We start from the raw sequence: 119,504 nt of genomic DNA, 5'->3' as shown, positions 1-119,504 counted from the left end.
TGTTTAAATCGAATTTAAAAAGTTTTCTTTTGCAGCAAATGTGGAGTGCACTGCTTCTATTCACTTTAGAAAATTCTTGTCTTTAACTATTTGCTAGAAATTTCGACTTTGTTTTTTGTGGTTTGACAACTGTATCCTTGTATTCTAAATTGTTCCTTATAGGTCTTTTCACAACGCTGTATTTTCCACAATATTATTTATAGTGGTTTGTTATTCTTGTTTTGCTTGTCGGTTTGTTTTTCACCATGCTCATCTTCTATTTCCTTTCCATCATATAAATATTCCTTATTTAAATTGCCATTGTTATTACTGCTAATTGTACCTGTCTTTGATGCTGCTTGTTTTTTATTCAAGTTAGTATTAATCTACCGGGGGTCCCGTGACAGTCGCTTGACTTTGGGACCCTGGCCTGTATACTGAATTTATGTAACCAATATACACCCAATAAATTCTTATCTTATTAATTGATGAAAATGAAAGAGCGTTACAGTCAAAATAAAGCTTGTGTCTTCTTCCCGAGGTGCAATTCATTTCTTGATGTAATCGCCACCGACGTTGATGCACTACCCTAGGGTGAGTAAAGCGAAACATCCCAAAACTGCGGCTTCAACAGGGCGGTAGTCTCCCGACTTCTGTGTGGCCAAGAAGTGCTTAAAGAATGGCCGCAGTAATCGTCTGCTTAATGCGACGATCATCCCGAATCAATTCCCACACACGCGCCGCGAGCTCAGGCATGGGACGCAGACTGCGGACGTCCACTGTGCCCCTTGCCTTTCAGATTCGACGTGGCTGGGTCTTCCGTGCGTACAGTCCGTACCTACCTCCTGACTGGAAACATAACACACGCGTTGCCACAAACCGCATTTTTTCAACGGTGTATATCGGTACAGTACCACCTTCCGTAGTAAAAAAATTCGGTTACGGCACGCTGTTGTAACCGTACATTAATGTAGGCCGACATTTTGCTTATTTATGCACATTATAGACATTATTTGTTCAAAATACCCATAAAGACCCTCGAGGGAGGGTTTTGAGTCTTTTGAGAGGGGGTGGGGAGAGATAAAATACATAATACATAAATGTATTTATTTCATAAAAACAATGCCATACGAAACGGAAGAAACATCTCCTGCTTAGTTAACAGCATATATAGCGGTCCTAAAGAGCGCGGTCCTACGCCATGTAATCATGTTTAAAATCTTTTCACCCACAGTTTCTGGCAAAAGCATGATCTCGACATTATCATTGTAAATCATACATCACTGTAATCTTTGTGTGCAAATCACTTATGAGTGTATCCGTATTTCTTGGTCGTTCTGTTGTTCTTAGGGCGTGCACGATATCTTCTGCTACTGTATCTGATGGGTGCAATTTAACGTTTTTCGCTTCTTTATTTTGCCCCATCAGTATAATGTATTTCTGACCATCGCACTGTTGCCTCAAGCGCTGTGTGCAGTATAGGTTCCGAGGACTCGTCAGGTATTTGGACACGCCTTTTGCCTCCGCTGTCCAGACATGACGAACCCAATGAATGTATATATGCTTGTACACCTTACCTGATTCCCTCGAAATTGAACGAATGATTATCAATGATGCCTCGTGAAAATTGAAAACATCCATCAAAAGGGGGAACATCAATCTTTCTTTTCATTGTAACATCTTTTACTTTGATCCACTAATAAATATGTTACAGACCAGGAGGTAAAATATATCGAACGCCCCTCGTATGATCAACTCGTTAGTTCCCACAGTTCCACAGTTGAAGCTTCCCCTGATTTCTTGTTTTTCCATGGCAGTAAAATCGATACTTATTCATGCGACCCATCGAAGTAAGACAATGCGAGCTGATGGGGACTACGTAAATTTTGTTCAAGGTCTGCAAAGCAAAATATTTGAAAGCACCGCGTATTTTTTTTTCTACAATCGATTTCTTGTGCAAGTTAATGATCCATTTGTAGCAGGCATTGAAATTCTTTTCTCGAAAATCGAAGGCGCTTTTTTTTTTCAAGATGCAATGCTATTTGAGCAACGAGGCACGTCGAAGATGCCGTCGGTATAATCCGTGCCGCCCTGTTGTGGCTGCTTGTTGTCAGACGGTGTAGTGCAAAACTCTGCCAGGCAACGAATTTCCCGCATCAACTTGTCCGCCTGAAAGCGTTGAAACAATCGATTAGATAGACATTGCTCAATTGCATATTTTTCATATTGGGGAAAATTACAGATAGAATGACACAAATAAATAGTGAAATGAAATTATTGAGTAGAGTAAAGACTAGAATTATAAAAATTTCTATTGGTGCAACCAGTTTGTTCGCCGCAAAATCTAGAAAGCTCAAGCCATCTCCTGAAAAATTTGAACTGTGTTTAAAGGAGCATAAAGCACGACCGCTTTTCATAGGTAACTAGCCATGACCAAGTCTAAACACAAGGGTTCAGTGCTGCTCTTTCCTCGCCATTTTTAGCAGTTAACTTTTAACTATTACTGTTAGGCTCTTTCATTATTGAGAGGCATGTCGCCCACCGTAAGTATTAGCCATATCAGTTTGTATGACTTCGAAAACGCGGTTACCCTCAGTGCTGTGGCCCAACAAATTTTGGCTACATCGCACCATGCAAAGAAGTTTGCATGCAAAGCAACCTCTCCAGTGCATGTAACTCGTGGAAATAGCCAAAACTTGCAGGCCACAGCGCCGAGGTTGACCGCGTTTTCGAAATTATAAAAACTGATATGGATATTACTTACAGTGGGCTACGCTTCTTAACAATTAAAGAGCCTAACAGTAATAGTTGAAAAGTTAACTGCTGAATATTATTTAACCAGCCGGCTACAGCTCATAGTAATTGAGCCCTTGCCAGCGTTCTGCCTGTGAAATGGTGTGAGATATGGCTTATTCAGGAATTTATAGTTTTTGAACATTTTTTTTAGAGATGAAACAGTACAGCTCAGCAGCTTTCGTGCAGTTAATTGTTAGCTTACTTTCTGCGTTTTGTTCTACACGCAGTCGGCAAGTTCGAGCTTTCAGTTAGGCTTTTAATTTTATTATTTTCGAATAGAAGCCGACCTACCAGTCCACCTATACACTATGTTCTCAATAAACGCACCGCATGCCGTACATGACGTTTGCTCTCCTTGGTTCCTCTTCGTGTTTTTTTTTTTGTAGTATACGGCATCCAAAAACGGACCAACTGAGCCAAGCCAAGGTATTCACTAACTAAACCCCTTAAATTGTAAAAGCGGACGCTGTCGTTAGCAGACCAAGGCCCGACTCCGCAAACATGTTGACATGCAAGAAGTGCTCGTGGTTATCGGCTGCCCGCATGCGTGGCCCAATCCCCACAGCGAACAACACAATTGAGAAAACGTTGGCTGAGCAAGAACCATTCAAGAGTCGCTGCCAATGTATCTATTAGATGGCGCTAGCTGGACACAGAAGAAAGCTGCAAGGTATGAAAGAGGCAGAGTATAGGTGTTGACTCCTGGCCATGAGTACTCACTGTTAGGTACCTTGCAAGCTCCGCTTCCTGTAACAAAGAAAAAAGGCAGTTGCGTGCTACTAACCGACAATCACCACAGCATAGGGCGTAAGTAATTGACATATTTAAAGAAATGTCACGGGCAAGTATAACGTAAATGTGTTCAGTGCATGGTACAAAAACGATTGAGATGCATCTAGTTCTGCGAAAGGCCCACTGTTCTTTCACTAGTGCATTCTGAACTGGTCTATAATAGACACCACAAGCCGAGAAACTTAACACTTCTATGTATTCTGGGTTTCTGATGTGAAATCGACCTTTGAAAAGCCACCTTTAACTTTTTTATAATGTCCTACCGCTACATTTCTTTGTTTCGTTTGTACTTTTTGAAATTGTGTTCTTGATCTTAAATTGTTGATCAATTGTTCTTGTATTGTTTGCTTGTTCCTGAGGTCGTTTTTGTTGTTTCCAGAATTTATGTATTGTGCGCCCACCCTGCGAAGGTCTTGTAAAAGATCGCAGTATCAATAAATAATGTCAAGTGCGGAAAATTAAGTTTAGTCCCAAAAACAGCCCCGAAAAAAAAAGTCCTTTATATAGCCCAATTACCTTATGATCAACTTTATTACAGTGTGCTCTGCTAAGTAAAAATCAGAGTGATGAAAAGCGCAGTGAAATATTACATCTGTAAACAATTCAGGCTTTCTATAGTGTATTTACCTCTTGAAACACAACTACTATAAACTACTAATATTTATAGTAATATTTTGCTACCACATTTTGCTACAACAAGGCTCACCCACTCTAATACCCTGTCTAGTATATAAAAATAGCCACGTAATACATAAATTTTTGCTCCAGCACAATATTCAATAAAAACCTACAATGCGGCTGTGGTCTACACTGCATAAAATCGTACCCTTCTCAGCACGTAGTGATGTTGGGATATCGAGCGCACAGTTTTCTTTAACAAGCTGGACGGCCACGGCTCCAATGTGCTGGTGTCTTTGGACAGCTTTGTTTACGCGCACGAGCACACTTGTACGTGTATAAGAACGCATGTCACGGTTACTACATTGCCACTCACCAACTGTCCTCTCCGGCACAGTCTCTCGACAAGACAGAAGTCATCCCGGCAGTGGAGCACGCCATTCTTCAGAAGATTGAGTTGCTGGACCAGCTGCCAATTCGTTCGGAACTTTCACACTCATTTGTTCCATCACTCAAGCAAGCAGAAATTTTCAACATGGCATGCATTTTAACCAATTTTTTAGTGCAGTCAGGCGTTTTCCGAAACAGTAGTATATAATGTTCACATATTCAGACGTGTCGTGCATTGCACAAATAACACTAAAACGAAATAAAGCATGCAGTGCGTCATAATGAACAACAAATTTATTTTGGCTCCTTGATGTAATTTAAAAAAGATTAAAGAGCCCATTGATGCGGGAAAAATTCATAGAAAAGTAAGGCGGGAGTAAGCCGGATACTCACTATGCCAAAAAGTTCATATTTTGCAATCTTGAAACACTTCATAGAAAGCTTTATATATAACGTTTTCGTTTTTATTCGCATTTACCTGGCATGAGCACACCATAGTACTAACAACTTTTCATACTTGATCTCACAGTTTCATTTGGGTGTAAAATCACAGATGTTGAGAGCAAACTTAACAGGTTAAAATACTACAACACAACACCGACCAAGCGCCTATTGCATTCTACGTAAACAATGTCACCACAGCAGATGCTTCAAACATACTTTCAAGAAATGTTTGTACCGCAGATCGTTCGCTCGCGTGTTCTGCCAACTACGTGACCCATCTCTACAGAAAAATACTCTTCACGAAACTTCTTGTGTTCACTCACCAAATCTGATGCAGCTCCTCGTATGCAGAGAAACAGGATTCCGACGTGAAATCTTTGGTGCGGCAAATCGGGAGCTGGCAGAGAAACGAAGGAACACAAAACACTACATGGAATATCTGGGTAGGTTGCGAGTGAGAAATGCTTACTGCATAAGTCTAAAGGTGGCCTCGGCGCGAGAACTGTTCGTAGCAGGAGCGAAATAAAAACGACAAATTTCATCTTTTGCACGCAAAACCCGATTTCCCGGCAAACTTGTGCGCGGATGGAAGCCCACTGTTTGGAAGAAAATGCTCTCGAGTTGACGTGGCCCCATCGCTGAGGTGGCGACTTCGCACATGGCTGACCGAGAGCAAGATAACAGCAGCTGGGACACTCAACGTGAGGTCGGAGCACTCTTTGGTTGAGACGAAAGTTAGATTATTTGTTGCAGGGAAGCGAACAGGCCCTTAAAAAGAACAAGAACATGGGCATATTCGCGTATTCACGGATGGATTTATGAGCAACCGTTGGAGCTAGAGGGAGGGGGAACGGTACTATTTGCGCAGTCCGTTTCTTCAACTTTTTCCGTTAAGAAAATGGGGAGCAATGTGATTTTTTGCTGCAAATTTCTCGTCCATCACGTAAGTCTTCAAAAACATTGAAAGGTAAGTGCTTCAAGTTATGGGTGTCCACTGTGAGATTGGATGTGGTACAGTCTTTGTCAAAAGTAACCAGGCTGCATGGTTTGCTTCTCATTTGTATAGTAGAGGCTTTAAGGCTTTCCCTAAGCTCGAAAAGTTCTTTGAAGGTGAGGACAGGGGTCCGCCTTAACATACAGAGATTTGGAGCTTGAGGGCTGGCATATTAGTTTAAATATACGACTGAGAAGCAAAACCATGCAGCCTGTACAGCCTGTACAAAGACTGTACATGATGGGAGTAAATTGATAACCACTGACGGAAGTACGCGCACTAAAGGCAGCATCGCCAGCGCGAGCAGCCTTGTTCGCAGCTGTCACGTAGAGAAGCGCTGGCGGCCGAATGCAGTAAGAGAGCATTTGTTGATTTCTGCATATTCAGGCAGGAACGATTTGCTGATCATTATGGGGGGAGTACATATGGCAGGTACTCTCACATCATGAATGGCAGTTTACTAATATCCCTGAAGAAAAATATACGTAACAGCTGTATGTTATAGATTCTCACCTATGAGGCCGAAACATGGTGGTTAACAAAAAGGGTTCAAATTAAACTGAGGACAACAAATGACCTGTGAAAGGAAAATAGTATTACCACGTTAAGAGACACGAATAAAGCAGAATAAGTCATGGCACAAACGATGGTTAATGGCATCCTAGTCGAAATCGAGAAGAAGAAATAGGCTTGGGCAGGGCATGCAATATGAAGGCAAGATAGGCGATGTTCATTAAGGGTAACGGAGTAGATTCCAAGAGAAGGCAGGCGTAGCAAAGGGTGGCAGAAAGTTAGGGCGGTCGAGGAGATTAAGAAGTTTGCGGGGAGAAAGTGCCGCGGCTGGCACAGGACAGGGTTGGAAATGGAATTGGAATATGTGCTTACTCCTTTCAGAAAGAAAGGGGAAGCCAAAGCAAAAAGCGGTATGCCTGTCTAGGCCGTGGCTCCCTTATACAGACAGCAGCACACAGCTCTAGTCCTCATACCAGACAGACAAGCATAAATTGAATATATACATCCCTAAATAGAATATTAAAAAAAGGTAGGAATACGAATACAGGTTTGACACAAAAAACAACTATGCACAAGCATAAAAACGTGAATTTCATGGAGCAGAATTTTTATATTAAGAGAAGGTCATATACTCATAAAAAGAAAAACTGAACCCCAGCGAGTAAATCAGTGCAACTATACAGGGTATTCATTCAAATATGTTTTTATATAATTTTTAAATATATTTGCTGAAGTGAAGAATTCCCCATCTAATGAAGTTTGGTTCATGAGAAATGGTACCTGAAAAGCTGATTTTTGTTTCCAATAATTAGTTCGAGTGAGAGCTACAAGTTTTCTTTGTGTTCTCATATGGTATATTACTGCAGGTTTTTCAGGTAGAGTGGCATACAGTCTCTTATGGTGAATGCATAGTAGCAGCCGAAAGTAATAAATTAGATGTGCGGACAGAATAGCGTATTTTTCAAAGAAGGGTTCTGTGGGCAAATCTCGCGGTCTGCCATAATAGCCTTCAATAGGTCTAAGCGCTTTTTTTTTTGGGGGGGGGGGGGGGGGGGTGCAAGCAATTTAAGTTCCCCAGATGAAATAGTTCCCCATACGTGAATACAGTATGAAAGACACGGGTTTGATCTCTGCCGCGGCACACCAATTTCAAATAAAGCGAAACTATAAAGGCCCGTGTACTATGCGATATCAGTGCACGCAAGAACCTCAGATTGTCGAAATTTCCGGAGCCCTTCACTACCGCGTGCCTCATAGCCTGAGTCGCTTTTTGACGCTAAACCCCCATAAACCATAAAATAAACAAGACTACAGTATGATAATTTAAAGTAAAAAGGTATAGAACATTGAAACCTTGAGAAAAAAGGATATTAATTTAGTGATTTCATAAAGACATCCTGCAGTTTTCCTCAAATCTTTTGCTAAATTATAAACATGCACATTCTATGAAAGGTTTTCATTAAACTAAACACCAAAAACTTCTGATTGGAGGCTTGATTTATAACATTCTTTTTATATTTAATAACTACATTGTTTAGTAGTGTTTATGAGCATAAATATTATATAAGTAGTTTTAGACACAGCCAAGCTAAGGTTATTTGCCATCAGCCAATCATCTAAGCTAATTAAATAATCATTCACCCTAATTTCTAGTTTAGGCAGGGAATAGCCTGTGAAAAAAGTATTGGTGTCATAGCGAACATAAGAAGATCGGGTGAGTCAGGAATATTAGTGAAATAATTAATACACACTATGAATAACAATGCGCCCAAAATTGACTCTTCGGGAATACTTTGTTTTAGCCATGACAGAAGCCAACAGCCACAGAAACCAAGAGGCACAGGGATTTTTTTTAATTAATTTATTTATTTTGTGGTGTTGATCAATTTAGAATATTACTGAATATGTCCTCGCTTAAGATTAATTGATTAGAAAAGCAGAAGAAAAAACAACCACATGCCGCCGGTGGGATCCGAACCCACGACCTCCGAATTACGCGTCCGGTGCTCTACCTCTGAACTACAGCGACTTTTTTTTTTCTTTATTATCTGAGCTACAGCGACGGCTGTCAAACCTGCTTTCGGGGGTATTTATGGTTACAAGTAACCTAACCTTGAGAGTGTTCATCAGCGCCACCCACGTTCATAAGCGGCGGACGTAGAACGTCCTGAGTTACCGCAGGTGTGACGTAGAATGTCATCGAACGGAGAGGGTGGAAGCTGTGTGAGAACCCTCTTATGCTTCCTATGGCATCAAGGCTGCCAGAATTGAGGCCCTCGCTAAGCAATTAAGCAAACAAGGAAGGGGAATGAGGGGCTCGTTGTAAATATGACAGAAGCCAACAGCCATAGAAACCAAGAGGCACAGGGATTTTTTTTTAATTAATTTATTTATTTTGAGGTGTTGATCAATTTAGAATATTACTGAATATGTCATCGCTTAAAGCTAATTGATTAGAAAAGCAGAAGAAAAAACAACCACATGCCGCCGGTGGGATCCGAACCCACGACCTCCGAATTACGCGTCCGGTGCTCTACCTCTGAGCTACAGCGACGGCTGTCAAACCTTCTGCTTTCGGGGGTTAGTAGAATAGCAGTGATTAACTCGGACAAACTGAAACCTGTAGCTGACATAATTTCTTAATAATTCTAACAGTATAACTCCACGAACTACATAGTCAACTAATTTTCTTAATAAAATATCATGTTGTAGACAGTCGAAGTCTTTCCAAAAATCGAGGAAAGAACGGGAGGTATATTTGTGTTATTCAATATTATCAATTATTTTAGGCTGTGGCTAGAGTTCCGTCCAGACGGAACTACAATTTGCGCTAGAGTTCCGTCCGGACGGAACTACAATTTGCGCTATAGTTCCGTCTAGACAGAACTACAATTTGCGCTAAAGTTCCGTCCAGACGGAACTGCATGTAGCGAGGGGGTTCCGTCCAGACAGAACTGTATATGACACCATAAAGTTCCGTCCAGCATTATCTGCCACAAAAGTTATGTCAAGACAGAATTAAAGCTGGCGTTAGGGATTGGGAAACCAGTTTGCTTGCAGACTTTTGCATGTCCATTTAAAAAAGTGGCAATTCTGTTCCGCCTAATGTGTGCCAGGATATTCTGCTGCATCATTTTATTTTCCAAGCAGTCAGTGAGAAATGGCAATTGAACGAGTTTTGGCTTGGGTTTGTTGGTGCGTTAGCATAATGCTCGTTGATCGTTTCTGTACGTCTTTACTCTTTTTCGCGCAACATCATCTTGCAGTACAAACAGCGACAGGGCTTCACATCACTTCGCGAAGAGTTTCTGCTCTCTGCTTCTAACAGTGTCATTTTCCCGATCCTGCATGCATGCACGGAAGTTATACCTTCCAGGATCTAACTAAACGCAGTACGCGGACAGATATTTTGGTGCCGTATACATGCGTAGAGAGAACATCTGGATACAGCTTTGTCAGCTGGTTATTCCAGAGGCAAAGAAGTGCTTTATGTGGGTATAAATTACCGATTTTTGTATAGTATGTACGGACATTATACAGTTTTAGTTTTACGCACGTACAACCTTCGCGCACGTAAACGTGAGCAGTCTACGTAGCGTAAGCTCGTGTCGCTTCTTACAGTTTTAGCTACACGTACGGGACGCAAACTGTGTAGATCTGCCATGGAACCTAAAAAATGCGCTAGCATGTTGTGCCGCGCCATCTAGTACAGATAAAGAAAACTAATTTCCTTTAGTCGAGCTGCTTGGAGCGGAGCCAAGCCAAGCCACAGTGCGGGCGGTAAATACTTTGCCCCTTTCTTCCGACAAACGTTCAGTGATTTCATTCCACCGAACTGTATGTTGCATGTTATCTTCAAAGGGATCGCATTCCTTTACGTCCCGCGGCATATTTCAATCATTGCTTTTCGAGAAGCGAAGGCGCGCTGGTGTCCCACTCATGTTGACGACGTGTGCATATTGATTTATTGTAAAACATTTTATTCGCCGGAAAGAGCTTGGCAAGAGGTCGCGTTAAGTGGTCGAGAGTACATAGCCCTCGACGACTTTGTCAGCCCACTCCACCGCCAAAACTTGCGTTCTGGGGTCAGAGCTACCCAGCACGGTCTCCCACCGCTCGAGAGAAGGAGCTGTAACTAGATCACCCGGAGGTGGCTCTATTTTGCAGTCCCACAGGATGTGATCGTAGGTAGCACGTTGGCCACAGTGTTTGCAGTTTGGTTTGTAAAGATCTGGATAAATGTGCGCGAGGAGTGACGTGTGCGTATGGAGTCAAAACGTGCACCGTTTTGCTTTTCCCGCTGACTGTGCCGAGGGTCTCGCGATATCCCGCGAGGTTTCGAGCTTCGCGTGGTCTCGCGAGATCGTTGGCACACTCGTTGCTATGACGACCAAAAACGCTTCTCCGTCAGGCTTAGGAGCTGCTGAAACGGATTTCTATCTGGAAAACAAAAGCTAGTTCTCACCTAAAATATCATGCGAGAGCAAGAATGGACCAACTGAAGGCAAATACAGCAGTTTACAGTACGATACCACGTCGAGGGATTAGCGACGAAGCTGTTGTCGTTGTGAAGCGGGCGAGCAGGGCGCCGCCATCTTGCCAACGCCACGTACCAAGCAAGCAACGTGAAGACCGCCACGCAAAGATCCGAATCTCACGTACGTCCGTGCGACCCACGCAGACACATCACGTTCTGCGCATGCGCACTGGTGACCCGTAAGCGCTCTACTTACGTGAAGCTTCTAGGTACGTGAAACTAAAACTGTCTATTGTATGGACGGAACTCTAGATGCAATAAATATTCCGTCTGGACGGAACTGCAGCAGCAGCAATGGTTCCGTCTGGACGGAACGCTAGACACTCCGATTATTTTATCTTTAATGGCTGTCAATGCTTGACTGGACCGATATGGGGTAGGCCTTTTTTGGGAGAGCATGTTCTTGACCTCTCTTTCCGATATTTTGGGCCACCATCGCGGGGTTTTCTCCATGTTCGAAGCATGCCGAGCCCATACCTTTTCTGTCGGTCTCTGCCCTCTCGCGCAAGGAGAGAATTCAAACTCACCCGTCACAGGGCCGCTCCCTCTGAAAAGAATACTGGCAATATTGTGATCCCATTACATCTTACTTCGCCAAGTCCCTGGCGAAAATTCCTGCTGGCAAGCCTCTTACATCAGGGTCGAGCAGGCTCACTCCACCACCTCAGCTTCTGCTTACTTACCCAAGTACAGCTTTCTTGGACATCACTTTTATTTGTGAGGCAACAGTGAAATACTGTAAGATAATGTTATAAGGATTTTGAAGAGAAGTCTTCCGAGGCGTAGCTAAACTTTATTTTTAAAGTTTGCCCTTCACTAGCAAAGTGTAATTAATACTGCCGCAGAAAACTAAGGAGGTGCGTTTTTCGCTGTGAATAGCAAAAAGCTGCAAGCATCCTGAGGTGGGACCTACCGATAAATATATCGTTATGGTGCATTGTTACGAAATACGAAAAAAATGCTTCCAGAAACAACTTCTCGTTCATAAAAATGCACTTGTACAGTTTCTTGGTATGAGGAAGCATGGCGAGGCTGCCCCGTCTTCGAAACACCTCATTTAGTTTTCAACCATTGAAGATGTTTTCCCTCTATGTCCTCCATTATGACAGTGCATTATATCACCGCTAGAACATACATGTTTGAGCCACTATGTGTTCTACAGTATGACAAATTACGTAGGCTCATTTCTAGTCTATGACATCACAAAATAGCGCTGGATGTCCGCCAGCTGATTTTTGTTTGATTTACTGGTTTTAACGTCCCAATGCACTGAGGCTATGAGGGACGCCGTAGTGAAGGGCTCCTGATAATCTCTACCACCTGGGGTTCTTTAACGTACGCTGCTATCGCACAGTAGATGGGCCTCTAGTATTTCGCCTCCATCGAAATGTGTCCGCCGCGGCCTGGATTGAACCCACATCTTACGGGTCAGCAGCCGAGTACCATAACCACTGAGCCCCGCGGCGGCTTGCTGATTTTTCGTTCACTGAAATTTGAATAGGGGACGGCACGACAGTCATTCTTTTTCATGCTTCATCCTTGCAATCGAAAGTTTCGGATTCGTTATTCGTGCCTGCCTTTGGCAGGCTGTAGTCGGCATCTTGTCGAGTTGGACGGAGAAAATTAGGATAATTCAAAACATTCGTTTCTCACAGCCCGCTTTATTGACAAAGAAAAGCTGTCGTTTTTTTTAAGTCTTAGACAATCTTAGGCGCAATTTTATTTTCACACTGCTCAAGGAGCTCTCCAAACCGAAGTCTCCGGCCACTGGCTTCAGCTGGCAATTTTCTGCTATCACTCCCAAAGAGGTCAAGAACAAAACCTATAGAAATCATTCATCGCTATCTGGTCATTTTTCTCCTTGAAAGTGACGTTTCTGAAAGCCAAGAAAAGGGGAAAACAAAATATATTTCAGAAGAGGGCAAATACGGGCTGGTTTGTTCATGTTTTACGAATTGGAAAAACAGCGCAATCAAACAGCGCTGGTGTTTTGTCCTTCTTGTGTCTCGTCTTTGATTGCGCTGTTTTTCCAATTCATAAAATATATTTCAATTGGCGATTTTTTTTTTCACTCTATTTTCTGATATGCCGATAAGCAAGTTCTGTCGCGTCTCCGCAAGTGATTTACTTTTGAACCGCAGAGAATGAGAGCCTTCACTCTGTGACTGTTGACATGAACAAAAAGAAAACCTAATTGCTTTTAGCGTACACGAGCTGTACATTGACCATGGGGCACTATCACATGCCCAATGGGCAGCTTCGAATTTATTTCGCACACCCGGTCATCTTTAACGTGCACCGAAACACTAATGCACTACCGTTTCTACATTACCTCATCATCCATCACACTACGGTGGCTCGGCAGTGCGCTCAGTGGTAGCAAGGCCGCATCCGCTGAGGTTTAACGCCGGCCTTTGTTTCGTGCAAATAACTGCTTATGTACATAACAATAGAATACAGATGACTATATTGAAGAAGTATGAAATCGGAATAACCATCTAAAAAATTCACTCCTGAAACTCACACAGTGCCTCCGGTGATACCGAAAGGAAATTCTCTGCATGCGTAGAATTTGTCAACTTCTAAACAGTTTAGAAGATATATTTCCACAGGCGATTATTATGAAAGCAGCCGTTTGGAAGGGTTCCACTTTCCAGCGGGAATTTAAGGCATTGTGCACCACTGGGATGGCGTGAACAAAGTGTTGTATCTGGGACCAGCGACACGGCAAATAATTGGGTTGTCTTCATATATGGGGGCAGAATTAATTTTTCATCTCAAACTCAGCTCGGCACGGCAGTGCCCCATCTGGATCTATAGCTTGAAATGCTGGCAGCGTCAACATTTTCCTTGAATATGACGACTTTCTGACATCGTGTGCCACAACAAGCATGGATCTTGCCTCCCCGATCTCGTACATTGCCAGCAATTAAAGTGCGTATGCCCAATATGTCACCCACGGGCTCTTCAAAATTTGGTTCTCCTGGGCTTTTCTTCTGACGGTAAACTCACATGTGGCTTTCATATATATTCGGCAAATACCAGCCTTCTGTCGATTTTGTAAACGTTGGTCCTTCTTCTTTCCTGCCAAGGGGTCGGAAGTATTCATTGTTTCTTGCCATGTTGACTTTACTGTGAAAATATACTCAACACTAAGATTTCAATCAAGTAAAAGTAGTTGTTCTGCGACTTGCATCCCTGCTCGCTGGCGCACCGAACGACACAATGGCTTTCACTATTTTCGTTCTACACAACATTCTTACTGTACTTTGATGTCTTATCTCTAACTGTACCATTTCAGAACTCATGCGACCTGAAAAAAAAAACAATATGGATTTGCAGAAAACACAAGCTTCTTTTTTCAGTACAGAATTGTTCACATACGTACCACTGAAGCATGCTTTGCTTGTTGTTTTACAATTCTATGAAAGGTAATGAGGTATAATTTCACGTTGCTTTTCTACCCACTAAAAATGCAAAGTTTGTTTACAGCCTTCTGCTAGCACTACTCGTACTGACTATCGTATTTTAACGCATGGTTCTTCACTTTCCGCCGCTCGCATCTCACAAAAAGAAAGTGAGAACCGACGTCTTAAAGGGTATATATAATCATATAAATCCTGTCTGGCTGGAATGGCAGAGCACACCTTCTTTCGCTTACACAGTCGCAAAAAAAGGCTTCTAATGCCTCCTGTACTCTTTTGTTGTTTCCTCTTTTAGCGTACGGACGATATCAGCCTGATAGCTTAACTTCTGATAACCTACACCCGAATAAAGACTGCTTACGTATTCACATGGCGTGGTCCGTGAAAACAATAGGTGCACAAAGGCTTTCCATTTCTTTCAGAGTCTTTGCTGCGGAAAATAGAAGCAGATGGCGTGGTTACAGAACACGAAAGAAACAGTCATGCTTCTCGTTTCCTTGACAATGAACACATATAGTTTGCGTAATCTAATCGGGTTAAAGGGAAAAAAGCTTGTACCGTACCCGACTTGTCAACGGGGTCACCCAGAGCGATGGCAGTCAGTGCACTGACAGCTGCTGAAATCAGTAGATACGGCATCTCTTTGCAAGTCTTCGGCCAAAACTACTGTTGGCGGAATGTAGGGAATAAAAACTGCTCGAGCGCAGCCCTGCTGTACCAAACAAGCTTTATAGGCGTCACGACACGAACGCGCTCATTTGAAGGCATTCGGTGACGGTACTATGCGTGATTTTGTTTCCCTGAACCGTTCGAGGTCGCTGCCCCGTCTGCCAGGCTGTGTTTTTGACGCGGCTGATAACAGGATAAGGAAGAGCAGAGAAGTCGAACGCTGCTAACGTTGCTGGGGTCCAACGCACGTGGCTTCATGGGAAACATGCACCCTCCGCTTGTCAACGTACGGATCTAATCTGCGGGCGAACAACAACGACGCGTGACGTTGCGAAGAAAACAGCGACAAAAACTGTTCCTCTCGCATTACGTCCTTGGCGGAGTGGGGGACATTTTGGCGCATTCCGTAAAGCCTACACAGTCTGTGTGGCCCGCCTTGGTGGCTTAGTGGCTGACAATAACGTTCGGCGGATAATCCCAGGGTCGCGAAATCGATCCTGCCTGTAGCGGCCGCATTTTGATGGACGTGAATAGAAAAAACGCCTGTGTGCTGTGCGATGTCAATGGAAGTTAAAAAGCTCCAAGTCGATTAAATAAATTGTGTTCTTAACAACGCCGTATCTCATAGCCTACATGGGGCTTCTAGCGTTAAACCCCACATACCGCATATCCCCCTTCACACACCATCACCTGTTATGACCATGCGAGTACGCCCACAGACAATGTTGTCCCATTGCGTTCACTTTAGGGCAACGTCTAAATGCTAGTGTCGTACTCCAGAGCGAGCTTTATTTAAGGCCCTCTGCTAAGTGCAGGACATCACTGCTGATTCGCTCGCCAATATAAACTAACCTGCACTAAGTATGCTTCGTCATTAGAGAATTACCCTTCTGAACGCATGTATATGGTGAAAGCAAGAAGAAATGTACAACGCATGCACAATGTTCCTTAGAGGCTTTCGACTCAGTGTCATTAATCATCTGCTGTGCAAACCTTAACGCATCTACTTTGTGCATTTTCTGACCGTCACAAGCGACGCTAATACGCAGTGAAGATATCTCTATATCATTTTATGGCGTCCCTTGTAGTTTACCAGTTCAGTTTCTGGGCTTTCTTGAGAAGAGCTTTGCGTTCTTACTTGCGCTGCTTTGATGATGCTTGTACGTAACGAAGTCTTGCGGACCTTCTACATTCGGTTTGACAGACCACCCTTTAAACCCGAGTTTATTTACCTGTGCTGGCCCGATTGCACTTTAGTTTGGAGTTTTTATTTTAGACGGTTTACATCAACGTCAGCCCCTCTGAATATCTACATGTACTATCAGCGTCAAATGAAATGTGAACAAAACACCTGAAACGCGAGCACAAAAAATCAAGCATATTAGAGGCTGGAGGTGAAATACAGGCGTGGGCTATTAACATTTCAGAAGAGCGGTCGTTTCGGCTTCGATGGGAAAATCAACTGCTCATGTATTTTGCCTGCCTAGTATAGTATCTGCGATTTGTGCTGTTCGCGTTTCAATTGGCTTGTTCGCATTTCAATTGACGACGTAGTGGAAGGGGGGGTTATAAAGTAGGACGCTTATCTGTTGTGAGCTTTTCGTGATTTTTTTCGTCTGTGCACGTCTGAAAAATCGAACCCAAATATACGCTATTCTTTTTCGGAGACACCTCTGAAACGGCGGCAAAATACTAGACGTTTTTTTTTTGGTGACCGTTTAGTTTCCTAGAGAAGCGTCTATGCTTTGGAAGTTGCCAGTGTTCAGTTTAAGACAAAAACAACTAAAACTAAAAGCGTTCGTGAAGCCAGCTTAGAGTATGCTTCATGGTCATTGCTGTCGAGATGTCTATCACTTTTCTAGTAATCAGAAATCAGTAGCGCAGGTACCATCGTTAACTTTCAAAATCTTAAGCGTAAACAATCCAACAAGTGGGTGCAGATAAGTAGGTCATGTTTAAAAAGGTATTTACCGCTATAACCTTCAGAATCAGCAACTTTTCCAAACACTTTCTGATATGATCTCAATGTAAAGGTTGTGTCCAGCCACAAGCCCTAGAGGTATCCCCAGGAAATGTCGGCGCAGACTTATGCTTTGATCAATCCATATCGCTGAGTAGTAATTATGGGCGGCAACCGCAGCAATGTTTAGAAATGTTAATGAAGTCCCGGAACTTATGCAGAGCTGGACTAATGTGCATTGCGGCTCCTCGTCCGCTTTGCGTGTAGTCTGCAGCGCTGCGGCCTACTAGCATGCCAAAATAAAGGCAATTAATCAGAAGTTTACAACGGGCGGCTCAACTTACGAAGATAACTATACATTTCTTACGGGCCCGTTTCGCCTGACGCGTTCGATGCCTTCACTATATATAGCCTTGACAGCTTGCGTGCCTTAGGAATCTACTTTGTAAAACGGCCACAATTTCGAATGCTTATTGATTCGGTGTATTAGCCTGATGGTGTCAACTATAAGTGGGCCGAGCATGCTAAAATGACTTTCGGCCGCTGCGGTTCGATCCCGCGGTTTCGATCCTGGCCGCGGGGGTCGCACTTCGATGGCGGCGAAATGCTAGAGGCTCGTGTACTGTGCGATGTCAGTGCACGTTAAAGAACCCCAGTAGTTGAAATTTCCGCAGCTCCTCACTACGGCGTCCCAATAGCCCGAGTCGCTTCGGGACGGTAAGCCCCCATACACCGTAAACCATTAAAAGACTTCGACATTGCCTTTTTCGAGGAAGCATAGTTCTTATCAAGTCGTTCGGTTCTTTCCTTCATTATCCCAACATTGCAGTGAAAAAAAAAATTTTGGTACAACTTCTGGCACTTTGCTAAACGTTTGCGGCGGTTTCCTCCGCGTGAAGTACGTGGCAGCACCCGCTGCTGCGCTCTCGTTCGACGTGCAATACCGTCTCACTGTATTCACTGGAAGAGACCACAGGCTACATTGACATACTTCTGAAGGGCGGATAGTTGTTGAGCTGGTTGGAACTTGACATTGTTGCAACAGCGACAAAGACGACGGAGAGAAAAAAGGCAAGACGACACAGCACTGTTGTCGTCTTGCTTTTTTTCTCTGACGTCTTTGGTGCTGTTGTAAAAATGTTAAGTATGAGCGAGGGCGCGAAAACTTTTCTTCGGGGTTTTTTTTTCTGCTCCTTCACGTGGACACCCTTCGAAACGGCTGAAGGAGCAGCGAATGCGAGGGAGAGCGGTGTTCTTTCACAAGCTGCAGTGACAGCACTAGGGTGAGTCATACCTATAGGGAAACCAGGCCGCTAACACAGCATCCTGTGTAGCACGCAGAAGGAACACAGATAAGACAACGGTTGCGGAGAGCCCAAGAGATATTCCTGGACCTGTAGTCTTTATCTGTGCTTGCTCGCAGTGCAATGTAAGGTTTAAGAGCGCGAGGCGACGGCTTGAAGACCTGTATGGTTGGCTCGAGCTGGTGAGAACAGCCTACTTGTGGAAGCCACTGTCACGTGATCATAACTTTCGCTTAACTGTGAGCAAGTTGCGAGGTACTGCATATATCACGGTGACTGGCTTTGTGCCTCCAAGGAACATGCATAAAGCGCTTCGCTAGCCACTGCAATGGGAGTCCGCAAAGATCGTTGCCATACCAAAAACAGAAAATCCGTCCCTTCTCAAGTCATACAGGCCAATTTCTTTACATTGAACATGTGATAAATTGCTCTAACACATAATATTCAAACACATATCCATCTTTCTGAATGACAAACCATTAATTGATACCAGAAAACATCAGTTTTGGCGAGGGTTTTCCACCGTAACTCGGCTCATAGGAACAGTTCATGATATAGCCGCAGCTTTAGTTAAGTGAAGCCAAGTTGACATGATATTTTTCGATTTTGAAAAAGCATTTGACCGCGTCACTCACTCCAAATTACAGCTAAAATTAAGACCCATAGTAAAGAACACCTGAATTAACTGGATTCAAGAATACCTGTCTTTACAGAAGCAATGCGTTCAAGTCAATGATGCAGCTTCCTCTTCTGCAAACGTACACTCAGGCACTCTACAAGGCTCCCCCTACTCCAGTATGTGTTAATACCATGTGTCGGTGTGTTTGTGTTGAACACACGAGTTTTACGTACGTCTACTCACCGCGATGCGAGTGCCAGCCTGTGTGTGTGTGTGCGTGTGCCTGTGTGTGCGCATGTGCGCGTGTGCGTCTGTGTACTTGTGTGTGTGTGTGTTGAAGACACGATTTTTGCGTGCGTCTACTCACCGCGATGCGAGTGCCAGCCTTTGCCTGCGTGCGTGCGTTTGTGTGTGTGAGTGTGTGTGTGCGTGTGCGCGTGTATGTGTGCTTGTGCGTGCGTGCGTGCGTGTGTGTGTACGTCTGCGCGTGTGTGTTTGCGTGCGTGCGTCTGTGTGTGTGTGCGTGCGTGCGTGTGTGTGGGGGGGGGTGGGTGTGCGTGTGTGTGCGCGTGCGTGCGCATGTGTGTGCGTGTGTATGTGTGTGTGTGCTTGTGTGTGGGTGTGTGTGTGTTTGTGTGCGTGTGCATGTGCGTGTGTGTGTGTGCGTGCGTGCGTGTGTGCGCGTGCGCCTGTGCGTGTGTGTGGGTGTGCGTGTGCGTGCGTGTGTGTGCGCGTGTGTGTGCGTGTGTATGTGTGTGTGCGCGCCCGTGTGTGTGGGTGTGTGTGTGTGTGCGTGTGCATGTGCATGTTCGTGTGTGTGTGTGCGTGCGTGTGCGTGTGCGTGCGTGTGTGTGCGTGTGTGTGTGCGTGTGCATGTGTGTGGGTGTGTGCGTGTGTGCGTGTGCGTGCGTGTGCGCGTGTGTATGTGTGTGTGCGTGTGCGTGCGTGTGTGTGTGTGCGTTTGTGTGTGTGCGTGCGTGCGTGCGTGCTTCTGTGTGTGTGTGTGTCATCAACCTTCATTCGCACTTTGCCTTTCCTCCCCTTCCCTTTCCCCTGTGAGGAGTTGCATGCCAGGGCCATGTTACTACCGGCCGACCTCTCCACCTTTTCCTCTCATTAAAATTTATTTCTCTCTCTCTCTCCATAAGGCTCAGTTTTATGTCCACTATTCTTTTCGATTTTCATAAATGATATCGTCGATGACATACGCGTCAAGATCAGGCTTTTCGCAGACGACTGCGCCCTGTGGCGTGAAATACGTAATGAGAACGACCAGGCAGTTTTAAACTCCTGACTATTTAAAATACAAACTTGATGCTCGAAATGGCAGATGACTCTTAATCTTAAAAAGACCGTTGTAATGACCGTTACACGCAAAAAGAAGCCCTTAACATTTGCTTATAACATTAACAACCGGCGCTTATCTGTCGTTTCCAGATCCAAATACTTCGGAGTAATAATTTCATCAGACCTTAGGTGGAATGAACATTTCACACGCACCTACAATAAAGCAATGAAGAAACTTGGCTTTTTAAGGAGTAAGTTAGGGAACGCTTCACCTGAAATTAAAATTTTGGCCTATAACACATTTATCCGACTCGTCCTAGAGTATGCCGCGATTGTCTGGGATCCATATACGCAATCTAATACCCCTGTCACACGGGCATTTCGAAGGCCCTCGAACCGATAGTCTATCGACTCGAAGGCGATCGAGCGCTGCTACACGGCCAGTTTGAATGGCCATCGAGTCAATAGTCTATCGAGTCGACAGAGCAGCCCGGAACTCTATCGAGATTTCAAGGGCCTTCGAGCGTTGCCCAAGGTTCCTAGCATTTCTTCGAACGACAACAAACATGGCGGCGCCCTTCAAAGCCGGACCCCTCGCTTCGGACTGAATTCTCGTTGTTGCTGCCTTTTTCTGTCCGTTCACTGGTCATAAATGGGGCTCCGGTCTTTCGCTTCGTCTCATCTCGCCTATAAGAAAATGTATAAGAGATAAATTTGCTTTTTTTTTATTTACAGTGACGATTCCGCCGCTGCTAGGCCTAAGAGGAGAGTCGGTTTGTTGACAGTAGTGGTTCCCGTTTTGACAACCAGATGGCGCCACTAGAGGCAGAGTTCATTTTTGTGTCTCTGCTAGCATACGCTGAACTAAAAGTGGGAATGCGCCTGCGTTTAGCGTACGTAAGCGTGCATACGCTCGTGGTACGTAGACAGCATAAATTTATGCTCTTTTTCTCATTGTATCTGTGTACGCCGCGAGCGGCGACGTGGTGCGCACAGCGAGAACCAGCAGCGGCGCGGCCGTTCCAACTCGCCCGGGCGTCAACAGATGAGAACAGGTCCTAGTTTTTGCGGCGAGCGAATCCACTTCGCTTGCCGGATTTTTGAACAATGCGAACGCGCCTTATGACTGCAAAAAAGTGTATTTCAACATTCAGTTAAGTTTCGTCAATATATTTTTGTTATTTGCGCGAAACCGAACGTAGCGATTGTGGCGCCACACGAGCTTCGCGTAAGACGCGAGAACGATTTCAATGGCCATTGAGATTTGCCGTGTAGCAGCACCACAACTCCCTCGAGTTCGATGGCGATCGAAAATCTCGATGGCCCTCGACTCGATGGCCATTGAAACTGGCCGTCCTTGAGAAAGTTCATAGCAAATCAGATAGGTTCATCTTTAACTCATACAGCTGGCGCACGTCCCCATCATTACTTCTAGAAGCTGCAGAACTCGAAAGTCTCACATTCAGACGTTATCGGGATAGGATGAAATTTTTCTATTTACTCTATGATAACCGGTTGAGAATAGGGGACCGCAGCTTCGCAGGAGGGCGCTGCGGACGCCAGTGAAATGCGCCCTCTCCAGCCGGCTCCGCATTTTTGACTGGGCAAACCGGTCACCCCTCCCATTGAGTAGCTGCGCGAGCAGCGCGCTTTCTCCCGAAAAAAAGCGAGTTCTGCACGTACTTTGCACGTGTTGGCCAGCATTCAAATCTCTTTGTGCAGTCGCGAGCTTTTTTGGCTTTTTCCGCTCGTGCTTGAACGCTGACGAGCTTCAGAGGATTAGCAAAATGTACAGGGGCGCTAGAAAGAAATGCGAACAGCACGGCACCCACGCGCTGCGTAGTCGGAATTTATCTTTAATGCGTTTTTATCTCGGTAGTAACAAAAAGACGCTAGAGTGGTACATTATTGTATCACGGATGTCTCTAGCGTATTTGTGTTTCGAGCCAAGTATAAGAGTGACAAAAATGAATTCCAACAGCGGAGCGCCTAGGCACCGCGCTGTTCGCATTTCTTTCTGTCGCAGCAGTACGCTCTGGCTGAGATGTAGGTTAAAAGAAATAGTGGACAGTTACTTTTTTTTTCGCTGCGCAAACTTGAAAAAAACTGCTAGTGGATCAGACCCACTCCGTGAAGCAGATGGTTGACGAAAAAGCCGGTACCGTAACGGCGAAATGTGTATCGCAAGTAAATGACGAGATCATTTAAGACATGGAATTCGAGGTAAATACAATTTTTTTTGGCGCAGCCATCTTCGCAAGATACTTAATTTCGTTGGGTGGCTGAGCAGTTCGGTGCATGCAGGTTTGTTGGCCAAATAATAAGGATATTTTTACGTGTTTCGCTGAATAATAATGGAAATAATTTTTATTTTAACTTAAAATAAAGTGGCCTTAAGGAGACATGCGAGGCTGAAGAGAAAAACGAAAACACGCACGAAATGCTCCTACCAGCTGCTTGCTATATACGGCTAAGAGAAAAAATGCTCTAGTTTGGTCAAACGCTACAACGGAGATAAGCGGTTGGTATATTTATTTTAATGCCGATTACAGCGCACGCGCATCCCCAAAATAATTAATTTGCAGAGCCATCGCTCATATGCAAACGCTCATTCATATGCAAGCAAACATTTTGATTATTTTTATTTTTAGAATTTTTTACATGTAAAGCAGCTTCGAAAACTGAGCTAGGTGTCACAAGTCTGAACATTGAGGCGATCACTAACCTTGCCTCACACGCGTCTGCATAACGCCGCTAGCTGTTGTTGTCAGCCTCCAAAATAAAAAATGGCAAAAAAAATTAGTTTCGTAAGCGCGAGCTTTACTAAACACTGCATGCTTAGTGAATTACAGCAAAAACTGCTCAGAATATTACGCGTCCAACATACCAAACGTGTTTAGCAACAGAAAGACGCTTACTTCACCCTGCCCACAGCAGTTATCGAGGCCTGCCGTTTTTCGTTCTCATCCATTTCATACAATTCCGGACAAACACTTTTGAATAGAAACGAATGTATGAACACATTTTTTTTTTCATATACTGGAAGATTTCACTATAGCAATCTCCCATCGACAGGCTTACATTTTTTTTTTCGTATTAACGTTTTTCCTATCCTCAACTGCTCGATAAGAGCAATGAAAAATTTTTAAGACCATTATCTTCAATATTTCTATTACTGTATGTTACAATTTTCCAATATTAATTTTTTTTTCCCCAAGAATGTAGGACATGTCCAGGAAATCTATAGAATTCCACGGGCAGTCCTTGGCCGTTGATGTTCAGAGAACTACTGTGACAGCCGCTGACACAACAAGTTTCTCCACTCTTAGAACGTCGCGGAATTCCAACCATGACTCACAGCGAGCGGCAACACCTCTTTTGTGCGCCCGCGAGCAGGACGGCGCGTGCTCACAATGAGAGAGAGAGTGCCAGTCGGGCGAGCAGCACGCGCATACCAGTCGACAGGCTGCTGGCACAATGCGCTCCGCCGGCGACGTGCCCGGACGGAAACGCCAAAATGACCGGCAGGGGAGAAGCGGCGCTGGTGCAGTGGGAGCAAACTTCAGGTGCGCTTCGCTATAGACAAAAGTTCATACATTCTGCCGCCGCGGTGGCTCAGTGGTTATGGTGCTCGGCTGCTGACCCGAAAGACGCAGGTTCGATCCCGGCCGCGGTGGTTGAATTTCTTTGGGGGAGAAATTCGAGGCCCGTGTACTGTGCGATGTCAGTGCACGTTAAAGAACCCCAGGTGGTCGAAATTTCCGGAGCCCTCCACTACGGCGTCTCTCATAGCCTTAGTCATTTAACCCCATAAACAAACCAACTAATCATACATTCTGCCAGCTAACCGCCGCTCTACCCGCTCGTATCACACCAAAATAGTCCTAGATTTTTCGTGCAGGACTAATGCATTGAAAAATTCCTTTTTTCCGCTCACTATTTGCGATTGGAATGCGTTATCCGCCGACACTGTTGACTTCTATGATTTCACGTGTTTGCTGATAATTGTGTTTGTAACGAATACTCGTCTGACTGATAGCATGTTTGCAGGAGTGAGGGGCGTAGGTGCCTCCTTCGAACAAGTGAAGAAGTGCTACTCATGAGTGCATGCGATATGGTGCTCGTAAGGCAGAAGTCGAGGTGGCAGTTGGAGGAGGGATCTAGAGATTTGTAAATTGTAGGGTTTAACATCCCAAGTGGCACATGGGCTATGAGGAACACCGTAGTGCGGGGCTCTGGATTAATTTAGACAACCTTGGTTTTTTGGCATACGTTGACAGCGCACAGCATACAGACGTTTTTCTACTTCGATTCCATCAAAATACGGCCGCCGAGGGCAGGGTCGAATCCGCGACCTTGGGATCGCAGCGAACGTCGGAACCATTGAACGACGGCGGCCGATCGGAGGAAGCATTAGAGTCGATCTTCCTTTATGCGCATGGCATTAATGTAAGAAATATACTCACTTGCAATATTGATTGCACCCGAACAAAATCCCTGATTCCACCTGATCGAAATCATATATTTATTGTACACTCCACCATCCTTTATGAATGCGAATGAACATGTTACATGCCGGACCGTTATAACAAGAAGACGCGTTATAAGTACTGTCCGCTTGTCTCATCGTGTAAGTGCTCGCTCTGCAACGCGTGCGGTCGTTGATCACGAAATCGCATATCAAAATCATATAAAAACAAAATATATTTATTTGGCACTGTAAAAGTGAAAAGTTGCTCAGAAAAGAAATAATTAGGATTCATGGACGACAGAGTGATCCCAGTTGTCTTTTTCGCTTTCCTGGGCAAGCTTCTTGCCTCAGTGAGGTCACTTTTCTTCAGTGATTTCACCGATCAGTTTCAGTGGTGGTGACCAGCGCTTGGGTCACAGGCAGTGGCAGCGTTGTGAATCTCAGTGATTTGAGACTTCTGCACAAAAGAGGAAGTAAAATGTTGTATTTACTGAATACCCCAGCAGTGCCTCATAACTTCCCTTCTGGCGCTGAGATTACACCCCAACCCCCATTTTTTACGTTTGTTATGAAATTTGAAATTTATATTCTTGCTGAAAAGACCCTTGGGTCCTTTAAGAAGTATGAGCGAACTTCAGCTAGTCCCATTAGTTTATGGTGATCAAAGTGCTGCCCATAGCGAACTTGGCCTCTATACTCCGGAGCCTGCGATATATTTTTCTTATTCTAAAGAAACCTAATCTCGTCCCATTCCACGTTTGAGCTTTTTGCTTCAGTACTCTTTTTGCGGTCTTAGGTTCAAAGATGGTGTTGTCCAACACTGCACCCTATAGCTTCCCTTTCTTTCACATATTCTATTTCCTGTTAATTTATTCGCAGTTTAACCGGCGGCATTCACGTTCTATTTATCATTATTCTTGCAGTTAAGTTCTCGCACCCAAAGAGACCAGCGAAAAGGACTGGGAGGTCGCAGCAGTAAGAACAAATGTACTCACCGCAAAATGCTTGGCCATGGCTTTTTCCTGGGGAAGAAAAATCGACGATATATGGTAAGTCCATGGGAATTTCACGTGCAACGCCATGGGATGAGCGCGAATATCTCTAATTATAATTTTAGACGGCATTTCTCAAGCGCCGTAAATTTGACTGTGAACATTTAAAGGCCACTGCCCTGATTGTACTGTGAAGGAAGTGCATTGCATTTTTTTATGCGAAGCATATTACTAGAGCTACACACAGCCCGTCGAGCGCGGCGGTGGAGCTACCATTGACCTTTAGCGTGACCTCGTGACACCACGTGACAACATGACGTCACAGCAGAGGAGAGATGGGCTGCCGGCTCGCGCGGTCGGCCGCGGCGGTGGAGGCTCCACATCAGAGGCGCTGCAGCTGACCACGTGACGCTACAGCAGCGGTATAAAGCTGAGCTTGCCTCGCTCTCCGGGCACTTACGAGGCGGCCAGGTGTTGGGCTGATTTGAACGAGAAGCGAAAGCTTCAGCGTGCCACAGAGACCGATGAAGAGCGGGATGAACGTCTGGCTAAGCGGCGTGCTCAATATGCGGCCCGGCGACAACGTTCTACAACAACTGAAGAACAAAGCGAGGAACTTTACCAAGCCTAGCCATCAATATGATTCCCATCTGACTAGGCTTAACCTTAGCTAAGCCTCAGCCATTTTTTTCGGTTACGTTTACTATACGTTCGCCTATTTCTTTGGCGTAAAATCGTGATCGACCACACGCAAGCATTGTTCGATTCTTGGGCTCTTCAAAAGCAAATACGCGTTATTTACTGTTCATTTTTTATCAAGCCGCACTTTAAATAAAATCGACATGCTGTTTGAATACTATATAACAGCATAGGACTTGCATTATTGATGTGATATAATGGTACAGAGTAATGTTCCTGGTTTCTCTCTTTTTGTTATTCATTAATTTTAAAGCAGTTTTCTTCCTAGTACCTTTATAAGCTTTATGCGGCTATAAGAGAAGAAAATATGTCCTTTCTCGTGTCCCTCTCTTTTGTCACGTGAAATACAATGGGCAGCGTCATGGGTATGTATTAGCATTTCCTTTCTGCCAGCTAATATCAGCGGTATCCTGTTTCAGACGTCATTGTCAACTGCAATATTTTCTGAAACATCTCATCAACCGTTCTTTGCCAGGAATAACCTGAAGCAGCATGCCTCGCAGTAAGGCTAAATCGTGTCCATATCTGCGCGTACGTAACAACAGACCAGCGTCCATGCTTCAATAACGTGTAAAATATTAGAGTCAGAGCGGCAACTCACCAAATCGTTTCCGACGCACAGCTTTCGGATGACGCATGCACTGTCCTGGCAGCCAAGAGTCGTGGCCGCGTTGTCGAAGCTTTGGTTCGCCTGGAAAACACAGCGTCAAGAAGGTTAGCTTCGCGCTCAGGGTGCCACTATGAATATATTTGGCCCAGAAAAGTTGTTTCTCTTCGAGGGCCGCAGTTCTATGGGGGAGGGAAGGTTTCGTATAAAATCAAAAAGGAAATTGAAACAACGAGCTCGTCGGCTGTGAAAGCAAATGTAAAACGTGAATAAATTCTTTACCCCGTGTTATTTCATTAGGCTAGCTCTACAATAACGTTGGTACTTGTGAACGAGTGACTTTTGTATGTTTGCGAGAGCGGACGTCCATAATTCTGTACATTCATCGACATTATGATGGGTCAGCTTGTTTAATCAACTAGTAAACGCACTCCATGTGGCGCTGACAGCAGTTTCGCACCCAGCTAGTTTCACACTGCGAAAAAAAAAAGCACCTGTTCATTACTCCGTCATTAAACTTGGGCTAATCCATATATGATGTTTATTAAAACGTTTTTTTTTTTCACTTTCTTCGGTGGTTATTTGCCTTCTTTTAAGTGAGAGAGTAAATAGCCGTATTCTAAAGAAGCATTTTTCCCAGTTCATCTTTCTTGTGCCGTAGATTTCTTATCCATGTGCCATAATATTATAATACTGACGTTCTCGATCACTGTTCAAAAATTAAAAGCAACAGGAATCCATGTGGCCGTGAGAAACCTGTAGCTAGTACTGTGTGCTTGATTTTGCAAGATAAGGGAAGCTTGAAGAGCTTCATAGCTTTACAGCATTCTCATACAGTCTCGTTGGGGCCAACGAGATCAAAAAATATCTGGCAGGCATTGTTCTTTCCTCTCTTTTCGTACACTCTCGTTCATGCATCTCCTGCGTGGCGTGACCTGTTTCTCTCTCTCTCTGTACATGTTCGAATTCCAGAAAAGCAAAGGCAATGGAAGGCATTCCGTACCGCTGCCGAGATGGAGAGCCGGATGCACTGCAGTTCACTCTTGAGCTGCCCGTCGTTCTTATCTGCACAGAAAAACAACCGCACATTTGGTATTCACACATCACTTGAACACTTGTGAAATCAATTTTGAGTGCTTTTTCCACAGTCGTGAGAGATTTCTTTAAGCACCACACTTTATCATTGGCGTTAATGTACGGCAGCTATGATTTCTGAATGCATTTTGCGCAGCTTCTTGTTTCACGTCAACAAATTCGTCTTAGCAACGATGCCAAGCACCTAAGGTTAAGCAGAAGAAAGAGGAGAGGCAGTTGAAAACGTCAATGTCGAACTGCTGTTCCGTTTGAATCTCTGCGTCATTGTAAATGAAATTAATCTGAAGCGTTGTAATTTAGACAACGGATTGTCTAAGAGCGCTTCGAGTTTACCCGGGCTAGAACATTTAGCATGTTTCTCTAAATGTACAGCAAGGCATCCGCCTTTCTCATAATAAGGCAGTCAGTGACAGGTACTTAATGTCATAGACACCAAATAGGTGCAGTTTCATCGGCGCTCGAGGCATGCACCTTACTTCTCCAGCCTGTACACTCACCGCAGAGCTCCAAATGGTGAGCAAAACTCACGGCAGCGAAAGCAACGAGCAGCACACAGACCAAGAATCCCTTCATGGTTCCTATTTTGCTGTCCGCAATGGATGCTGTGTGTGCGATGAAGAGAGCGTGTGCCACGACAAAATGGACCGCTGACTTTTATGCACATAATATTGCCCCAATTGGGTTGCAACTTAAGCCATACGGCAGCCACCTGCGAATAAAAGAAAATCAAACGACGTCAAACAAGTCTCCTTTCACCTTACTGGTTGCTCATGGCGTCACTGAAAACTATTGCACCGCTTGCGTGATACGTGGCGCCGTCAGCGACATCGTTCTACTGTTTTTGACGCGATGCCAGTATGAATGAACACGCCCCGCACCTAAGAGCGGAAGCCGCGCGTGAGGAAATCAAGGTGACCAACTCCCCGCCACCGACGACGCACGCGGCGCTGCTTTCTGGTCGCCTGCGTTGGTTGCACGGCGACCATGAAACTCTTTCTCGCGCCTTCGTTGGCTCTTCGAGGTCGATTGCCACAGTAAAGCCCGAGGTGAAAACTGCGTTCGCAGGCTGTTCGCAGTGGTCGGAAGCATAAGACGTGCGACTTAAATGTGCACATGCCTGCTCGTTCTTTGCCTTCCTTTTCTTTCGTGTATCGTGATTGATATGATCCTTGCCAATGGATTTCAAGGTATCTACGTGGCTGCCATATACGCAGCTGTCCGAATATCAGGCGACTTGCACTGTTACGTCTTGCTTACTAGTTGTTTCCTGAAATATAATGTACAAAAAGACGAAACAACTTGTAGGTTTTGCCTTCTGCCCTATTCAACTCCTTTCAGTCCTCCACCTTTTTTTTTTGTCTGGTTTTTCACAGAAAATATCTTGGTAGCTAACCTGAAGGCAATACTTATAATTGAAAGTGCAAGCAGGGGCACTGTAGTTGCACCTCCCTATCTTGTATTCTACTGTAAACCTCACGGCAGCCTACAACTTCAAGACAGATGTATTTAGTTTTCACCCATTTCCATTCTTTCGTTTTGTTGATGCAGTTCTGACGCGTTCATTTTCGTCGTACTTTTAAGTTTTTTTGGCGTTCTCTCCATCTCCATCGAACCTATTTAAATCCACTGTCGAGCTTCTAACAAGGGAGGGAGGTGTCGCGCGCTACAGAATACAGGAGCAAACAAATAATAACCTAGAATTGAGAAGTGCATTGCTGCAACCATAATAAGGAAGCTTTCGCTGTCGCTGTCAGTCTACACTCGCCTAATTCACATGGTGCGTTGTTACGTTCCTTGCAGCCCTCTATTTTGATCCGTTGAGAAGCTTTTAGTACATATCAGCACGCAGGAGGTTCAGGTGGAGAAATTATGATAAAAAATGTCCTGGCACAGGGAGCTGGCCGGTTTCAGTCTAGAGATCAGTGCCATTCTACTGAGCGCTTTGTAGGAGAGGAGAATTTAAGAGAAGTTTTCAAGAAAAGTGAATACATTTTTGATCATATCCAATCGGCACTAAAGAGAAGAATGAGGCCCAAAAGAACTATAGTAAGTGTCGGTCGGCTCAAGCAATACGAGGGCGATATTGGGCTAGGGAAGACTGTAACCCTGTGCACACAATGCTTCTTTATTTCATGTGTAACGGAAGAATGCTAACGTAACAATAATCCATTAAAAAGAGGATGTCAAAAACTTGAAAACTACACATCGATTCGCTTTTCGATTTAAGTGTAAGATATACACTCAGGTGACTGCTAATAAATCAGGGCAACGAGGAGATTTAACCAAGCAAGGTGGCAGGCTGATTTTCGAAAAAGGCACTGGACCATAGACCACATGCATGCCGTAAGTCATTTCATATATAGAGAGGAAGAATAATTTTTAATGCCATGTGTGGCGCTCTAGAAGTGTTTCTCTCATTTCTCGGCCATCGCGTCATGTCATCGTTATCCATAAGAGCTAGAGGAATAATTGTTAAACGTGCTTATAGTCGGTGGGGCGAAAAAGCTCTCTCAAGAAGTAGAGTGTGAGTAATGGGGAACGAGCACATAGTCAGGGGCACAGAAATGTAGACAATGTTACGAGCCCTCGAAAAATTTAGAAATTGCATCTCACTCAGTCGAAACGTCAGCTTCGACCCACTTCCACACTTTTCCAGCTGCGCCTGCGCCTTTCTACAGTGGTCAGTTTTAATCAGTTGAATTTGAATTAATTTAAAAGAAAATTCCGCATACTCATTGTTTAACCCAAGATCACTACCTGCAGTTAAGACTACTATGAATGCGCCAGCCAGTAAATCACCTAACATCTGCGCTGACGTGTCCGATGGCGCTAAAAATAAAGAGGACGTTGAACATGACAGCATCCCCTTGAAGAATTCAGCGCTTTTAATGGCGGAGGAAACGTGAGCGTGAGCAGTTTCAACTACGCGGTCGCTCCATCAGAATACACTGAATGAAACGAAGTCTATACTTTGCCGGAGCAGTGCTGTTCCTGAGGCATGCGTGTTTGTAGTAGAACACCCTACGTTTCTCTACGAAGCACGGGTCTTTACGCTGTGTAACGTTTAGACATTGGCAGCGCATACTCGTTCCACATATTTGTGCAGCAGTACTTGACCCAGCTTCAAAAGGATGGTAGCCAGGCTGCCCTGCGTCCAAATGACCTGTCACAACAGCCCGCAGTCGTTATTCCTGCGTCGCAAAATCCCGGCTATTTTTGCCCTGCGCCATATAATCACCGGGTGCCAAAAGTAAGGTCAGAAATTCCCTTGCCCGAACCTCTGCGTACTCTGCCCAACATTAGTTCTTGCATGGTGAACAATGTGAGACCACCCTCCTCAAGTGAAGCTACTTCAGCCTGAGATTTCACCCCTACCAACTTTGTGCGGTTATCGTAAAGCATCCTGAAATTGGTCACCACTTCGAATACTCTAATCGCCATCCTAATCCTTTGTTTCGAAGGCGTGTCGACGACGCGAAACGTAGGTAATCAAGAATGGAACCAGCACCAGGGCCATGGTGTCGGCACTCACAGTTTTAATAAAATTTGGCGCTATAGGTAATCCGAGGAAAACAATTTCTATATCTGCAATACTTGCGCAGTAAAAGCAATTGTATATAATTGCTTCCTTCCTTTCTTCTCTCCTTCTTCCTTCTTTCTTTATGTTCAACCTGCGATAGAGCAGTGGTGCGGGACTAGGCCTATCTCTCTCTCTCTCTCTCTTTGTCTGTCTGTCTCGGTGTTATTAAATCAAGTTTATCCTTCACCTCCTCCAGTAACCAGAACACTAACTAGCGCAATATGACTCAGTTTCGACCGCAGTTTCACGCGTTCTGCGACTTGCCGCATTTCCCGCGGCACTGAACGATTCCGATATACCGCAGTACGGCCTCCCCAGCTCGGCGACTTGACAAACTTCGATTGCGTGGCGCCGTCTGTCCGCGTTGAAAAGAAGCACAGGGAGCGGCGAACAATACAGCCACCGGAACGGGAAAAGTACGGCAAACATCGCCGGAGCCGCCGACCCGCCGCCATATTTCGTCCAGCGCCGCTGAAGCGACGGCCGCGCGCTGTGAATTTTATACAGAATAAATTAGGTTTTGCGAATTGTGCGTACTTTTATAGCAATGAATGAAGCATACCGTTGTTCACTTGCTAATTAGTCCAAAAGATACTACAAGGAGAGAAATTTGACCTTGGCCGATATGGGCCAAAACCGATGTCCAACCGAATTCAACTGCGGCGAACATTATGGCGACCTCCAAATTTGCCCCTGCACCACTCCCAAATTTGGCCCACCTACCCCTGAAGTTTGACCTTGGTCGATTTGGACCAAAATCTATGTGCAACCTAATTCGACCACGGCGAACACGACGATGACCTCCAAATTCCGCCCGGACCACTCCCATATTTGCCCCACCTACCCCTGTGATTTGACCTTGGCCGATTTGTACCAAAATCGATGTCCAACCTAATTCGAGTGCGGAAAACGCGATGGTGACCTTCAAATTTGGCCTGGGCCGCTTTAAAGAATCACAAACAACGTATAGGAAGGCACAAATACTTTCACATTATAGCACGTAAGGAGACTTAAGTGCTCCCCTGAATTTTTGCTTGCATATGCATCACGCGTACTGTCGCGAAAAAACATGCGAAGAGCACTGCGCATGTGCGCTTCACTCTTCGCATTTATTAAGGTGAAAGCCTTTCTTGACTCATGAGTGGCGAGGACAGAAGTTGTAGAAAGACTGTGTGCCAAAAAATGTGCACATGAAGTGTCAGTCATAAGGTGGATGGTAATTAAAAAAAACTTTTGAGATCACTGCGGCGGCACCCGCATTGGAGAAATGCGTAAGCATTCTTTGTGGAAGGAAGAAGTGACATGGAAGAAGAAGAGACTTCCGGTTTGTGACGTCAAACCATTACGTCACACCCTATTGGTTATTCACTTATTTGCCTCTAATAGTTAACTAATTGCATCACATGAACCAAATTCTTCCCCAGCGAGATTTTTACATGCTGGATCTAGTACAGACATTCGTTTCCTTATATTTTGTTTCATACAAACGTAATCCTGCCGAAAAACTTTCGGTGACACGACCCTGTCAAAATAAGCACTTAATGCTTACGCATGAATGAAATGTATAAGTTCATTAAGCAACCGCTAGATTAGCAGCATTTGTAATGGTGGCCGTGAGTAGTAAAAAACAGGAACAAATTTCTCCCGCCGTATTCTGTGGAGCCATATAGCTCGTCGCTTGGAGTCTTTTTTTTTTCGCTTGGAATGGCAAACAGCGTTTCGCCCGATTTCCGCCGAATGCTGCACCCAAAACGCAACACGCAGGCATTCTTCGATGTCTTCATGCAGGCACCAAATGCACAAGCGTCACACGCTTATCTCAGCCCATGACAGCAACTGCTACGTAATGCTCCGGACGATCTGTGTGTCGGCGGCCGCGAGAAAGAAGCGAGCGGACCATTTATGGCGAGGAATGACCATGTGACCGCGGAGAACGAATCGGGAGAGCGCTCTCCCTGGCGCGGCGGCGAGGCGGCGAGAGAAAACGAATTCGGTACTTTTCCCGTTCCAGTGCCTTCAGCGAATAAGATCTGGTCGCGCCGTCGAGCGGAATGTCAACAGCTAAATATATTTTTCCAACGTGTGAATAGCTCTCCATCCATTATTTGGGCAGATTAAATTTATGTAAACCTTGTTGAAAATGATGTGCCAGTGTGCTGCGACTATGTAGGGGGCCCGGTTCCTATCGCCAACGCCCCGCTCTTCTGCGCATTGAGTACGACGCATTTGGCCGGGATTTTCGTGACGCAGGCAAACTTTTGGCAAATCAGGCACAGAAACTTTTTCTGTCAAAATTCTTGCGGCAGGTAACTCCCACAATTATCAACTGCACCGCTGCCGACGTACAGGCGCGGACAAAAGTAAACGGAGCACGCAACCGTCTTCGAATATTTTTCACGCGTCACCTAAATGAAATTTCCAGCAATGGTACGCTCATGCTCGTAGAGGGGGTTGGTGGGCTTTATTGTAGAGAAACAACACTTCTTCATTTCCAATGGAAAAAGCGTGATTGCATTTCAAACTCAATAGCGTGCTCCGTTTACTTATGGCCGTGCCTGTACTTTGCTAACCAGTCACGAAAACGCAATCACACTCTGGTGCACTCACTGTGCATGTCATTTCGTGGAAAATACAGTGGCATAATGGCTGGAAGACTGATTGGGTCATCAAACTGATTTATAATGTTCGTTATAGATGAAAATGTTGTAGTTCAGCCTTCCTTGCCCGTCGTCTCTGAACTTCCTTAAAGAGACGACATACAGTCAACGAAAATCTCTCTTTCAATTTGAAAGTTAGTTAGTTATATTAGGTTTTATGGTGCAAAAGCAACGAAGGCTATGATGGCCAAACACAGGGTTAGAATGTCTTGTGTTAAAAGAGATGCCTATAGTTTGTTTAAAATACTGGCTTCTTTAATAAACTTTCAAATACGTGAAAAATCAATAAGTGCTTGATCACCTAAAGCAACATGAGGTGTAATGGGATGTATTCATTGCAGAATTCTCTAAAATGCTTTTTTTCTAAGTTGTTCAAGTTGAGTACATGAAATTAAAATCTGGTTTAATGTTAGTTAATTGCCACACATTTCGCAGCGAAGTTTCTCTTGTTTTGTTAGTAGGAAGTTGTGTGTGAGGTGTGTGTGTCCGATGTGTAGTCGACATAAGATAACTTCTGTAAAACGCCTGATGCCTACATGATTTCCATTCTCCTAAAATGGGCTTTACAGTGTACATTTTGTTGTTTCCTTGCTCCTCCCATGTAGCCTGCCACTTACTTCTCAGTTTACTGTATATTAACTTTAAACAATCTTTGTGTGGTATGTTCGCTTCCTTTATTTAACCATTCCGGGCTTGTGCAGCGCATAAATCGGCTTTCTCGTTACCCACAATTCCAACATGGCTAGGGACCAAGCCGAATTTAATGTTACGTTTTTGTTTTGTGATTTTAACTATGTTGTGTATGATGTTTCCTATTATGGGTTCAGCAGCTTTCTACAGTGCAACGCTTTGAGCATACTCAGGGAATCTATGTAAATGATGCTATCTTTGTTGTTCTCTCATACTATTGGTTCTACAGCTACGAAGATGGCAAAATACTCGGCAGTGAAAACCGATGCGCATTCTAGTAGTCGTATTATTTGTTTATTTTTTTCTTGAATTACTGTACTTCCAACATGACTCTGTTTTTGAGCCATCGGTGTAAAATGCAGTGTAGGTGTCATATTTTTCTTGTAGTGCGAAGAATTCCTGTAATTGTGCTCGCTTGGCGTTTGCTTTTTGTCTAAATGTGTAATTGTGAAGTCCCATACTGAAGGGAGACTGTATCACGGTGGCAAATATTCATGTCTTTGTGCAATATTCGGCAGGGCATGTAGTAGTGCTAACTATTCACATTTATCTTCAAAGCGCAGTATTAGTGGCCTGATAAAATGTGGTTTGTTGAATAATTTTTTGGATGGGCACTTGGTGACCATTGGCTGGCAGAGGTGCTTTGGAAGAGAACAGGTTTTTAGGACATATGTTCATGTAAATGCGATTCTTCTATCCTCTAAAGTGGGCTCATTAGTGTCAACGTACAGGCTGGCTATCGGCGATTTCTGTATGCTCCAGATGACAGGCGCAGACAAAGAATATGAACAGGGTCTAATCTTTTTAAGTAGGATGCTATTTCCGAACAATATACTATGCACCCGTAGTCCAACCTGGAGCGCACCAGAGAGCGGTATATTTGTAAAAGGCATGCTCTTTCGGACCTCACCGTTTCCGTGAGAGCACTTTTAAGATATTGAGGGCTTGAGAAGCTTTCTTTTTAAGGCTGCTAATGTGTGGTGGAAATGTGATCTTCTAGTCAAAAGTTACGCCTGAAAATTTGTGTTCTTGTTTAATTGGTAGCACGGTTTGGTACAGGTATAGATTGGGATCGACCTGTAGGCCTCTTCGCCATGAAAACAAAACAGCTACTTCTTTAGGAGAAAATTTAAAGCCACTTCTCTCTGCCCAAGCAGCTAGTTTATTTAGTGTCATTTGTATCTGTCTCTCACAGGTTGATATGGTGGAGGAAGTGCATGCTATATGTGGGTCATCTACATAAAGCGAATACATTATGTACTTTGGCATTACTTTAGCTAAGGAATTCATTTTTACTATGAAGAGTGTCGTGCTTAGAATACACCCCTGGGGTACGCCGTTTTTGGGGTGAAAGTCATGGAGAGAGTTGCTCCTAGGAGGACTCGGAATGTGCGGTTAGCCAGGAAGACGCTTAAGCAGTTCAGCATCCTGCCGCGAATGCCTAGTTCTGCTAGGTCACGGAGGATGCCGAAAATCCACGTGGTATCGTAGGCCGTCTCCAGGTCGAAGAAGACCCCAATACATTGCTGATTATGGAAGAACGCCTCCCGGATGGTGTTTTCTAGGCGGACAAGGTGATCAGTGGTCGAGCATGCTTTTTTAAATCCACATTGATGTGCGTCTAATAGTTGCCGGGATTCAAGTATGAAGGTAAGTCTAATGTTTATTACACTTTCTAAAGGTTTAGCAATGCAGCTAGTGACGGCTATTAGTCTATAATTGCTAGGACTCGTTGGTGGCTTTCCGGGTTTCAGAAAAGGTACTATGACTGCTTTTTTTCCACTCCTGAGGTATTTTCCCAGTTATGCATATTTTATTAAAGAATTTCAACAGCGCCTTTATGGCTGCCTCAGAGAGATGGGCAAGCATAGTGTAATGCACGTTATCTGGTCCTGGCGCTGTCTTTTATCTGAAAGAAAATTCCCGATCTAATTCCTGCAGTGTGATTGGCTCGTTATTTCCTGCTCCAGATGGAAGTTTTTGTTTTTCAGTTATTTCTTTGTGTTTCTGGAATGTGGTTGTGTAGTCGGACGAGCTTGAGATTTCAGTTAAGTGCTCGCCCAATATACTGGCCTGCTCTTCTAATGATGTTTGTGTACCGGGTGTTGTGAACAGCGGAAATGTGAAAAGATCATGATCACCAGTGAATTTTCGAAATTTTTCCCATATTTCTTTGAGGTTATTGAAGTGTTTATTGACAACACATATTTCTGCCAGGAAGATTTCTCTGCATTTCGTCGAACATACCGTGTTCTATCCTTGGCCCTCTTATAGGTAAGCAAGTTCTTTGCAGTGGGGTATCGACGGAGCGCGCCCCAGGCTTTATTTTGCAGTTTTTTTTTTGGTCAATGTGCAATTTGTGTTTCTTCTGTACGAGTCCTGTTATTTCTTGTACAGCGAGTATTGCGGCCGATATTATACATGTAGGAAACCTTTAGTTAATTTCGTCTACGGTGAATTCTTCAGAAAATTTCTTTTCCACAGTGGCATTTGTTCTAAAAAGTGACCAATCGGCGAGGTGAAGTTTCCAGTGCCGCGGCCTTCAGGGGATTATTGGAGTAGATGATGACAGACTGATGACAGCAGGTAGGGGATCACTTCCCAGAGGGTTATTTAAAATATCCCATCCAAAATCGTTAAAAACGGATGGCGATGCGAAAGTTAGATCGAGGAAGCTCATTTTTTCCTAGCTTGTGCAACAGTATGTGGGTCTTCCATTATTTAAAAAACATATTTTTTGAGAGGATAAAATCTTCGATTTCTTGGCCCCGAGAGTCACGTTGCTCGCTCCCCCAAAATTGGGAGTGAGCATTAAAATCGCCAACTACCAGGTATGTTTCTGGCAGTTCATTGATGGGGCCTTCTAAATCTTGGACTGTTAATGTGATGTGTGGGGGAACATATACAGAACATACTGTAATGGTTTTGTAGCTGACGGCGCAAACTGCAACATCCTCCTCAAGTTTTGTTTTCAGTTTCATTTCTTGAGCTGGGTCGCCGCTTTGAATGACAATCGCGACGCCTCCCGAGAGTCTATTTGCCTGCTCACGATCGCATCGGAAAGTTTTCTAGTTTTTCTAAATATTCACGTGTTGTGGACCAAGGTTGGTTTCCTGAACAGAGAAAGTTATGGGCAACGTTGAGCCTAAAATATGTATTATGTCACTGTAATTCCTCAAGAGTCCTCTACTGTTCCACTGTATTAAAAAAAGTCGTGTTTGTATGTTTTGGGTGGAAAATGGAATAAATTTACTTCGGTTTTGGGCCTGTAATGAGGGCTCGGTCCGTTTTCCGCTCCAGAGAGCTGTTCCGAAGCGGCAACGCAGGCGGATTGGGAGTTATGCCCATCACCTCACAGGAGGTGCCGGAGGACCGCGGAGAAGCCGCGGTTGTGTGAGTTTCAGGCCTCCGCTAGCGGCTGGAATTCCTGCGGGGTGCCGATCCGTGGGCCGGCGCTCCCTGCTTTGGAGATGGCAGAGCAGCATTCGCTGTCCCTGCTATAGGCTCAGTAAAAGTTGAATCGGCAGGTGCCGGGATGCTGAGTGGTGCTCCGCCCCTGCGCACCACATAAGCGAAGTTGGATTTTCCTGTGAAGGAGAATGTGTTCGTAAGCGCTAATCACCTCCTCGATTCTTTAAATGAAATTTTTTCCTTGGTCTTCATGGTTATTATTTCTTTTCCTTCTTCTAGGACGGACACGCCCTGGAGTATGCAGCGTGGCCTCCTTCGCAGCTAGCGCAGCTGCGTCACATTCCTCACAATGGTGGTCCTTCGAAGAGAATTTCGCGCAAGTTTTACGCCCACGTCAACCCTGAGCCGTGGCCAAACCTCTGACAATCTAAGCATCTTCGGGGGTTAGAGATGTAGTGCCTTACATTTACTTTAAGGTATCCAACTTCGATGGTTTCAGGCAAGGTTCTGGTGTTAAACGTGCAGACAATGTGTTTAGTATATATTTCTTTTTTATCCTTGCGGATTTTGACCCTGTGAACGTCAATTACAGCTTGGTTGGTGAGCCTTTGAAGCATTCCGGTTTCTGTTATATGGATAAAGTCACTTTCAGAGATAACACCTCGGACAGTGTTAAGAGATCGGTGGGAGGTCACGCAGACAGGGGTGCCCCCTATAGACACGATGTTTGAGATTTTAGAGCACTGGACCGGTGCCGTCCCGCGGTCATGAGAATCGATTGTCGCCATTGGCCGGAGGGGCTTCTTTGAAGGCCATTCGCCGCTGTTTTCTTCAGTCGTGTCCGACAATAGTAGTAGTAGTAGAAGTCGGCGTAACTGATGGGAGGTTGAAATGGGTACTACCTATAGGGTGGAAGGTAAATGTGGCCAGAGCGGAGTGCGTAACCGGAAGGTATAGTTACTGCGGAAACAGTCCGGAGCGGCGGTGCGGCGTGTCACACGGCAACTGACCGACTGGATCAAGCCACGCGCTCGCACGGTCTAAAACCCGTGAGAGGCAGCTCTGTCCTACGGGGGAACACTGTGACTGTGTTGCATGAATCGCATTGATCATCTGTGATTTTGTTTCTTTTATGTGCCTCTTTGAACTTCTAAACAAGGTCATATATTGGCTATTGCTGAAGTAACGGTAAATTTCACTGGGGAGACAAAGGTTGACGGGTGTCACTTTGGGATATCCTCCCACAGCAAGCGATGAACTGCATTCTCTTCACTCAAAAAGTTGGCTGAGAAAAGCCAGGTAATCAGCCTCTTTCGCCCAATCATTCGAAGAGCTGTAACATATGTCCAGCCATGGAAATCGGCCTCTGTGAACAAAGACGCAGTAGGATAAGGTTCTCAGACGCCATATGGAGATTCGGACAGGCTCAGGACTGTGTCATTCCCACCCGGACAAATGTGCGTCCTTTTTTAATTCCACAGTCCTGTCTAAATAACTGCCTGCTGGCGACATCTGAAGAGCATTACACTGTTTTTCCAGATGCGCCTCGCTCTAATAAGCGGAGGCACGCAACTTCGGAGCGTTTGTGACACCGTGCTTTTGTTTTGGGAGTCAAACTATTAGCTAAAGGCACTGAAAGGAGCCTTTTTACGAAAGTCCTTAATGTTAATTAACCAAAAAGTGCTTCAAAATAGTTAGCAAATGGCCCCGACCTCATCTCTTTCAAAGCGATTGAAATCAGTAATCAATTTTTCGGAATATACACTCCATCGGTTTAGGAGAATTAACAATGCATCAGAATCCCTTAGATCCTCGAAAAGGAAGCATGCATGCTTTTGATAGGCAGCCAGGATATTGTTTCATCTTGTACGTGCTGCTTCTATATCGTGTGTAAGTATTCGTCAGAATATAGTATGTTTGAAGTGATTAAAAAAGAAACACATTTATTTGGCATTGTAGAAGTACACAGTTGTCGGGAAATAAAGTTCGCTGGGATCCAATGATGACAAAGCGATCACCACTGTCTTGCTGGTTGCAAGAACTTGTCACCTCCGCGACATCAGTTTTCTGTAATGACTTCACCGACAGCTTTCAGTGGTGGTGACTAGCGCTGGGATCGCAAGCAGTGGCTGCGTTGTGAATTTCCGTGATTTGACTCCTCTGCACGAATAAAAAAGCATGTTAATTGTGACGCCATTGTTTGTCGAAAGATACTCCTAATTTTCCTTTCCGCACCGAACTTAGATGAAACAATATCCTGGCTACGTCGCCTGGCTATAAAAGGACTGCAACATCGCCATCCTGGTCATTTGGCAGCGGAGGCAGTGGACCGGCAACAACGCTTATTCTTTCATCTTGAATCGCAGACGCCTACTGCCCCGAGCGATATCACCTGATAGTGTGGACCACCGGACTGCCTGGGCTGATTTCCGGCCAACAAAAGGACCCCTGCATACCTGCGACATCACGTGGTGGACATCACGTGGTACTGCATCACAGCACTGCTACGTCGCCTGGCTATAAAAGGACTGCAACATCGCCATCCTGGTCATTTGGCAGCGGAGGCAGTGGACCGGCAACAACGCTTATTCTTTCATCTTGAATCGCAGACGCCTACTGCCCCGAGCGATATCACCTGATAGTGTGGACCACCGGACTGCCTGGGCTGATTTCCGGCCAACAAAAGGACCCCTGCATACCTGCGACATCACGTGGTGGACATCACGTGGTACTGCATCACAGCACTGCTACGTCGCCTGGCTATAAAAGGACTGCAACATCGCCATCCTGGTCATTTGGCAGCGGAGGCAGTGGACCGGCAACAACGCTTATTCTTTCATCTTGAATCGCAGGTTTGAGCTGTCATTTTTGTATCTTTTATTTTGCACTGCCCTCTGCCCTGCCTCTGCTGCCGGTGACGTTTTTGATACGTGTAGTGCTTTGCGTGCTGCTTGCGACATGACAGAAATTGCTGACCTAAAGCGTGAATTCCGAAAGGAACTGAGGGAGCTAAAAAGTAGCCTAGAGTACATCAACAAAGACTACGAAGAAATGAAGCAAGAGTGTGCCGAAATAAAAAAGGAAAATGCTGCACTAAAAGAATCTCATGAAGAATTGCTACAGGAGCTTGAAAATCTGAGAAAACAGGTGCACGACAACTCTGTTAGAGTAACTGAACAAGATCAGTATTCTAGGATCAAGAACATTGAAATAAAGGGTGTACCGTGTGAGGATAATGAAAACCTAGAAGAGCTGCTTGCTAAAGTGGGCGACGCAGTGGGTGAGCCTATAGATAGGCAGGATATCGAGGTGTGTCATCGTGTTCCTGTTTGGAACGACGCCGAAAGCAAGAACATTGTTGCCGTTTTCAACAGCCGTGCGAAACGAAACCAAGTGATTGACAAGGCACGCAGCAAGAAACTAAACACCGAAGACCTAGGATTTTCAACCAAGGCATCGGTGTTTGTGAACGAACACCTTTGCCCTCAGCTTAAGTTTCTGCTAGGAAAGACTATCGCAAAAAAGAAGGCAATGAGCTGGCGTTTTGCATGGGCGAAAGGCGGCAAAGTTTTCGCGCGGAAAACGGAGACATCTCGTGTCATCCGGATTTCATGCGAAGCTGATTTGGAAAAGATTGTGTAAGCACATCTTGCGCTACTCAGTGCATCTTCTTTCCCCGTGCTGATGAACACACCGAAAAATATCGCTTGCCCGAAAGACAGTACGCACCTTGCCTTTCTACATTTTAATGCGCAGTCTGCAAGGAACAAATACGATGAAGTAACAACATTTTTTGATGAATTTAGATTCAAGTTTCATATCATAATGATAACCGAAACATGGTATAAAACGCAAGAAGAAGTGCTTTGTCTACCAGGCTACAGGAGTTTCTACCTAAACAGACCCTGCAGGCGTGGTGGGGGAGTAATGCAGTTGATATCAGAACAGTTGCCATGCGTAGTGCTCCCCGACTTCACAGCTATTACTCCCGATTACGAGACTCTGACGCTCCAATGCAAGCAATCTATATTTGTCGTTACTTATAGGCCACCAGATGGGAATACTGATCAATTTCTTGCCTACTTAGAAAGGCTGCTGAATTTCGCGTGTTTGAATAAACTGCACATTACCATCGGTGGTGACTGCAACATTAACATGCTTCAGCCTACTCTAAACTCGCAACGTATGTGTCTGCTTCTGGACACTTTTCATTGTTCAACCGTAATAACAGAGCCTACACGCATCACTTGTCACTCTGAAAGTCTTCTTGACATATTCATCACAAATAACCCGGAAGGCTGTATCAAAGCCGGCGTTATAACGGCAGCTCTGGGTGATCATTTGCCTATTTTTATGTTTTGCAAGCCCGGTGAGCTATGTAAAAACTTCGAAAAGCCTTGTGAATCATTTTTAGTTCAAGAAGTTAATGAAAAAACGCTTGAACGTTTCCGAACTGCAGTTGAGGAAATTGACTTTACATCTGCGCTTGAGTGTACTACTGCTGATGATGCCTACGACATTTTCTTGGGTTTGCTTAAACGTGCTTACACAGATTGTTTTAAGTACAAATCTGTCAAAAAGCGCAAAAAATGTCGGAAACCATGGCTCACTGACGAATGTATTAGAATGATTAGTGAAAAAAATGCGATGTATTTTCAGTTCTTGAAAACAAAAGACCCCAATGACTTCATATCATTTAAGAAATACAGAAACAGTGTAACAAAAGTGTTACGCAACTCTAAACACGCTTATTTTGAAAATCTTTTTGGTCGCGTTGCAACTCGGGGAGACGCTCTTTGGCGTGAATTACATAAACTTTTAAATCGCAATACGCACGAAAGTGGAGACCTCGAAATTAGTGTCAATAATCAAAGTTTTAAAGGAAGAGAACTAGCAAATAAGTTTAATGAATACTTTACGACTTTAGCGAACAGTAACCATGATGATAAAGCATTGTCCTACTTGGGTCTACCGAATGCCCACACTGCTTTTTTTGATCCAGTTACTCCAGATGAAGTGTATTCCATTTTTATGTCTTTGAAGAATAGCAAAGCGCGTGATATTGATGGCCTTCTTATCCGCCCCATAAAGTTTGTGCTCGAGCTCCTGGTACCTGCTCTCACACATATTTTCAATACCTGTTTGACTACTGGTGTTTTCCCACAAAAAATGCAGCTAGCCAGAGTCACTGTTCTGTTTAAGTCGGGAGACAAAAATGAGTTTTCGAATTATAGGCCTATTTCTGTGCTGCCTGTCATATCAAAAGGATTGGAAAAAGTCATCTGCAAAAGAGTTGTATCGTTCTGTGATAAGCATTCTATAATATCCATCCAGCAGTTTGGTTTCCGGCAGGGTATGTCAACAGAACTGGCCCTTCTCACACAAAAGGAATTTATTATTAAAGGTTTCGAACAACGAAAATTAACACTAGGCGGCTTTGTAGATTTCTCCAAGGCATTTGACAGAATTAACCACACAACCCTATATTCTAAGCTTGAACATTACGGATTCCGTGGAATACCTCTTGCCCTTTTACAATCATATCTGTCCGCGAGACAACAAAGCGTTTCACTAAAAGAGGAGTCGTCAGCTCTACGCAATATATCTTGTGGAGTGCCCCAAGGTAGTATATTAGGACCCATTCTTTTTACTATCTATATAAATGACATAGTAACAATAAGCAACCAGGCATTCTTTGTAGTCTACGCCGATGACACAAGTTTCTTTATTCAGTCAGAGGACATTAGTGAATTATCGTCTTTAGGTAATATTACATTTAGTAAACTGTTAGAATGGGGTAAAGTAAATTCATTAGAAATAAATACGAAAAAAACCAAGGCTGTCCTATTTCGACCTGTGCAAAAAATTCTTGATTACAGTATTTGTTTAAAGATAGGCCAAGAAAAAATAGATACTGTACATGAGGTGAAAACCTTAGGTGTAGTATTTAATGAACATCTAAATTGGGATGCACATGTAACAAATGTGCTTCGCAACTTGGCCAAGGCCTGTGGTGTTCTGTGCAGACTTCGTTACATTGTCCCACCTAAGATAAAGCTAATGTTATATAATGCCTTATTTACCCCACACATCAATTACTGTAGCCTTGTTTGGGCAACGACATCAAAGGCGAACATACACCGGCTATTTTTAATGCAGAAGAAAGCAATCCGTCACATTGCAGGCTTACCGTATGATGGCCATACAACAGAGCTTTTCTCAACATATAATATAGTCCCTGCTGTACATCTGTACAATTTAAACTTAAGTATGAAGTGTAAAATCTCGTTGGCAAAATCCAATACATGCTTTCTCTCGCTGTGCAATCTTAGACAATCTTTGGATGTTCCTTACAACATAAGACACAGAAACATTTGGCTAGTCCCCTTTTCGCGCACAAATAACGGTTTTAATAGATTGGAACATCGCTTGCCAGTATTATTAAACACACTTCAAGACACAGACATGGACATACGAACATCGTCAAGACCCGCACTCGTTAAATATTTTAGGAATTTAACTGTGTGAAGCAATAGATTAAGGACTGGCATTTCCATGTTGTAATTAGAGAAACATTTCTGCATAAATACATTTGTCTGTGTTTCAGATTTCATTTTTGAAGTATGTACATGTTGTATAAATTTTTGTGTATAGAGTTTATATATATGTGTATATATATATGTATATATATATATATATATATATATATATATGTGTATATATGATGCGTGTGTGTTGACTCGGTATAATGCTTTCTGGTGTACGCGCGTAAAATATTATTTGATCGTATTTTGTGCTGTGGTGCAAGAATTTCTGCAGAAACTAATCTAATCATTGTGTGTAATTTTTTGTGTGATTTTAAACCCCTGTACGCTGCCATCAAAGGGGGCAAGGGCCTTAGTCAAGCTGCTTAACTAGCAGCTTTTAGTCCTTGCCCTCACATTTTTTCTGTACCAGGATAAATGTGGAATAAATGAATGTGAATGTGAACGCATTTATTTGCGTTTTATGACCACATAACACCTCCGAATGTTAATTTCGAAATATCGGTTCCTTTGTACATGCAGAAATTTAAAGTGAAGAAGATGTTCTTCACAGACAGCACCTTAATCTTTTTTTCTTTCACTCTTTAAAATACTCTCGCCCACTGCGTGTGGTATGTGCTAAGTTCAGTAAGCAGAATTGATGTGTAGGGAAAGTACTACTTATGGCTAACTTGGCCTCTGCATTGGAGGCGGTACACACCTTACACGAAATTAACTTAAATTATGGCGATTTTATCGCTTAAGCATTTCATTTCGTTACTGTACCGGCTGCATTAGGTTCAGATATGCTGTTCAGCGCTGCACGTTAGATGTCATGTATGTCGAGGCACTGCATAATTTTATTTGTCTAATCTGGATGCATCCGTGTTGAAATTCTTATAGCTTTCGCAGTTGGTTCCTCATAGGCGCCTTGACAAGAAGAAAAAAAAATTAGTGCCCTCAGCAAGGTGCCAAGCAATAATGAGCAATATATGTACTCACCGTAAAATGGTTTGCCATGGCTTTTTCCTGTAGAAGAAAAATAGACAAATACTGGGTGAGTTTGCTGATATGTCACGCGAAGCGTCAGCTGCAGATTGCTAGTGTCCATATAATTATTAGTTTTTGTGACATATTTTAACTTCCTTGAAGATTAATTTAAATTTTGAAGCCCACAGCCCTGGTTCTAAAGCCGAGGAGACGCATCGGGTTTCTTTTCTGGTGACGCTGATTATGAGTTCGCCTTTTCTTGACGAAGCGTTTCTTGTTTGTTATATTCAGGTTGCAACATTTCAAAGCAAAGCCACCGGTCTAACACTTTAATTTAAAAAACTGCGCTGCATTTGTGCTGCCACGAGTTATATACTGCGACATGTTATATGTATTAACTTTTTCATTACGCCAACCGCGTACTTTCATTTGTTGAAGAATTTCCTCCCTGGTCACCTTCTAATAAACATACGCGCAACATGAAAACTCAGAAGAAATTCCATGATGGCTCTCTACCGAGCACTTCATGAGTAAAAGAATGCAGCGCGAAAAGGCAAGGACAAACGAAGAAGTGGACAGGACTGGCGCTGTCCTGTCCACTTCTTCGTTTGTCCTTGTCTTATCGCGCTGCATTCTTTAACCACCGGTCTAACACTTTAATTTAAAAAACTGCGCTGCATTTGTGCTGCCACGAGTTATATACTGCGACATGTTATATGTATTAACTTTTTCATTACGCCAACCGCGTACTTTCATTTGTTGAAGAATTTCCTCCCTGGTCACCTTCTAATAAACATACGCGCAACATGAAAACTCAGAAGAAATTCCATGATGGCTCTCTACCGAGCACTTCATGAGTAAAAGAATGCAGCGCGAAAAGGCAAGGACAAACGAAGAAGTGGACAGGACTGGCGCTGTCCTGTCCACTTCTTCGTTTGTCCTTGTCTTATCGCGCTGCATTCTTTAACCATGTTCACTGACCAACAAGCCCAAACATCCACTTTAGTTAATCACACTTCATGAGTGTTAGGCAGAATGATGCAGATATGAAGTTAATATACCCTTTCGCCATCCATTCCCCTTATACAGGGGTCGAACAAAAACGCTATTCCAAAAAATATTTATATTTGTCCATGCACTTTCGTGTACTCCAAAACCTCCCCGTAGTCTTGCGCACATTTCTGATATGCCTATTATATGAAGAGGGTACTTCTGAAAGCGCGTGCGTCTGTTCGTGCGGACTGGAGACGCCAGTCGTCCACGCTTGAATGACGTGAATAATTTTACAGGCTGAATGACTACTCACCAGGTCGTTTCCGACGCACAGCTTTCGGATTACGCATGCGCTGTCCTGGCAGCCGAGATTCCTGACCGCGTTGTCGAAGCTTTGGTTGGCCTGCAACGCCCAAAGTCAAGCAAGTTAGCTTCGCTCTCAAACGCTACTGTAAGAAAAACTTATGCGGAATGTTGCAGGCTTAACTTCACGCACCGAAATTAAGCGTAGGAACGAAAATTTTATGCATTCCAGCAGAAAACTATTGAAACAATTAGCACGCTTTTAACAGAACGAGTGATACAAAGCCCTGAAAAAATATTAACCTTCGACATCCATTCTAGGCTTGCAGTTGCAGATTTGCGCAATATTCCAGTCCATTCAGTAAAATTAAGGGCGAATTTTATCGTAGGGCGCTGATGAACGCGGACAGAGACCTTGGAGCGTTAGCATACACACTAGATTCAGAGCCAGCGCGTTTTAGTTTTGTAGAAAGCGTTCTTGGGTACCCGCATCGTCATATACAACTGATTAGGTTGCGTGTGTTGCGGGATTTTTTTCATTATTTTCTTGGTTTCTCGACACGACACATGATATGAGAGTTTGTAATAAGTTGTTCTGTAAAATTTTTCGACCAATTAATACACTGCCGATTTATCGTTTGTACCTCTTGGCTGCGACGTCATGCATGTTTGCCGCCGCAGATGCAGAAATGCTACAAACATCAACCGATGCAGTAGCGAAAAGCGCCTCAGAACTTTCCTGCGTCGTTTGCGCAAAATGAGACGCGAAACAACTACGCAGCGTCATGCCATGAGGCAAGGGTGTGTTAGAAAGCGGAGTACCCTGCCGGCAGGCACCACATTTTCTCCTCGTTTTGAGGTACTTTTCTTATTCACGCCCGCTACTCTCAATACTCTTATCCCGCTACTCCTGCTGACTGTACTTGGATACCGCAGGTGGCAAAAAAATCGAAGGTGTGCCTTACAGCTGCCGAGATGGAGCGCCGAATGCACTGGAGTTCAGTCTTGAGCTGCACGTCGTTTTTATCTGCGCAAAAAAAAAAAAAGGCACAACATGTATTCACACAGCGCCTGTGTACGTCTTTCCTTGTTTCTTGTGTCCCGTCCTTTGCGCTGCTCCACCACGATGCAACAGCACCAACTAGCCCAGCAACTTGCTCTTCTAAACATAAATCAACCCTTGCGAAGTCGACTTTGAGTGTTTTTCTGACACCTCCGAGAGCTTTCTTCCACTGCAGCACCATTTGTCATGCGTCGCTCGTTTACATGCGGTCACTTTTTTTCTGCATGCTTTTTACGCAGCGAAAGTGAGCGTTTTGTTTTCATGAGAACGAATCGATCTACGCACTACATCGAGCACATCAGCTTAAGCCGCCGAAAGGCGAGAGGAACATGCAAACATGAATTGCGAACTGAACTTTTGCTTGAATCTCTGCGTCAGTGAAACAGCAGTTCAGACAAGGCTTCATGATTTCACACGCCGTATCGCCATGTCATCTCAGAGTGCTTCTAGTTTACCTAGACTAGCCAATATAATATATTTGTGTAACGATACAGCCAGACAGCCGCACCACTGTGAATTATAGGCGTCAGCAGCAGCGGCAGCCTAACTTATTTAAAAACCAAGTAGTTACAGCCTCACCAGTGGTCGCAGAATGCAGGACGGGTTACGACCCCACAAACTCACCGCAGAGCTCCAGATGGTGAGCATAGCTCACGGCAGCGAAAGCAGCGAGCAGCACGCAGACCAAGACTGCCTTCATGGTTCCTATCTGGTTCTTCGCAACGGATGCTGTTCCGGGTGAGAAAGTGTGAGTGCCGCCAGAAAACGGCCTGCTGAATTTTATAGGCACGAGAACGTTGCCCCCATTCGGTCGCAACCCAAGCTCGGTGGCACCCCTCTGTGGTTGAGGGCCAAAAACTAGCGACGTCCACGCAAGGCTATTACGACCCTATTGGACTCTCACCGTGTCAAAACAACCGTTGCACCACCTGCGTGGTCTCTGACGGCGGCAGCGATTTCCTTCGAGTACTTTTGACGCGCAGCCAGCATGAATGAGCGCACGTAGCACCCGAGAGCACAAGCCGCACGTGAGGAAATCAAGGTTAACAACTCCTCGCCACCGACGATGCACACCGCGCAGTCTGCTGGTCGCGGCGTTGGTTGCACTACGCCCTGAAACTATTTCACACCATTGCTTCCTGTCTTAAAATGATTTCTGCAGCATACGTTGATGTAAGAGCTTTGTTGGCTTGCCTGCCAAAGGTTACACGTGTTAGAAGTCGAGTGAAATGCGCGCACTTGAAGGAATTGGTGAGCGCTGTAAAAACACGGAAAAGGGACGAACACACAGGACGAAGGCATTACCATCGCGCGTGCACGATGGTAATGCCAGTTCGGTTTTTATTTGCGCTTTCGCACAATACTTCTTCGTTTCTGCTCTTCTTGCAAGTGGATTTACAGGTATCTACATAGGCGCCTAACAGCGAACGATTCTCTTGTTGGCTGCACACCTCACACTTTCCTTACCATTTGTTTGCTGAATTATGACGCGAAAAGAGTCGTGACTACGTGTAGGTAATGCATCCACCCGATTTCGTATTTCTTTGTGTCGTCGGCTTTTATTTTTTCCTGGTTTTTCATTGAACATTTGTTGAGTAGCTCATCTTACACCGACACTTTTCTGTGAGAGCGCAGGGAGATACACTTTCTTCCCATCTCCCTGTATGTTAACCTGTCGTGGATAGTATACGATATATACTGTCGAGAGCTTGCAACCACACGGAGGATGTGTTTAGCTTTCGCACATTGTGACCATGCTGCTTCCAACGTTACTAGATTGGCTGCTTCGTAGATGTCATTCTGAAGCGTTCATGTTTGTCCTACCAAGTGCTTTTTTTGCCTCCTTCTTGACCACCGTTCTGCATTTTTTTTATTTCCGCTGGCCAAGTTCTGCTGACATGGAAGCGGCGTACGGAGCGCTACAGAATAAGGGGCATGACACGATTAAATGACACGATTTCCACTAGGTGTTAATGACACCTAGTGGAAATTACGAGCAGAAAATGCGCTTGAGCAGAATATTTAACAAGTAGAACAGATAACTAATGGTCAGTGATTTCAACAATAGGGCTTCCAAGAGAAAGAAAAGTAACGGGGCGTCGTAGAGTCAGGTGGGGACAGGGGATTTCGAAATTGGTTGAAATATAGTGTCCCCAGTGGTTAGCTTACGGCTGCGCTAGTGGCAGCGGCTTTTCATGCAGTCCACATAAGCTAGCTGTCTGCAGAAAATGATGACAATGAAGCTTTAAACGGGTATTGTCACTCCTTTGACGCGAATGACGTGAGATTTTGCGAGTGTCAGTAGCCAGGGTTGAATACAGTGGAATTCTAGGGCATTTATAGACGTTTTGGTACAAAAGGGCAAAGTGGAAAAATTTACATCTTGAGTTAGTGTGTCGCTAGAGCAAATATTGATTGCGATATCACGAAAGACAGCACCGAAATGGGGTGCGAAAGAGTATCAACTTTTACGCTGGGTAAGGAATGCGTTTCACCTAAACGTATAAGTGAATGCGTGACAATTAAAAAAAAAGATGTCCAGTACAATACCAGCATAGTTTGCCAAATTGGTCCTCTGTAATGAAATAGTTCCCAGCTGAAATCCACATATAAGTTTGCACAGCCAGTCGCGTAAAGAATTTCTTGGTGTGAATCCAGCTCTTACTAGTGCTCCATCTTTCCCGCTTCGCTCTGCGTTTCTAATAGCGCAGCCAGCCTCTCTCTTGCGCTCAACGACGACCTCATTCACGAAGCTCTTTGTAGGACTCCTCAGGCAACATTGGTTTAAAAGACTTGCCACAGCATTATAGTTGTCGTTTTATTCGTTGTAGCGATTATGCCGCCACACAGACTAAATACAATACCGGCGCCAACTCCACTGCTATTGGCTACCGTGTTGGACCGTGCAATACCGATGGCAAGTAAGAACCCACCTTTGGTACGAAGATGTATGGCAACAAGGCTTTGTCTGACTGGCCTCAGATGTCCGGTGGACACACCTAATTGCGAGGTTTGCATTGTTCGTAGTCTGCATTTACACAAAAGTAACAACATAAATTTTTCGGTTGTGTGATTTTTTCTCTGTAATGATGCATAACAAATTAGTATGCAAGGCTCACTAGTTAGCATTCGGCAACGATGGAGGCGATATTCTAGAGGCCCGTGTACCGTGCGATGTCAGTGCATGTTAAAGAACACCAGGTGGTCGAATTTTCCGGAGCCCTTCACTACAGCGTCCCTCATAGCCTGAGTCTTTTTGGGACGTTAAACCCCCATAAACCATGAACCAAACTTATCACATCGGTACAACACATTAAGAGGCTTCAAAATAGGCTCATCTTGCGTCGATACGTCGCTTCCAGCGACATTTCCAGACTCTGAAGGCGTCCCGGTAGGCCGCCTCCGGAGTGTCCTTTAGAGCCTTGGCGCAAGCCTCTTTGACTTTGTTAACTGTACCAAAATGATGTCCTCTCATGGCGCGGAAACAAAAGGGAGTCTGGGGATCCGCATCAGGAGTCTAGGGTGGCTGGGGAACCGTTGGCAGTTTTGATATGGCCAGGAAGCGGGTCACAAGGAAGGTGGTGTGGGCTAGCGCGTCGTTATGATGAAGTTTACAATTGCCCGCGATGTCAGGCCGGGTGCGATGAACCCTTCGTTTGAGTCTCCTGAGCACTTCCACGTAGAATATGGCGTTTACGGGCGTTCCCCGTGGTAGAAACTCACAATGTACGAGCCCCCTGACGTCAAAGAACACATAAAGCATGGTCTTAACTCTGACTTGCCCATTCTGGCCTTCTTGGGCCGACGCGACGCCGGGATGCGCCACTCCGCAGTTTTCTGTTTCGCGTGCTTCATGTTTCGGGATCGTACAGGTATGGAAACCCTCAAGACTCGCCACCTGTGATGACATTTTCTAAACAGAGAGGGTAACTTTCACACAAGTCCTAAAGTTCCTAGCACGTTTGAACTCGGCGCGATTTTTGATCATTCGTGAACACTTTCGGCACAATCTTCGCGCACACTTTTCACATCTTAAAATTATTCGTCTAAATCTCGTGAACACTACTTTTCGGAATATTCAATGTCTGTGCCACTACACGGACACTCAAACGAGGGTCTGAGCTCAAAAGATCTCTCACACGCGTCATATTTTCGTCCCTGATGGTCGTTGATGGCCGTCCAGCACGGGCTTCATCGCTAACCTCTTCACGACCTTCTTAAAAGGCCTTGTGTCACCGGTAGGCTTCACGTTCCTACAAACAATTATCATCAAAGGCTGTCTTTATGACAGGAAAAATTTCCACAGCGTAGTTGGCAAGTTTCCTACAAAACATGATGGCAGTACTTTATTCTAATGAGCGCTGCATTACGACTTGAAATTAAATAAGCGTATTTTTGTTCATATCCAAAATTTCACTTAACACAACTTCTATAGTAACTATATATATTATGTAAAATAGTTTATCGCAATGAATTCATTCGGCACGTTGCGAAACAGCACCCTTGCATCGGTGTTTGACGTTTGCACTCAGAAGGATAATTTGCGCTAATATGGTGACTTAACAGCAAAAATTTAATAGAGGTAAGGCAACTCTCGTGACTTTTATCCTTCAGCATCCTTCACAACGGATGCGGGTACTGCGAGAAAACGGCCTGCTGAATTTTATACGCACGAGAACGTTGCCCCCATTCGGTTGCAACCCAAGCTCGGTGGCATCCCTCTGTGGTCAATTGAAGGACAAAAACAAGCGACGCCAATACAAGGCTATTACGACCCTATTGGTCTCTCACGGCGTCAAAACAACCGTTGCACCACCTGCGTAGTCTCTGACGGCGGCAGCGATTTCCTTCGAGTCCTTTTGACGCGCAGCCAGCATGAATGAGCGCGCGTAGTACCTGAGAGCAGAAGCCGCACGTGAGGAAATCAAGGACATATACCGGCTCCTCGCCTCCGTCGAGGTACACCGCGCGGTCTTCAGATCGGGTTGCACGAAGCCCTGAAATCAACCTGACGACTTTTCTTCCTCTCTTGGGACGATCGCATCAGTATTTTAGGACATGACGATTATTTGGCCTGCTGTCTGCATGTGGATACATCTTTTAAAGCATGATTTAAATGCTCTCCCACTATCCACTCCAGCATGCATGTAATCTTTATTTCCCTCCTTACTCCTACTTCGTCATTCTTGCACTTCTTGCCAGTTGCTTTCCACATTTCTCCAGAAGCGCCGAAGTCTCTCCGGCATGGCTTCATCTTGTGGCTGTTTCTTTATTAGCTGTTTTATAAGTTTTGAATTGGAAGCAATCGGTACGACGTTCAGTTATTACTTTCGCCGGTTTCTATAGAGCTGCGCCTCATAGTCATACTATGTACGTCTTATTTTTCGTCAAACGGTTTCTTGGTGTGCTTCGTTTGACGTTTACGCTCATAGTTGACAACACGCTTTGGTGCCTGCGTCAGACCTTCAACACTTTCTCTTGCTGATTCGGTCAAGATGTTGCCTTACGATAATATTCTCAAACCAATTGAGTGTGAGTCCTGAAACATTTAGAATTGGCATTCATTTCTAATTTTGGATGCACGTTAAGCGTGTTCATAATTTTTTGTCTATTCTTAATACTTCTTTATTCTTTATTCGCCCTGAGTTGGTTTGTTAAAATCTTTAAGTGCTGAAGCAATGCTAAAGCAAAGCGTACGAGGCATAGTTGATTGTTTCTCTTAGGATACATTTTCCAACCCATCACCAACTTAAGTCAGTCATCTTGTAGTCGCGAGAAAGCTTTATAGCTGTGGCAATTTGTCTTCATGCCGTTGTATCCACTATGTTCTGACTCGTACAGTTTTTTTCTTATCAAACGCTAATTTGCCGTAACCCTCACCATAGTTCTGCTTTCTTCGTATACAGTAACCACCTTCTGTGAACAAGGAAACCAAGTGCTGAGCGGTATAGAATACAGTGCGAAGAAAATATTTCTTTGCAAAGTGGATTGCAGCCGGTTTTATAAGCAAAGCCGTGTGCGTCACTCTTCGTGAACATCTGCCTAATGCACACCGTGTTACGCTTTCTAAACTTCTCTATTTTAATTCGCTGAGCAGCATTGAACACATACCAATAGAAGGCTCAGGTGGACGACCAAAGCTATTCTTGTTTTTTTTTTTAAAAAAAACGTACGTCGAAGTATTGAAATCGGGTATTGGCCGTTTTCCCTCAAAATGGGTGCTACAGAAGTCTGGAGTGATGTGCGCAAGAAAAACAACCGCATTAGTTGAAAAAAGAACCGTCGAAGTGATATTGTCTGTCACCTGGCGCAATTGGTGTTTACCTAGCAAGTTGACTGAGTGACGAGCCAACCGAGAGTGAGCGAAATAAAGCTTGTAGGCAGTTCAAAGCGACGGTAGTATTTTGTCAAGAACAGCAAATTCGCTTGTCAGAATAAAGGAGCGAGCTGCAATAAACAGCACAAGTCCCTAGTTGTGCCACTATTGTACACCGTTTTTGTTTCCTAACCCACATACAGAGTGTTTCACCTAAAACTCTATACAGTTTTAAAAAATAAGACGTCTAAGAAGAGCGCTTTTTTCTGCATACCAATGTCAGCGGTGTAGTACATCAGAATACAGCTGAGACGTGCTAACTAATATTGAATAGTTAACGTTAAACTATTACTTTTAGGCTCCTTAATTATTGAGATGCGTGTAACCCACCGTAATATCCATATCAGTTTCTAGAATTTAGAAAATGCGGTTGCCGTCTGTGCTGTGGCCCTGCAAATTTTAGCTCTTTCAACGAGTCGCAGGCACTGGAGAGGTTTCTTTGCCTGCAAGCTTCTCGAAAGCGCATTCATTTTGGCACGAAGTAGCCGAATTTTGTTGGTCCACAGCTCCGAGGGTAACTGCATTTTCTAAATTCTAAAACTGATATGGATACTATTTACGGTAGGCTACACGCCTGTCAATAATTAAGGAGCCAAACAGTAAAAATTAAAACGTTAACTATCCAATATTAGTTAACCAGCGTTATAGTTAGCACGTCTTAGCTCAATTCTGATGTACTACACGGCTGACAGTGCTGGGCCGAAAAAAGCACTCTTCTAACTCAGAAGCCCATTTTTATAAATTGTGTAAAATCTTAGGTGATAGACCCTGCATAAAATACCTGACATTTGAACAACCCGGAGCGTGCATACTCGTAGCTATAGTCTAGCGCTTCGTGGTACGTAGACTTTCTCGCCTTGTTGTGTTTTTCAAAGTGCACGCACTAAACTCTAAGACGCTACTCTAGATGGACAAAAGCCAAGAGGCAGGCTCGCAAAATTTTTCTTCCGTCCACCAACGTAAGTCTCGTTCCTGATTGGTCGCAATGGTGGTTATCGTATCATTCGCTGTCGAAGATTATTCATCCGTATAGGTAAGTCGCTATACCCACCCAAACTCCAATCCGGTTTGCTGCCATGTCGAGCGGTGCCTCACTGGCGGTAACTCACGAACCTATCTCGCGTAAGGAGTGTTTACAAACGGCCTTGCGTGACCTGCCCCTGATTTTTGGCAACCTCATCATTTGACGTGCCTTAACTCGAGCGTTTTTCATATCCTTAAGCTGATGACAGATATTTTGTAATTGCGAGATTAACAATTATTTCTGACAACTAATTATGCAGTGTGATGTGCTCTCGTTGGTTGATCTCGCGAAGTGTTTTCAAGAAACACAAATTTTGTTCTCGTTTATAAAAGTTCAAATTTAGACTCCTCTTCCTTCAACCTCTACTTGCGTGCACGAAGCCGTTTCTATTCGAATTTCGGGGGGTTGATTCCTTGAAAAAATTAGACATAGCACTTCCTGGAAACGCACGCAAAGCGTGCGTTTTTATCTAGTAGGTTTTCCTTTCAACAAGGCGAACATTAGAAAAGAAAAGCTAATTTACACCTGAGAGAGTGATCTTTCCAGTTCCCTTCTAAATTCCGCATTAGTCTAAAGTTTCGGATCTACTGTCGGACGCAAAAGCGCGGGTATGCGGGGTACAAAATTATATTGACCCCATCGCACCAACCAGTTGCCTGAAGTCATTCCAAGTGTGAGGGAAAGTGCGCGTTCCATCCGCTGGTATCAACACCAGGCGACTGTGTCGGGAGGCATGCAGCTCGCAATAGATTTGCCTCCGAGTGCACGCATCCTGTGAGCTTTCGCGGCCGCCTGTACACCCGACCCTGGAAGATCAATGTGCACACTTTTTACCCTGTTCTTTTAAGCAGCAGCACTGAGCTCCTGTTCAGCGGATATCATAGCTTTAGCGAATGCGGTGGCGCATTTTATTCTGCATATTGAATGTCAATGACCCCCCCCCCCCCCTTTTTTTTCACTCTACAGCGCAGATGTTAAAGGCCAGCTGCTTGGGCTGAGCGTCGGTGTTGCAGTAGACGTCTTAACCTCATGGCGGTGGGCATAATAACCGTGGTGAACATCGCGTCACACTGGTTAACTCGAAGTGACGACACGCATGACGTCATTTCGACGAGCCATGCTAATTGGTCCGAATACAGTCTTGTCACTATTGACAGCATCGTGATGTAACCAGCAGTCTGCTTGCAGGAAAAGTCAAACAAGAAAGTGTGAACAATATTATATTGCAGTGCAGTTCTTAGTCGTCGGTGGTATGAATGTCGGTGCAGGATGTCATCGTAGCGGGCAGAGGGAGCTCAGAAGGGTCGGTGCCGTGGAAATAGGAGGAGGAGGTTATGTCAAGAGCGTAATAATGTGGCACGCTTCAGGTCCGGATGAGAAGTGCACAAAATACATCGAAGAAGTGCTCCGACTCTTCCCGCTTGTCAACAGGAATATCTGCGGCGGCCGCTGCTAAACGAGCCGGCCAAGGAGGAGTTCAGCGGTGGACTGAAGTGGATTAGTGTAAGACCCTTTTGCCACGTCATCACAGAAAAGCCGAGCACCAGGCCGGGGGACATCTTGTACCCATTAGAAAGCCGTACCCGGCGGCACTCGGGATCATACCCAGCATCTCCCGTATATGAGGCGGATGGAGGAGTACGTGTGTTAAAAGAGAGTGGTTTAAAACTTTACTTTTATTCATGTCTTTATCGAATTCTTAACCTGAATATATCACGAAATGAAAACGCCTCACAGCAGAGCTGAAAATGATCATTACCGAGTACCGTAATCATCTAGCGAGTTTTTTTTTAGTATTTTTTTTTTCACATCTATACAGAAAGATCAACAGTACGGTATTTTACATATAATATTTTCGTGCTTCAGACGTGAGTTCTTTTGGGACATTATTGCATCCCTAAGTGGTCTTCGTTTTCTCTACGAAGGCCAAAGGAGGTCACTGCGACAAAATCGCAGTTAGTCACCGGGCCGCCCTGCTGGGAATTGTCGTTTCTCGCGTGCACACTACAACTTACTCTGTCCGCAGCGTCTACAATTGCGTGCTTAGGAAAGCAGCGAGCTATTTGCTTAGCCCAGTCCGCATTTATTTCGCAAAAAGAACGTGAAACGTACCTTTGATGAAACTTTCGTTTAAATTCTGCGGATATCAAATGTGGTAAAAAGAAGTCCCACCAGAAAAACCACCAGATATGTGTAGGCTACACTTTTTGGATCTCAGTGACAGAGTGAGTGGTTTATTGCCTGATACGTACGATAATATACATCAGTGACCGACTACGCGTCGGATAATTTGTATGACGCAGGCCAGCTCTCATATTTCAAGATACACATTTGCTTGGAAATTATATAAGCTCAACGTCCTCACAACTTTAAGATATACAAAGCAGTACTCTAAAACTGCCTGCAAGGGCTGTGAGTCAGTTGTGCGTCTTGTGTAGTGGAAATATCCAGCTTAAAAGCTAATGCGAACGATAGCAAATGTGAGCGAATCCCAGGTCTTTTCGCAAAGTATTCTCTTTATTGCGAAAATATTAAGAAATTTGCAAGCATTCTTCGCATAGTAGGGACGCCAAGAATCGCTCCTCTTCCATGCGTCGGTTAACGGCAAGAACAGTGGTGTTTCGGTCGGCTAGGGATCGGATATGTACTGCTGTATTTCATTCCGCAGCAGATTCATGAAACTATAGCGTGTTGACAAAAACAGGTCCGTTGTAGTCTGAAGTGTGTTAATTGCGTAAGTGAATAACGAATCGGTTTGGTGGATACACGAACAACATTAGAGCAAAAATAAGTGTGCCACCTTTTACATATGGCGAATGCCTCTGCCGTCAATTTAAAAAAATATATAGCATACCCCTGTAGACACGTACCAAGTGGGGCAAAAGAGCCTCGCGCACCTGAGGTCTTACTTTGGCGTGACCACATGAATGTGCCCCCGTTTGAATTTTGGCGGGCAGTGTCAAATATAAAAACTTGCTCGATGCAACGTTTATGCGCAGTCTACGTTCGAACTCCGTATAGTAACCAAACTGGCTCGAGAACAAATAAGATAAAGGTTGTTGACTTCTTTTCTCGAACGCCTACATTTTGAGAATTCAGTGTGTGCTCGTTGCCGCAGAAATTAATCAGAATACGAAAATGCCTACCCGCAAGCGCGAATGCCAGTGCCGCACGGATACTATCTGTTATGATTTGGTAGTGCCGAACTACACAGAAGACAAATTACATTTATTTGCATATTCAACTAAGTACGCGCGTCAGTAATTGACCATTGAGCAGTTCACTACTAAAATGGAAGCGAAATAAACTGAACATAGCATAAACTAATAAAGGACATATAATAATACGTAGATACCATCCATGCCGCAGTATGAGTGGTCTGCTTTAATTTACGTCACGTTACCCATGTATCTCAAGTGCTGACATTCGCTTTCAAAGAGATTTTGTGAATAAACTTCACAACAGCCTCGGCTAATGCTAAGGAGCCAAATGAGTGCGTCTTGTCGAATATCTGAATGCAGCTAAAACACAATGTTCGTCTCTGCACTACAAAAAAGGATTGTGAAGAAAACTGTGTTCTCCTAAACACCAGTATGCGCAGATATGGTTTCGCTTTCAAGTCAGTTTAAGCACCACTCATCTGGTAACACAGAAACACGTGATGTAGAGGGCAGACTAACAACTGAGGTAACACATGCAACGGATATTTTAAGGTTATTTTTTTTCAACTGAGCCGAATACGTAGGTGAGAAGGTAGGAGAGAAAAGCTTGAAAGTTTCTTATCCGCAGAAACCGTAGCGCTATCCAATCTCTTACATGTTAGTTACATGCTAGTACAAATCTCCGCAACGAATTAATAAAAAACTACGCAACTAATTAAAGCAATGTCAGCATGTAAACTTAAAGGGATACTGAAAGGTTTCCCAAAAAAATTGAGTGAAGAGATGCACTTTACAGTTTTCCACCCTCGGAATTCGAATTTCTCATCGAAATCAGGCAATGGAAAGCGCAAACCTATTTTATTTTGGCGAAAAGTGCCGCAGCAGCCTCGGGCCAGCTCGCGCGCCTCGTTGCCGCCTGTGATTGGCTGGGCGCCTCGTGACGTGAACACTGGCGTTGGCTCGGTGAGCCCGGCTCGGTCGCCGCCCTTGTAGTACATGAAGCGCGCCGCGCGGTGTTCCGGTTGTTGGTTTGATGCTTATATCACGATGGAACACATCGAAGATTACCAGGAGGATCTTGGCGTCATCCCCTACATGTACGAACCAATCGCAAAGAGCAAACCGCTCCAAGGAAGCAACGATGCTGGCGCAAGCGGTGCTTTTGGCTTGAACGAAAGCGAAGTGTCAGCATCTCCACGTGTTGGAAATGTCCATTGGTAAGCATACTTTTCTAGCCAAACTTCATTCAGAGATACAATAAATTAATTTTGAAGCGAGCAAATGTAGTATAGCACTGCTCCACGAAATTTTCCTAGTGCAATGTAAGCGGGATGCGATCGTCGGCATTGTTGTCTTGCCGCTTGTCGGTGCTGCTGCAAATCTGCTTGTAATCCACACAGACCATTGACAAGCGCAAGAAATTATCAGGCTCTTTTTGCACGCAAATTTTATGCTGGCATCGCTTCATGGTCGCTGCGTGCCGGCTCGGTTCATAACACACGCGAAAGACAGAAGTTCGCGGCGCTTTGCGGCAGAACTCGTCGAGGTGACAAACGTGCGCCTTCCGTTCTGCGTGCCAAGATGGGATCTGGCAGTAAATTGAAATCCTTGTTTAGGCGAGTTGCTTCATACTGCAAGCCCTTGTAGGAATATCTCCATCCGTTTGCGGCCGCCTTTATCGTGCTGTTGTCAGCGATTTTTTTCACTAACTCGATGGCCTCGTGCTGCAACCGAGCAGGCCGAATCGCAAGGCTGGCTGTAGCACACGTGGCGCACAATTATATAATATTATTATTAATGTATGAAGCCATGCTGCACTCGGCAATTTTTTACGACTACATGTGTTATTATAAACGTATTCCTGGCAGAACACTTTACTGGTATTGGCTGCATTAGAACTTGAACAGACTTGTCAGCCTTGTCATCACTTTTAGATAAGTTCGATGCAGGGTCCTCAGCAGCATCTGCCAGTGGCATTCGACTTGTTGCACAGTCCTGATTTGTATTGCTGTTTGGTGTGGATTCTTGACTGCCTGGTGGTGTGCAGCCTCCAGGTGTGATGTCATTTTCCATGCACTCTTCATTTGCACTATCGTCTGGTGCGCAGTCTTGATCTTGCAGCAGTTCGGCAAGAAACTGAAAGGCATAAGCCACATTATATTATTGTTCCAAACAGAACAAAAGTGTGCTTCAGTATGAGCAAAATCTGCTGGTTTATTTCATAAACCATTTTGTTGATTGGCGAGCTCCGTGCGAAGTGAGATCATTTATTATATACCAGGTGTTCCTTTAGAAGGTCCAAAATTTATTTTTAAAAATGGGTAACTAACCTTGTATTAATTTTATCCCTGGGGCTATATTGGGGGATACGGCAGACACCAGTAATAGGCAGAAGGCTTCCATTAGCTCACTAAACTGCATATCTTAATTAAATTTTTATTTTCATATTATGTTGTATTTGCAGATTTGGAGCACCTCCTGCAAATACTATAGCCAAGCAAAAAAGATCTCTTTAAAAACCCTGACAGGCAACTTCAAGCGCTAACACAGAACCAGCGGCCGCGTCCGACGTAGATCGCTCAAAAAGAAAGTGTACGCTTTGGGGCCGGACTGCAAGCGCCATGACTGCACACACTGGGCGCTGACGAGGCTGCTATCAGCCAGGCCCCAGGCGAAACCAAATTGAAAACGAAACGCCGCGCGCCCGTATACCAGAAACATCTGCAAACAGTTTTCTCGGCGCTCCGACCACGAAGAAAAATGTGCCGCGTACTACTCCCTATGTTCTCGCCACTGAGGGCTACGCATGAATCCTAGAATATCTGAGCTCCAACATAACTGAGTAAAGAGTGCATATAACGTCTTTTCACGTGCTTGCTTACCGAACGAAGTTCTCTGCTCACGCGCGGCGCGCAGTCTCCGGTTGTGAGGCGCACTTCGCGTCGCTCCACCTCTTGCAGTATTAGTAGCAGTTTAACGATTTTTATTCAGCCAAAAAATTTAGGGCCGAGCTCTGATATGAGTAATGCTGTACGAGATGCATGATGCAAGCCTGCAAGCATAACAGCTAAGCACTTATTTTGTAAGCTGCAGTTTGCTGCCGTCCTGACATTCTCATCCCAGCGCCGTTCATCTCACTACTACCGAAAGTCTTGCATCCACGAAATTACGCGCCATACACTACACAGAACACCGGTTCGCGCAGTAAAATTCTCATAGAGTTAATACACAAATTCTTCCCTCGAGCTTCCTCCTTTTCGCGAAAGCTGGCCTCGGTGGCGGTGACGAGCTCCTGTGCGCGAAGACAGACGGTATTGCGCCGGGTTTCAGTCCAGCTGACTTTGTTGACAGGCCCAATGAACGCATTATCGACAGGCTATGGTTATAGTATTCATCACGAAAGTGGTCAGAGCATAGCACTGTAGTCTTTGAGGGCTTGAAATCCCTTCGCTTCACAGCAGCGACCCACCTCGCGGAAAGCTTATTATTTTGCGGGAAATTATGAAAGACCACATCGTCGCGGCCGCTGGTGTTAGTGCAGCGGAAGGCTGCGCAGAACGCCGGCATGATGGTCCACCGCTTCACTCGATGCTGCCCACGTTTCTGTACGTCACCACAAACATAAAAAAAGCACAAATACAGGAACACACGGCAGATCGAAGCCGCTTACGATGGCACGCACACAGGAACAAGCACGGTCGCAGAGGCTGCGTGGCGACGGAACACCAATGTTTACGTCACCACCCCACGGTTTCCGGTTTCGGCTCGCATCGTCAGGGTCATCAGCAGCGCTCGGCGGACAGCGGGGGGCGGAGCTACCGCTCAATTTTAAACGCCGATTACGTCGCTCCTAAGTGATTAGTATGCAAAAAAATTTCACCCGCATGATTTTTAAGGTTCCCTCATCCATACGTGAGCATCTTAATGAATTCGAAAATCTCTTCAGCTTCCCTTTAAGATTTGATACTTTGGGATCTAAAACTCTTAATGTGAATCAGTTTTGTTCAAAAAAATTTATTTCCAGTTATTTTCAAGCTCTGTTTTCGAAAGTAATCGTTCAAATGATTATGCTGTTAATACTGCTGAAAAAACAAATAGAACATTCATTGTATACACACAGGGCCACTGCTGTGCTTCAAAGCAAGCAAGTAAAGGTGAATAGCAGGCTTCGGTCCCAAGCACTGACATGACACCCTTTTTTCTTATTGTTCACTCCCTTTTCCGTTGCTCACACGAGCTAGAATGAATGGGGCCTAGAAAATATTTTAATTCACTGTGGAATTCTGAATTCATGACTATTTGCAAAATTGTAGACGCGTACAGGACGCAAAACGACAGGACAACGGTTAGCACTGCCGTTTCCTGTCTGCTTCTGTTATTTCGCTTGTAATAATGAATTGAGAAAGCCACTGCCAACTAGCCCAACTAAACACTTTAACGTTCGCTATAAAACAGGTACACGTCTTCCCTTCATCAGAATTTGTCGGGTTAGTTGGTGGCCACCTGCCACGGTGGACAGTTTGCTCACTATCGGGTGGGCAGGTTGTGATGACGCCGCAAGGTCACATTACACACTAGATAGCCGCTTCCAACAAAACCCCGACACGGTCTACACAGCCCTTCGGTGGCCACTATTCTCGGAGCCAGTCCCATGTCTTGCACTGGTTTCTCTGCGTTCCATGTCCTGAAACGGTGTAAAGGGTGGGACGACTAATTATGAATACAGGAGGGTCACAGCAACTGCCTCATTTTTGGTGAATCCCTTAACCGCGCAGTTATCTGAAAGATAACGTCAAAGAGGGAGGGAAGTAAGAGGCGCCTTAACGAAATGCATCTAATTAATTTTCTACCACCTCGACATACTTAATGCGCACTGGCATCACACATGGGCGTCTTCTGCGCTTTGCTTCCTCTAAATATGGCTGCCGCGGCCGGAATCCGATCACGTGTCCTTGCGCTCAGCAGCCGAGGGCCCTAACCACCACGCGACGGATGCTTGACGAAGAGGAGGGACGCCCATGTAGTTTTAGTTAGCATGATTTCATCAGTAATTCAACTGCCATTTCCATCCGCGTGAACCGGACGAGAACCTTTTCTTCAAACGGCCCATTTCGTGACTTTGTAATTGCAACCGCATCACTACAGCGCCACGAACATATTCTCTCTACCAGAAGCATTGATAACTGGTACATTCCGCGCTTTCGAACTAATTATAAAAATCAGTCACTTAAACATAATCTCCCTTCGGTTCTAAACACATGCATATTTCCTACTAAGCCTACGATAAACCAGTTGAGGCAGCAATTTCTTAACACATTAGGACAAAGTTTTAAACATTACCTTGAATGTTTCTCACTTCAAAAATGCTGGTTTTGTTATGTCTAATGTAGTTGTTGCTTTTGAAATTAAAGATGTGTAAGCTGGTTTTTCTTTTTTATTATTTCCACTTATACATGCAGTATGTTTTTCTTTATGTGCCACATTATAAAATGTCTGACTTCGTATTGAAATTAGTATAATAATGAACTTTGAAAATGTTGTCTCTCCTGCATCTAGAATGTAGACTAAACATCTAATGTAATACGCTCATTGATGACTGACTGCACTATTGCAATACTAACGGCTTGTCTACCTACTTGATTTGTATTGCGTGTCCTCATGTATGAACATGTCAGCTTCGATTTTATATTTGTTTTTCTCCCTTGGTGTTTGTATTGCCACGCTGGCCTGCCTTGTTGTGGTCTCTTGGGCCCTGTCAAGCTGCCTCGAGCAGCTTTTTGCCCAAGAGTTCCTACCATGCATATGGTGAAATAAACGAATTGAATTGAATTAAACACACACACATCGCCTTGTTTAAGCTCGTCCTGAGGCACCCTCTAGGTCAAACACAGGCTAACAACACTACAGCGCGTTTGATACAATGGCCTCAAGGTTTAATCTGTGGTTTCAGCAGGCAGCTCGGATCTATGTTGAGTAAAAAAAAATATTCCGAAACATATAGCCAACATCCTGGACAATATTTTAAGCAAGTACAGAGCTGCTACCTCCCTCTTTCTGCCCGCTCGAAATTTGCGCTTTTTTGTTGCACACCGTCAGTCGGCTTCCTCTACTGTTTCAGATTCACTGACAATTACTACTGCTTTCAATGCCTATTTTCACTCCGTGTTCACAGTGAATAACTGCACGGTTCCTCTTTTAAGTTGTGGCTCGTATCCTCCCGCTGAAGATGTCGTCTCTTGCGCAAGTGTTTTGAATATCATCCTCCAATTAGATATTAAAAAGAGCTGCAGCCCAAATGACATACCCAACTCCTTCTTTGTTCGCTACTCACTCTTGACAAGCAGATATCTCACCACAATCTTCCATAAATCATTATCCACCAGCACTGTTCCCCACTCCTGGAAGCTTGCAAAGGTAACTCCGTTGCACGAATCCAGTAGCATTCAACTACTGTAGAACTACAGACCTATTCCCTAACTGCCCATTCATGTCAGTTATTTGAACGTATAATTTTTAAACACATTATAAAATTTCTTTAAAAACACAATATCCTAAACAATTACCTGCATGGTTTCATTCGAGGATTAAGCACTACTATGCAACTAATCGAATTTATGCGTGACATTGTTCAGTCATTAGACCTAGGTGGGCAAGTTGACGGCATATTTGTTGACTTGTCCAAAGCTTTCGACACCATCCCACACCCAAAACTCCTCCACAAACTTGACTCTGTTCTAAATAACCCTTCCCTCGTTGGTTGGATATCCAGCTTCCTAACCAAGCGTTCTCAGCCGGTATACATCAATTCGTCTATTTCCCCCCCGTTAGTGTTTCATCCGGCGTTCCCCAAGGTTCTGTCTTAGGCCAGCTTCTTTTCTTGTTATATGCGTATTAATGATCTGCCACTTTGCCTATCCGTTAAAATTTGTCTTTCGTGTGATGATTGTGTCCTGTGTCATAGCATTAACACACCACTTGACCATGAACTGCGTAACGACTCATTTACTAAATTTTGCCGGTGGTGCAAAGAATGGCAAATGAATACTAATTTCTCTAACACCGCTTCCATGTCCTTTTCTAGAGGCCCATCTCCTTCACTCTTCACGTGAATTTTTCACGGTCAGGATTTAAAAAGAGTAACAGAATTTCGATACCACGGTCTTCATTTTTCTCAAGGCATGTCATGATCGCAACACAATGATATCATATCTAACAAAGCTTTTAAACGCCTCGGGTATCTCCATCATACATTTAGTAAAGCCCCGAAGATACCAAACTGCTCGTCATAAGAAATCCGATATTAAAAAATTAGGATCAGTTCAAACGAAATCAGTTCAAAGTTCGCTTCATATTTCACAACTACGGCCGAGATTTTCCCCCTGTTCTCATTATACAACCTCAGGTCTCACATCACTATCATCTCACCGCCGCCGAGAATGTTTGCAGTTTTTACACACACTGATTCATTCTCAGCGCCTTCCTTCACTGAACAATTATTTTTGAACTTTAGCAAAACTTCCATCAGTAGCAGTTCCCATAGCGTAAACCTTACTCCTTCCTTTTGCCGCACTGATGAGTTCAAACACTGATTCTTTCCCCTGGCCATTGAGCTCTGGAATTCGCTCCCTGGAAACGTCCGCTCGCTACACATTGAGTTTTTGGTGGCCATCAATTGTTAGTGACATTTTTGCATTATTTGCGTTTTACATGTTTGTGTTTTTCTAGATGACTTTTTTCTCCCTGCCCGCTCCTGCTATTGCCTTATTAAGGCTTTAGTATGTATAAACAAATAAAATAAATAAACACACACAAGCCTGGAAAGCATTTAAAAGAGGATTTGAAAGCATTCCGCACGTTATCTAAACGTGTAAGTGTTCACCGACTCTATGGCATGCTGTGCTTCTAAAAGAAACTGTGCACCACAAAACCTTTGCAGAAAAATATATTTATTTGCTCTCGGGAGACAAAAAAGTCCTTTCGATGCAGTTCGCTGACTTAATGAATTGGACCATATAGTTGTCTTGGCTTTGATACAAGGTTTTCGCCAGACGGGAAGCCACTGTAGTCCAGCATGGCGTTATCGGTTACATTCAGTGGTGCTCACGAAGTGAGCAAGTGACGGAACAGCCTCAAGGTGTTTGCATACGCTTTGGCAAGACTTGTGTTCGTCTGGGCAAAACGTTCCTCATTGGTGTTGTTGAAAGCACACATGGTGGCAGTGTTCTGAAATTCCGTGATGTCAGCCAGCTGCGCATAAAGAATTCAGTTGAATAGAACATCCCAACCACATTCCATTATCAAAATATGCAAATTAAAATCATTTTAAATAACCACACACCGGTAGTCACGCACGATTTCCGAAGGCGCCGCAAAAAAATACTGCTCTTAGCTGAAACGTTTCATTTCCTCTCTGCAGGCAACGCAAAAAAGTCTTCTGTTTGTTCCGACATTTTGCTGGTCCTCTAGCACCGTAGTTAAAATGCAAAGTACGAAACTAAGCTCAGTCACCAAAAAAAGAAGGCTACCACACTTCTTATCTTATTTTTTCGAACTTTCCCGCTAAAGCTTTTCCCCTCTTACTGTCCTTGATATCTGGCTTTCCCAAGGTTGGTGTGCTGTATTAAACTTAAATTTTTGCTTCCGTTCAGTTCGAAGCACTCATTAATACTTCAATACGTCTTGTAGATAGCAATAATTATTACCGGTTCGGTCGTTCGCTAGCCGGACTCACAAGGGCAAAATAAGAAAGTTTAGAGCTGCGTGTAATGACTGTGGCCATAATGTGCTACAAATGCACTCACCGTGAAATACATGGCCATGGCTTTTTCCTGTGGAAGAAAAATAGACGAATGCACTGTAAGTTGGCCGAGTTGTTATTGGGCGTACTGTCATGTGCTCAATACTGACCCGCTTTTTTATTATTTTAATGACTGATGCAGCACGAAATACAATGCGAAACTGTGAAATTTCAAATCCTGCAGAGATCTTTTTGTCAATGAAAGATACACATTTCTTCTCTGGAAGTTTTAATAATGCTCAACAATTAATTGCCACAATTTCGCCATCGACAAAGATAAGTTTTATTGCATTCTATTGCTTAATTAAGTATAGAGCGCGTTAATGGGGTATTGAAGACCACTTAATCCAATTTTTTCCGTAGTAAAAGGCGACTCTATGACTCTTTCTGGGAACGATAAAACTTTTTCGGCAGCAAAAGACGCCTTTACTGCTAAGGAAGTTCTATTTACTAATTTTCCAGCCACTCTTTCCAAACTAGGGACGTCTTCACCAAAAAGAATTCAGAGATCACCATTTTGTAGTGAATGACGATTACGCCTAGCCTCAGGGATCCGCGGCAAATGCGTCGCCGCACGCAGTTTACTTGCGAAGTCTGCTGGTGATGCCGACAGCTGTAAAGTCGTCCACAGGCCTGCCTAAGCGCTCGAACTACGCCCCGTATGAGTTCCGCAGCGCACAGAGCGACCTCTAGTGGCAGCGCATGTCTGATGTTCAGACCATACTCATAGATGCGCTATCTCAAACCAGGCGCTACCGCTAGACGTCGCCCTGCGCGCTGCGGAACAAATAGGGGACGAAGTTCAAGCGCTCTAGACAGGTATGTGGACGACTGTACTAAATTTGTCATCTTTTTCTGGTTTATAAAGCTCCTGTTTCAGAGAAGGTACTCTCTTTTTTCCTTTGAACGCGGTACAGGCCGACATAAGTTCGTCCTCAGAGCCCCTCTGATCCCTGTTACTTGTCGCGTTGTCATGCTCCAAGCGAAAATCACTTAGACAAACTGCATTTGCGATCTAGTTTGATGAATGAAAGTCGTAATTATCAAAGGGTGTTTTGTTGCGGCATGTTAATCTATTCTTCTTCCTTTTTATGGTCGTTGTTTTTCAACATTGCAAGTTTTCCTCCATATGTAGGTTCAGAAACAAAATGTGCAGAGTGAAAATGGCCAGAAAGTTTTACAAACATAATTTGCTCAAGGTGTTCACAAGAGTTATGAGGTCTTTAAAGATAGAAATTAAAAGTGCAGTTAGTGACAGTGGGTCGATACAATGCTTTTTTTTTCTATCAACGCCTGTCGATGGGAAAATGACTGTGTAAAACTTCAGAAGATGCACAGACATTCCCTTTTGGAGAAGTACAAGCATTTTTTTTTTCACTCAACTGATCTACACCGGTCGCCCATTTCGGAAGTTTCTATTACTCCCAGCGAAGAAAAATTCCCCAACTATATCAACAATAATTCTTCCTTTTCTAACTGGAACAACTTTTAAGCGACGAACGATTTTTTTACCTACAATTTATTGAATGCAGGCACACATGGGGTGGTATTCTCCCGATGTCGCCTTTTGCGACATGTCGCATTAGGGCGGGGCCTAAAAAAGTGCGTACAGTTGCTCGCGGAAACGGAAAACGCCGCTGGCACTTTTGTCGGCGGTGCTTTCATTCACTCCGAGAAGCGACAATTTACTCCTGTTGATTCACTGGCAACAGTAGTTTCGTATCTCTGATAGCAAGAATCATGGAGGAAGGAAAAAGAGAGGAGAGGCCCTTTCCACACAACACCATGGGAGAAAAATGTGGAGGAAATCACGTGGTTTTTTCGCGATCGGGAGGCCATCTAGTCCGGGCAGCTTAGCAACGGCGTCGTAGTTGCTGCTTGCAAGCCGGGCGGTAGCAGACGGTCGCGGCGTAGCATTTGCGATGCGGCGTAGGCGTACTTTTCTCAACTGCTCGAGTTTGTTTTTGATCGTGCACACAGGCTGAAGTTGGCACCGTTCACTCATATCTCAGGTGGAATTCGCTGCAAAACTCTCGTTGTTTGCGTGCATTGATTTCAACGTGCTCGGCGACCACGGTCGCACGGGCATTTCGCATGGGCGTCCGGAGGGGGGGGCAAGGGGGGGCGGCTGCACCCCCCTGGAAAATCACTCACTCGAACCGTGAGTGATGGCCGCACGCCAGGGGCGGTGGTGCGCTCAGCCAAAAGGGTAAAAGCAGCCCCGCTTCGACGCTTGGTCACATCTGCGAAATGCCGCGTCCGGGCGCGCGTCGTTCCGCCGTTTTCAAACCACGCCACCGCCAGCTCTGCTGAAGGACGACCTGTTGCAGACATGCAGCGGCACCGGCGAGCATGTGCTTCGAGCCGTCTTGAGATGGGTGTCTGTTTCTTTGATCTCTAGAGAGATAGCGACACGGAGGCAGACAGTGCACAGGGCACAGGTCGCTCGCTATAATCATGATACGTTCGTACGCCGGCCACCGATGAATTCTTGAGGGGGGAAGGACAAATCAGCCGTGTCCACCCCCGCTTTGTCGGGCTGCTCAGGGGCAAGCGGGCGACGAGTTGGCGCCGCCGCCGCTCGCTGTCTCCTCCGATCCACGGGAGAGCTCAGTGCGGTAGAAGCGCCGCTTTCAGAACCTTCGGCAAAGGGGATTAGCTGCTTTTGTTCACGGCGACGCAGTCTCCAGAGGCGCCCCCACACCAGCGTTCCTTGCGTCTTCTCCGAAAACCAGCGCCTTTGGTCAACGCAGCCCGATGGCGCCTGCCTGGCTCGCCTGTCACCTCTGGCTGAGCCTCAAATCACAACAGCGCCCATGTACTGTGCGTGTCAGTGCATGGTAAAGAGACCCAGATGGTCGACATTATCCGAAACTCTGTACTACTCCGTCCCTCATAGCCTGAGTCGTTTTGGGGCTCTGAACCCCATAAAAGCACAAAAACAAATTTTCCGACCGAATTAGTTGCGGGTGTCCCTTCCCCTCGGAAGTCGCGCGGCGTTCCTTACACCCCAAAAGTGCGCATTCGTGGATATTGTGGCAAGTAAGCCCTTGCACGTGTGCGCGCCTCTGTGTTTGTGCTTCGGTGTTTTTAGTGGCGGGTTGTCAACGAAGGTGAGAACAACCAAGACAGCGGACGAGAAAACGACGAGCGGCGAGCAGTGTGTGTGCGGTTGCTCGACTGTGCGGATGCGCGAGCAAGATGGAGCGAGGTGTATGAAGCTGCGAGCGTGCATTTATCTTGTAAATAAGTTTTCGTTGTATATATAGTCATCTTTTGTTTTCAACGTACTCGTTCAACCATTTTTCCAATCAATATATATGATGACTGTGCACTGAGAGCGTGTAATGAAGCACAGAAATGAATTTATCACCCGTGTAACTACGCAATTCGCCCAGAAAAATCCGAGGCGCCTACAGTTGCTGTTCAAGGAAGACTGACTGAGTGACTGTAGTTGCGTGTTTGTGAACATATTGCGCTGTGTGCTGGTCATCAATTCGGGTGAGTCGAGAACCCGTATGCAGTAAGACTGAGCACTTAGAGTACTGATAGTATCTTTTTGCATTTTTATTAATTTTAATTGTTTCTTTGTTGATAAACTCCAATGTATCTCTACAATCCGCGCTTTAATTTGCTGCTTGTAATTTTCTTTCATGTGTGTATTTTACTTATTTTTTATTTATATATAAATAAATAAATTTACTCCGCAAATAGTGCCTTTTCGCTACGAATATACCCCCCCCCCCCCCCTCCGGCGCCAACAACCAATGGGGCCCCCCCCCCTGCAAAACATTTTGCGGACGCCCTTGGCATTTCGTCTACTGCGTCACTTCTCGGAGCCGTCGGGAGACCGCCGCTGCATTCGCGCTGTTCGTTCACCAGTGATTCAATACGGCATGCGCTAGAGAGGTCGTCGGCGTATTGTGCGGACGTTTCACGTCCTGTGCGTGCAGTGTGCGTGTACCATTCGCGCTCCCGTTTCCATCGGCACTGAATCCTCGTTGCTATTAGGCGTGTTCTTGCAACGCTCCAGTGATCGTCACTGGTGTTAGTGTAACTGTCATTTTCGTTTTTCGCGATTGCGCTTGTGTGAGCGGCGGGGGCCATGACATGGGCGGAGGGCGGTATTTTAAAGGAAGCATGCAGCTGCATGCGCTCACTTTGCAGAAACTTTATTACCCGCCCGTTTCAAGCGTGTAACGTTTGAAGCGTCTAGCGAGCTCTAGCTTCTGGGACGTGCCGGGCTCAAGTGTATTCGTTCATATCGTGGCCAAGTCTGTTTCTGGTGGCGCGCTATGCTTAGACCGGTTTCCTGCTGCAGGTTTGCAATTGCTTTTCTATCTGATGTCATAGTCAAGAAGTGCGAAAAAGGCGAAGCTCTAACTGAATTAGGGGGCCTTTTCTCACGTGTTTATTGTGCCCATGTCCTGTGATTGTTTTTTTGGGGTAAAAAGTACTTCGTGAAATGAGGACCCACATGTGCGCTGAATTTCATTGATGTCTGTGGTTATGTTGAAGAAAAATGATTTGATGCATTCGATCATTACGTACAATAGATCAACTTTCATTTTATGTGTTGTCATCACGAGTAAAGTGTGCTACTATGCAGTGACTTTAGAAGCTAGTATTTCATCAAGTAGCGAAAAGCGGTGCGTACAGCTGCAGCTCTGCACATTAAACATGAAACACGGCATTGAAATGATGCACAACACCGTGAAACTTATACTGCAGTCATTGGGTACTCCTAAACTTCTAGAAGTCTGAAAAGCTACGGTAATATATATTATGCACAATACTAGATCTGTGGATATGTGAAACATGCTATGTTGCCATGCTACAAAGGATGGATTTATGGAGAGGGGCAGTCACATTTTAAACATTTATTTCTTGGACTTTTTTCATTGAGAAAAGGTGTTCAGAATGGTTATCTTGTGTAAAATTTCAGATAAACCCTCCCCTGCTGTCTACTATATGCACTTTGGCCCTCTCCGTTTCTGTCACCTGCGTGAGTGGCTCTTGGAGTTGTGAATCAAAAGTCATTGCTGGCACGGCCACCAATACAACACGTTATGATATTACATTTTGCGTTCAGGGTCAAGAACTCAAACTTTTTAGTATACTTGCCCATCCTCACTGCTGCATACGAGAAAGCATTCCTTGCATCACCAGCCGCACGAAAACATGCTATGAAGATAAGTATAGTATTTTTGGCCAATAACAAAGTACTGCAGAATTTTTCCTACCCTCACTGCTGCAGCACAAGGCAACGTTGACACAGCCAGCTTCCCAAACATATGCAATGGAAGCAGATGGCAACATTCAGCAGCAAGAGCTGCATTAAAAGGCAGGTTGAACACTAAGGTGGGGTGTGACCATGCATGGCAGCATTGTTCACGACTCAGCCGAAAGCAGTCAAGTGCACACTCATTCAGCATAAAACTGAGAGGTTTGTGCTATCCTCCAGAGAGCGCGATTAAAGTGCGGCCAGTAGCAGCACACTTTTATGCGAGCATATAGCATGCAAACAACCCAATATCAATAACCTTGCTCAGGGATCTCATGCATGAACCTCTAAACTCATTCTAGCAAAGAAGGATTTTTTTACAACCTCATGAGCACATTTGACAGCTGTCCACTCAAAAATCATTATGCTCTCAAATAGAAAGTGTTGCAGAGCTCCATTCAAATATAAGTCTCGTGCAAGCAAGCTGTACATGAAAGGCTTCCAGGGTAGCCATATACTAAAACATTTCAGGAAGCTTAAGTTTAAAGGGAGCACTTTACACTGCATTAAGGTGGGATAGTTTGTTGGGAAGCTTCATGAAATACACTGTGAGATCCAAGACACACAGCATTAAAAAAAAGAAAAAAGAAAGGAAGAAGAAAAAAGAAAGTGCTTTCAGGCAATCGGTATGTGAAATCTCTTAATTTTAGAACGTTCCCCAAAGCTCTTATAAAATTTGACAAAATGTTTTTGCAGAAATGACTAAAAAAACCTGAGCTACTGGTGACTATTGCATGCCATACTCAGTAAAGAATGCAGGGGCTCGTTCGGTTGAATGTGAAATTTACCGTTGATTTTATATGCGACTATTGTTGCGTATACCTTTATGCACTCTCTGTAGTTTCTACCGGCATCTTGCTTACACCTGCGATTAATTCGATCCCGACTTTACGTATTCATTGATCACACACGCCCTTAGGTTATTCTAAACTCAAGGTAGACACGTGCGCCGAAGCAGATGAGTAAAATTCTTTCACAATACAGCCACTACCAGTGGCGTAGGCAGAGGTATTTTTCAGGGAGTGTTATACGCCGCTGGTAAAAAGAAAGAGACCCTGCACTTAAAGAATACCTTAGAGATTTTTCTTCTTTAATAAAGGCGAAGGGTTAGTTTTGTTCACTGCAATATCTATATAAAGATACGTATACACACAGGATCCCGAGAACTTCTACATAAAAAACATTGATTTTCTCACAAAAAACAACTCATACGGAAAAACGTGGCTATTTACAATATTTTCACATCATATACAACAACACAAAAGCTTCTGCTCTACAACAAAGTCATCAACTGCAAACAAATGGCATTTGTCAAAACTTCTACCCCGTACATGCAAACCTGCGGGGGCCTGTGCCCATGCGGTAGCACGCTCCTTCGTTGGCTTTGAAACGCGCGCGCAATCGGCGCGGCGGTGAAACGTCAGCATGACGTCAGCCCGGACAAGATGGCGCCGAGCTTGTTTGCGTCTTCACAAAATGTCACGTGACGGCCTCTCCTCAAGGCAAGAATATTTGCATCACATGACGTCTAATGTTCAAAAAACTTTTGCGAATTTAATATAAACTCGCTTTACGTCATTTAAGTCTATAAAACACCGCGAAAAAGCTCCAAATCTATTTTTGTTTCGTTTCGGACGGTTGTGCTAGGTTTCGGCTTCGTTTCGGGCAGTTGCAGTCGGTAGCAGTGTAGCTGGAGATCCCATTAGGCTTGCGCGCTGCAGAATCGAGAGCGTATCTCAAAAACTAGGCTGAATTGCAGCTTAATCTTTATCGTCGAACCAAGGTAAGTCATAGCGAAAAGCAACAACACCAGTAGCTGCCGGTAAACATGCCGACCGGAATCGCAAGGACTGCTGAATTGGCTGAAGCGGGCGGCTCTCGCTTGGAAGGACGCCGCCATGTTTTCATACTAAGGGCGCAAAAGCCGCAACTGCTGATTGCGTTCGTACGCTAACGCTCATGGAGGAGTTCTTTCCTTCCTCCATGCTAACGCTAGTTCTCCATTAGCGTTCTGCGTATGCGCACTCTAGACCCGCTATACCGCTATGCACGCAATTAGGCAAAACCGGCAATACTAAAACTCTCTAATGTTCAGTTGTAGGTTTGTAAAAGTCGTCACATTGCTTGAAATCCTCCTTGGCTCGTGCAGACACTGTTTCGTTGCACTAACGTGCATTAAAACGCCTTGAAGGGTCATGTAGACGCGAGCGCAAGCGCTGCCAAGGCCATCTCGTCGCAGCGGGCAACGTCTGCTTCGTCGTCTGTTTACGACGGTGCAAAGTAAGTTCGCATGGCGAGCAGCAGTCCGGCTCAGCAGACGGTAGCCACAGTGCTGTGCTCTTCGACAGCCGGTAATGTGGCCGACAAGATTCGTTGGGCAAGGCGAACTGGTCGCGATGTCCGCGGACACGCCACTCATCTTCGCAACTCAAAAACCTGGCAAGGAGAGTGGGATCCATGGCGTCTCGTATCAATTTCGTAACCCGTCGCCCGCGCGAATCGCTTCAGCGCATTCCGTTGTTCGACTAAGCGTAGTAAATTGGGGCGACGTCACGATGACGTAGCAGGAAGGCGGATCCGTGTCGTCACGCCGCCGTCACCGCGGCTCGAGCCAATCAGCGAAGAGCGAATGCGACATGTCGCAAAAGGCGACACCGGGAGAATACCACTCATGCTTAGTATCCTTTGAATATTAACTGCTGCGATGTCAGTGCACGTTATTCCGGAGCCCTTCACTACGGCGTCCCTCATAGCCTGAGTTGCTTCGGGACGTTAAACCCCAATAACCAAATCTAAACTACTTCTTAAAAAACGAACGCTTTCTACTATGAGCACAGCAGTAGCCAAGCGTCCAATGTCTTTCGGCGTCCTACATGACGAGCCCAACGTCAGAGACTGAACGACGTCTTACCAGGTCATTCCCCTCGCACAACCTTCGGATGACGCAAGTGGTGTCCCGGCACCTAAGAGCCCTCCCGGCGTCGAAAAATCTTCCGTTCGCCTACAACGCAAGGCAAGTTGGTTAACCCCTCTTTCATATCATGACCATGTAAATAAATGAAATTCGTGTTAAATGATCAATCATCCAGATCACGAACCGGGAATCGGATACCATGCACAGTTTTACGCAAAAGCCAAGCAGAAACGTTTAGCCAGAACATAATCATTTACTTACCAGGAATATTTTTGTGTATAGCGCTGTACGAGCGCTGATTTTATGTCATCTTTGTTAAGAGCTACTTACGCGAACTCCTGTACGCCCGTGGCTTCTGTGTTTTGATCCGATACGCATCATTCTGCTACCGCTTCGACGAAATGACGAATAGCTGGATTTAAAGCTAGATGCTAGATTTTTCTCACTGAGTTTAATTTCCCAGAAAACTGCTCCTGATGTTAATGTCACTGTATGCATGTGTTCCAGCTCACAAAATGTACTGCAAGAGTTTATTTCTTTGTACTATCCGTCGAGTTATTCTGGTATGTATCATCTGATTCTCGCTCCTGGGCTGGCGTAGAGAAATTGCTGGTTGTAGCGGGTGCTTTTGGAAATCTCTCCTTGTCTCACTTTGTGTTTCGACACCATATAACGCATCCGGTTAGTTTTTGTACCACAAAAGCTTCAAGTGGGCGCACGGGAAAACTGCGCGCTCATGGGGGCTTTAAAATCACAGAGCTACCAGTTTTTACTAATCTTTTAATCCCTACTCAAAAGCCTTGACAGATAGATGCAAAAATTACAATAGGTTTGCTAACTGACTAAAACATCTAGCTGCGTACGTTCTCTGAGTTGAAATTTATGAACGTTGCGCTCAAAAAGAGCCTGCCTACCTAATGAAGTAGCCTGAACAAACAAATATTTCTTTAAATCTGCCACAGTAGCTGAATGGTTAAGTACTTTTTCAAAACCGAATAGAATACAATTACTGTAGCTTTTCTACCGAATCGAGTACGAATAGTGCACCTAATAAGAGAATCGATTACGAATAAAATATTTTTTTCGAATATTCGATACTTCATCAAATATTTGTACAAAATGTATATCGTACTAGACAGTGAGCCGCTTGCAGCAGCATTGCAGTACGGTGTTATAAGTGAGCAATTTATAGCCACAGTGGTCAAAAGACGAAACACTGGTCTTCGCCAGGTACGCAACATGAAGTCATAGTATTTATCTTATTACGTCATGTCATCGTATAAAAAAATTACTCTTCGCTACTGATGACGACAGTTCCTAAACTAGCGCCACATCTCAGTATATGAGAGGCGCAAGAGGTACTTGTGAGCTATGGCCTCCTAGATTGCCTGATGAATTGTTCCTGATGCAAAACGCATGAGACGCTTGCCATGAGAATGGCTTTCAATCAGAAATAAAGCATGACGTTAACGATAATGGTGTCTGTGGTAAATTCTCAGTAAAAAAAAGCACTAGAGGAGTGAGAACTGCGTGGTCTCAATTTGATGCGTCTTTAAAGCACTGGCGGCAACTTCACACAGCTTGATTTATAAACATCATATAGCATTATTCACTCAGCAGTGTGCATGTAACTGGAATAACCTGCCGAAAGGTACTGTTTTGTTCCTTGTTTTCAGGTGCTTTTCTTCATCACCGCTACATTGTGAGCCGCTACGCCTCCCCCTCCCCTGTGCACTCTCATTCCGGTAGCGAAATAGCGATGGAAGACATGTCTTACCGCGGTGGAGATGGAGAGCCGGATGCACGAGACTTCATACTTGAGCTGCTCATCGCTTTTATCTGCACGAAAATACATTCGGCGGATAATGCACTTATCACATAAAAACGAGTGAAGCCCCGTTTTGAGCTATTCAGTGACAACCCACAGGAGCTTTGTTGAATTAACACCGTTCGGCCTCTGAATGGTCTTTCGGCGCGGGTTTGCTTTAATTAAGGCTTTTGTTGTCGAATGGCACCTACCCTGACAAGGGATTGGCCAGAGCTTTCTGCATTCCATGCTAAAAAAGCGGTGCCCTACCACACAAAGTTTTGCAAGTAAGCGAGTACCTGCTTTGAATCCTTGCGCCAATACCATCGACATTGAGGGCAGTAAAATTTGTAGAAACGTCATTTCACTCTGTCAATGAGTGATTTCTTTCTCCCTGGAGTGTTTAGTTTACCCGGGTTGTTGAATTAAACTTCTTATTAAGCAGCAAGGGGTCTGACTCTCAGACGATCAGTCACAAACCAATGGGCACCGGATGTGGCGCCGTAACCGAATGGCTAATATCTCGCCTGGGCTTCCCACCCTCTTCCTCCTAAGTCTGTAGCGCACATCATCAGCCTGCATACTCACCGCATAGCTCCAGACGGCCAGCAATGCTCAGGCCAGCGACTGTGACGAGCAGCACACAGACCAGGACTGTCCTCATTATCTGGCTGTCTGCAACGAAGGCTTTCCAAGTGAAAGAGTGCGAGTGCCAAGAAAAAACAGCGTGCTGCATTTTATACGCATGAAAACGTTGCCCCCATTGGTTTGCAACCAAAGCCATGGCTCCTCGGCAATGGCTCCTCGGCAGCCATTTGCGTCTGAGAGGAGAGAAACCAAAACAAGGCTCCTTCTCCGCTATTGGCCGCACATGGAGTCAAGACAAACCATTGCAACGCATGCGTGGTCGTTGACGTCGTCAGCAGTATTCTTCCGCTCTTTCTGGCGCGCCGCCAGCATGAGCGAACACGCGCCGCACCTTGAAGTAGAAGCCGCACATGAGGAAATCAAGGGTACCAACCGATCGCCACCGAGGACGCACACGCCCCTGCCCTTTGGTCGCCTGCGTTGGTTGCGAGACGCCCTGAAACCAACCCCGCGACTTTTCTACCTCTCCTAGAACGACTGCTGCAGTATAAGATGAAGTGAGAGACGGTTGCCTGCTGTCTGCCACAGGTTAGAGGTGCTGTAGTGTGTGATTTCGATGCGAGCACGCACTGCGGCAACACACGTCCCTTTTTATTCCTCTCTTTACTCCCGCTTCGACATTGCTGCACTTCTTGCCTCTTTGTTTCCACGTGGCAAAATGGGCACCATGCGCAGCTGAGCGATTCTGAGCGAGGTCACTACGGCGTGGCTTGGTTTTGTGACCTTTTCCTTATTAGCTCTTTTATAAGCTGCACTCCAAGCACAAAAAGGTCTATATGGGAGTAAAATCAGAGTAAGCTGTCCTCAAGTGTACTCCTTTTTATAAAATGGAGCGCGCTAGAGGACCATTTACATCCTTTTTACACCTTTCTGTTTCGAATGTATGAAGTGGGAACAGTCGAGGTGACGAGTAATTATTGCTTTCGCACGCTTCTAAAGTGCTGCGTCTCTGTGTCAGACTGCGTAGGTCTTATTTTTATGTTCATTCAGCTTACAGCACCCGCAGGTGTCTGCGTGATACCTTCACTCCTTTCTCTTTATTTGTTCGGTCGGGGTCTTGCCTTACGACTGTTTATCACCTTGCTACGCTTCAGTGAAATTCCTGAAAGTTTCAGAACAAATATTAATTTCCAATTTCACAAACACGTTGACCACGCTGATGACTGTGGGATCTTTTTTTTTTACATTTCTCAGATTTGAATTCGGCCTCATTCCGGTTCTTCAGTGCGTCAAGTCTGGTAGCCTGCAATGATACAGCGGAGTGGGCAGGACGTAGCATAGGAATATCATTTAGGATACATTTCTGAACCTCTCACCAATATGACTCAGTCGCTCATCTCATGACCTCACGATAAATCTTCATAGCTTTCCACTTTGTCTTCGTGCTGTTCTCTCCAAAATATTCTGGCACTTTAATTTTTCGCCGCATCATGCGCTATTTTGCTGTCATCCTCTCCATAAGTCTCTTTTATTTCGAATACACTAATCAACTTGTAAAAACAAGGAAGTGATTGGTGAACGATATAGAACACAGCGGCAAGAAAATATTGCTTTGCGAAGTGGTTTGCAAACGCCATTAGAAGCAAAGCCGTTGGGATCATTCTTCATGCACACTAACCTAATTCGCATTTAGTAGTGCGTTTCCTAAAGCTCTTTATTTCGATTCGTTGATCGGCATTAAAGGTATGTATGACAAAAGAAAGGTCAGGAAAAGGAATAAAAAAAAATCCAAATAGGGCCTCGGAATCAGGCAGTTTATATTTATAGTTCACGCCCGTTTTTCCCTCAAGACAGTGGCTGCAGGTGTACGGAGTGATGCGCGAAACAACTACAAACCATTACATGAATATCAGGGCATCGAAGTCGGGTTGTCAGTCATTTGGTGATATTGCCGCTAATAACACGAGGTGCTTGTATCACATCTATTAACTACTTAGTGCAGGCTAGTTGGTAAATCACGTTGATTGCTCGTATAACTAAACAACCTCTTAGTATAATTATAAAACATTTAGCCACTTTAAATGATGGCAGTCTTCAGTCTAAAAGATGAAATTGGGGGAGGAAAGCCGGCGTCCCGAACTCTATTTTCGGGACTGAGAAAAACTGAATGTGCTTTCGGTTCAGTACCATTGTAACAGCCATTCAAGAAACGTCTCCATTATGAATTTTCTATAGTTTATTCTGAACACGCTAGCATCTTGTAACTGTTGCAGCGGCTTTGCTGAATGGTGGTTGCACTGGGGTGCCTTTCGCTGCAATCTTTGAATACATTACACGCCATGACCATCATGAGGACATCAGAAATATGACGCCACAGTAAACAGATGCGGCAAATCGTGCAGTACGTAAGCGAGTAACGCAAGTTTAATAAGATATAATGTAATTCCGGTGCATATGGAGACAAGTCGTAGGTAGTTTCTTCTAAGGATGAGTGCAAGCGCTACACAAATTACTAGCGTATTTCAAAGCAAGGGGTGCATGTGCAATTGTTAAAAATCAATGCCTGCTCAACTGCACAGCAAGAGCCAAAGCTGAGCAGCTGTAGCTATCACACCCCATTACGTAGGTGTAGCAGGCCAGCCTTGCACCCATTTCTGGGAGTGCTAGGGTGCGAGTTGTAAACACAGGAGTGCAGTCATAAATGTGCAAATTTCAGTAAATATAGGTCTCCTACCTCCTGATCTCCGCCCGGTCGAAATGTGCGCAAAACTTTCTTTGTTTGCCATCAGTCGGCTTCGGTGACTGAAAATACAAATTCAGAGAGCCTCAAAAGCAGAAGCTAAAAGCTTTCGGCATACTACGTGAACACACAAGTGCTCAGCTACTCTATAGCATGCAGTGTTTATAAAAAAAAATAACAATTGAATGACAAAAATGTTTTGCAGGAAAATATATTTATTTGGTCTCGTGAGGAGAAAAAATCCTATGCAGTTCGCTGGCGTCTATGGACGGAAAAGGGGTCAGAATAGTTGCCTTTGCTTTGGTACAAGATTTTCGCCAGGCAGAAAGCCACTAGTCCAGCATGGCGTTAGCGGTCCCAGTTAGTGGTGGTGATGTCCCGCACTGGGGTCGCATGTTGTGGCGGCATTGTGAATTTCCGTGATTTGAGCCCGCTGCACAAAAAAAATCTGCAGTTGAATATGACATTCACGCAGCAAAGTCTACAGTATAAGTGGCTTGTAGCTTTAATTTTTTAACTAAGGCATTTATTTCGGCCCTCGTGAGCACTTAACATACATTGGTGCAAGAGTTGAGGTGCGGGCTAGTTGGTTGATCGTGTTTGATGAAACAGTGCGAGGAACGAGGACGTAGACAGAAGAGGACAGATACAGTGCTGAGTGTGTTCTCTTCTGTCTATGTCCTTGTCCCTTGCGCTGTTTCATCATTTATCGGTAACTGGGTAGGATTTTCGGAGACGGCGTCTACAATACCGGCGATTGCTAAAAGCTTGCTTTTCCCCTCTGTGGGCAATATAGTTACCGAGTGCCTTCTTTTTATTCCTGCGCTTTGCTAACCTTGCAAGAGTGTAGTTAATATACAAAGTACGAAACGTGATGAGGTCAGCGAATGACAGGCCACCACATTTCTTGTTGCCTTATTTTTCCAACTTTCCCAATGAAGCTGTCCTCTTCCTTACTGTCCTTGTTACCTTGGCTTTGCAGAGGTTGTTGTTCTTTTCTGCATTCAAACTTCCCATTTTTCTCCTCACCGAAGCGCAGTTCAATACTGCCATTTGCCTCATGAATAGTGTTTTTACTCTTTCAATATTTATTAATACGGCGGTCGTTGACTAATCAGAATGACAAAGGCAAGAAAATAGTAGAAACTATGGAGCTGTTCGTAATGTCGAAAGCACGAAAGTTTAAGAAACTTACCGTGAAATACTTGGCCATGGCTTTTTCCTGCAAAAGGAAAATCAATGAATACTCTGTAAGTTCATAGAGGTGTAACGAGGCGCACTCTTATTGTGTTCAGTACTGATGCACTTCTTTGGTATATTGACAATTACTGTTTACAGTATGCACTCCGAAACAAACTGCAAAATTCCAAGTCCCGAAACCAGTGGTCTTAATGTTAACGAGGCATATACATTCCTTGCCTGGAAGCTGTCGTTCACCTCTTCATTTGATCTTAGCAAACGCGCAGTAGAGAATGGTGAGTTTTGTTGCATTATATTGCACAACTGTAAAAAGGCGCTAAGCTCTTCTATTCGCCAGGTTGTCATATTCCGAACAAAGGTCCCATAGGCAAAATTCATTGTGCATTTTAGTTTCATTCATGAAAGTCGTTATTCTGAAACTGTGGATTGGTGCAGAATGCGAATGTTTGTTTTCTTCTTTCCTGCTGTTTTCAGCAATGCATGCTCGCCTCCTTTTGGAGGTTGAGCACGAAACAAAAAAAAACGCTGCAATTTTTTTTAAAATAACTTTCTCCCAGTGCTTACTAGAATTATGCGATCTGTAGAGAGAAAAATAAAGGTAAACGCGTGACGTAGGACGATAAAATACTTTTTTCTACCGAAGCCTGTACGTGGGAAAATTTCTGCGTGCCACTAAAGGTGGTGACGCACGGCATTTCTTTTTTTATTTCACTCGCAACTTACACATCACGGTCGCTAATTTAGGAATCTTCTAGTCCTCCCAGCGTGGACCAGTTTCTCAAATATTCCCACAGTATTGTTTCTCGCAGGAGGGACCTTTCAGCAACGCAATGATTTGATCACCTACATTTTACTGAATGAAAGCACACTTTTAGCTTAAACAGCCTATTTAACAGTCCTTAAAAAATGCACGCTTTCTTGTTTAAGCACAGCTGAAGCTAAGCGTCCATAACTTACGACTTAATAAATGACGAGCGCAATGTCCCAGATTGAGCGACGTCTTACCAGGTCATTCCCCACGCAGAGCTTCCGGATGACGCAAGAGTTGTCCCGGCAGCGAAGATCCCTCGCGGCGTTGTCGAAGCTTTGGTTCGCCTGCAATGCAAAGTAAAGTTGATTAGTACCTCAAACATATTTCCGCATTGAAAATATCTAAAATTTGTCCTAAATGATGAACCATGTACTACCGCGGTCAAAATAATACGGGACGCGTGTTCTCGGAAAAGAGTTTATTGCAGCTCCACGTCGTGACAGAGCCGGGTTGTATTGTTGCCAGCGAATAGAGTATATTTGTCCCCTCACACCTTGTCACATTTCAGGCGAGGGAAGCACGTTACTGTACCGCAAAACATTTTTTTTTCCGCACGCTCGTGTTCCTTCAACTTTTGTTCGTAAATCTTCGGAGCAATAGCGCAAACAGACAAGGGACCAAGAACGAGTAGACACACCCGAAAGACGCGGGTTCGATCATAGTCGCGGCGGCTGAATTTCGGTGAAGGCGAAATTCCAGAGGACCGTGTACTGTGCGATGTCAGTGCATGTTAAAGAACCCCAGGTGGTCGAAATTTCCGGAGCCCTTCACTACTGCGCCCCTAATAGCCTGAGTTGCTTTGGGATGTTAAACCCCAATAAACCAAACCAAACAACATTACCACGATTCTGCATATCATTACAAGTGTTAGGCAGAAGCATAGTAGGAACTTTCAGCCAGCTCGTATGCCTCTGCTTAACTGAAAGAGATTTTGTGCTTAGCTTTGCCGGACAGCTAATTTCATGTCATCTTTGCCTGGTGTTACTGATGTGAGTGCTTGTGTATCCATGACTTATGTGTCCTTGATCGTATGCGTATTCCTCCTACCGTTTAGAAAAAATCACGGATCGCTGGATTGTAAGTAGAAATCTAGATTTTCAGCAGCGAATTTTATTTTCCCAGAAAACATCCACTAATATTAATTTCATTACGTACATGCGGTGATGCTCATGGGCAGCAAGAGTTTATTGGCTTTTGTCTTCGTCTATATTAGCGTTATTCTCGCGGATATATCATTTCGTCTCCGGGCTACCAGAAAGAGATTAGCGGTTGGAGGTTGTAGCAAGCGTTTTCAAGAATTTCGCCTCTTTTTCCCGAATTTCTCCGTAATGTACAATGTGTCTTGTCATTTTGAGTGGCATAAAAGCATGTTGGTTGTTATAGAAGGATCTTCAACTCCACTCGCAGATTATGCTCAGTGAAAATTTCCCCCCGTGGAGGATAGATTACCAGTCATGCTGTGTCCCAGAGGATCGTGCCTTCTATTTCTTCTTTCTCGGATTGAAGTGCAATTACGCGAATTCTTCAAACCCTGCTCCATTTAGCACATCTCTCAGAGTGAATAACTCCTAGAAATGCCGATCGTAGCTCAATTTGCTTGAAAAGCATAATCCCATCGGCCCGCTAACTGTCTTACTTTTGAAGGGTGACAAAATAAAGTAGCCTGAATAAACAAATACATGTTTGTACAAACCGCGCTGCCTCAGTGGCTGAGGCATTGCTATGCTGAGCTCGTGATTGCGGGATTGAATCAAGCCGCAACGGCAGCACCTCGATGAGAGAGAACCGCGAAAACGCCCGTGTACTGTGCGATGCCAGTGCATGTCAAGAACCTCACGTGCTGACGAAATAATGTACTGAGCGCATGTGCAGATATCTCATTTAATTTTTTTCTGATCGGAAATTGATGAGGCGCATTAGTTGCGAAAGACATTCAATGAGAAGTAAGGCAAACCTTTAGCATTAGCGGTCCCTGTAAAAAAGCTACAAGCAAATGAAACCACTGTGGGCACGATACATGTCCGGCCTTAGTTTCATGCAGTTTTTTGTCGGAAGACGGAAACTTCACAGGCTTTATTGCTAACGCTCGCATAACAATCCGCCAGTAACCGCAAGAATATGCCTACATCCACCGCGTCCTCCCTTGTTTAGAGGAGCTCACTCCCTCTCTCACGCTCTCTCCCTGTCTTAGAATGGAGAATGCGTAGCGGGTGAACATACAGAAAAAATAAGGAATGGAAGAAGTATCATGCATACCGCTGCAGAGATGGAACGGCGGATGCACTGCAGTTCACGCTTGAGCTGGCCGTCGTTTTTATCTGCACAAAAAACATTAGGCACATAATGCATGCACATATCAAGGCTACTCTTCTGAAACCTCATTCTGAGAGCTTTAGTGACAGGCCGCAAGAGCTCCGTCGAACCAGCATCGATCGACTTTTGACTCAAGTTTGGCATGCAATCGCTATGATTTCTTCGTCCACTAGGCTCACCATCTTCTTTTTGGCTAAGAAATAAGTAGCTTACTTTCTGAGGTTTTGCAAGTAAAATGGGCCAAGCCGCAGAAAACATGACTCTGAAATTTCTCTTCTTTTGAATGCCCGCGCCAGTAAAACGGTGATTCAGGTATACTGCATTAAAGTATGGCGCAACGTCTTTTCAGTCCGTAACTGGGCCTTCTGAAATAGTATTTCGAGTTTACTTGGGCGGCACACAGCTTCTTCTCAAGCAGCAAGATATCTCCTCTTCAGACCATTAGTCATTCAGCAGTAGGTGCCGAAAGTCACACAGGGACCTAATAGTTATAACATCAGCAGCGCTTGCTGTATACAATACGCATCCTCAACCTGCATACTCACCGCACAGCTCCAGATGGTGAGCAAAGCTCAGAGCAGCGAATGTAGCGAGCAGCACGCAGACCAAGAATGCCTTCATCGTTGCTGTCTGGTTCTCGGCAACGTATGCTGTTCCGAGTGAGAAAGTGCGAGTGCCCAGAGAAAAAAGTGTGCTGCCTTTTATACACACGGGAACGTTGCCCCCGTTGGTTTGCTACCCGAGTCCGGAGGCAGCCAGTTGCGTTTGAGAGACAAAAAGAAATAACTTCAAAACAAGGCTCCTTCTCCGCTATTGGTCGCATGTGGCGTCAAGACAAACCATTGCAATGCTTGCGTGGTCGTCGACGCCGTCAGCAATATCCTTCCGCTCTTTCTGACGCGCCGCCAGTATGAGCGAGCACGCGTCGCATCTGAGAGCAGACGCTGACACGTGAGGAAATCAAGGATACCAACCGATCGCCAACGAGGACGCACACTCCTCTTGCCTTCTGGTCGCCTGCGTTGATTGCGAGATGGCCTGAAACCAACCCGGCACCTTTTCTTCCTCTCTTAGAACGATTGCCGCAGTTTAGGCTGAAGTGAGAGCTTGGGTAGCCTGCTGTCTGCTGGACGTTATTTATTTCTTTCGTTTTTGAGGTTTAAGTGCGTGATTTACATGCGCGCACGCGCTACGGAAATCTCTATTCTTTTTTTATTCCTCTCTTTACTCCCGCTGCCTCATTTTTACACTTCTTGCCACTGTGCTTGCAAGTTTCTACATGAGATCCGTGTGCAGTTCCCCGATTGCGAGCGAGGTTTTTCAGGCGTGTATTTATCTTGTATTGATCCTGCGTATCGATATGTATATTTGTATTGACCTGCTTATCTGCACTGATCTTTGTTGACCTGTGTATTGATCGTTGATATCACTTATTTGAATTATGAAGTAGAAACAGTCGAGACTACGTGTAGTTATTGCTCCTGCCCGCTTCGTCTCTGTGTTCAAGTGCCTACGTCCTAATTTTCATCGAACACGGTCTTGGTAATTGGTCTCATAATTACGTTCATGATTCAGATCGTACACTGGTATTTGAAACAAACCTTTGCTCTTTCCTATAAATTATTTTGTCGAAGACAGTGCCTTACGAGAGCTGTTCACCTCGCACCACTTCAGTGATATTCCTTAAAGTTTAAGAATAAATATTAATTTCTAGTTCTACATACACGTTAAGTGCGCTGACTGGTGTGGGATATTTACATTTTCTTTAGTTCTCATATTTAGATTTCATCCCAGTGTGGTTCTTTAACCCGTAAAGTGTGAATGGTAAATATTAGCTCGTAGGCCGTACCTAATTGCTTTCATTTAGGCTACATTTTTGAACCGATCATACGCATCAATCAGTCAGTCATCTTATGACCTCACGATAAATCTTCATACTCTTAGCTGTGGCACTTTGTCGTCGTGCAATATTCTCCAAAATATTCTGACGCATTTGCGTTTTTCTCATCGCACACTATTTTTCTGTCAAACCGCCCATAATTCTACTTTCTTCGGATACACTGATCCAATTCTATGAAAAAGGAGGGGAAGTGCTGAGCGATGAAGAATACTGTGGCGAGAAAACACTACTGTGAGAAGCGGATTCCTGGGAAAGCACTTCTAGTCGCACTCACCGGGTTTCAGCGGTGTGAATCTGTGTATGAGAGAAGCCAACAGCCACAGAAACCAAGGAGCAGAGGAGATTTTTTTGTTAATTTATTTATTTCTTTTGTGGTGTTGATCAAGTAAGAATATTAATGAATATGTTGTCGCTTAAGGCTAATTGATTAGAAAAGCAGAAGAAAAAACAACCACATGCCGCCGGTGGGATCCGAACCCACGACCTCCGAATTGCGCGTCCGGTGCTCTACCTCTGAGCTTACGGCGACGGCTGTCAAACCGCCTGCTTTCGGGGGTATTTATGTTTACAAATAACCTCAACTTGAGAGTGTTCATCAGCGCCACCCACGTTCGGAAGCGGCAGACGTGGAACGTCCTGAGTTACCGCTGGTGTGACGTAGAACGCCATCGAACGGCGAGGGTGGAAGCTGTGTGAGAACCCTCTTATGCTTCCTATGGCGTCAAGGCTGCCAGAACCGAGGCCCTCGCTAAGCAATTAAGCAAACAAGGGAAGGGGAATGAGGGGCTCGTTATAAATATGAGAGAAGCCAACAGCCATAGAAACCAAGGAGCAGAGGAGATTTTTTTTAATTTATTTATTTCTTTTGTGGTGTTGATCAAGTAAGAATATTAATGAATATGTTGTCGCTTAAGGCTAATTGAATAGAAAAGCAGAAGAAAAAACAACCACATGTGCCGGTGGGATCCGAACCCACGACCTCCGAATTACGCGTCCGGTGCTCTACCTCTGAGCTACGGCGACGGCTGTCAAACCTTCTGCTTTCGGGGGTATTTATGTTTACAAATAACCTAAACTTGAGAGTGTTCATCAGCGCCACCCACGTTCGGAAGCGGCAGACGTGGAGCGTCCTGATTACCGCTGGTGTGACATAGGACGCCATCGAACGGCGAGGGTGGAAGCTGTGTGAGAACCCTCTTATGCTTCCTATGGCGTCAAGGCTGCCAGAACCGAGGCCCTCGCTAAGCAATTAAGCAAACAAGGGAAGGCGAATGGGGGCTCGTTATAAATATGAGAGAAGCCAACAGCCACAAAAACCAAGGAGCAGAGGAGATTTTTTTTAATTTATTTATTTCTTTTGTGGTGTTATCAAGTAAGAATATTAATGAATATGTTGTCGCTTAAGGCTAATTGATTAGAAAAGCAGAAGAAAAAACAACCACATGCCGCCAGTGGGATCCGAACCCACGACCTCCGAATTACGCGTCCGGTGCTCTACCTCTGAGCTACGGCGACGGCTGTCAAATCTTCTGCTTTCGGGGGTATTTATGTTTACAAATAACCTAAACTTGAGAGTGTTCATCAGCGCCACCCACGTTCGGAAGCGGCAGACGTGGAACGTCCTGAGTTACCGCTGGTGTGACGTAGAACGCCATCGAACGGCGAGGGTATGTCTGTGTATGTGTGTCAAACCTCTGAGTTGCAAGTGTAACCGGCTCATGTCGCTGTGAGTAGGCGGTGGCGTCCACTTACAAAGTGAACCATTCTGCGCCTTTCATTTTCTGAAAACCAGTGAAAATTTTACACTTCGTTGATTTTGGGGAAGGAGAGGCGCATAATTGGTTCCCTGGGTCAGTGGATACATCAATCGCGTTCTAGATACGTGGCGGAAGTGTCCACCTACGAAAAACAGCACTTTTGCACAATACTGATTGTTTAGCAATGCTCAACCACCAGCCATTCTTTTTTTTTTCAAATAGGATGTCGGAATATTGAAATCAGGTCGTTCACTTGCAGCTCTTCCACCGAACAATAACGCCTGTCCAGCAAGGACGGAAACACCGATATGACCAGCACCACCGCGCTGCGTCTCTCCTTTGGTCCAGGTGATGAAGTTTTCTTCCGCACCCCTGGCTCGTGCGAGAAGCTTCTCCACAGTTTCACCGGGTCTTACATGGTAGCCCAACAAATGTCTGCCGTCAACTACCACATTGTCTCCGCTCACATCGGCGCCGATTGCCGTCGACGCCCACGAGAGATTGATCATGTCACGCGAATGAAGCCCTACGCCCGTCGCCCCTTTTGTGTTTCTACCGCGGCCAGGGTGGCCGCCTTCCTGCCAAGGGGGAAGTAGTGTGAGCGAGTTGCGCAAACATTAATCTCTTTGGTCATTACACATCCATCATCGTAATCAGCCTCCTTTATTCTCGCGATCGCACGCTGTGTGTCGGGCTTTTAAGGAATAAAACATGTCTGTTCAAGCGGTGGCTCAAATATTCTGTTTTTTTTTTAATCGGATGCCGAATTATTGAAATCAGGGGGCTCACTTGTAGCCCTTGCCCGTTTTCTTTCAAAACAGGAGCTACAGGAGTAAGGAGGGATGGATAAAACAAAAAATAGGAGCACCCACCGACTAGAGTGCAAACCGTGTCTCTCTGACTGCTTGTTTAATTCTACATTAGTCGAGGGATCAAAAATTCACCGGCGATCAATGCGATCGATAAGAAAAGGAATGCGTTAGCATGTGGACCGATTTTGTGAGCCCGTGGATTCGTGGCGCCTTGTTTGCGCAGTCGTGCAAACTACAGCGCTTGCGCCAGGGTTTGCGGTGCCATCTGTGCGCAGCTGCGCCATCTAGCGCTACAGTGCGAGAGGGTCGCAGTGTAACACGTGGGAAGGAAGGCCGCTTGTCAGGATTTCCATGTTTTTTATTTTCATTTGGTATATTTTCAAATTTGCTCACAAGAGATGTCATGTTGGATCAAGCGCTTGAAGAAGTGCCTTCAAGAGTGGGCTTAAAACCGAACACGCGTTCGAACTTGTGGTGGCACGTGCAAGTGGCCGCGGGCTCTAGCCTTTGGACTGTATCGCGCACGTTGGAAATTCAATTAAGACTGTAACGGCCTTTATTGACAGTTGTGAAGGCCGGTTAGAGCAGGCAAGGACAGGTCCGGTCCTAGAACAGTTCACTCTCTCGTCTCGCGCCGCGCGTCGGCTCTGCTGTTTCAGCTGCCGATCGTCGTCTTCTCGTGTGGCGCCTCGCGTCGGGTCTGCTGCTCCAACTGCTGATCGTCTTCCTCTTTACAAGACGATTTCCAAAGCACACAGCAAGAGGCTGGCAGTTTAACGCACGAAGGAAAAGGGTGCGACGATGAACGAGCAGACGCTAGTGGAGTCCGGGACAGAGGACCTAGGCCATGAAGACCGGTCCTATAGTCACCCTTCCTAAAAACAAAAGTTTTTCACCACCACCTTGTAGTGATCTAATGCAGCGGGAAGTGAAGCTTACTTGTTCGCGAAGCCGCGTGATCGAATCCTGCTAGTTGCCATAAGTATGGTAGGCTGATTTTCTACTCCACACTTTGTTGGACGTACATACATCAGATGCCAGCTCTATTGCTAACGCATTATAGATGCATTACATAAAAATAAAGCCATCAAATTTACGTTTTTCCATTCGGTGCTATTGGCGCTAATTACACGACTTGCCTGAATAACTAAGCAACTTATTATGCTAATATAAATCTTATTATAAACGCTATTATAAACGCTATTATAAACGCTAATATTCAATCCAAAGATTAAATTGGGGAAGAAAGCATGCGTCCCCAATTATATTTTCTGTACTAAAAAAAATTGCTTTACTTTTCAGTACCATTGCATCAGTCATTCCAAAGACGCACCAACAATGACTTCCCCATATCTCACTTAGCTCACGCTAACATCGTGTGGCTATGCGAAGGGGTTTTCTGAAGGTTGTTTGCATTGGGGTACCTTTTTTTTAATGAAGATTTGAATACAGCATGACCCGCCACGGTGGCTCAGTGATTATGCGTCCGGCTGCTGGCCCAAAAGACACGGGTTCAATCCCGGCCGCAGCGGCTGAATTTTGATGGAGGCGAAATTCTAAAGGCCCGTGTACTGTGCGATGTCAGTACACGTTAAAGAACCCCAGGTGGTAGAAATTTCCGGAGCCATTTACTGCGGCGTCCCTCATAGCCTGAGTCGCTTTGGGACGTTAAACCGCAATTAACCAAACCGAATGCAGCATGAAAAAATGAGAGCTATTGTATAGCGCCCGCTACTGCACACGCACCAATATGAGTTCCCTGTTTAGTTTACGTCGCCGCATCCATGCATCTCTAGTGTTGGCATGTGCTTTCAAAAAGGTTTTCTGAATAAACTTTCCGACAGTCTATTTTTATTTTATTTATTTGAGTACATACTGTAGACCATGGTTAGGTTGATGAACTCGAGAGTGTGACGGAATCCAGTTCGCCGGGGGGATACATTTCAAAAAACAGAGACGCCGACCAGTAAAATGAAATTTGAAATTGACGTTTAGGTGCCCAGAACGGGGGCCTTGTTCACAATCTCCTTTGTGAACAAGGACCCCATTCTGGGCGCCGAGACATCAATTTCAAATTTCATTTTACTGGTCGGCGTCTCTGTTTTTTGAAACCATGGTTAAGCCCAGGCAGGAAGGGCACATCGATACAATGTAAAATCGCAGCAACAAAAAATACACTATTTGCGAAAAATAACAGCGGGAAAATATGCAGTAATACATCAGAAACATAATATACTAACATGGAACATGATTAACGTACAAAGGTTAGTTTTGGGGGGCTTGATGAGGTTCGAGTAATGAGTGCCAGTCGTTTATGGTGCGCGAAAAGAAAAACATGTAAATTGGTTCGCGCAAAATATGGAGATAGTAAATCTTTGTGGTAGTGTCATGCGGTTCTTGTTGGCACTGGGGAAAGATAGGGTGAAGGGTCAAGTCTGAGTTTATTGTCTCGCAGTAAAGAAAGAAAATCTAATCGAAAAATTTGCCTTCTCAACTGCAGCACTTAACACGGTGGCCGAGCATCGATTGTGACGTGTAGTCAGTGGGTAAAAATTTAGAATATATAAACCTAACCGCTTTTCTGTGTATGCCTTCTAGCTTTCACAAGTTAGATTTCTTATACGAGTCCCAAATTATGCATGCGTATTCAAGCTTCGGCCTAATTAGAGCCTTGCAGCTTAAGAGCTTAACGTTCGCGGGGGCGTTTCGAAGTTTATGCCTGAGATAATGGAGCTTACGGAATGCGAGTGAACAGATGTTATCCATATGCGAGTTCCAAGTAATGTTATTAGTGAGTGTTATGCCTAAATACTTTACGGACGTTACTTGCTGCACTGAAGAAGATTCCAGTTTATATGCATGCTGCAGAGGGTTTTTCTTATTCGTTATGCGAAGAAAGACAACTTTCTCTGTATTCGAAGCCATTGCCCACCTTTTGCACCACAGTCCAATTTTAATAAGACTATTTTGTTGGTATCTCTGATCATTCAGCTAATTTAAGTACCCAATTGAGTAGAACTTGTCGAAAAGTTGAATCCAGCTAGAACACAATGTTCATCGTTGCTGGATAATTATGAATAGAAATGAGAACTGTTGTTCGGAACACCAGTATGCGAAGATAGTTTCGCTTTCAAGTCAATTTGAGCATAGTACACCTACTAATAAAGAAACATAGGATGTGGAGTACAGTCAGAGAACAGAGTTAAGGCATGAAACAGATACGTCGCCCTACTGAAAGTGAAGATAACAAACCCGACTATGAGATAAGGCGTTCGTCTTAGCCTTACCTTGCCATCCCAGACAACAACTCATTTAAGCAGCGGCTGCTCGACCAAGAAAGGGAGGCGATGCAACAGCAGTGTTAATTTCTGGCAGCAGTGCAGAAGCGCTGAATTTTCTGTCATTCCTTATCACCTTTTTTTGTTTTCTTTCCATCAACAGCTTTTTAAGAGATTGCGACTCAAGGGGTTTGGTTTTTCTTCGTCGGCAGAGCTTGCCACCACGATATTAGTGATGTCGTCCTTGACCAATAATGTGATGCCGGTCTGTGGTCTGCAGCACGCATTGCTGGGCGAGTTAGTTCATAGTCTGCAGACAGACGGAATCAACGGACGGACGACACAGGACAAGAAAGAGAAGGAGCTTCTCAATCCAATTAATTAAGGGCACTATAAAACAGACCTTTGTAAAATAATATCCTTGTCCTCCAGACACGCTACTAAATATAGTAACGCGTCAACAATAACTCCAAATAAGCCCTGCAATACCCCTTTCATTTATTCTATTTTTCTAAGCACCGCAACTGACTGGAATTGCCTATATGAAAATGAAGTTTTTCCTTCATCACTGACATCATCTGCGTCCCTTCTTCCTAATATAGCTTCATACGAGCGTTCCTCTTTTAGTAGTGTTTGTTTAGGGGCTAGTTGGGTCGTCATTTGTGACTTTATATTTATGACTTGTTTTGCCTGAACATGCCACTGTTTACTCGTGTTTTGCCATTGTACTAGTTGTGTCCTTCGTACATAGCTCTCCTCCCACCCTGCTCAAATCCCAAAACGTGGGACTGCAGTCTCTGTCAGTAAATAAAAAAAATACTGTCGATTGAGATTGCGCTATTTGGTGGTCATGTAAACCATGATAGGCTGAGGGATGGGTTTGCTCGTGTGGCTCGTTGGTAATGATGTGATCGGGGTGGTCGGGACCAGGGTTTTCACCGCATTAGGGCGAAGCAGGCAGACTACGGAGGGAAGCCTTCGGGAGGAATAGCAAACTGGAAGGTTTATTCTACATTTTGTACAGTAGCAAGGAGACCAAAGTCAGAAAATGGGGAAGGATGAACCTGGCACACCGCAGATTGCTGCTTAAATGCAGTTCAGATTCCCCAGGCACCCAGCTAGGGAATCTGATCTCTGGGTGAGCGTCCAATGGGCTGCTAGCGTCTTCTTAGGCTCCGCCCTCCCCACGTGATCGCGCACACCGCACAGACACACACACACACGGGCAAGGAGGAACATGGCGTCTCTCAGTCGCGAACTGTTTGACCAGGCCCAAAGGTCGTTGCTGCTGTGTGATGAGCTTGATCGATGGGGACGCGAGCGCTGACCGCTCACAACGGTGACCTCTTCAGGGACAAATTAGCCGTGTCGCCCCTCCGCTTGTCGGATCCTCAGGGCGCACAGGGTAATGAGTTGGCGGCGCCGTCGCCCCCGCTGTAGTCGCCACTGGGTCCCGTTCGTCGTTCCACGGTCAGTCCGGGAGAAGCGCCGCACTCAGCCTTCCCGGCGAAGGGGATTAGACGCCTTTGTGTAAGCCGACGCCGTCGCCAGTAGCTGCCCCACGCAGTGTCTCTTTTGTCTTCCCCCGAGCAGCAGGGCTTCGGCCGCATACCTGATGGCGGCTGACTGGCTCGCCGGTTTCCGCTGCTAGTCCCCAGCAGCGCAGTTCGGCACCAGAGCCGCAGTCAGCATCGCCGGCGAAGGGGATTACAGCCTTTGTCCGCCGACGCCGTCGCCAGAAGCCGTCCCCAGGCACTTTTTCCTTGCGTCTTCTCCGAAAAACAGCAGCGCTTTCGGCCGCATACCTGACGGCGCCTGTCTGGCTCGCCGTTCTCCGCTGGCTGGGCCTCCGATCATTACAGTAATGCTTGATAGCGCCAACTATATACCACCACTTCCATTTGGTCTTAATTCAGTCTTTTTTTTCTTGGCTGTTGCTTCTCTTCACCTTGCATGTCCGCACTCTACATGGAGACAATACAAAAATGACGTTTGAGTCTAGAGCGCAGTTTTCAAGATTGAGAATAGAATCTCGTCTAGCAAAATAACCACTTCCTATGTGTTTCTCTTCGCCATCGGTTCTTTTTGGTTAACCTTCGTTCTTCGTTCCAAAACTATTTTGCGAGCAAGCAACAGAGGTCGCGTTCCCACATGGTCCTTTCAGGGCTTTGTGAGCACTTCATGCGCCCAATCCCCTAAATGATACCTTGGGTTGGCGACCAGTGCGTTCAGTCTTGGTTTGACGGAGAATACAGCGACAACACGGTGTGTGCTGAACAATATAAGATTTTATGATGGTTCTATGTAATCAATCCAAACTCCCTCACAAAGCTAAACATCTATGTGAGCCCAACTCAACTGAGAGAGAGAGAGAGTTGGGCTTCTTGAGAGCCATCTGTGAAAAGCTCCCCAGCCAACACTCACTCAGTGGCAAGTGCATTCAAGAAATGTCGTTACCATTTGGGGTATATCAATGTATACTTAAGAGAAAGGTTTAAAGGGGGAAATAAAAATAAAGGTTGAAATCATAAGCCACGAAAATAACCTGCTCTAAAAAATCTCTTGCTACCAAACTCTGCTCGCTCGCAAATGCGGAATCCAAGCAGTTGAGAGAGTCCAGATACAAACGCTGCAAAAGGACACATCTAGGCAATAAAGGTTTTAAAGGCGAAGTGTCAGGAATACGGGTAATGAGCAATATCGAACATTTAGTCATGTCATCATTCAAGCAAGGCAAGCAAGGATGAGATCACAGGAAGAAACTGCATTCTGGTCCGCTCTTTCAAGCAGGATTTTGTCACTCTCTGCAGAAAGGAAAGATTGACCTATTACTTCAGGTAAAGAAACCGCTTCACCTGCTAATAGAAAAGAAATGACGCACGTGCACAATTATATGCAAACACATAAGCAGCAGGCTCATTCAACCCTAGTATTAAAAGGAATGTTCTTCTGCTGCAAAATTTGGCCGGTTGACGTTGTGGATGCAGAGCCTCTTCCTCCAATGAAAGGTGGGCATTAGATATAAAATATCTGTTCATTCCGAGTTTACAAAGCCAGCCACTTCTAGAATGAAACTCCGACACAGCCTTCAAAGCCCTTCGGTAGCAGCGTTTCTCGGAGGTAGCCCCACGTCTTCAGTTGACTTGCTCCCCATCGGTGTATTCCATCGGTCACAGTTTGGAACATTAGCATATGGTAAGCTACCTACTGCATTCCATTTCTTGAAAAAGAATTGAAGTGACGGTGAGGCTCAAACGATGATGCCTCCCTTCCGGGGTGAAAGGGCGAAGCAGACATAGTCAGAAATTCCGGACAAGCGCATTCTTTCAAAGCGAAGTTGTTGCATGTCGCAAGATTGCACCGTAACTATCGATATATCCGCAGATCCCTGCTAGGGATGGCTGTAGTATTCTGCTATTTATTGTAAGAAACGTGCCCCACTGGATTTCTAGTGCAGTCTTACTATTTTATGATAGCGGAGGACGAACTTCGAAAGCAAGGTTTTACTATGCATTGGAAGCTTTCACCATTCCCGTCAATATGTTTATAAAAGTGTCTTATAATATTCCACAGTTGTCTCACAATTAAAAGTGATGTCCAAAAAAGCTAGACTTCTGTCTAGTGAGTTAAATTGGCTTGGACAATAAAATGGTTATAAAGAAAGGTGAACCACATTATCTATGTCACTCTCGGGGACACCTCAAGCGCTGTGAGGGAAAACATGAACTCCAGAGTGAAATTAGAAAGAAAGAGGCCGCGTATAATGGCGGACTTCCAATTAATTTCCACCGCCTGGGGCTCCTTAACGTGTACTGACATTACACAGCACACGGGCGTCTTCTGCACTTCGCCTATACTGAAAGATAGCCACTTGGCCTGCATTTGGCCCCTCGTCCTCGAGCTGAGTAGCCTGGAGCCGTACAAATTGAGCCATCATGGCAGGTGCACGGACGTGAAGGAGAGAGGCCTAGGTAGCTTTTGAGTTTGATCTTTTATTCTCATTTCCGCAGGATCTCATCAGCACTGCAAGCGCAATTACCGTGCTGGTTAACGTCACTATCACCTTTTTTTTCTAAAAAGGATCGATTCTATAAGCTTCTGAGAAGCTTTCTTGTGACGAACACAGGCTCGGAACACTGTAAGGCATTGCATGCAATACGGGCTCAAGGTTGAATTTTTCGTTTCAACTGAATGCTCGGGTCAAAATTAAATTAAAAAATATATGCCGAAATATATGGCCTTGACTCAGAACAATCCTTCAAGTAAATATAGAGCTGTTCCCTGCCGATTTCCGCCCAGACGAAATGTGTGTATATTTTTTATTGCCGTCAGTAGTCTTCGGCGATTGAATATACAAGTGCAGAGAGCCTCTAAAATAGAAGCCAGAAGCTTTCAGCATACCACCTAAATATATAAGTGCTGAACCACTCTGCGGCATGCAGTGGTTATAAAAAAAAATTGAACATCAGAAATGTTTTACAGGGAAACCTATTTATTTGGTCTCGTGAGGAGAAGAAATCCTATCCAGGCAGTTCGCTGTTGTTTATGGACGGGAAAGCTTTCACAATAGTTTCATTTGCTTTGGTACAAAATTTTCGCCAGGTGGGAAGCCACTAGTCCAGCATGGCGTTATCGGTCACATTCAGTGGTGGTGTCCCGCACTGGGGTCGCATGCGGTGGCAGCGTTGTGAATTTCCGTGATTTGAGCCCTCTGCGAAAAAAAAAATACAGTTCAATATAACATTCACGCAGCAAAGTCTACAGTATAACTTGGATGTAATTTTACTTTCAGAAATGAGACAAGCCCAGTTATGTATTTGTCCCCCCATGAGCACTTAACATACATCGGTAATCGAGGAGAATTTTCAAAGACAGCGCTTACAAAACTGGTCTTAGCTCAAAGGCTCCTCTTTCCTCTGTGGTCACTGCAGTGACCGAAAGCATGCTTTTTATTTCTATGTTTTCCTCGTCTTGCAGCGCCACGGTTAATATACAAGGTACGAAACGTAGTGAGGTCACCGAATGACAGGCCATCGCATTTCTATTTAACTTATTTTTTCCAAATTTCCCACCGAAGCGTTCCTCTTCTTACTGTCCTTTTTTATCTTATCATTGCCGAGGTTGTTGTTCCCTAGTACGCTCAAACTTTACATCCTATTCCGAACGAAGAGCTTGTCAGTACTGCCATATATCTCACGGATAGTACGTTTACTCTTGTAATAATTATTAATACTGCAGTAACTGTCTGGTAGGGATCACGACGGCTAGAAAAAAGTAGAAAATTTAGAGATGTCGGTAATCTCTAAAGCACTAGTATAAGAAAAATGTACTCACCGTGAAATACTTCGCCATGGCTTTTTCCTGCGGAAGAAAAATCAGTACTCTGTAAGTTCATGGAGGTGCTACAAGCGCACTGTCATGTGTTCAGTACTAAAGCACTTCTTTGGTATTTTGATGATTGATCTGCACTGTAGGCACTGCCAAACTAACGGTGACATTCTAAATCTGGCAACCAAGCTCTTACTTTTAATGAAGCACATACATCTCTTCTCTGGTAGTTTTTGTTCTGCTCAGCGTTTGATCGGAAGAAACGCGGGGTCGAAAGTCGTAAGTTTTACTGCATTATATTGCTCAAGTTTAGAGCGCGTTAACCCCTGTTATTTGCCAAGTTGTTACGTTCTCAAAGAAGGTCACTTAGATAATTCACTGTGCATTTCAGTCTTAGTGATAAAAAATCGTAATTATGAAACCATAGATTGCCCCGCCGCGGTGGCTAAGTGGATACGGCGCTCGGCTGCTGGCCCGAAAGACGCGGGTTCGATCCCGGCCGCGGCGGCTGAATTTCTTGAAGGCGAAATTCTAGAGGCCCGTGTGCTGTGCGATGTCAGTGCACGTTAAAGAACCCCAGGTGGTCGAAATTTCCGGAGCCCTTCACTACGGCGTCTCTCATAGCCTCAGTCGCTTTGGGACGTTAAACCCCAATAAACAAACAAACAAACCATAGATTGGTGCGGCATCCGATTGTTTCTGTTTTCTTTTTGACTGAAATTTTCAACAATCCGAGCCCGCCCCCCTTGGCACGTTAAGCACGCGACGGAAGAAGTGCTACAAAACTCTGTGCTATAATTTGGTCATGTTGTTTACTACAATTATTAGTTCTGCAGAGAGAAGAATAGAGATATGCACAGCGATGTGGACAGGCATTTTTCCACATACAGACGTTGGTAGCAAATATGTTTTTTATCGACTACTGGATAATTTTTTTTACTAATGCCTGTATGCAGAAAAATTTTTGCATGCCACTACAGGTGACGCATGGAGGTTTCTGTTTTCACTGACAACTTACATGTCCCGGTCGCCCATTTAGGAAGCCTGCATTGCTTCAAGCCTAGACTGATCTCTGAAATATTTCAACAGCAGTGTTTCTTGCTCAAGGAAATTATCAGCAACACGGTAATTTTATCACACATATTTTTCTTAATGTCGGCACACCTGCTTAAAATTTCTTTAACTTAAAAAGCGTCTTTTGCAGCCCGTAAATAAAGCAGGCTTTCTAATTTACGCACACCAGAAGCCAAGCGCTCATGACGTACGGCCTAATCAATTATGAACAAAATATCAGAGACCGACATCTTACCAAATCATTTCCCACGCAGAGCTTTCGGATGACGCAAGAGCTGTTCCGGCAGCGAAGGTCCCTCGCGGCGTTGTCAAAGCTTTGGTTCGCCTACAATGCAACGTAAAGCTGATCAACACTTATTTCACATTACCGCAATTTCAATGTATAAAATTTGGGCTCTGTGATGAAACACGTCAACATGAACCGTGTTTCGGCATACCATAAATAGCATTAACGAAAAGCACAGCAGAAACGCTCAGTCAATTCGTCGTAAGAGTGCTTATTTCATGACATTTGCGTGGACCTACTGATACTGACTTATATGTTCGTGATGGCATGCGTATTCCGGCCACCGTTTCGAGGAAATCGCGAATCGCTGGATTTAAAGTTGAATACTAGATATTTATCAGTCACTTTTATTTTCGCAGAAAACGCCACGTAATATTATTGTCATTGGATGCGTGCGTTCCTGCTAATACTCTGCAATAGTTATTCGTCTTTGTTTTCGTCGTTCCGAGTGTTATTCTCGGGGATATATCCTTTCATTCTCGTTTCCTGGGGGGCAACTAGATATTACCTCTTGTATCGATTGTTTCGAGAATTTTTCCTCCTCTCCATTTCAGTGTCATATCATGTGTCATGTCATTTCCTTTCGCATAAAATCACATTGGTAGGCAAAGGGCGAGCTTCAATTCTACATCCAGAAAAAGGTTTTATTTTTTTTTACTGATCTTGATAATCACAGTTCTGAAGTCAACTAACAGAGAAGATGTGAAAAACTGCTTCCCCTAAAGAAGTGTTCCTTTTCTGAGGTGATTCTTTAGCCGTGAAGGACAGACTTCTAGACAGATTGTGCCCCTGATTATCCTGCTTTCTTTTTCCTCCGCTCAGATTGAAATGTGCTTTCGTGAATATGTCGAACCCTGCTGAATTTTGTGCACCTCTTGAAGTGAATAACACGGAGAGGTATCAACCATAGCTTACTTTTCTTTAAAAGGGGTCTATATCCATCATGTTTCGCTCTTTTAGAGCTACCTAATGAGGTAGCCAGAATAAACAAATACCTGCTCATTCACACCACTCTGCCTCAGTGGCTGAGGGATTTTTATGCTGAGCACGAAATTTCAGAATCGAACCCAAGCAGCTCCGGCCGCACTTTTATGGGAGCGAAATGCGAAAACGACTGTGTATATATTTTCGGATGCCAGTGCACGTCAAGAACATCCTATGTGGACGAAATTAATTTGAAGCCCTTCGCACTGGTTTTCCTCACGACCCTTGACTAGCTTCGGAAGCTAACCCCCCCATGCATACCTACCTAACTGGCATAAGCACATGACACTCATGTCCAGGGAAATCTACTGATTGCAACTGGTGGTATTTCACTTAATTTTTTCCTGATCGGAAAATCATGAGGTGCAAAAAGCTTCCAATGAGAAGAGCAGAATTCCGACTTTAGCGGTCCCTGTAGAAGAGTTGCAAGAAAATGAAACCACTGTGGGCATGACACATGCGTGGCCTAGCTCATTTTCATGCATCTTTCTGCGGGAAGACCGAAACTCAGCAAGCTTTATTGCTATACCTGGTACAGCAGTATGCGAGTAACCGGAACAACCTGCTACGTGCTACGTGTCTTCCCTTGTTTTCGGGAACTTTTCTTCAACGACGCCCCACTGTGACCAGCTACGCTCTTTCCCTGTCTTAGAAGGGAGAATGCGTAGCGGGTGGACGTACAGAAAAAAATAAGGAATGGAAGAAGTGTCATACCGCTGCAGAGATGGAACGGCGGATGCACTGCAGTTCACGCTTCAGCTGGCCGTCGTTTTTATCTGCATAAAAAAACATTAGGCATATAATGCATGCACATATCAATTCCAAGTCTACACTTCTGAAGCCATATTCTCAGTGCTTTAGTGACAGCCCGTAGGAGCCCCGTCGAACCAGCATCGTTCGCCTTTCGAATGTCTAGGTTTGGCATGCATTCGCTATGATTTCTTCGTCCACTGTGCTCACGGTCGTTTTTTTTTTTTTTTGGCTAAGAAATAGCTAGCTTATTTTCTCAGGTTTTGCTAGTAAAATAAGATAAGCCCCAGGAAACGTGACTCTGAAATTGCTCTTCTTTTGAATGCCAGCGCCAGTAAAAGGGTGATTCAGGTATACTGCATTAAAGTATGGCGCAACGTCTTTTCAGTCCGTAACTGGGCCTTCTGACACAGCATTTCGAGTTTACTTGAGCTGGTACACAGCTTCTTCTCAAGCAGGAAGATGTCGCCTCTTCAGACCATTAGTCATTCAGCAGTAGGTGCCGAAAGTCCCACAGGAACCTAATAGTTACAACCTCAGCAGCGCTTGCAGTATACAATACACATCCTAAACCTGCATACTCACCGCATAGCTCCAGATGGTGAGCAAAGCTCAGCGCGGCGAATGTGGCGAGCAACACGCAGACCAAGAATGCCTTCATCGTTCCTGTCTGGCCCTCGGCAACGGATGCTGTTCCGAGTGAGAAATTGTGAGTGCCCAGAGAAAACGCTGGGCTGCCTTTTATACACACGGGAACGTTGCCACCCTTGGTTTGCAACCCGAGCCCGGAAGCATCCAGTTGTGTTTGAGACAAAAAAAAAATGACTTCAAAACAAGGCTCCTTTTCCGCTAGTGGTCGCACGTGGCGTCAAGACAAACCATTGCAACGCTTGCGTGGTCGTCGACGCCCTCAGCAATATCCTTCCGCTCTTTCTGACGCTCCGCCTGTATGAGCGAGCACGCGTCGCATCTGAGAGCAGATGCCGCACGTGTAGAAATCAAGGATACCAACCGATCGCCAACGAGGACGAACACACCTCTTACCTTCTGGTCGCCTGCGTTGGTTGCGAGGCGCCCTGAAATCAACCTCGCCCTGTTGCTTCCTCTCCGAGGACGGTTGTTGCATGTATGGCATGAGGTGTGTACTGATACGTGACTGGATAGCTGACACTCTGGTTGGCTGGAGACGGTACAGGCGTTAGAGCCCGACATATATTGTGCACGAGCACGATGGTATTGCTCATTTTGTTTTGTTTTTCTCCTTAGTACTGCTACGTGATCTGCACTCCTGGCCAGTTCTTTTCCAGGTGCTCACGTGGGAGCCATGCACGGTTGTCTTGTTGGGATCAATGTTTCATCTGCCTGACGTGCTATTTTGGATTTTTGATCAATATATCTTTGCTCAGTTCTGAAGCAGAAATCGATCCCATATGCTGTTATAGTTTCTGCCCACTTCCAAAGTTATCCGTTTTTTTTCCCGTTAGAATCATAATCTTTTTTAATTCAGTGCATGAACATGTTACATAAAATTATCAGGAGGAGGTCACATAGTCAGAGAACTTAATTGGGACGTCCCGTACATAATGAACATAGATGTTCAATACAAAACGTAGCACTGACGAAGATTTAACGAAGAACACAACAGCACTTACAAGCCCGTTCATTATTTTTCTTGGATGATTTGTTGGAGCTAGTTTCACGACGACACTTATGCTTGGCTGTGCGAGTAGGTGTCTTCTTAATCATGCTTTAGGACTTTGATTATATTCATAAGCCCTTCAGCGCTATGTTCGTATAAATAAACTCTTGAATAAAAACTCCCTCTCCTGTATTTTTAGCGGCGAAATCTAACGCGAAAGCGATTCGCTATCGCTATCGGAGCATTTCTCAGGAGTCGGGCAATTGGTGCGCTTCTTTTGCTCCGCTATTACCTGCTTGTTTGTTTATTTGTTTGCTGATTTGTTTTTGTTTGTTTTTTAATTGCTTTTGTGTCGATGTAGTTTTCTTGCTGTGCTTGTCATTATCTGCGCCGTTTTCGTAATGCATGGTTTTTCTTCGAGTGCTGTTTTCCGCTACGTTGTCGATTTCGGATCTGTGCTGCAAGCCGTTATGCTGTGTTCTTCATGCTTCCTTAACGGGTGCTTTTGCTGTTTAAAGTTGTGTGCCTTTTGTTCGTTATCTCTGTCCCTATTGTATTCTTTAGCAACATACAGCCAGGCCGGAAGGAAACGAGAACAGCGCCTGTGAACAAAACAAAAAATTAACCCGTGTTCTTTCAACTGCAGCGTACTACTAGCCTTATTCATGTTATTGGGTGAAGGGTCTGCAGAAGTACATATTCATAAGCCGCCTGTAAATGAATATCTCATTGCAAAGTAGAAAATATTGGCGTAGGCGTGTTTCCTTTTCATTCCGGCCTCTCTGTATATCACATTGCAGATATTCTAGGACCAAGTCACCGTTGTGGTAAGCATTGCGGAATGCCGTCAAAGCTTCCACGAAGCTAGCAAAGAACAGTCGTCTGGTGCTGGCGTTAGAAAAAAGGTGGGAATTATCACTTTTATGTTACATACACCAGCTGAATAGTGGGTGCCGAGCCACTGATTGTGAGCTTCGTTCTTTTTTTCAAGTCCCTACTTTACCTTCGCTCATGCCCATTTATTTCCTGAACATGACAGCATGCCACACAAAGGTAAAGCTGACGTGATGTAGTTCTTAATCTTTTAGGTTATTTTTAAGCAAACAACCTAGTTCCGTCACTTCAAATATTATCGCATGCTTATGTAACCGTGCAACACAGATTAATTAGTTTTGCACTTTGACTAATCATGCTAAGTGATTTACAGATCACGAAGAAAACGTGCTCATTATCATCTACTGTCGAGCCCGGGGCAATATAAAAGTCGGATATTTCGTTTTACTGGCTATATTAAAATACAGATTATCCACTTCCTGTGTAAAAGTATAGGAAAGTGTCGCTCTATATAAAAATTCAGTTTCGTGGGTCCCTATATATACCGAACCGCTCGCTGTGCCCCTGCAAGTGGCGCTTCTCCAAATGGCGAGAATTAGATGGATTCCTAATAAATATAAATGTCAAAGGGAACACACCCGTAGTAAGACAACCTTGAAACAGAAAGTACGGCCCTCAGAAAATACTCACTGAAAAAAAAGGCTTGATAAGCCGACGTTGGAGCTTTATAGAAAAGCTGAATCAAAGATTAAAAGGGAAAACTTTTCTGACAATTCCAAAGGCAGGGGTTTACTTTTCGAAGCTAGGGCTTTGTGCTCGAGGAGGAAGTTTTACCGACAAAAGTTTTACACCACGGATGACGCTTGCCGTTGCTGTATGCAATGCAAGGAAGCAATATAACATTATCTTATGCAGTACAAAACCCTCCATCCCTCAGTGCACGATGCCGCCACCGGCATATGCGAAGCCCTAGGGTTTCGGAATAGCCAGGACATGCTTAATTTTCAAACAGTAGAAACAAGAGACGACTAGAGGATTGGTGGAGAAGGTCGAGAGAGTAGTTTGGAAGAAAACTGGCAGTTAATCCGGAGATATTCAGCACGTTAGGAATTAATGGACAGGTGGCACTTGTCACTACCCCGGTACAAAGGTGAGGCTAATAGTTATCGATCTCTTCAATCATTTTGCGCTTGCGGAGACTGGTTGGCTGCGCGGCCTTATAGCACATGTATAGTATGGCTGGCAGCGCTAGCCCTGTGATACCGCGTGGAGAGGTGAGCGTGTGGTGCGCTTAAAGGTGGGAGCCTTCGCTCACCACAAACTCATTATCCACTCCACATCGCTGTCATGCGGTGAAGCCAACATAACTATCTAAATAATACTTGCGGCTTTAGCGGGGCGCGCTTCGCTGCGGAAAGCAACTGTTCATGAGCGAATATTCTTTTTTATAGTGCGCTGGTAAGATGAATAGACATCTTTTGATGTGCAGTGGCTAGTTCCAAAGCACCGCCCGCTGCGGCTCCGATGCGAAGCAGATTAGACCTAGCAGCGCCTAGCGAGCAGTGCACTGCCCGCACGCTGGCGGGACGCAATCGCGTTTCTAGCGTGTATGCACTGTATTTTCGCTTCTGGGTTGTACACAAGCTTATCTATCGCCATTTTTATATGTCGAATTATCGATATAACTAAATAGTTCGTGATCCCCACCGGGTTTGATATATCCGGGTTCGATATATCTGGGTTCGACTCCCGCCCCTGTTTGTACTTCCAGGATTATGCACCAACATGCCCAGCTACAAGTGCTTCTCAGCTGTGTTATGTTTGGCGCTGCCAGGGTCTGTACGTCTACACCGCTAAATTTAGCCTTCGAATTTAGTTTCCAGTGCCCCAAGACACCGTGCTGTCATGCATGAAGCGGCGCGGGGTCTCAACAAAGTGGCCTGGATGGCTCCAAGGATGGAATGTTCAATACTTCGCGACATCACCAAGAAACAAAACTGGCATGTAGCCTGACTGCCGGAAAATCATAATAAAAAAACGCCTACACATTTCGCCGTCTTCTTAGGCGAACAAGTTACAGCGATAGCTGGGCCTCACCTGGTCGTATGGCAACACTGGGCGCACATTCGGAAAGATTTCCTGGCCCACCTAGGAATATAACCTAAGGATCCTCTTCATCTCTCCACTCGCTATAGAGGTGACAACGAGAGTTTCCGGTGGCAACATACTAATATCCCTACGTTGAGGGCGCTTAACCCATAAATAGTCCCAAATGCTGTCATCGCAGTAATAGCAGTATTTGTTGTTGATGACCTCTGTTGAAATGGCAGCAACAGAGGAGAGGACGCGATCTTTTTCATCTTCGGCCCCAATAGCACAGACTGTTAAGCGATGAGTTCAGGCCTATTGCTGAGTAGTTGACGTTTCGAGCCTCAGCCGCCAACTTCACACAGTTTTCTTTTTGCCTTTTCAGAACTTTACGGCATTTAAGTGTGGTCTTTGCTTCATGAAGCTTTCACATGGTAATTTTGGTATCGGCGCTGTTAGTTACCAGAAAGGAATTACAAGAACAGCAGCTGCACCGCGATCACGTGTGCACACGTAAGCAGGGCGTTTCGCTTAACTTGAGAAGGCTTTAAATAGAGCGGTATACCTCAGACGAGTGAAACCAACAACATATTGTTTGCCGTTGTCGTGACAACTAGCCTGTTCATTAGCTAGATTTACTTATGTTAAATTTCTGATATTTATTTTAGGAACGAGCGTGTACAGTAAAGTTGTAGATAGAGTTCAAATAGCAGCCGATTTAGTATAGTGAAGCAAAGTGCAGCCTTTGTCAAAAGTACAGAGCCGACGAGGTCATGCTTCTGGGCCATGCTGTGTCAATAACGGAGGGCAGTCACTAGTTCGGCAATGTATAGCATGGCCGAGCAAGATCCAGCTTAGGGTTTCAGCTAGGAAGCATGCTCTTTTAGACAGGCTTTCACACACCTGACTGACCGACCGACCGACCGACCGACCGACCGACCGACCGACCGACCGACCGACCGACCGACCGACCGACCGACCGACCGACCGACCGACCGACCGACCGACCGACCGACCGGCTGGTTGACTCTCACACGGTAGTAAAATTTCATTAGCCACACCTCGGTCGCCGCGGTGGCTCAGTGTTTATGGCGCTCGACTACTGACCCGAAAGACGCGGCTTCGATCTCGGCCACGGTGATCAAATTTCGATCGAGACGAAATTCTTGAGGCCCTTGTACTGCGCGATGTCAGTGCACGTTAGAACCTCAGGTGGATGAAATTTTCGGATCCCTTCAATGCATTGTCCCTCGTAGCCTGAGTCGCTTTGGGACGTTAAACCCCCATAATTCATAAACCACAAAACCATTAGCCACACCTGGACTTTTTCAAAGCCATGTGTAGACATGTTGGCGTATGATTATTCATAATAAGCTCAGAGTGACACGACTCAAAGTCTAACAGAGGCTTTTCTGCTCTTGAAGAGTACTGGCAGCTAACATGCTGTTTAGAAAACCTGAGTTTCAAAACTAAAACTGTAGGCAGCCGCACTCCGGCAATTCACGCGTGATTCGTAATTCTGACTCCATTTGTTTCAACTTCTCCAAGCCTCTACCTACTGTGCGTGCGGTTCTGATCCTTGAGAAAAGCAAGTCCGTGTATCCGAGCATATAGATGACCACACTTTCCAGGTCAACACAGATGGACTTGGCAACCTTGGCATCTTTGGCCAGGGAGTTATTTCTAAGCATCGAGGCAAGTCCAGCTCGCATCAGCTGCCATACTTGTGCCAAACTATGCTGTGATTATCTCGTATTTCTTTATTACAGCAGGCCCCCTGACAATTAAAGTTTGGTACTTAAAAAATGGAAAAAAAAACAGTCACAAAAGACGAGGGACAAGAGAAGGAGTCCAGTCGTTGTAGCGTGTACACTCCTTCTCTTGTCCCTCGCCTTTTGTGACTGTTTTTTTTTTTCATTTTACAATGTACCAACTGGCCCACATTTCAACCCTTCTTGGTACTTACGTCAGTCAGTATTTTGTGTATAGTTTTAAATGCCAACAAGTATTTAATATATCTAAAAACTGGAGTAAAAATGCCGGAGTTCTGGATGCAATTTTCATAATTCCAGCCAATAAAAGCAACGCAGATAAAAGTCAGTTAGCTCCACAAGAGAGTCGAGTGATACCCCATTTGTTGATTGACTGATTCTGGTAATTGTCAAATGTGATGAAAGTTTTAACATATTGCAGAACTTCGCGGCGAAAAATACGTCCAATTAGAGCCTTCTGCACTTCTTTACGCAAGCCATCCAAGCAGCCATCCCGCGAAAACAAAAATGAGGATAAGGCCCAACAGGTTCATATTAGAAGGGACTATGTTTTGCTGAACCAAAACAGTCGTATGATTGTAGATATTGCGTTTTTATTTTTAAAAAAACTGCTATGAAGTCTGTCATCTGAAGTCTGTCATCAACGCAGAACCCTTGCGTCTGAAGTGTGCGTTGCTGTTTTTAGTCGGATTTTAAAGGCGAAAGCCTTGCTAGCCCCATTACAAGAAAAGCCGGCGGGGTGTACTAGTATATTAGTGTGTGTGTGTATGTACTCGCATATGGTACAAAATATTATTTAACTTTATGACAGTGATCTACACTATGAGACACATAATCTAGCCGGGGGATGAATTCAGCTGCCAGTAAAGCGTTATGGTACATTTTTTCAAAGGCACGTGAACGAGAAAGTTTATGGCGTGATGACCAATACGGAAACCCAGGGGAAGTTTTTGTACTTTCTGTGGTTGCAGCGCTGATATATTTGGAAACATTACTCAAAAAGCATGATAAAATCATTTAATAAATACTACGAAGCCTCGCTGGCTTCGCTCTATGCTGACCCGACATTTGAGGGAAATTTTCGTGCGCAGCAGCTCCGGAGATGCGAGAACTGGGCGCATGGCGTGCTTTGAAACCTGTCGTCCCTAGCTTCAGCTTCGCTTGTATGCAGCAGATACGCCCATTACAATGGTCGCTGCAAGAAGCGCCCCGCAGATGGGAACTTCTTGATCAGTTATGGTGTTTCACCGATCTTTCACTCAGTGCACTGACCTTCCCTTCTTTGCCAGTGGTGCTGCTGCTGATTCGCGGAGAATGGCGAAGGCTAACACGTCATGAAGTGACGCAGATGGTTTTTCGTTGCGCTGGGAATCAAAAGAGCACGAAATCAGTCTTCCTTCTTGCGGTTTCCGTCGCTGCAGTTATAGCAGATAGAAAAATAATTCAACCTTGATCGTTATTGAAGCGAACAATTCAGCTGTTAGCACAGCTAGACTTTGTACTTGTTAGCCTTTGGTGTCTCTTTACCGTTAATAATCCGTAAACCTTCACTTTGAATCACCTTTAATTTGATGGCGACCACAGTTCGCTTGTCTAACTGCCAATATAAGGAGGAAGTCGCGGAAAATCTGCTTTCCAAGAAAATGACCCAAAACATTCAGAAAGAGAGGCGATAATATGTTAATAGAAGGTGAGAGAGAATTTCGACGAGAAATGGTTTCTACCAAAGATGGGACACAAAAACACAGATGAACTCACTAGAGTCAACGAAGTTGGCAATGGCAAATATAAAAGTTCTGCAGATAATTAGTGAATTATATCTTTGATCCGAAGTACATAACTCCTGCATAGAGTCTTCAACATGCCCAGTTGATGTTTTTTGGCAAGTATTTCAGTACTTGAAATTTACTTCGGTTAATCAAAATGAATTGTTGCGTGCCCATTTCAATTTACCAAAATTTCACTTCAGCGAAGACTTCCTTAAGGTTCATTATGGTTCATTCAAGTGGCATTTCGCTTTATACAACGGAAAAGAAAGTTTCATCCATGTCACCAATAAAAAACAGTAGAAAATCAAAATTTTTAAAAGATATTTAAAAAAAGAACCAGGTTCTTGGCGCTGATTAGTTTTACCCAGGAGAATTTAAGAATGCGTCCTGGAGCTTAAAAAATGAGCCATAGCATAAACGCCGTCATTGGTACGCACCGCATTTCACTGTTCTTTTACATTCTGTTTGCATCGCAGGAGCCCCAGTGCTTGTACATACACACACTAAAAATAATCGTGTCAAATTCACCTGGAGTTTAATGATTTTATTTAAATATTCACAGTTATCGAAAGGTTTCATTCCAGTAAATTAAGTCGTACAAATTTCCTGTAACTTCTCGTTCTGCGCAAATTTTCTTCGAATTCAGGTACGGCATGTTCATGATACATTGTCTTCACTTTTCAGGAGCAACAACCTTGGGTGCTTTACATTTTCTCCCAATCAAGAACAGTAATCTAGATCTATGGCAGGCAGAGAGTCAACTATACTACTTTCTGTGAAATTATACGGCCGATATATATGACGTGCTGCGCACTCGCAACCACAGTTACGATGAACACGCGGAACTACGTTGTCCCGCATGCTATCGCCGCGTTCTGAGGCGCAGCTAACCAATTTTTTCGCGACAGTTCGCAGTCGTGTGGTGTCGACACAGGCGTGCTCCTGTACAAAGAACACCGAAATTAATTGTATGAAGCGTACTCTTTACTTTCCTTCTTTGCTTCCTTCTTATGAGAAAATCACATTGAGTGGAGTTCAAGCGGGCATTGTGGTGTGGAATTAAACGCCTGTCACCAACGAAAATTCCCATCAAAATTTCCGCAGAGCGCACAAGTGGATGAATCTAGAACCCTTAAAAGGGAAATTCAGCAGCGTTTCTTTTTAAGGTGGCTGACTGCTAGCGCATGAGGGGCTCTGGAAAACCTTCAAAGTTCTGATTCATCAGATTATTTCCAAAGTACGTCCTGGACAAAAGGTGCCTTGATCAAATAAAGTTTATTAATTCACTCGCTCACTCGTATACCTTTTCCTCGAAATGACATCATATACCATATCACAGAGTCGTTTGGATCTTCAAAGTAGCTCATGTCGCATGCTTTTTTCGAACTGTATGTCTTCTCCATGGCACCTTTTCTATTGTACGTGGTCTTGGGGGCTACATTTCAGTTCAGCGGAGAAGCTCTAACCAATGTATGCTATCTCCTTCCGCGGTTTGAATCTAGGGAAGCTTCTGACTTCACCTCCTTTTCCGGTTAGCATAGCTCGGCTATTGGTATAATGTACTCCAAGGTTCTTAAAAAAGCTAGATAGACCAACCTTTAACAGGGTTAACGTAAAGCAACGGGACAAAGGAAAGTTACACCTAGCACAACACTTGCGCCAGTGTCGTTTTAAGTGTTACTTCCCGTTACCCCTTTGTCTTCGCGCTAAACTTGTTGAAGGTGTGTGGGGCAATAGGTTGCAATTTCCTGAAGTCAGCATATAATTATCGTTCCTTACGGCCTAGGAAGAACAAAACTGCTGGATTTTTTTTTCCGTCTGAATTCACATAAAATCTTCGAGAGCGGCGAAATGAGAATGCATGTACAGATTCGGCCACAATATTACAGAGCACGCTCCAGCGTTAGAAAATTTTTTCAATCGTTCCGTAAAGAGTATTTTTTATTTGATTTGATTTTGTTTTCTTAATTGGGTTCATATGAAGCATATGAGTTAATTATTACATGAGGAGGCCCCAGGGCATCAACCGTCAGAGCGACTTCCTGTTGGTAAGTGCGTCAATAATACAAATAAAAATGGGGCAGCAAAATAAAAGAACTGCACAAAAAGACTTTAATCGTAAAATTAAACAGTGTGAAGAGCTTATGAATAAATATGTTACCGACACATATATAATACATTATACAACACAATGCAAACAATAATAACAAATCCATCACTTGCATAGGCTTAGAACAAAAACAGAAAGAATGCTCTCGCCATTTGAACGGAGAATACAGTGCAAAGTAACAGAGAAAGGAAATCATGGCCGGAGTACTCAAATCCTTAATTAAGGGCCCAAGCAGTGGAAAGTAAATAAAGCATAAAGATTCCCTATGACAATGCAATTCATGAATACCTCTTCAATGACTGATTAAATGAGCGTGAGACGAGTGATGATTTTATGTCCGAGTTTGTAAAAATTAAAAAATAGAAATCGCTAAAAAGAACACCAATTGCTTACCATAATTAGTTCGAAATTTTGATTATTTTGAAGGTTTGATGGCCTCTTCAGTTCATGCGCGAACGTACCAGCGGCATGTGCTAGCATATCTACGAAGAACTTCCTAATTTTTGGTTCGGTAAGGTGTTGCAAGAGTTTGATCGCCGAAGCGTGCTCCGTATTATTAAGCAGGGAATGTACATAGGTCAGTGACCACCCATTTAGTTTTGCAGACCCTGTTGAAGCCCCAGCATAGCATGCTGCTTTACAGCTGTGTGCAATGTTCCAACTTGTCAGCTATAACGCAGATAGAGTCGACTGACATATCATACAGTCTGGTCACCAAAAAGGCGTGTGTCGTTTAGCTCGAGATGCATTAGTGCGTCCAGAGCTTCAGCTTGTAAGATGGATACAAAAGTGTGAATTCCGAGACAAAGGTATGCATGGCAGCGTCGAGGCACCCTAATTTAACCTCAGTGCCAAGCCATGCTGAGACGAAGACAGGCTCAAAAAGAAATTGATTAAAAGTACGAACGGTTTATTCTCTTCCGTGCGCTACAAGCTTTAGTTGGGCGCCGTCCCGGTTCCACTAGGCGCCGGTCGCCAAAAAAAAACATATATGGATATCACAGGAGGGACCATAGATCTTGGGTGGACACTTTGTCCTTCTAATGATGGCCATGGTCGTGACCGTGGTCGTGGTGGGCGTCGGGGTCGCAAGTAGTGGCAGCATCGTGGATGTGCTTGATTTGCTCAGCCTGCAGAGAATCAAATAATCGAAATCATATCGCAACGGAATTTCCCCGCCAGAACAAATATCTGCCACACGCCGAACTGCCGAAGAAATAGCTACCGATGAGCACGGTAAGAACGAGGGGTTAGTGCTACTTGGTGAACATTTTTCCATCGCTTCACATAAAAACAAATTTTAATTTTTCTTACTTGAACACACGGACGAAATACGAACTTCCCATGTTTTCAGTTCATATTTTATAGTATTTTTGTTTCAATGTTTTAATTGTTGCATTTTACGTTTTATTTAGGCTGATTGTAGGAAAGAAGATGGAAACTGTAGACGGAATCATAGGCAGCTGTGATTGTCTTAGTGAGAAGTAATTCATTACGTTCAAAATTGTAACAGAAAAATTGCTTATAAGAATACTCACGGTGAAGTACTTGGCCATGGCTCCCTCCTGTTTCATGAAAGAAAGGAAAAGACAAGCATTTCAGTGGTCCTCTTTGTTGCTCCAAATTCACTCCGTTTATAAATTATTTCAAGTGCCCTGAACTTTTCACCAAAATACATGCGCTTTCGAGAAGCTTGCAAGCAAAGCAGCCCCTCCAGTGCACGAAAGTTGTCAAAGTAGCTAAAATTTGTTGGGCCAGAGCACCGACGGTGACTGCGTTTTCCAAATTATAAAAACTGATACGAACATTCAATACGGTGGCCTACACGCAATAGTAAAAAAGTTAGCTACGTAATATTAGTTAGATGTATTCTGATGCGCCTCACCGCTGACAATTCCATGCCGAAAAAGTGGTTTTCTTATTCATTTTTAAATACTCCAGAACACGTCAGGTGAAACATCCGGTATAGTTATTACCTAGGCGGCCATTTATTTACCAAAGTTCGCGCTCACCCTAGCAGTTTCCTATGATAAAAAGCTCTGTCCACTCAGCCGCTTATTTACTTTTTTTTTCAAATTTTTAAACGTATAAGTTTTGCACAAAGCATAAAGAGACCCTTTTCGCCCCGAACAAAAACCAGAAACGAAAACACCTCTGCCACATACCAGGTCGTTTCCTTCGCACATCTTACGGATGGCGCAAGAACGGTCGCTGCATTCCACTTTCTTCACTGCATCGTCAAAGGCAGCGTTGGTCTAGAAAAATAAAGGAAGACAAAAATATGACAACAAAACAAAATATTAGTATGTGATGCATCAGGTTCTGCAAAATCGCCGACCAAGGTACAAAAAGATGTGGGGCCAGGTACTCGGATAGATTGTACGACTATAATGTAACCTTATTATAGCTCTTGACAACATGGCTGCAAGATTTCGCTCCATCCTCACCAGCCCGGTCAAGCCTAGTGAGGGATAAATGCCTATCCCAGTGTTCTAAAGCTGCCCTGGTCCTGCGTGAGCCATGGCTAACCTGTGCCAGTTGATCTCTTAATCTGATTCACCCCCTCTTCTCTTTTTTTTCTTCACTTATCATGTGCTCCTCCGTCGCTGAGAGTAGACCATATTGATGGACTACTTGCTTGCTCTGCATCTGAGCATCGGCAGTTTTATGAGCGCTTTTCAAAAGGGGGGAAAAAAAGATACCACGAAGCACCTTTTCTCTTCGTGGCATCACCCGAGCGATATCGCTCTCCAGTAAGTGGCGCAGGCAATGCACCCAAGGTCCTAAGCTTTCTTTTTGCCTTTCTCCTCAGCATTTCAGATACGCTCAGCCGAATCTCTGAGACACTGTATCGTTGTTATCCTTGTATTTGAAAGTGTGCTATTGTCTACTACTTATTCTTAATGACTGCAAACTTTGTAGGAACACTTGGAGCACGTAACTGAAATGTTTTAAAGAAAATTCTGAGGTCATTCTGTTCGTTGAAGTGAAATATTATAACCTCATGTACGTGTACGATGCTTTTAATATTTTTATTCATAGTTGAGGTAACCACTGGTATCCTTCTTAGGGCATCGGTATTCCTCAATGCTCGGCGAAGAGATTAGCATTCGATAGTTTGTTTGTTTGTCTTACCTACTGAGCACATCACCACTGCCGTCGTTAAGTAAGTATACAAATCTCAGATTTGCAAATAGGTTTAGTGCAACCTACTCGAAATGTAGCCGCTACTAAAGGAAACGGTGCAAACTCACCGATTCAGGGATATGCTGCTTAATGCATTCCAGTTCCGTGGCCAGCACCTGGTCGTTCTTCTCTGCAAAAAGTAACAAGGAAAAAAAAAGGGATAAAGTTTTAACGGTCGGTATACGACCGCTCGGACTGTGTGGCATATTTTCCTGCCATGACATTATAAACATGCCTGCATACAACCAAATATTCCACGAAAAACAAGCCGCGAAAGTGCGTAAAGACTCGAAAGTCAAGAAAAACTGCTGCACCCTGAATCCAGCAGTACAAGCCGTCAGTCAGTTGACGACTAGAAAACAAAGGAGAGCTTTGACTGCTGAACTCTTCGGGGCTCTGGAACCATTCTATGAATGTCTTCTCGGCTATTTCGAATGTTTTCAACTGATTGTTTATCGAAAAATTCCTTTTCTTTTTTTGCTTTCCTCATACGTGCGCCCTTGGCGCTTTAACTTTCTCGTTTTCCAATGGCACCGAGCACAAGGTTTGCTTTTAAATTGGTGCATGTGGTGTTTTACTGCAACCACGTCACTGTGAGGTGTGAGCAACGTGCCTACAGCAGTTCAGTAGCGCTGGCACTTGATAGCCAGTATACTGCGATCAGAGTAAGGCAGTCTGCATGAAAATAGCAAAGCTAAGCAATTCGCCAGTTGGCTTAAATGACACAAGCTGAGCGTATTGCGGTTTACCGGTTGTAAAAGTTAACAGTGATCCAAATATATGTCGAAAACTAATAAACGAAAAGAGTGACAAACAACACAGTGGTCCCAATTTCACCGTGTTATTTATACTAAACCAACAGTCTAAAAGATAGAAACTCGGACAGATCAGAGGGGGTCGACTCCTTAGACTAATAGTTGAAATTCGAGCTTGAGATTTCACGGCTGCTGGTGGAGCTTCCGCTGGACTAAATGCAATCAGGATGCCAAGCGGCCCTCAAGCACTCAAGAATGTCACTTCCATGCCGGCTGCGTCAGGGTCTAAACACCAAATTAGAGCTAAAATGTAAGCTTGATATTCACATGCTAACGCCGAATGATGATCGAATTTTGAATCATCTAAGTTGATCCCTTTTGTCCAAATTTGCGATGCCAGGTTTTTCACAGATCCTCAGGAGGTGCCTTCCAAAGGGGCGAACCATCTTTGTTTGCCATGCACTGTTGGCCACGCGTCAAAATGCGACGCTCTCGTAAAGGGAAGCACGGAGACGCGGTCCAATACAACGCTGTAGGTGTGACTTAACAAGAAGCCAGCACACCCACGCAGAGCATGTAGCCTCCTTTTCAACAGTCCCGTCGTCACTGGATGGGGCTATGAGCCATGTACAGAGCCCTAGTTGCATCCCTAGCACTTCAAAATTCTGTAAATGTGAGGAATAAGCTCTCTTAACCCATCAGAGACTTGAAGCGTTAGACATACAAAATAAGTGCCACTGCAGGGCCCAGAAGCTAACCCAATGACCTAGAGCACTTGGAAAGGAGGCTTTATACAAGCCTGTGTGCCTGCTTATATTCTCATGTGAAACTAAACACACAACTCCTTAGACGCAATCTTTGACAGACTGATCAATCTATACTTTTGCGGATCATGCCCCCGCCATGTAGAGTATTAGTAAAACCTACGTAAAATAACTAAATCATTCAGAACACAATACAATTTTTATACTGAAGCCCTGAAAACTATGCAACCCGGCAACTGCTGATTTGCGAAGAAATTTGATGTAATAAGTGTAAACGCGTACTCTCTATTTGAAGGATGGACAAAACGAGTTTTAAAACCTGTTCTTCCATCCTTTAAATCATACAGTTAGGGCTTAAAACTGACTATAGTTATCACGCTAATAAGGGTGGTTGCATTTGACCAACATAATTGTTGAGGAGACCTGCAGGTATGCATCGTTCCGTGAGCAGACACCCGTACTACCCCGCGGCCGGAGCCGTAGAAGCCGAACTTACTGCACAGCTCCAGGTGATGAGCCGAAGCCGCACCCACCAAGGCGGCAACGAACAGGCAGGAGGCGAAGACAGCTTTCATGGTGAGTGGTCACTGAGGGTGGGCTTTACCGGTCTAGCAAGACAGCTCAGAGGTATGCTGGCACACACCGTCAACCAAATCTCTTATATACCCGATTCCCACGCTAGTTGCCTCAATAAAGTAACAGAAGCATGAGGTGTTGGAAAAGAAATCAAAACAAGCACAGAGGCAAGGCAGTGTACTGGTATAGAATATGTCTCTCCTCCGATTGGCCGCGCTGTGGCGAGATTCGCCGTCCCGGCTCTCCATTGGCCCTGCCCGTAACCGCCACCGGCAACGCCACGACCATGTGATTCCTGCACGCGCTTTCACGAGCTTCGCGCTTAGTCAGCGTTTCCCGCGCCTATCGTGGGGAGGGAGCCCCGACGGGCTCAATTCAAGGACGGCTGCGGCGCGCTCACCGCTTCCCAGCGCGCGCGGGAAGAAGTGGCGAGCCAAAAGAAAACACGGTCGTTGCGCGCAGCGATGCAACGCCTGCTGCCGATGGGATCGTGCCGGCTTTTTCTTCCTTTATTGCTTGTCTCGCGTTTGATGTCAGCCAGGCGTTTGCGGAGCGAGCGTAGGAGTGCCACGAGGAAGTGCAAGGCGATGGAGACGTGGCCGCGGGACGTTGCAATAGGCGAGAAATTGCATTTATTGTTCCGCAGCCGCCGTGAGCGTACGACTGCGGCTGTCCCTCCTCTTTTTTGGGGGGCTCTTTTCTTTTTTTGGTGCCGCCACGCTACGTTCTCTCCCTTCGTGGAGGCGGCGGCGGCTCTTAATCGAAAGCGCTGAGTTGGAGAAGAAGCGATGCGCTCCAATGAAAGCGGCGACCAATGTACGACTGCCCGGAAACGGTCTCAGCACCGCTCGTGAACGAGCGCCTTGACACCTCCGGACACCCCTCATGTGAAACTACGTGTTTTGACACGGCGCCAAGCAGACGCAAGCAGGAAAAACGTTTGTTGTGACGAGGCGGTGGTGTCGCCGCAACGCGCAATGATTGTGTTGTGATTCCTGTCTGCGCGAGAAACGAACTGCGTTCGTGGCAGCATGCACTTTGAGCCGTTTGCCGCGTTTCGTGAATTATAGGGCAGAAATATAACTTAACGTTGTTAATTTAGCCAATGTTAGCCGTTAGTTAATGAAAGACAAAAAGCAGTAAAAACAGCAAGGCAAAGATTACTGCCCTCGGAGCGATTTTGATGCTAACAGATTGCATTTCAGGCCCCTTCAGCCCATTCCGCGTCCACCGCAACTTCTGCCCGGGGGCGTTCCTCTATTTTTGTCCATTCGAATTTCCAAGGCGAAGAGAACCGGCCAAGCGCTTGTCGTGGCCTCTTCATTAGTTTTATTTTCTAAAGTAGCACCGGTTTTTCGTCCGTCCTCAGCTCAACGGTGCGAGTGCTCTGTAAGATCGTAAACCAGTGGCAAAAAAAAAAAACATCGCTCGTTATAACGCGTAGGGAACAGCACTTGACATTGACCGGATGCTCGCCGGAGTGCTCGAATTCTGCGTGAGTCGGTTTTTTAACACCAGACGTGCGATGTAATTCGTAATACTACAGTATGGCAGCCTGGTTTTACAACCGTATGCGTTTCTATCAGGCTACTAAAACTTCGATATTGGCTAGTGTTCGCATGGTATAGTTTTCTCAAATGTTGAACCAAGTTTTTAGTCCCTCTATGTATTCTTCTGCCAGTAATTTTAAAATGGCGCAATTTTATTAAGAAATAGACTTTCAACACATTCAACTCAAGGATTTAACATTTTAGGCTCTCTCGGCAGCGCTACCTGCAAGTAAAATTCAAACCCGCTATTTATGGCTTGCCTGAGCACAATGCGCTGCTCTCTCCTTCTAATAGGTGTTTCAGGAAAGACTCGAAGTAATTTTCAAAAATACGTTTTTTGGGTAAAAATATGGCTTTTGCGGCATAGTATTACAGTGTTTACGGACACCGGAAAGCCGGTGAATAAGTGGTAAACTGGTTAACTAATTTCTGATAATTAACTTATTGACTATCACATCTAGGCAACTGGTAACAGAGGTTCGTAGCCGGTCGTTAGTGATAGCCATATCAGTTTTTAGAATTTCGAAAACGAGATTATCCTCAGCGCTGTGGCTCGACAAAACTTCCCTCCGGCGGGCGAGAATACATGCGCTTTCTAAAAACTTGCAGGAAAAGCAACCTTTCCAGCCCTCGTCACGAGTCAAAGAAGCCAGTTTTTTTTCGAGCCACAGTACCAAGGGTAATCGCGTTTTCTAAATTCTAAAAACCGATATGGGTATTACTAACGACCGATTACAAATTCCTAATAGCAATTAGGCGCCTAACTCTAATAGTTAAAAAGATTATTATTAAAGATTAGTTAACCAGCTTACTACTTAAGACGATTCACCCGTTTTCTGGGGTCCGCCAGCGTTGGTAATACTGAGCTGAAAAAG

The 119,504-nt window shown here is 44.7% G+C and overlaps 7 protein-coding genes, 2 long non-coding RNA genes and 1 other non-coding gene across 11 annotated transcripts; 1 reads left to right on the top strand and 9 right to left on the bottom strand.

Moving 5' to 3' along the window:
• Nucleotides 1–1,163: 1,163 nt before the first annotated feature.
• Nucleotides 1,164–5,656, bottom strand: LOC149352230 (uncharacterized). Its single transcript, XM_089577128.1, has 5 exons — nt 5,489–5,656; nt 5,343–5,416; nt 4,562–4,654; nt 3,496–3,522; nt 1,164–2,148 (listed from the first exon to the last, which is right to left on the bottom strand). Exons 1-5 carry the CDS (start codon nt 5,559–5,561, stop codon nt 2,005–2,007), a joined length of 411 nt encoding a protein of 136 aa, XP_089433254.1. The 5' UTR covers nt 5,562–5,656; the 3' UTR covers nt 1,164–2,004.
• A 7,106-nt stretch (nt 5,657–12,762) lies between these two features.
• Nucleotides 12,763–15,301, bottom strand: LOC149352229 (uncharacterized). The gene is made up of 3 exons (XR_016289525.1): nt 15,052–15,301; nt 14,850–14,918; nt 12,763–12,939 (listed from the first exon to the last, which is right to left on the bottom strand). It is a non-coding gene; the product is annotated as an uncharacterized LOC149352229 (long non-coding RNA).
• A 9,717-nt stretch (nt 15,302–25,018) lies between these two features.
• LOC149352228 (antimicrobial peptide microplusin-like) lies at nt 25,019–28,833 on the bottom strand. Its single transcript, XM_089581396.1, has 5 exons — nt 28,689–28,833; nt 28,100–28,161; nt 27,091–27,180; nt 25,794–25,820; nt 25,019–25,255 (listed from the first exon to the last, which is right to left on the bottom strand). Exons 1-5 carry the CDS (start codon nt 28,762–28,764, stop codon nt 25,187–25,189), a joined length of 324 nt encoding a protein of 107 aa, XP_089437522.1. The 5' UTR covers nt 28,765–28,833; the 3' UTR covers nt 25,019–25,186.
• An 11,622-nt stretch (nt 28,834–40,455) lies between these two features.
• On the bottom strand, nt 40,456–49,261 carry LOC149352227 (antimicrobial peptide microplusin-like). Of its 2 annotated transcripts, none has more exons than XM_089581394.1 (5): nt 49,027–49,254; nt 48,305–48,366; nt 47,350–47,439; nt 46,056–46,082; nt 40,456–40,689 (listed from the first exon to the last, which is right to left on the bottom strand). In XM_089581394.1, the coding sequence occupies exons 1-5, from the start codon at nt 49,100–49,102 to the stop codon at nt 40,621–40,623; spliced, it is 324 nt and encodes a 107-aa protein (XP_089437520.1). In that variant the 5' UTR covers nt 49,103–49,254; the 3' UTR covers nt 40,456–40,620. The 2 variants fall into 2 exon arrangements, with proteins under 2 accessions (XP_089437520.1, XP_089437521.1); XM_089581395.1 differs by lacking the exon at nt 40,456–40,689 and adding an exon at nt 45,896–45,983 and having other exon boundaries at nt 49,027–49,261.
• A 17,631-nt stretch (nt 49,262–66,892) lies between these two features.
• Nucleotides 66,893–78,614, bottom strand: LOC149352226 (antimicrobial peptide microplusin-like). Its single transcript, XM_089581391.1, has 5 exons — nt 78,354–78,614; nt 77,736–77,797; nt 75,956–76,045; nt 67,765–67,791; nt 66,893–67,210 (listed from the first exon to the last, which is right to left on the bottom strand). Exons 1-5 carry the CDS (start codon nt 78,547–78,549, stop codon nt 67,064–67,066), a joined length of 522 nt encoding a protein of 173 aa, XP_089437517.1. The 5' UTR covers nt 78,550–78,614; the 3' UTR covers nt 66,893–67,063.
• Nucleotides 78,615–78,734: 120 nt separating this feature from the next.
• Nucleotides 78,735–117,152, top strand: LOC149352222 (uncharacterized). The gene is made up of 3 exons (XR_016290711.1): nt 78,735–78,941; nt 104,026–104,130; nt 116,933–117,152. It is a non-coding gene; the product is annotated as an uncharacterized LOC149352222 (long non-coding RNA).
• LOC149352225 (antimicrobial peptide microplusin-like) lies at nt 81,289–86,117 on the bottom strand. Its single transcript, XM_089581393.1, has 5 exons — nt 85,963–86,117; nt 85,361–85,422; nt 83,299–83,388; nt 82,289–82,315; nt 81,289–81,526 (listed from the first exon to the last, which is right to left on the bottom strand). Exons 1-5 carry the CDS (start codon nt 86,036–86,038, stop codon nt 81,455–81,457), a joined length of 327 nt encoding a protein of 108 aa, XP_089437519.1. The 5' UTR covers nt 86,039–86,117; the 3' UTR covers nt 81,289–81,454.
• TRNAA-CGC (transfer RNA alanine (anticodon CGC)) lies at nt 87,774–87,846 on the bottom strand. The gene has a single exon. It is a non-coding gene; the product is annotated as a tRNA-Ala (tRNA).
• Nucleotides 97,639–102,381, bottom strand: LOC149352223 (antimicrobial peptide microplusin-like). The gene is made up of 5 exons (XM_089581388.1): nt 102,172–102,381; nt 101,551–101,612; nt 99,802–99,891; nt 98,499–98,525; nt 97,639–97,875 (listed from the first exon to the last, which is right to left on the bottom strand). Exons 1-5 carry the CDS (start codon nt 102,245–102,247, stop codon nt 97,807–97,809), a joined length of 324 nt encoding a protein of 107 aa, XP_089437514.1. The 5' UTR covers nt 102,248–102,381; the 3' UTR covers nt 97,639–97,806.
• On the bottom strand, nt 112,688–117,159 carry LOC149352221 (antimicrobial peptide microplusin-like). The gene is made up of 5 exons (XM_089581392.1): nt 117,000–117,159; nt 115,053–115,114; nt 113,964–114,053; nt 113,337–113,363; nt 112,688–112,928 (listed from the first exon to the last, which is right to left on the bottom strand). Exons 1-5 carry the CDS (start codon nt 117,076–117,078, stop codon nt 112,839–112,841), a joined length of 348 nt encoding a protein of 115 aa, XP_089437518.1. The 5' UTR covers nt 117,079–117,159; the 3' UTR covers nt 112,688–112,838.
• Between the last annotated feature and the right edge of the window lie 2,345 nt (nt 117,160–119,504).

This window comes from Amblyomma mixtum, chromosome 3 (genome assembly GCF_055824585.1).
Source record: "Amblyomma mixtum isolate Tamu chromosome 3, ASM5582458v1, whole genome shotgun sequence".
Lineage (NCBI taxonomy): Eukaryota > Metazoa > Arthropoda > Arachnida > Ixodida > Ixodidae > Amblyomma > Amblyomma mixtum.
This window is presented reverse-complemented; position numbering and strand designations above follow the sequence as displayed.

Excerpts from the sequence above, each read along its gene's own strand:
- LOC149352230 (XM_089577128.1), bottom strand. The coding sequence starts at position 5,561 with ATGAAATTTGTCGTTTTTATTTCGCTCCTGCTACGAACAGTTCTCGCG. Across the intron at positions 3,523-4,561 it reads TGTGCCGGAGAGGACAGTTG|GAAGCGGAGCTTGCAAGGTA; the intron begins GTGAGTGGCAAT and ends TCTTTGTTACAG. Across the intron at positions 2,149-3,495 it reads AGCTTGCAAGGTACCTAACA|GCGGACAAGTTGATGCGGGA; the intron begins GTGAGTACTCAT and ends CAACGCTTTCAG.
- LOC149352223 (XM_089581388.1), bottom strand. The coding sequence starts at position 102,247 with ATGAAGGCATTCTTGGTCTGCGTGTTGCTCGCCACATTCGCCGCGCTG. Across the intron at positions 101,613-102,171 it reads TCACCATCTGGAGCTATGCG|ATAAAAACGACGGCCAGCTG; the intron begins GTGAGTATGCAG and ends TTTTTTATGCAG. Across the intron at positions 99,892-101,550 it reads GCCGTTCCATCTCTGCAGCG|GCGAACCAAAGCTTTGACAA; the intron begins GTATGACACTTC and ends GTTGCATTGTAG.
- LOC149352227 (XM_089581394.1), bottom strand. The coding sequence starts at position 49,102 with ATGAAGGCAGTCTTGGTCTGCGTGCTGCTCGCTGCTTTCGCTGCCGTG. Across the intron at positions 48,367-49,026 it reads TCACCATCTGGAGCTCTGCG|ATAAAAACGACGTGCAGCTC; the intron begins GTGAGTTTGTGG and ends TTTTTTGCGCAG. Across the intron at positions 46,083-47,349 it reads TGTGCGTCGGAAACGACCTG|GAAAAAGCCATGGCAAACCA; the intron begins GTGAGTAGTCAT and ends TTTCTTCTACAG.
- LOC149352228 (XM_089581396.1), bottom strand. The coding sequence starts at position 28,764 with ATGAAGGGATTCTTGGTCTGTGTGCTGCTCGTTGCTTTCGCTGCCGTG. Across the intron at positions 28,162-28,688 it reads TCACCATTTGGAGCTCTGCG|ATAAGAACGACGGGCAGCTC; the intron begins GTGAGTGTACAG and ends TTTTCTGTGCAG. Across the intron at positions 25,821-27,090 it reads TGTGCGTCGGAAACGATTTG|GAAAAAGCCATGGCCAAGCA; the intron begins GTGAGTTGCCGC and ends TTTCTTCCCCAG.
- LOC149352226 (XM_089581391.1), bottom strand. The coding sequence starts at position 78,549 with ATGGCTTTGGTTGCAAACCAATGGGGGCAACGTTTTCATGCGTATAAA. Across the intron at positions 76,046-77,735 it reads GGCTCTCCATCTCCACCGCG|GCGAACGGAAGATTTTTCGA; the intron begins GTAAGACATGTC and ends CTTGCGTTGTAG. Across the intron at positions 67,211-67,764 it reads CCATGGCCATGTATTTCACG|CTGGCTGACATCACGGAATT; the intron begins GTGAGTGCATTT and ends CTTTATGCGCAG.
- LOC149352225 (XM_089581393.1), bottom strand. The coding sequence starts at position 86,038 with ATGAAGGCATTCTTGGTCTGCGTGCTGCTCGCTACATTCGCTGCTCTG. Across the intron at positions 85,423-85,962 it reads TCACCATCTGGAGCTGTGCG|ATAAAAACGACGGCCAGCTC; the intron begins GTGAGTATGCAG and ends TTTTTTGTGCAG. Across the intron at positions 83,389-85,360 it reads GCCGTTCCATCTCTGCAGCG|GCGAACCAAAGCTTCGACAA; the intron begins GTATGCATGATA and ends TTTGCATTGCAG.
- LOC149352221 (XM_089581392.1), bottom strand. The coding sequence starts at position 117,078 with ATGAAAGCTGTCTTCGCCTCCTGCCTGTTCGTTGCCGCCTTGGTGGGT. Across the intron at positions 115,115-116,999 it reads TCATCACCTGGAGCTGTGCA|AGAAGAACGACCAGGTGCTG; the intron begins GTAAGTTCGGCT and ends TACTTTTTGCAG. Across the intron at positions 114,054-115,052 it reads AGCAGCATATCCCTGAATCG|ACCAACGCTGCCTTTGACGA; the intron begins GTGAGTTTGCAC and ends TTATTTTTCTAG.